At 37.5% G+C, this 116,986-nt stretch overlaps 2 protein-coding genes across 3 annotated transcripts; one reads left to right on the top strand and one right to left on the bottom strand.

Moving 5' to 3' along the window:
• Positions 1-5,708: 5,708 nt before the first annotated feature.
• On the bottom strand, positions 5,709-14,993 carry RAB23 (RAB23, member RAS oncogene family). Its single transcript, XM_053459452.1, has 7 exons — positions 14,882-14,993; positions 10,446-10,642; positions 9,068-9,153; positions 8,164-8,320; positions 7,090-7,172; positions 6,147-6,239; positions 5,709-5,871 (listed from the first exon to the last, which is right to left on the bottom strand). Exons 2-7 carry the CDS (start codon positions 10,598-10,600, stop codon positions 5,732-5,734), a joined length of 714 nt encoding a protein of 237 aa, XP_053315427.1. The 5' UTR covers positions 10,601-10,642; positions 14,882-14,993; the 3' UTR covers positions 5,709-5,731.
• Positions 14,994-19,061: 4,068 nt separating this feature from the next.
• Positions 19,062-86,648, top strand: PRIM2 (DNA primase subunit 2). 2 transcript variants are annotated; one of them, XM_053458855.1, is made up of 14 exons: positions 19,062-19,179; positions 20,101-20,288; positions 21,155-21,258; positions 23,422-23,513; positions 28,129-28,249; positions 35,172-35,267; positions 35,796-35,933; positions 58,697-58,764; positions 60,805-60,877; positions 63,031-63,216; positions 75,500-75,626; positions 76,085-76,167; positions 84,164-84,232; positions 86,205-86,648. In XM_053458855.1, exons 2-14 carry the CDS (start codon positions 20,129-20,131, stop codon positions 86,412-86,414), a joined length of 1,527 nt encoding a protein of 508 aa, XP_053314830.1. In that variant the 5' UTR covers positions 19,062-19,179; positions 20,101-20,128; the 3' UTR covers positions 86,415-86,648. The 2 variants fall into 2 exon arrangements, with proteins under 2 accessions (XP_053314830.1, XP_053314831.1); XM_053458856.1 differs by lacking the exon at positions 19,062-19,179 and adding an exon at positions 19,196-19,268.
• Positions 86,649-116,986: the final 30,338 nt, after the last annotated feature.

The following is a 116,986-nucleotide window of genomic DNA, read 5'->3' as shown; positions in this document are numbered from 1 at the left end:
AGCATTGTCCAAAATATCTTAGTATGTCGCCTTCAAAGCTAGACCCTCTCCTTTTATGTGACAAAATAAACCAAGGGGCAAATGTTAAATGGGCTTCTAGAATTCATTTTTTCTGTAAAATAGTAATGTCAAAGGACGTCGTAGTGGCTTCTCTGCAATTTTGGCAGATAGTCCAGTAGTGGGTTTGTCACCTAAAACAAGTCTCCATTAATCAATGAATGAGTTCTGATTGGCCCATTACGAGAAGGGCATATAGCCCTTATAAGAACAATGTACTGCTTAGGAATTTCACCCCGAACACAAGGCAAACAGTAAAATTGGAACTTGATGCTTTATGATCACACAGTTAAGAACTGCTGAAAGAGATGTCAGAAAGCCCAGGGTGTTTAGAGATGTAAGCACTGCCATGCTGCATCTTCACCATACAAGGGAACCTTCAAAATTAGCAGACACTGAGGTTCTTGAGAATATTAACACGTACCGTGCCTCAACATACATTCTTAACTGCACTACTTATGTGAGTGGCCCAAGGGTAATGCATGGCTAGATCTTGAATGTTTTGGCCACACATGGGTCAAGGAAACGTTATTTTGTGTGTATATTGTATGATCGAGAGTTATATTATTTGTATTCTGTGGGCCCTATTCAGACTTTGGGTAGAGGGTTGCCAAACGTAACCCTGATTATGTCATAATAAAACCACTGAAGTTTGCTTAACCCCTTAAGGACAATGGGCGGTCCCTAAACCCATTGAAAGCAATGCATTTTGAGCCCGTACATGTACGGGCTTTGTCATTAAGGGGTTAAAGTTTAGTTTATCAAAATGTTTCAGTTGATTTTGGGAGTAGTTGGCAGGATAGCTGACTTTAAATATTGGATCTCAGCATACAGCCTAGATGGGACGTTGTCCACGTCTTTTTTTAAAGCAAAATGGATTACTGAAATGGTTGGCGAGAGATGGACCGTAAATAGAGATGAAGAGATAGAGGGACTGTGGAAGGGAGCTTACTTGTGAGCACCTGCACAATGATTTCATACCCCCCAACATTTCAAATACCCCATGAGACACTTTTGTTCTAGCGGCAGTACTTTTCTACGATTTTCTTTTATGTGCTCCTTTTATTGGTATTTGTATAAAATTAAGAATAATCAATTTTATTTACTCGACTCTATAAGCCAATTGCTGTTTATGTATACAAAACAATTAGGGTCTGTAGGACACTGATATTTATACTCTAAACCGCAAATTAACCCTTCAAGACGGCTGATGTACTATCCACTTTATTGTCCACACTTGGATTGATACTCTTCACATTCACCCTTATGGATCAGAACTTACTCTATCCACTGTTTTTATTAAAATACATTTTTTTTTTTTTTTATCATACTGCATGATTTTTTTTTGGGTAGCTTTTTTGTGTACGGGTAATGCCGTTCCCAATCCATGAATTTTCTTAACACACCCCACAGACCATCAAACTGCTAAAATCTCAGCTTTTACAGAGTCGGTCACACTTGCTGATGATCAATTAATGTAGGGCATTAGATTAGCAGCACGTCTGCTATTTATTACTGTTTCCATAGGAATTAAGATGCTAATGTATTTTATATATACATATATATATATATATATATATATATATATATATATAGTGATCGTTGTTGACCTTATTTGCATCCGCCTACCCAGAATCCCTTGTGGTTGTGGCAGCACCATGAGACTTCTGAGGGGAAAAACAAGCCTTCTGGCTTGTCTGGTGCCTGTAGATGAGCGTTTAATAATGTGTATACATATATATTAAGCAATAAAGATGTGCTGGTGGAAAAGCACATTGTTCAGGTTTGGATTCCAGTTTGTAATTGTCGTATGATATACTGCCATCTTGTGCATGCTACAGGTTATCACAACTTCCACCGTTTGTTTTTGTTCCTATCCGATTCCTATCCTTACCCATTTGAACATACATACATACATGCATGCATGCATACAGCTTGTCTGGTGCTAAGGCTCTGTTCAGAGTATTGACAGAAGACATTTACATAATTATATCATTGAAGTTTCTGGGACAGAAGACACTATCTTTTTTTACAACAAAGTAGTTGAAGGCCGGTGGCAAATATTAAATAGGTAATGGGCTTAACAGCTAAGAACTAGCTATTAAGTAATGTGTTGTACCTCACTATTAAGATTTGTCAGTTTCTAGCTAGGCTTCTTTTACTTTTTTTCATTGGTTTTACTAATCGGTTAATAATAAAGCAGACCTGGATCCCTTGCTGTTTTTTCCTCTGCACCTCAAAGTCAAGACCCAGCAGACCCAGAACCATAATGCTGGGGCGCCTGCTTCTATGGACAGAAGAAATGCGACAGCAGATTATGGGTATGACTCATTCATAAAATCATGGATAGGGATTGAATACGCAAAACCAGGGATTTGTCCTAAGAGTTGGATTTGAAATACTCCATTCGCAATAACAATAAAAAAAACACACAAATGCGCAATCATGTAGTCCCTGAGAACTGGAAGTTTAGATAGCAGCATCCAGGTGATGTATGATTAGGGGTGTTTCCAATACATACATTAGAAGTTAAAACAACCAATGTATCAAAGCTTTATATAGAACCTTGTAGAAAGGACCTGACCTTAGAGGATTTATTGGTGCATTGGTCATGGAACCGAATTCCACAATATTTTCTTCTGACAACTGAGTGACCTTGGAAACCACAATTTTGATCGTATAGATCGGTTACTAAGGCTTATTACAAGGCCATTGCATCACAAAACAGAACAAGTAATAATACCAACATAGTCCAATTTGCCAAAATGGTTTATTTATACAATATGACAAACAAATATTCCGTTTGTAACCCACAGAAAACAAACACTGGGTTTGGATCTAAGATCCCACTGCCAAACCATGATATTAAAACAGAGCCTGACATCCCTTTAAAACGCTGCCTGCCTGTTACTAGAAGGGGGGCGCAGATGGCACAGATATGTCGATCCAATGCTCAAGATAAGATAGGTGCTTCAACAAAATGTACAAAGGGTTGTAAAGAGAGTATGTTAAAGTACGTGCATTTATGTGTGTCCAGTTTTCTTATCTGGGCAGCCACTCTGAAATGTTAAAGCAAAAGTGAATAGACCCAGGATTCTCCTAAATGTGCTCCCATGCCTCCTTCCCTGCATGCAGACAGCATATTTAAAGGGTAACAAAAAGGCCTAATATGGTGCAGTACAAATTGTGGGATTTTTCCAAATGAAGTCAATGGTTATTATGCAGTCAATAGTGACACCCACAGTGTGCGTTTCTGAACCTCCCAATCGTCATTTCTGCTCTCTGCGCGACCACAAAGCTGTACGTATATAAAACATCTGATGGGCCCGACATTAAATATGACGGCCGTGCCAAACATTCTTAAATAGGTTTCGTAAATTCTGTAGTTAAAGTGCACCTGAGTTGAGGTTTGTCTAAGCCTTAAGCATTTTTCTGTTGCTCTGTATACCGTCAAAGCTTAGGTTATTATTATTATTTTTTAACAGAAAAACAAAAACCCCTATCATAACAATAGGGACGCATACACAGAGTTGTTGCCGACACCGCGAATATTATTTCTAAGATACGTATGGCATGAAGCCACATATTCCAGATTCATTCTAAAAAAGGCAAAAAGTCATAACATTTAAATAACAGTCACTGGTGTCAAAAGCCTTGTAAAGAAAGGAATCTGGTCTATATAGTGTTTTGTCCATCTATTTAGGATATTCATATGGAAGGAGATGTTCGCTAGTGTTATGCAATAACACCACTACTTTACTTTCTCCTAGATTTGCTGAGAATTTGGGAATTAGAACCCTGACAGCCCATGTTAATTTCTGCTTAACTTGCGAGGCGTGACATCACCTTTGTCAAGGGACTCCAACAAGTTCAGTCCCATGTACTTCTGGAACAGCTGAATTCACAAATGCAACACATGGAGCTCTGGGTTGTTCAACTTGCCGAAAATAATTTTACAGTCCTTGTCATGTCTTGGGTAACATCAAGGTTCCCCTGTAAGTGACCTTTTGAAATTTTGACCCTAATTCCTAAAGGTTAATTCTTGGGCATGAGGGGTGGTGGATTCAGACCACTTGGACCCTTGGTCAAAATTGGTGGCAAATGTATAATTCTCATCCTCAAGCTGATTCATTAACCCTACTTCCGAATTATTTTTTAAATAAAGGACACAGCTTTTCAACCTGCTCTAATCAGGTACAGTTAATGTGTATCTGTACGACCATGTAATTGGTGTCTTTATGTTACAAGGTAGTCATGTGATAAGCAGCTATTTTTCCTTTATCCTCCCTCCATTACCCCAAATATATTCACTTACATTTGCACTCAGTCTGTTGTCTCTACTTACTTCCCGACTCTGTCCATAGCCTCTTCGGAACAATAGTTTGGTCTCTATGTACCATATAACCTTTGTAATTTCTTATTTTGTCTCATAATTGTAACTCTACTAGTAATGTTTTTTTTTCCACAGAGGGCCAGGTAAAAGAACAGGCTTTTCTTTTTTTACAATTTTGAAATATGTGGGAATATTTATCAAACTGGAACAAAACTGGATTAATAAAATTAGGAACAATCCTGGTGACAACTCAGTCCCTGACAGTTTCCAACTATGTTGACCTTTTAGAAAGAATACCTGCTATATGAATAACGCAAATACAGCAAATCTTCATAACCGTGTGATTAGGAACATGAAGGATGACCTAGAACAGCACTTCATATGTAGCGTATTCTACTACTGTCCTGACAAATCCAATTACATTACTTTCTTAATTAATATGAATAGAAAAAGTCCTTCCTGTTAAAACAATGATATGTTACGATAATAACCACACCTATTACGACATTAAACAAAGTTTGGGAATTAAAACAATTTTCTGAAATTTATAATTTGTGACACGAGATGAAAAAAAAAAAAAAACAAAAAAACTGTGGAAAGTTGTCTATATTACTCAATCTTACATTTAGAATGGGAATTGTACTAGATATTAAATAGTTTGAACAATACTCAAACAAAACAAGTATTAAATAAAAATAAAATACTTCTAGTAGCAGCTTCGTTTCAAAGCAAAAAGATGTACATTTTTGGCACCATGCACATATATCTGTTTTAAAGCCCTAGCTGGGCACTGCTTCTAAAACGTAACTAAGACTTTGCAAACAAATATTTAAGTGTTTAAAGAAGTTTTTAAAAACATTCTTGTATGTAAAATTTCTATCCAATGATTGGAACCATTCCAGACCGTAAGTTGTGTTTCTTCCGATACACGAGGAAATGTATTGTGAGTCACATTGATAGCGGCCCACTTACCATGTTTCCGAACACATTCATTGCTACAAAGTATCTATATATATTCTAATTCCTTATAAAAATTTTACCTTTTCCCTGTCATTTTATACTCATGCTTATAGGATGTGTATGTTTACCTATCTTCCGATTTGAGAAAACAGAAATTCATTCTGTTGATGCTTCATCCAGGAAACCATGATGAGTAATTAATTATTTCCTCCAGTTTTCTGTATTTTGAAAAGTTTCCCATAATCTGTAGCGTAGAAGGTGGAATCCAGCGAGCAAACTGGCTGGTGTTTCAAGGAGTGGCTGTGTTCCGCTTTTGTTCTATTTTTTGTGATTGCACTATTGTCCCCAACTTGCAGTCTTTTTAATTTTTCTAATCAAGTTTTAGAGGAGGTTACAACTGCTGAGAGGGCTTTTAGTTTTCTTTGTCCTCTGTTTGTTTGGCCTTAGAGTGATCACGTCCCCGCCATTAAGAGCACTTGATTTCTGCCCGGAATGGCTGCCTCCTGCTGTGTTAAAAACCCCTAAATGGAGAAATATATGGTTGGAAGATGTTATTTAAATGTGTAATATGACAAAACGTGGAACGACATGTTTTAAGGTCACTAAGAAACTGGAACCATCCAGATTAGCTCTGACTGCTTAGAAACATGTATTAAAAACACACACATAAAAGGTCTACAATGTCTATTATTTATTGATTTATAAAGCGCCATCATATTCCGCAACTGTACAATGGGACCTCTCTCATAGATATATATATATTCACATTACAAATATACATTTAAGGAATACATACCAATTTTGTTGCTGCTTGTATGCACAACTTCAGAGTCTTCTGCAGTTTGTTGTTTTAGTCTTTGGAGGTGTTTATCAGCCAAATACTTAAAAACTGAAATAGTAATAAAACATTTTCATTCCCAGATAGATGTAAGCAACAAAGGAGGTTCTGTACATATAAAAAGTGATTTTTGGAAGCTTGAAAGTGGTACTAGAATGATCCAATCAGCAGGAAAGTTCCTCTGGTTGCTATATTGATAAAATTTACTTCTGAAACAGAATCACATTTTATACATAAACTTCAAATTGCTTTACTGGTGCTGCACTCTTCATAGATTTAGTCCCTATAGAGATAGTATGAGTTTAAATAGTCAAATCAAAAATACAACTTATGCTTATGTAAAATATTATTAAATAAACTCTCTCTTTATTAACTGGTTACAAGAGAACTTTATTATTTTAAAAAAACGGTCTCAAAGACCAATTCCTATCATCACATTGCTTTAAAAAAATGAAATAAAAATAAGAAAAAAAGGACATGTAACCAGAAGACGAAAATGCATTTTGCCACAAATTTCCTTTCCCTGCAGCCAAAAACCATGGGCTTTATTTGTGCTTTCCCTCGCGTAAAACAGGTGCTCCATGATTAAGTAATTGCTCCCACCAGCCCTCACACAGAGTTATTAGCCAATAACAAAGGAAGGTAAGCCACAGGCCACCACTTGGGACTCTTGGGTGGTAGGTTGACTTCTATACAGGCTGGGAGCAAGAGTGTAATTACCGAGCACATGTTCTACCTGAGCAAGACCTGGAGTCAAGGGGAAAAGGTAAATGAAATAATAAAAAAAAAAAAAATGAAAATAAACAATTACTTTGTAAATATAACCAGAAATGTATCAATGTAAAATAATAAGGTATTAATAATAATAATAAAATATTAAGGGCCCATTTTAGAAACAAACCTTCATTGACATTTAGATCTTCTTTCACAGAGGTTCTGTAAAATCGCAGTTTCAATCGTTTTGCTAAAGCTTCTGCTTCCTCACTAGAAGGCAATGTGAGAAAAAAAAATAGTACCAATGTAATTCAAAGCCATTTAAATATGCATGCTTTAGGATTGAACAGGTGTTGTACAACCTACATATCAATGTATAAATAAGTAACTTTTTATCACACAAAAGGGTTGTAAACTGCTTCCTTGTGAAAATATTGACAAGGAGCAGTGTCCTTCCAATAGCTTGTGGTTTCTGGGACTTGTTGGCTAGGAACCTTGTTCAGCAGAATTAACAAAGTGTAAAGTCGTTTGTTTACTTCTATGATCTCACACAAAAGTAAGATGTTTAGGAACAGCAAAAATGTGAATGTTCAAAATAGCCACCACGTGCGCAAGTGGGGCCAGGGTCAACACAGCTTTTGTAGATTATACTAGCCTTTTTTGGATCCATGTACTACCTACTTAAAAGTATTTTCAAGAAGCTGGGTCTATTGCTTTTTTCTGTTGAGATATTTAACCGCTTCAGTCCTAGGGGTTTATGTTTTTTCGAGGAGAGAGAGGGCTTTTTTTTAGGCGTGAGAACCCAGCCAACATTGTTTAGCTGCATATCCAGATTATGGAAATAGCCCACATAAATTTTTTTCTTTTCTAGGAGGGCCATATCCATCCTTTACATAGTACCCTATAGGGTAGTATTTTTCATACTTTTGGCTTAACGGGTTTTGGGTTATAACTTTTAGATGTTGTGCTATGGGAATGGGATATAAGGGGTTTTTCTTTTTTGTATTATCTTTTTTATATTTATTTTTTTTATTTTTTATTAAACTGCACTGTGCGGTATGAGTGCAGTATGGTTAGCGGTCCTCTTGAACATGTTAAATTATGCCAGTGATGTCAACTCTATGGATGAATATCTGCAGAGATCTCCATCACTGGATAAAGATGTCTTGGCCAAAACACAGGTATAGCCTTTAGCTATTTCTATAGTTTACTTTATTTGCATAACTTGAATGCCTCGATTGGACAGGAGGAAAACACTTACTTCTTAATTTCTGTGTCATCAAGCAGGTCAATTTTATTCTGTACAAGGACTGTGGGAATATCTCCGACTTCTGCCGCTACTTGCTCTCTCCAGTTGGGTATTGCTTCAAAGGACTCTCTGTCCGTTGTAGAAAACACAAGCACACAAGCTTGGGCACCTGAGAAAATGAAATTTAAAAAAAGACTTAAAAGTGTTTGTCTGGGATGGTAAAATTGTGATCATGCTGTAATTTAGTTTAAGGAGACTGAACTTAAATTGAAAAAATAGGAGTAATGTTGAAAATAGGTCCAGTGTAGAAAGTTTAAGTGGGGGCTGTGCAGGAAATCATTGGGAGGAAAAAAAATAAATAAAATCATCTAAGGAGAAGGTATACATGAGGGCTGGGTAAAACTGGACTATTCTATGCAAGCTTCGATGTGTATTGCTTTTCCATGGTGAAGATGCCAGAGGAGAGCTTGGTCTGAATTTAACTTTCTGCATACCAAAAGTATGGTAGGGTATCATTATGTACAATCGGTTATAGACTATGTTTCATTTAGTCTATGGGCTGAAGAATTGGGACAGGCTTTACTACCCAGAATGTTTTATATAAATGGGAGAAAACATGACAATTATTCTTACACTTACTCGACCTGCAAAGTTGACACCTCAATATCAATTTGTGGTGAAGATCTAGGTGCAATCAACGCTCTTCCATCACTTTTAACAAGTGTTTTCACATAAGCTACCCCTTGCAAGGCTGTCAGAGGAAAACTCTGGATGCACTTTGCTTTATTTCTGTAATCTTCTTATTTTACCCATGTTGCATACATGAAAATAATTACCGTTAGCAAAACAGCCCTTAAACAGTCCTTACATAATTGGTTCCCATTTAAAAACATCCCCTTTAAGGTGTCAGGCTTACCTCTGTAATAAGCTTTAGTGATAGCATCAAATTCTTCCTGGCCAGCAGTGTCCCATAACATCAGCCGCACATCTTCATCATTTAATCTAGAAATTAAAAAAGCACTAATGCTAATCATACTGCATTTAAAACTGTCACTCTTACCATAACATACATTGTACATGAAATACACACACGTCATAGAGTTGACATGTCTAAATAGGCCACATATAAACATTAAAAATTCATCTTCAATGTAAACCTTGGGTACACATATTGTCCTGTTTTAAGGGTCTGCAGGAAATTCTTGGTATAGGTAGTATCAGTTAATGTTATGGTAAATCCTGGAACGGTAACCAATCCCCTTTTAAGATGCGTATCCAAGGGCATTAGAAACCTGCTAGCACGCGTGATCTCATCCCATATGTTTTTTGGTTTTCACAAAATGTTACAGTCCATTAGGATGGAATTAACTTATGTTATCGCTGGGGCATGGGGCAATGACTTCAGAATGACAAGGTACGGTACTTCCTGCAAAGTTCCCTCAAGAGAGACATGGCACAAAATTATAATGCTGCTTTATAGCAATCAGTTCATTAGCTTCTCAACACACTGTAACTTTTTATTACATAATGAAGGCCAATAAATCCAGGGAAATGAACAAGGAAAACCTACTGGTATCTCAACAGCCTTGTAGGATTAGTGGTACGCATTTTATAAAATCAAAACCATAAACGGGCCTATGATGAAATAGTCAAAAACAGGAATCTAAAGGCCGAGTAGAACAATGACTCATACTAAATCTAACTTTATGGTGTAGTGAGATAAATATCCTTTGGGCTTATAAACCTGCCACGTAGAATAAATAAGTAGGGCAGAGAAAGTTCCTAAAAGGTGAATTCATCATACGTAGGGCCATTTCACACAGTGCAGTACTTTATTGAGTTTCAGTATTACAGCAAATAAAAGTAACGGATTTAATGTTTTAGTCTGTCTACATAACAACTTAGCCTTTGATGACAATGGTGAACGTCTCATACTTTTATTTTTGATTCCTGTACAGGTCAGAGCAGTGCGAGCAGGTCAAGGTTGGATTCAAAAACCTGGTATGACCTAATTCAGGTGGGGAGGATCATGATTAGGAGAGGAGCACTTCATTTCCCTTGTGGTCCTCACACAACATCGCTATGGATCATTTCCAGTAAGCAAAGAATAAGGCAATCCTGACATTAGATAGCTAAGGCTTTAGTACAACTCTGTACACAGTTAAACAACTCTTACTGCTGCTGACTTTTTAAACTCATATTTATGTCTATAAACTCATTCCAAGCTCCTGAAGGAAAAAACAAAGAGCTGGCTCCTCTAAAAAAACAGAAAACTGAGAGTCATCAATACATACTGAATTTGTCTTTCCAAGAAGTCAACACCAATGGTTTTCTTGTAATCCTTTGTGAATATCCCCTTGCAGTACCGCTGTATCATGCTCGACTTCCCAACGGCACCATTTCCAACTACCACCACCTTGATGGCCACTTCCATATCTTCCTCGAACATGTTGGCAGCAGAGTGATGTAAACCCTGAATGGCAATGTTAGGCTGCAAACAAAATATCACATTACAATGGGTCAACCAAATGACAAATAAGCAATGCAGAACGGTACAGAACACACTCCTAATGAGGCAGTGTCTATAACAGACTTAAATAAAATAAAGAAAATCTTCTATAATACAGAGGTGAGCGACTCATGCCCTCAACTAATACTAACGACAACCTTGGGGGTAGATGAAGCTACCAACTATTTGATCTGCATGGTGGCACCTAGCAGAGGTCAGCCATTTTTTTGGATATCTTGATTACTGAAGCTACATCTTACATGAAAAAAATCTGTTTACCACTTGATTGTACTGTTTTAGCTCAGCAGGAATTGTATCAAAGATAATCATCTTGGGGTAAAGACAAAAGTCCAATTTTTTTTACCTTCAATTTTTCTCAGGAGAGAGTGAAATCCCTGTGGTTTGTCAAGGTGTGAAATGGAGTTTTACAACTGTCTTAACACCATGTGAGTACCTGAGACTTAAAGCTCTAGGGGGGAAATACTTCATGCATAAAGCGAGTAAATACAATGACTCACACTTGGGATGGAATATTGTGTCAAACTTGAAACATCATTCATAAAAATATTCACATTTATGAATAAGAACAGAATCTATGGTATAAGCAGTAACTATCCAATAAAAATGTCAAAAAAAAGTCAACATAATATGCATTTCCCATAACCTGGTGAGTTTTAAAAGACGAACCATAGCAATGCCTCCTAAAACGGTAAAGCAGGTATTAGACTCCCACGGTCTACAAACTTATGCGATCATACGTTATTTTTTTTTTTTTTTTTTTTTTTTTTTAGGAGATACAAATCTGCTTTAATAGATTAATAAAAATGTCTACAATAATATTAAAAGGTACCCCAGTGGGTCAGAATTTAATTGCATCTATTATGAGAAATACAGTATCGCGGTCAGTTAAAGTGTGTAAGGCTATGCCTAAATCCAAATACAGCTTGATATAGCCAAAAAACCCTTTTAGTGTATTCAGTTCAATATGGGAGCGTATTGCATCGATTACATATTGTGGCATCAAAAGAGTTAGCATAATTACATAGCAAATACATTTTATTAGAGTTTATTAAAAAAAAAAAACGCTACAGCAGCGTCCAGTGATATATCTCTGGATGTCTCACGCTCATGCAGCAAATATTTTTGTTCATCATGAATGTTCAGGGCGTGGACACATCTGACTTCAGTATTTCCAAACTGTACAAAGCAGACAAATCTGCACAAGGCGTTCGTAAAATAAAATAAAAAATATAACATACCATTGTTTCTGCCCCTGTCTTAAAGGGACCCTGCTATGCAAGCCAAACATAATAGCAGTACCATGTTTGCTACTCTAGCTATTTAATGCTTCTCAAGGCTTTAGTTCCGTTTGTAAAAAAAGAAAACCATCTCATTATTCCAAGAATTAAGCCTTGCGTAGAAGGCTCTTCATATTCGGATTTGATTTTACAATAAACCCTGGAGCCCCAGGAGAAGGATGGCGGTGGGTAGGTCATCTCTGTGGATCTGACAATTCATTAGACAAAACCGTTTTACAATGTCAGGTGAGCAAGTGTTACCAGAAACTAGGTGGAGATTGCCAAAGCAGATGTTTCCATGGTGAGGTCAGCGTGCAGACCAGCAATGACAAACATTACCTGACCCTCACACTCTGCTCCCGTCACCTCTTCAACACCTCAGCTGCTAAAATGAAAGGTGTGATGTCAGTAGGAAATGTTTGTCTCTTAGGAATGCATTCTCCAGGGCAGTACATCAATATACTTCCCTATGAAATGCGTGAGTAACAAACGTCATTTAAGTTATTGCATATGTATAAAGAAGCGCACGTTTATTAGCAGCTAAATAAAGAGAGATTACCACGAAAAACAGGACATAAACAATCTCTCGAGCTCTCTCGGGCCAGTCAAGTTCCTCTACACCAAACTCATCCAGCCATGTCTTCATGGACTATGCTTTGTGCACTGGGGCACAGTCATGCTGGAATAGAAAAGGGCCTTCCCCAAACTGTTCCCACAAAGTTGGAAACACAGCATTGACCAAAATGTCTTGGTATGCTGAAGCATTATGATTTCCCTTCACTTGAGGTTAGGGGGCCCAACCCCTGATTTCGTTAAGAGGTGGGTCCCAATACGCTTCTCTGTATAGTGGCGTATAAAGACATGGCTGGATGAGAATGGTGTGGAAGAACTGGTCCACAAAGAGCCCTGAACTCAACCTCATTGAACACCTTTGGGATTAACTGGAATGGAGATTGCAAGCCAGGCCTTCTCATCCAACATCAGCACCTCACCTCACAAATACTATATATAAGTGCCTGACCTCACAAATGCTCTACTGGATGAACGGGCAAACATTCCCACATAAACACTCCAAAATCTTGTGGAAAGCCTTTCTAGAAGAGTGGAAGCTGTTGTAGCTCTATAGCAGGGGCGTCCAACCTGCGGCCCTCCAGCTGCTGCAGGACTACATCTCCCATCCTCCTCAGCCAGCCCAGTAGCTGAAAGAGCATTATGGGAGATGCAGTCCTGCAGCAGCTGGAGGGCCGCAGGTTGGACGCCCCTGCTCTATAGGATGGACCAACTACATATTAATGTCTATATATTTAGAATGCAATTTCATCATAGTCCCTGTGGGTGTAATGGCCAGGTGTCCCAATACTTTTGTCCATATAGTGTATATAAAACTTCATAAATGGTTCAATTTTAGAACAAACAAACTTTTAAATATATCTTGATTCCTATTTCTACACAATTCACTTTAGATTAGATAAACAGTACTTTGGATGTAAGGGCATATGAGAAACGTGTATGTGGTAGGAAGTATTTTTCATATATAAGGGTCTGAAGATAATTGCTATATTTAAGTTACAAACTTATCAGGGCACATCCGAACAATACTCATATAGGTCACTGTGTACCAATTGTGTGGAAACTTCTATAAACATTGTCTTAAACACTCTGGGTAACATTTAAGGCTCTGGAAAATTCCACAACTTTTCTACTCTGCTAACTAATCAATAAGTGACAAATCGGAATGCTTTCATCTTTACAGGGCAATGCAGAACCCGTAGGAGCTTTCTAAACATGAGAATAACAGCCATACATAAAAAGAACAGTTACTGCAAACACACAGATTACATGGGGGTTTAAAACTCTAAAGCCTCAACTTTTTGGGCTGCATAAATCTGTGTACAAAGAACAACATGTGATAAATCCATATCTCCAAATAACAAAAATGTAGAGCTGGCTCATATAAGGCACAGCTACGCAGGCTGAGCTCTTTCCATCATTAGTTCCTTGTGCATGACTAGATAGACGCTATCCAACACATAGGATACTGTATATACAGAGCAAGGCGGACCGGCCCGTATGGTCAACTTATTCATCTCTTAAAATATCACAAAAGGGTTGATGCAGCAGTAACGTTTTAACAGCCGAGAAGGGGCAGATACCTTAGAACAAGAAGTCATAATCTACAACTTAGAGGGGCAAGGATCTAGGGGTCAAGGAAGTTTTACTTTACCGAGAGGGTGGTAGATAAGTGGAACAGGCTCTCAGCAGAAGAGGTAGAGGCGATGTTATTTAAACATGTATGAGATATGCACATGGCTATCCTGAGACCTAGGGCTGATTCAGGTTTGCGTCGGGAAAAATTGGCAAACTAGATGGGCATTATCCTTTGGCTTACCACCTATTATACCGTATTAAATCAGTAAATTGTATGCTGCACTGGGGAATATGATAAATAACCAATAATAAAAGACAAAGATTTGTAAGTTTTGGGTAGAAGGCTCCCCCGACTTTACATGTTCATGTATAAGCCTTACCAACAAATGCTTCATTCACCATATCTTATCTGCATGTTAACATTTCACAGGCACCAAGACACCATCAAGTATGCTCACTTAGCTACCCTTCAATGATGGCTAACAGGTGACCCAAAAAGCCACATCACAGGAGAATGCCAATGGAGGGAAGCGGATGGCTGCTGAGCCCTAGCAATAATAACACAAATCACATCGTAAAGCAAATGTAAAAGGGGTCCCAGATTTCATCTTAGCCGAGTGTTACACACCCACCCAGATCAGCGTCACTGGGTCTTCCACTCCATTACCGGGCTTTGGTTATCGCTGGGTAACTGGCCATGTAACTGTATGTGAACTGTAGCGATACTGTACCACACAGCACGCCCGAGTAGCCCCAGCCATATCTAAATACATACCGGCCCCGGACCCTCTATATGCAGCCAAAGACCCCAACTGTCTGCGTTGCTGCAACGATTTCCGGTCTCCAGATGCCCGTCGGCCCCACGCTCTGCGCCGCACGGTTGCCAAGCGCCGGGGAATTGCGGGGAGGAGAGCTGAGAAACAGGGAAGGGAAGACCAGAGCAGCCGATACGCCCAACGAATCGATGGACAGCTAGGATGAGCGTGGAGGCTGAAACAGAATCCTTGTTATCACAGATGAGATTGTGAATCCCGACCAGCTGCGGATACAGCCAGTGAAGGAGTGAAATACCTCTTATGGAAGGGAGATCCCTGATGGATAGTGGCATAACCCACGCGTGGGAGATCAATTGCCAAAGCAGGACCTCGAAAAGAAGCACTGGCAAGGGCTGCCACCTTCTGGTCCGGGGGACAGGTAAAGCCGAGTACCACCCACCCCGTAACTAGTACACCCAGAACACATCACTCCCACTTTACTCCTATCACACATCACCCCCTTCCACTTGTCCTCCTTGCCTTACCTGGAGACCTTAATTACAGCTTTGTGAATTTGAAGAGTTTTGGCCCCTGATCCCCAGGCCAGCCTGCTCCCGAGTGCCAGGAACAATATTTGCTTTCTGACATTTGTGTGCAATTAAAGGAATACCCGTCTATGATTGATATGTACTGTGCCTGTCACCAATCCACACCTGTCCTGTAAAAACTAGACTGTGCCACTGGGTGACAGGTAACTAGTGGTGCCCCCAAAAGTTTTCTACCCAAATTGGGCCCCAGAATAGGGGATGGCATCACTTTATTGGGGCCACAAACACACTGCCCCTATTCATGTATCATACATAATACTAAGTAACATAGCCATGTCAATCAAAAAATGTGATGCCCCTGAAAGATTTGAATCCAATGATATCAATGTGTTTTTTGTAAATATACACGTCCATCCTTTTAGAATATATATTTTTTATAAGCAGGACCCCCATTACAGTTTATTCAATGTAGAATTATTTGAAATGTAAGCTCCATAGATAAGGTGCTGTATAACAAATGTAAAATAAAGAAATAAATCACAGTCACAACTCTAATAGAAGTCTGTTTTTGCTTTATAAGCAAAATGTATTGCTTTATTACCTCATAAGTTTACCAATTTAGTGCAGTTTAAGTTTGAATTATAAGGGCTTGAAGTTGAAGAAACAACCAATTTTTTTAATCGAGACTAGTCAAAAGTATATTTGAAAGTTTACCTTTCAACCTGCTATGGTGGGGGCTACGGCAGAAGCTCATACAACAAGAATGTAAACTGATAGAAATTACAAAAAATCTGTTGGAACATTATTTTCATAGACAACATTTGTACTGGAGGAATTTACCGGGGTTGTATAAAATATCAGGATTTTGATGGCATAAATGAGATTTGGAGGTTCTGGTTCTTGGGGTGGCATTGTGAAGATGCCTTGTGCTGGAAAAAAGCTGTTCAGATTCCTTCTTGACATTTTTAAGAAAAAATGAATAGACGTCACATGATGAATAGACGCCACATCAAAGATACAGTAATATAGAGGGTACAAATGAAGCTCTTTAGCATGATCAATCACAAGTAATCCATTGTTTTATATTTGTCAACAGCCCAATGATACTACTCTACCTTATGTTCACTGTGAGAGTCGTGATGAGTGATAATAAGATTATCCTTAACAAAAAGACCCATAGTCCATCTGAATCGGCCTCCAAGGTATTAGAAGTGTCAGAAGCTACAAAAATGGTGCCAGTGATGAGAACAAACTATGGCCTATTATGGATGTGCTAGATCCTGATAATGCACTCTGCCTGATAAAAATAATAACAAAAGTGCAGTCAGCGAGAAAGCCAACAATAAGGAAACACCATGAAACACCATGTCCCACATGATGCACACAAACACAAAGTTACATATGAAGACATTTTATTGGTAAATCCACCTGAAGGAAGGGAAAGTGATGACTCAAGCCAATACAGTTACAGGTGGATTTAGAGGAACGGCAAATCCCAAATCAAAAAAGAAAGTTCAAATTTATGTAAAGTATGTATGTAAATTTAAAGGATGCTGTAAATATATTGTACATTAAACTTTAAACATTAAACTTAAAAAGCGTTAACACAAAAAGCTCATAGATACACAAGGATGACGATCTTTTCCTGGTAATTGATCTATAATTGCTGGCAAATACATGGTTGCAAAAATCTTAATGCCCTTCATAAAATAATATCTGAGTATAAAAAATATACGCACTGTGAGGATTTTCTTCAAGGACTATTTCACGCTGTACATCGCAAAGTAGACATATCTCGTTCCGATATGTCTGGCTATATTCAAAATTTTGAAACCATTTAAAATTCTGGAACCCATTTAAAATTATGATCTATACACAAAATCAAATAAAAATGTTCTCAAATTAAAAAAACAGAGTTATCTACTTAGATGCGAAGGAGTGTCTTATTTCAACCAATTCCAGGTGGAAATAAACCCGTATGCTATTATACATTAGTTATAGAAAATCCTATAGAGTGCAATACCACTGGGTGGAATGTTGTCAATCGTTAACCGTGTAACTGAAATCCAGCATTCTCTTATTCAAATTAGAGATTCTACTAATTTGATTAATACTTGACTTGACTCTTCTTGAGCAATTTTTAAAATATACAGCATTATTTGATTGCATCATGGGAATTTATTATAAATCCTGGTGTAAAAATATTGTGAAAATGTTTATTTAATGCACAAAAATGTAAAAGATGCTAAGGCATCAAACACTATTTTTTACAATTTATACTGTATTCTTTCTACATGGACAACCAAACAAGTCAATGGATTGAAATGGAAGAAACACTGAAATTAAGGGAGAAAAGCATCATCACCCAAGAGTGTCATCATCATCACTTTTAGATTAGGTTTAGAAAATGAGCATTTTAATTCACACATACTTCTTCTAAATCTGTATCTCACTCTTTGGTGCATCAGGTTTGGAGAAAAAGTATGGCAAATCTATGATAAGAATGACTGGCTGTGTGAGTTGAAACATTTGGCACATAGTCTCTTGTTGACTTAAACTGAATCCTATTAATATTAAATATATGCATAATGGCTCATTATCACGGTTTAAGCCATTTTGACAGTAATGTTCTCCCACAGATGTGTCTGTCCTTTTCTTGTTCACATTACACCTGTATGAGTTAATCGGCTGTCTTAGGGTCTGGCCTGTTTTGCATATGTATACGTATAGATGATAAAATAAACCATGCTGGATAATCAACAGGTGAATATAGCGTTTGGTTTATGGTTTAGGCCTGTATGTGGTTGTGGTACTGTGGCCTCTTTGCTCGCCCCCTCCCCTATAGATACGGTACTGTTTTTTTAGGGGCTTCATGGTGCCCTGTTGAGCTGGTTAGAGAGATCTCTGATCTCCCCAACCAGTCTTGGAGGCTGCAGCTGCTGATCGGGCAGCTGTGTGCCCCCTTGCAGCTGTGCCCGAGGCGTGCGCCTCTCGCCTCACCCTTCCTACAGCCCTGTGTTTTGCATTGTATCTTTGGCCAATACCGTCCTGTCTGAGATATTTGCAGTGTTTGGCCTTGTCTTTCCTGTCAGACCAAGTGTGATAATACCTTATCACTTGGCTGTAGATAATAGAATTTTAAGTATGTTTTGGGTGAAAGCTGCTGTTGTAATTTGGCTTATCTGTTGGTTTGGACGGTATTGTTTCTTCAGTACTACCATGAGGGATGACTGGAGAAACAACTTTGCAATCCCACCACAGTACTTGAGAATTAAAATGGAGAGGGAGAAAGGTAAGAGAAGGGGAAAGAGGGTAAATGAGTCTTCAATAGAAAATGCGTAATACTGCCTTTTTTGTAATACATTTTCGCAACAGCTCTCATTAAACACAAAGTTGGAAACTGCTTCCCCGGTATCCTTCTTGTTTCAGGCGCTGACAGATGTGAGGGTTTAAAATGTACACGCAAGAGACTCAACAATAATTTATCACAGCGTCACTTGTATAGATAGGTACGAGTATGGCATAGTCAAAGAAAGCAATCAATGAAAAGCCTTCTCTAGTACTTAGCACTCTAAGAATAGTTGAAGTAACGTCGCGCTAGATTTGCTACGTTAGAGACCTTTTCAGGCCAAATACACGATTGTCGATAGAGACTCAGTCCCCTTGCTCTATCCGATTGATGTGCTTGTTTGATAGGTTGCTTTGGTCTTACTTGTTTTTCTCAGTTTTCCCGCGTTGAATTTGACGGCGCGAGTTCTTGACAACATAAGGTACTGTATGGTTCTTTTTTTTACGAAATGTTACTCTTTTGTGTGAGGCTGTCACCTTCTTACAGCATGCTCATATGTGCATATACTCGGTTAGTTCTTCAGTCCGGTGTATAAAGTTATATATACCCTCCTTTTAGAAGTGGTGATGGCTAGTAATGCAGTATTTAATAAATACTGCATTCATTCTTCGAGAACTCTGCTTGTCGGATGGACTGCAGTCATATTAATGATACGAATGCTGACAGAATGTATCAAACTGTCAACAAGAGATGTCCTAAATCATCTTCTCTGCATGTTTGAGTCATAAGAACAGGAAATGTATTTCTTTATCACATTGCAGAGATTTGAATGCATGTACATCTGTACATTTACTGATTATACAGTGCGACCCACTGTCATACAGGTGCTTTTCCCTGGTTTTATGCCATGTAGATTCTTGCACGGGGCAAGGTTAAGGACAAAGAACATAGCTTAAATAGCTTATTGAAGGGACACCCCAGCCATCATGTATGGACTTTACTGTATATGATAGCTGGGAGGTCACTATACATTTTCGCGATGTCAGTTTGAGATCTCCTCGTATACATTTGGCCCTTTCCTCGCCTCTGCAGTTAGCTGCTGTGCAGGAGATGTGTTTTTCACAACATAACTCCCCGCACGTGATATATTTGCTGCCGGTCAGCTCCTGCACTGCCTCAGGGAATGCTGCCAGTGGGGGGGGGATCTATTAATTTATCAAGAACGTGAGGTCTAAATTTCGCCTGCTTTATGCTTGAATAAATGATCGTTTCTTCTGAAGACGTGTGCGATCTTGTTTCTCTGATGGATATATTGTATGGGGGCGAAGCGGAGTTACCTGCGCCCTCATATAAGTGTTGAGGCATGAGCCCGGCTATTATATGCATTCTATTACACTTTCAGGCAGACTGCGGATTCTTTGGAGTAGACAATGCAGTTCACAAGGACTAGGAATCTTCGGCATACCACCCGGCTAACTGGCGATCGAAAGGGTGAACAGTATCCCTACAATTTACAGTTTTACCAGAATCCGCCAACCGAAAATATATCTCTCATTGAGTTTGAAACATTTGCCATCGAAAGACTTAAACGTAAGTTTTCTTTTTTCCTTAATTAAATATTCTTTTTTTAACGGAGCTTAGAATCTTATTTAACCGATTTTGTGCTTGGTTCGGTTTTTCTAGTTTGATTTTGTTAGTCTCATTCAGCACGTAGCAATATTTATTTCGTTGCTGAAGTGACATCAGGAAGTTTTCATAAATCATACATGTTAAAGATTACCTGGCGCTGCCATGAAATAAGATAACTATATTAGTACCACATATACCATGGGCCTTCTTGAAGCCAAAATATTTAAATATTCCAGGAATATATTGTATATTAGAATAATTATTGTTTTAGCAACCTGGCATGGAATCTGTATTCCTGATCAATGTTTAAGTGTCTTATGTCCGGATCAAGCATAGGCCACCATTGATGATTCTTCTAGTTCAGCATTTGGTCTTTGATTGAGATACAAGTGTGGGCAAGAATCCCTTTCACTCCCCCCCCCTTCTTCTAGCTATTGCAGTGCTTTAGCATATAACTGCAGTCCTCCCAAACTGCTGTATATGGACATGTTTATCCCATTACTTTGCTTGCTTGAGGGAACCTAATACTTTTTGGGCAGGTGGACATTCTTAATGTGGCAAGAATCTATTTTGCCATAAATAATCTAAAATGAAGATCTTTTCCCTCAAGTCATGGTGTAAAGGGGCAGTCCAACTGTCATATACCTGCTCGTGACACTGCAGGGTCCCTGAAACAATGGTCAGATTTTTAATCAAATATTTGACAAACAAGTGGTTAGTCTGATTCTTTATATACAAATCTGTTTATATTGGGCTTAACAAACCAAATGGAATGATACATTACGTTTACTGTGGCAATATATGCCATTATTCTATCCTCTCTGTAGTTCTGAAGATGATAGAGAATCTTGGTGTGAGCTTTGTCAAGTGCAGTACCGAGTACAATTGCAGGCTGGAGAGTGAACTTAGAAAACTCAAGTTTCCTTACAGAGTAAGTAAACCTGTCTAATATATGTCCATATATGCATATATAGTTTTCTAACAATTCAAATATATATATATAACATTTTCATCTTTGTACAGCGCTGTGGAATCTGTTTGGCACTTTATAAATAAAGTATAATAATAATATATAATATACACACACCTGTTCAATTGCTTATCACAAATGGCTAATCAGCCAATCACATGGCAGCAACTCAATGCATTTAGGCATGTAGACGTGGTCAAGACAACTTGCCGAAATTCAAACCGAGCATCAGAATGGGAAAGAAAGGGGATTTAAGTGACTTTGAACGTGGCAGACGGGTTGGTCTGAGTATTTCAGAAACTTCTGATCTACTAGAATTTTCACGCACAACCATCTTTAGGGTTTACAGAGAATAGTCCGAAAAAGAGAAAATATCCAGTGAGTGGCAGTTGTGTAGACGAAAATGCCTTGTTGATGTCAGAGGAGAATGGGCAGACTGGTTCGAGATGACAGAAAGGCAACAGTAACTCAAATAACCACTCGTTACAACCAAGGTATGCAGAATACCATCCCTGAGAGCACAAAAGTGGAACCTTGAAGCAGAAGGGCTACAGCAGCAAAATACCACACCGGGTGCCACTCCTGTCAGCTAAGAACAGGAAACTCATGTATGTGCAGCAGTCAAATCTGCAGCAACTGTGTGATGCCATCATGTCCATATGGACCAAAATCTCTGAGGAATGTTTCCAGCACCTTGTAGAAAGTATGCCACGAAGAATGAAGGCAAGGTGTACCTGATAAAGTGGCCAGTGAGTGTGTGTGTGTGTATATATATATATATATATCTGTGTGTTACTTTGTGTCCCTACTTTGTTTCAGTTCCCCAGTATTCAGGTGATTTTTACATATCAATCAATAAAAAGTGAATATAGTTAGCTTGCTACCTCTAGCTTTCTAAATATTTCAAGACCCCAAATGTACTTTGTGAGAGTTTGAAATTTGTTTTGCGGTTGGGACCTCTGAATGATTTTAATGCAAGTGCACCGGAGCACAGCATTAGAACTGCTGAATAAATGACAGAGCACATTCTATTTTGGGTTTTAGCCGCTGATCTTTAACAAAAATAATCTCACTCGGCCTTTGTAAATCTCTGAAACGTGAAAAACTAAGAGAAACTATCCACGTGAGGGGATTTTTTACAGCTTCAGTAATTAGAAAAGCAGGGCCTGAAATTTGTCTCATAATAGTATAATCTTGCTATTATAGCACCAATTGTCTAAAAAAAAATAAAAATAAAAAAATGCAATGATTAGATGTCATCTCTACTCCTTAGTGACATTAGAGGGAAGCTGCACAGTTGCTGAAGTTACAAGATTGTTTTGTTTAAGCATACGTGATGACATTATGTGTGTGTATATATAAAAACTTTCTGCCGTTATGTACACATTGTACAGCGCTACGGAATTTGACGGTTCTATATAAAACAAATAATAACAATAAACCTTCAGTTAAAGAAGGCAGATTCTCTAGAAGTGAAATTAGAATGTAAATTATATATATATATATATATATATATATATATATATACTGCTTAGTACAATTGTCACCTTTGCGCTTTTTTTTATTAATAAAGTGACAGCATGCTGCTGGATTATCTATTGTGAGATCAGCCGTCTTAAATGCAGTAACATAAAATCTGATCCTTACTAACATACTCCGATCAGTCAGCGGTGCTTCATTCCACCTAAAAACGCCCACTTTTTATATTAAATGTTTTTTTGTAAGCCAAAAAAATGGGTTCATGTGCTTGTGAGGTCTGCAGCTCCCATCACCCTCCGAAAGAAGTTGAACTAAGGGTACAAAAAAGAATGTTATGTCTCGGTGTACATTGTTTTAATCTAAGATTAGTATGGCATTTAACCTCTTCTTAAATGCCTATATATTAAACTTATATATTGCAACTTACATGGGCTGCATGGGTAATCTACGCAGATGTACGGGGGCATCTATTGAATAAGTTTACTGAAGGGGTGAATATCTTAGTAATGGTTCAAGTTGGCACCCTAGCCAGTGTGTGGGATGTTTCTTGAATACATGTTTAAAAGTTTATGATAGGTGACTAAAGGGTGACAGTTCCTGCCGTTTAAGATTTTGTATGTTTTTTTTTTTTTTTTTTTTTTTTAGCCGTTACAAGATGAGATCAACGATGATGTGTATGATCAGCGGCGGAAAGATCATATCTCTCATTTTATCCTCCGTCTTGCATATTGCCAGTCGTAAGTATAGTATACTTTATTTATTGGTTATTAGCAAAGTGTGCTATGGAGTATTCAATACAGGGGTCCTGGTATAGTTTTCTAGTCTTCCATCGCAAAATATTTACTCTTCTTTTTCACCATTAGTGTAACAGAGAATGTGTCAGAAGATAAGAACCATTCGGCCCATCTAGTCTTCCCAATTTTTGAATACTTTCCATAGCCCCTGGCTTTACATTATATCTAGGATAGCCTTATGCCTTTCCCATGCTACTCCATGCATCCACTACCCTCGCAGTAAAGTAATATTCCCTGACATTCCTTTTAAACCTTTGCCTCTCTAATTTAAGTCTTTTTGTTGTGGTAGTTTATCTTCTTTAGCATATACTCTTTTCCTTTATTGTATTGATTCCCTTTAAGTCTTTAAATGTTTCTATCATATGCCCCCTGCCACATCTTTTTTGCCAAGCTATACATGTTAAGATCCTTTAACCTGTCCTGGTAAATTTTATTCTGTAGTCCATGAACCATTTTAGTAGCCCTTCTCTGCACTTTCTCCAACATATCTATATCCTTCTGGAGATACGGTCTCCAGTACTGTACACAATACTCTTCCCTCTGAAATGATTACCTTTAAATTCCTTTCTTTAGATGTTGAGGTTAGGACTATATCAAATATTCAATACTCTGCCCTTGAGTTTTTATACCCTTGGTGCATTATCTTGCATTTGTCCACATTAAATGCCAGTTGCCACAGCCATTTTCCAGTTTACCTAGATCATTTGCCATTTGGCTTATCCCTCCAGGAACATCAACCTGTGGGAAATCTTTGTGTCATCAGCAAAAAAGATATACTTTACCATGTCTGAGTACAGATCCCTGAGGTACCCCGATGGTAACAAGACCTTGTTCCATATGTACTCCGTTGACTACAACCCTCTGTCACTCAGCCGCTGCCTGATCCATTCAACAATGTTGGGATCTAAACTCAGAGATTGCAGTTTATTTATAAGTCTTGTATGTGGGACAGTGTCAAAGGACCTCCCCCGGGTTAGCCCCCCCATATTAATTTTTTTTACAAAAGATCATGGCATTTGTTAGATCTTTGTTAGATCAGGTTTGATCAACTGTTTTTTTCGTTAGATCTACTCTAAAATAGGCAATATTAACAATCTTTTTCAGGGGGGCTAACCCGTAGCCAGCCCCCCCTCAACAAAAATTTCAACAAAATGTTACTGATTATGATAGCTCTACGTTAGATCAGGTTTGATCAGACAAAATTTTTGTTAGATCTAGTCTAATTACTGAGATATTGCATATTTAATGAGGGGGGGCTGGCCCCCCCTCAACTGAAATTTGGATTTTTTTTAATGGATCTTGGTAGATATTCGTTAGATCAGGTTAGATCAACAGTTTTTTTCGTTAGATCTACCACGCAGGAGGCGGTATTCACAATCCTATTTTGTGTGCGGGGGATGGGTACACATACGGTCTGGCCCCCCCTCAACTGAAATTTGGATTTTTTTGAATGGATCTTGGTAGATATTCGTTAGATCAGGTTAGATCAACAGTTTTTTTCGTTAGATCTACCACGCAGGAGGCGGTATTCACAATCCTATTTTGTGTGCGGGGGATGGGTACACATACGGTCTGGCCCCCCCTCAACTGAAATTTGGATTTTTTGTATGGATCTTGGTAGATATTCGTTAGATCAGGTTAGATCAACAGTTTTTTTCGTTAGATCTACCACGCAGGAGGCGGTATTCACAATCCTATTTTGTGTGTGGGTAATGGGTATACATAGGGGCTGGCCCCCCCTCAACTGAAATTTGGATTTTTTTTAATGGATCTTTGTAGATATTCGTTAGATCAGGTTAGATCAACTGTTTTTTTCGTTAGATCTACCACGCAGGAGGCGGTATTCACAATCCTATTTTGTGTGCGGGGGATGGGTACACATACGGTCTGGCCCCCCTCAACTGAAATTTTTTTTTTTTTAATGGATCTTGGTAGATATTCGTTAGATCAACAGTTTTTTTTGTTAGATCTACCACGCAGGAGGCGGTATTCACAATCCTATTTTGTGTGCGGGGGATGGGTACACATAGGGTCTGGCCCCCCCTCAACTGAAATTTGGATTTTTTTTAATGGATCTTGGTAGATATTCGTTAGATCAGGTTAGATCAACAGTTTTTCTCGTTAGGTCTACCACGCAGGAGGCGGTATTCACAATCCTATTTTGTGTGCGGGGGATGGGTACACATACTGTGAATGCAGAGAATAAAAAAATATTGAAAGTTATCTATACGTTGTGTTAGGCAAACTGCAAGAAAATGCCTAAATTCGGAGAAAATGTGTTTTAAATGTGTCTGTGGAGTCTGTTATTTATGACATCGCCTCATACCTCCCAACATCTCCGCAAATTGGGACGCTGGCGCGCATGTGCATTGCTGCCATCACTCTTCCTAAACTGTGAAGATCAGAGTGTCAGCGTTACCGCGCATGCGCGCTAGTGCTGTCACTGAAGCTGGCAGTGTTACTGCGCATGCGTACAATGCTGAGCATGTCCAGTAGTCGTTTTCTGGTGACCCAGGCACCAGAGAACACGATCAGGACCCGCAGGATTCTGAATCCCGAATTCCATGGAACAGAGGTAGAGCTCAGCGGGACAGAGCCTCCAAATCGTGACTGTACTGCATTAATCGAGACAGTTGAGAGGTATGCACCTGTGGCTTGATGTGCAAATGAACAGGCATGGATATGTAAAATCAAAAGAAGATTGTGAGTAGATAGATCTAACGAAAAAAACAGTTGATCTAACCTGATCTAACGAATATCTACCAAAATCCATTAAAAAAAATCCAAATTTCAGTTGAGGGGGGGCCAGACCGTATGTATACCCATCCCCCGCACACAAAATAGGATTGTGAATACCGCCTCCTGCGTGGTAGATCTAACGAAAAAAACAGTTGATCTAACCTGATCTAACGAATATCTACCAAGATCCATTAAAAAAAATCGAAATTTCAGTTGAGGGGGGGCCAGACCGTATGTGTACCCATCCCCCGCACACAAAATAGGATTGTGAATACCGCCTCCTGCAAGGTAGATCTAACGAAAAAAACTGTTGATCTAACCTGATCTAACGAATATCTACCAAGATCCATTAAAAAAAATCCAAATTTCAGTTGAGGGGGGGCCAGCCCCCCCTCATTAAATATGCAATATCTCAGTAATTAGACTAGATCTAACAAAAATTTTGTCTGATCAAACCTGATCTAACGTAGAGCTATCATAATCAGTAACATTTTGTTGAAATTTTTGTTGAGGGGGGGCTGGCTACGGGTTAGCCCCCCCTGAAAAAGATTGTTAATATTGCCTATTTTAGAGTAGATCTAACGAAAAAAACAGTTGATCAAACCTGATCTAGCAAATGCCATGATTTTTTGTAAAAAAATTAATATGGGGGGGCTAACCCGGGGGAGGTGTCAAAGGCCTTACTGAAATCCAGATACGCAATGTCTACTGCACCACCTTGATCAATTACTTTAGTCACTCAACCCCAAAAAATCAGTAAGATTTGTTTGGCATGATCTTCCTGAGGTAAACCCATGTTGTTTTTGATCTTGAAATCCATGTGACTTCAGATGTTCAACAATCTTGTCCTTTAACATTGTTTCCATCAAGTATAAAATTACACCTTTATTTTGGCTTTAAGGTTGTCGAATACTGATTGGTAAATCTACATTGCATTTTAAAGGTCAAGTTGATAATGTGCAGTTGTAATCCACATTTTCTCTTAACCTAGATACCAAACTGAAATAGGAGAGAACAGGGTATTTTGACGTATTGTTCTGTCCTTTTGAATTATTAACTCTCCTCTTTTCATGGGATGCTTGTAACAAGGATCTATCAGTCTAACTTCTTGAATTACGGTGTAACATTTCACTGAATGCCAGCGAATGAAGCCTTTTGTAATTTTTTTATGTTATTTGGTATTTTGGAAACCCATATCAGTCCCGCAGGGAATTTCAGCAGCCAGACCCACAGCGAGTTTTAGTTTGACATTTTTCCCCAGTAGCTATGTATGGGTAACCTTCAGAGGTATATTTGCATTCTTTATATATATATATATATATATATATGTCAAAAAAGTGTTCCACATTACAAAGTAATTTTGTGCTATTTACCTAATATCATTCACAAAATAGTCACTGCTCAGATTTAATGAGTAATTCAGCAAACCCTTTGAAAGAAATAATCTTCAGATTCGAGTTAGCATTCACTGTCCTTACCTGGTGCCTGTGTCCCTTAATTACTCTGAAGCCCAGTACATGACCCTCAGGATTGAAAGGATGATATTTCCTGATCGTGCGTGACTTATACTGCTGGATGCATATTTCCCCCCATTGCTGTCAGTGTTTTCTATGGAATTATAATTGATAGATATGGCACTGTCACATTCTGCAGTGCTGATAGGTGAGTAAACGGGACATAACGAGCAGTACATCACATAACAATTACATCTTTTTGTAACATGGGCCTTTAAACTTCTAAAGCAAGTTACTGTATATTTGGGTAATTATTGTTTTAATTCACATGCCTTGTAAGTCAGATGTTTTACCTGTTTTTATAGAGAGGACTTGAGACGCTGGTTTATACAACAAGAAATGGACCTGTTTAAGTTTCGCTTCAGCTTGTTGACTAAAGAGAAGATCCAGGAGTTTCTGAAGTTTAATGATTTGGAATATGTTGCTGTAAGTATATTAAGTTAATAGTGCATTTGTGTAAAAAAAATAAAACCTTGTTAAATGAAAGGGTTTTATTCATGTAAGTAACTTCATACAAAAAATCTTATATAGTACAGATGCAAAAATAATTCTCTGTACAAAGAGCTAAGGAAACCCCCTCCATGTATTGCATGCACGACGTTAAAAGTAGTAATTTTGTCTTTTTGTACAAAAAAGTGTGCACTATGGAATATTCTTAATACTTATTGCTAATTATTAAACTATATGTGTGGGTTATGACAAGCTTGGTGTTTGATTACAGTTATATCTAAATTGTGTTTTATTGTCACTGTCCACCAGAAAAAAAACCAGGAACACTTGACAATTTACCATCTCCTGAAACAAAGCAAGGTATTAAAATATACAAAAAAGGTACAATAATCAACATTTTAAAGAACCCATCCATACAGGCGAGGCATCAATGAACATCCAGCAGTGACATTCTGCATATGCTATTTTAAATGCATAAATCTTAGTTTGTCACTATATAGCCATACATTGCTTAACTTGCACCTATGTTAATGTTCCCCCATTATGATGAGTCCTATCTAATCCTAACAATGCTGTATAGCTTCCTATGGAGCTGAATCTATTGTTATTATTGGATTGCATTACTATTATCACTATGATGTGGTGGTCTAAGTAATATGTGGCTGTAAAGTTTGACAGAATCCTCAATGCCTCAAATTGGTGATTTAAAATATCATTTGCAGTATGTATCTACTGGATATGTGCTGTACATAGGGGTCATTTCAGCAGCCCCCTCCCCAACTGTGTACTTATGTTTGGTCTTTTCTGTACTTTCAGAGTACTAATAAATGATACGTAGGCTGACCAAAGTGTTCACTTTTTTGCACGTTTTATGGTTTAAATTAATAAATAAACCGTTTTATTCTTTCAGCTGAAGGTTGATTGAAAATATGGAGATGTGTGGTTCTTATTTCTTCTATGATTTGGGTAGAAATTATATTATTAATATGTATAAAACAATAAAATAAGCTTGGTTAAGGGTCATCCTACGAGACTTGTACATTGTTTCTGACGACATTAACAGTGAATTGGGAAGCTCTTTCTAATAGACGGTAAAAGGCTTAACTGTATGTAAAAATGTCAGAAGTAATGATGTGCCAGTCCTTTGGATGACTGTATTTTAGAATTACTAAAATCTGTTTTATATATTGCCAGCTGTACACCATCACAAAATTGGCCCCCCTAAGGTGAGGTGTGAGCAGTGCAAAACTTTAATGAGCCCAGTACACAAAAAAATGTTTTCTTCTAGCATCAAAGCCCTCTGTACACAATAACAAAATCAATACAAGTTTTGAAGCCCTGCATGAAAAACCTTGCCATCAGCAGGAAATGCCAGGCGTTTTTATTGAACTTTTTTCTCTCTAAATTTAAGTTGTGCTCTATGAACTGTAAATCAATATATATTTTTTTTATTATTCTTGGTAGTGTGAGTGACTTTTAATGTTATTTAATTTCTTATGGAAAAGGGGAATTTCTGTTTGTGACAAAGAAAATATATATATATATATATATATATATATATATATATATATATATATATATATATATATATATATATATATATATGACATGGACAAAAGTATTGGGACACCTGACTATTACACCGAGAGGGGCTTCAGCATACCATGACATTTTGGACTTTGTGGGAACAGTTTGGGTAAAGACCATTTGCTATCTCAGCATTAATGTGCCCCAGTGCACAAATCAGTGAATACATGCCCTGGGGTTCCCGACTTTAATACCGGTGCAGCAGGGACTCAGCATGAGGCACAAACCATTATCCGTCCTCCACCAAACTTTACAGTAGGCACTAAGTATTCAATTAGGTAGTGATCTGGTATTCACCAAACCAAGATTTGTCCATCAGACTTCTCGATTTACTCCTAGATGCTTAATTTTTCACAATAATAACGCTTGCAGTGGATGAGGGCATTTTTAGCAGGTGGCATCCTATGACAGGGAAGATCCTCAGTCTTCAGTACAACCCATTCTACTATCAATGTTTGTCTATGGAGATTGCTGCCTATATGCTTGACTATATATACCTATTAGTAGTGGGTGTGGATGAAATGTCCAAACATACTTTTAGTCATATAGTGTATATTGACAGCTGAAAATGCAGCAGACAAATGTATCCATCAAGAAAGGCTCTTGATTCTACATATTTGAGGAGCGGTTTTCCTTCTCTGCTGCATCTAACTAAACGTACCATTCCTAGTACTGTTGAAAGTCCAAACCCTTCCCAGGAAGAAATGTTAACGCATATGAAATTTTACCATTGAATGTGACACAAAAGCAGACACTGATAAATTGCTGCCATAGAAACTGAAACGGCTAAATTAAACATTCCGATGAAATAATAAATGTTTGCTTAACTTGCTTTTGAGCAGAGCTTATCAAAACATTCTGCCCTTATCCAAAAAAGGCAGAAAGTAGCGCTTTCCCTTCCTCCAAATAGCATAAATAGTCTCTCGCACACCGGTACCCCTCATTATTTTCTTGGCTTGCAGCCGGGTAGATGATGCCGTTCAGGCCAGTGATTCGGGTAATCACCGGTGTATCTTGCAATCGCATCAATGGCATCCAACTAGAGTTCCTCACGCACCACCCCACCAAATGTATTGTAAGAGTGAAAGTAGTCTAACTCACAACATGATCACTCAGTGATTTTCCAGTCCATCTCCCTGCATTAACTAATATTCAGTATATGTAGTTTCTTAGCTTTAGCACTATATAAATCTATTGGGGGAAATATAAAGTAACAGACTATGTGGCCAGGTCTGCTTCTCACCAGTGGGTGTTCTCAGTTTCTTCCAGTATGTCTATGGAAGAACAAATTCTTATGTGATGTTTTCTTGTAATAGGCTAGCAGTATGTAATTGTGTGGCCTGGCATAAGCCCACCATGCAGCCCTGCTTTACTATGCTACTCACCAAGCCACCATCCAGTATATTCGTTATAATTATGGGATCGATCTACTTGCTCTCACTAACTTGCTTGTATTCACAGTTGTCTTACTCAGATAGACACCTTGCGTGGGGAGAAGGCTACTTGGGGGCTGCGGTGGAGGTCTGTGTTGCGACAGATCTTCGCTGATTTTACCCCTTAGTGGGCCAGTTAGGGAAGATCAGAGGATCTCCCTAGTGCCTACAAAAAATGGCAATATATGAATAATAGTAACCTAATTACAGTGGTAATTTTCACCAATTAACACAGTTTTCAGCAATTAACACTTTTTAAAGCCACCAACAGTTTTCTTGTTTTTTTCACCTTTTATTATCTAAATGGCCCTTTGTGGCACATCCATACACATGTTTATTGCAACAGCTAGGAATGCTGTATCAAGGAGGCACCACTGAAATTTTTAGCATTAAGGATTTAGTGATAACTTTGTGAGTGGATCATGGTAAATATGGAAGACTAAATATTCCATTTTATTTCTATTCTTTCTATAATTATATTATTGACAAATAGTGGTGGGGAAAAAAAGGCAAAAAGCATTGTCCTTTATTGACACAAGGGGGAGCTCTTGCCCTGTTGAATCAGATTATGGAAACGCCATGTATTTGTAAAAAATGTCCAGAAAGGACAGTCTAATAGTCCAATATTTGCTTCCCTTTCTCTTAAATCCTGTAAAAATATGCTAATTTCAGGCAGTGATCACTGCTATTCTGTTTTTATTCAGATTATTATGTTTTTTGTTTTACATATTACTAAAAAAAAGAAAAAAAATCAGTTTGTCTTTATTTCCATTAAAATTGCTCTGCTTTTATTTCAGAAGAAGGTAATCTTCTTCATTGTTAGCGAGCTGGTTAATAAACGCTGCTGCAGCATTCCGAGTAAGCTTTTCGTATTATCTTTCTTGTTAGTATAATATTTCTAGTACATGTTCTTTATGATTAAAACAAAATCAATCTGCCATTGCATTATTTATAACAACCAGGAACAAAATGTGGGCTTCCTTTTTAGATTTACCTGTATGCAAGCATTTTGAAGTTATTTGAAAGTGGAAATGTCATACAGATCTTATAAAAAAAAAAAAAAAAATCATTTTTTTTTTTTTAAAGTTTTACTCAGGAACGGGACATCAATTTCCATCAATGGGCTTTAAGTGCTAAACATCTTATTTCTACAATTCGGGGCCATATGTGATATTGTCAATATCTTGGCTATTCATATATGTTCAGGCCGTCCCCAATCTCCAAGTCTGAAATCTTTTTTTTGAGATTTAAGAAAATAACTGTTTTTGTTTTCAAAACATTTAATGATACGTTGAAGAGGCGTTCTTTGTATTGTTTACAAAGTAGCTTAAAATGAAGTTTGTTGTGAAGAATGCAGAAAATTCTGCTGAGCTGGGTCACGGTTTCGAGGATGTAGTTCAGAAGCTGTCTTGGTAATGAAACACGTTAACAGACTCTGACATGATGTTCAGTGCACCCATAAGCCATTTTTTCGCCTTTCTTTTTAACACGTTGAGGCTGCTGGATAATTGCCTTGTGTCGCACTGTATGGATTTCTGTACTTAATCACCACATACCAGTAAAATATTCATAAACGTATGTCTGGGGGAGAAGGCATATAATGGATTGCTCAGTTGCTTGTGAAGAATATATTTATTCCTCTTTACAAGGTAAAAGCATACCAAATGCTAACGGCAAGTGCTCAGGGAAAAGGGCTGAACTTTTTATCAATGCGTTTATGTAATATTTCTTGTGAACAGCAGTGTTTATCCAGGTTTTACAGAAATGTTATTGTAACCGACTCGTGGCCCCTAGGGCTATAACGATTGTGTATAATTGGGCTAGTAGCTAGTCCCGATGCCCACTGGCACGTCAGGTTTTGTAAATTTGGGTAATATGCATTTTCAGATTCAACATTCGTATTTGTTGGGCTAAAAATATATAAAAATATATTGGGGTCATACATGGGAATTACAATCGTACATTTATCCTTATCATAAGACTAAAAATAATCCAAACAGAACATAGAAAATATTTTTGCTCTCGTCTTCTTGTGTTTTTACTGGTGCCTTTTAATGCACAACGTCGGCATTCCGGTCCAAGAGATATGATATTGCTAAATCGAATGTGTATTTTTAGCGACGGAACTTATTATCCCTAGACCTCTCTTCCTTTTTTAAAAAAAATGGATCAGTGGTGTTCCTCATATAAAATATTCCATGTAGATAACTCCAATTTTCTTAGCTGACAGTGAAATGTATTAATCTTAGTACATAGCGTCTTCATCCACAATATCCTATTTATATATAAACAGTCATTAGCAGAACAATATTAATCACAAACAATAAAATAAAACCTTTTAATCCAATAACTGCCATTGATTTTTGTTATATATAATGTTCTTGCTTCTCTTTCTTTCCTCTATTTCCTTTTACTTTTTACCCCTTGCTTCCTATTTTCCTTCGTTCCCCCAGTTCCCTGAAAATGCCCAAACACTATTCCCTGGGTGTCTCTCCTTCAATAAAATGCAGCTGCTGTTTATGCGATGGTTTTCCCTAAGCACCCGGGAATACTATCGGAACCAATTTCGACATATAGGAATATGTCTGCTTATTCTTAGATCGCTAGCTAAACTTGACAGTTCTATTTCTCACTCATTGTTAAATATTGTCATATGTTAGACATGTCAGATCTGTATTTTGCCTTTAAATCTGCAGGCAGACCTCCAAAACTTGAGTTTGGTGATATTGGATACACAGTGTCTTTTTTTTTAATTTATTATTTTATTTATTTTTTTTACATTTTGCTAAATAATCAATCAAACTGTGGTAATTCCTTCTTATAATAATTCCCCCTGCGTAATATCGCCACGCCAAAGATAATTACAGTAAATATGTTCCACCTATATTTCTTAATGTCTAACTTGTGTAATTCAATTCCTGTTTTAAAATGAGTTGGTATTGTTGAAATGTGATCAGTTATATCACGTAATATATTCAGAATTACCTTTATTACGTGGTTTCCTAAGGCATTGGTGCTGCATGGTGTGCCATTTATACTGCAATATTGTAATTGTAATCATACCAAATCAGTACCAATTTTCTTTTGCTAAAATGGATTTCTCAAGTAATTACCATGGCAGAAATGACTGGGCTCACGACAGAGGGGTAAAGATGGCAGAATGAGTATGAAGATGTTGATAAAGATGTAGATAAAATATAGCGGTCGGCTGAAGGGAAGCTGGTGGGGAGATAGGCGAGAAAGCGGTGGAAGGAAAATGTTTTGGTGGAGCAGGAGAGGGCATACAAAGCTAAGGGCCGGTGTAAATGTGACAGAAATGGCACAGTGTCCTCAGTTGATTGTTGCCCGACTTTTCATGCATGTCACACCTCATATAAAAGTATAATAAAATATAACCCAAAGAACATATGTTCACACATTATGCACACAAGGGAAAAGCTCCATTTCCTTGATGAAGCCGAAGTAAACTCGGTGAAACCCGTGTTGTGGAGCTTTAAGGTTCTTTTGATCAACTAATGTCTGAATCCAGTTTTAAATATGTTTAAAAATGTTCTTTTACAATTACTTCTTGTCTGAGGTATTTAGTATCATGTTCAGTGTTTAATTCCTCGTTTTCCCTAATTAGGAGCACAGAGTAGTGCTTTCTTCCACTTGTTTTCTGCACTCATTTCCATGGAATATTTCTTTCAATTTTTCTCCCAGCTGTCGCATAAAAAGCAATTTTAGGCTCTCACTTGATAAAGAAAAGAACAGTTGACATGTTGTATATATGCGTTAACAAATAGTATTTCCGATAATCTGTAATACTAACAGTTTACCTTGATGTTAAGAGCTGAGCAAACTATACTTAAGTCTTTGTCTCGTTATTCTGATTGCAGATCAGCGAAGATGAGAAGAATATGCATAAAGAAGATCTGTTGAATTCAAGTTATGGGTTGAGTCTAACAAAATTGGAAGAAAATGAATTTTACAAGGTAGCTTGCTTTATTTTGGCTAGTTACATAATTTTTTTTACCAGCAGAGCCTTTTTCAGATAAGTACTGGAGTTTAGAGGTGGCACTGTCAGTATGTATGTGATAGATTCTTATTTAGTCATATTCATTGTATTTAAAACGAGACTCCATCCATTATATACCCTTTAATGCATATGGTAGCTATAGTATGTGGTCCCTTTAACCTCTCGTGGGCTCCTTCGTGGAATTTTCAAGATTCAAGACATCTCTACGGCCAGTCAGCTCCATTACTGGGTTAGCGGATGCTCTGGGTTATAGGAGTCATATTTTCTGGTAGAAGCAATAAGGAAAGTGTCCTTGCTTGAAAAATAGAGCATTGACACAAACTGTATTTTTGAAGATTTTATTTTCATGCATATGCAACCATTTTACGGCTGATATACTGTTCTTCACGAATATTTTGTTATTATTGTTTTATATTGCATAGTGTATGCATTTTGTGCTTGCTGTGTGTGTGTAAGTACACATAACATGTCTTGTCCCGTAAAGGTCCCGTTTCAAGCTGCTCTTGATTTGGTACGGCCGAGGAAGGTGTTCCTTTCGCAGGGTTTTGCATACATTCCACACAAAGATATCGTTATCATCATTCTGAATGACTTCCGAGCAAAGCTGTCCAAGGCTTTGGCAGTAAGTAAAAAAAAAATCCCTTATTTATTTTTGTGCGTTATCTTGAAAAGTCTAAAACCTAATGTGAATGCTACCGGTTCTTTTCTGATTTGCGATGCTCCAGGAGGCCTTTACACAAACATTTTCCAGTTTCTTATACAGAAGTGGTTTCGATAGGAATCTGTTCTTTCCAAACCGCAAGGATTAACTGTAAGAGCTTAATTTTTAAAAGTTGCTGCTTCTGTTGTAAAGGGTTTTGTTATACTTAACACATAGAAGAACATGTTTTCTAAACTACAGGATATGCGGTTAGTGAAATATAAGAAATGGTTATCGTATAAAAGTAGTCGTTTTTAAAGCTGGAATGTTGTTGATCTCAAGTAATCCAATTTCTTGGTTTCCATCGGATCTTGTAACAATGTATAGTGTGGCAGTTATATTAATGGAGTGCAAGTCAAGATTTTATAGTAGTCTAGAACAATCAATAACTATGGGGAACTGCTGCATACGTTGTCTCAATTGTTCTGTAAGAACTGACATACAACGTGAGGTTTGTGCTTACAAGAGAGGATGGAATGCACTGTAAGGTAAAACATAGGCTTTAAATATAAGCAGTAGCTGAATGATTTATTACGATTATGATAATTGATTATGGCTTTTTACACTATGTGGGCTAGCTGTTCTCTATATGCATTTTACAGAAGCTGTAGTCATTTTGGGAATGTAACCAACACAATATCTGCTGTTTAGTTAATAGGTAAATATAGGAGAGGTGCTTCTTTAAAGTGGTCCCATGAGTTAATAGGTATTGACATCATGGGTTACTTTGGTGTCTCCATCTACTGAAAACTGAGTATAGTTGTTTCCTCATTGATGTAAGAAGGTTAACAGAGACATTTCTATTGTCTACCAAGTGCAGTGATATTCGAAAAGTTAGTTTAGTAGCATAGGAAATGTGAACAGTGCTTAAAAAAACAAACGGATTTAACTATACATTATATTGGGCCAGCCAAGCCTAGTGAATTGTGAAGTCAAGGAGTTTAAACCACTACTCTTCCACTTATTTATTTAAGACTTTATTTGAAAGAAATCACATCTCCATTATCGCAAGTATGATTAGGAGATCGAAATTTCTGTGTGTATTGCACAGCAGATTGTTTTTTTGATAGTGACAAACTTTATGTATTTACTTTACATGTTAGAACAGCAAGCATGAAAATTAACCCCTTAATGACAAAGCCTGTACATGTACGGGCTCAAAATGCATTGTTTAGGGACCGCCCATTGTCCTTAAGGGGTTAATGACGTGCAAAATGACCGTATACAACTTGACGTTAACAAACGTAAGACTTACTGGTTCTGAAGGAGAATGTCTTGATCTTACTAAAACCCTAGACCTCAACCGGAACCCTCGCTGAGGCAGTTACTGGAGCTGTCTGGGGGTGAGTATACCAACTCAGCTCTCATATGCAAAAAAGCGCACTGTTAGATCGAAGATTTAAGATTGGATGGCCAGATGCGTGTGTGTTGCTTACCCGGAGAACACATGGCACCAATGTATCCATGGAGGCCCCACCTCGCAACTTAAAGGATCTGCTGCTAACATCTTGGTGCCAGATACCACAGCACACCTTCAGAGGTCTAGTGGAGTCCATGCCTCAATGGTTCAGGGCAGTTTTGACAGCAAAAAGGGGATCTACACAATATTAGGCAGGTGGTCATAATGTTACGGCTGATCGGTGTATACACCCTTAAGGTCTGTTCTCTCTTGCAAACGCGTGGAGAGATTCTAAAGAATCTCTGCCTTTCCTCTTTCCTCACCCACAGCTCCTTGGTGTCCAAACGCTTCTTCTGCTTAGTAATGTACACACAGCACGCACGCCGCCGGCCCGAGCCAGCATTGGCTTATGTGAGAGCTCCACAAATTGCTCCCATTCTTTATCCATGCGGCTGTATGGGACATTAAATTGTCGCTTTAACATATTATTCTTGGTGGGAAAACTATTTTTTTACTTGTCGTAGTCTGCTCTTACTGTTACACCCCAAGCAATGGTAATCTGTCTGACACCATATGTAGCAGGTGTTGATAGCTTTCACTTTATCCATTCTTTCCGCGTTCTAGAAGAACCTATGTGTAGGGTTGATACTTTTCCACCTAGTATTTTACATAATGAGGCAGATTTAAATGTTAATTTTGCCCTTTATTTTTGCAATCACCTACAGGTGTTTTGTGTATGTATATATAAACTGGAAGTCAGCAAATATGCGTTCTTCAAGAGACCTCCTGAACTTTGTATACCATTAAACAACATTAGTATAATAAACTTTATTTTCTAAAGTGGTGTGATCATTAATTAGAATGTTCCACCTAAGCAGAACATTAGCCAAGTGCTCAAGTGTTAATGGAAATAAGGCCGCTTGGACACCCTTAGTGCCCTTTTCATGTGTTGCTGGCATAAATTGATCATTACTGGAGAAATTATGAATGAAGAAAATTGATAGAATGTATTAGCAAATATAGCACAAGTACCATGTTGAACTGTATGGGTTCTGGATTCACTAAAATCAGACAGGAGAATGGAAAAAAATATATAAATAAGTGTAAAAAGAAATGCTTATTTATTTTGTGTGTTTCATGAGATTTTAATGTTTTTTTTTATGTTCTTATGTTTTTTTTTTTTTTTTTGAGGCTTTGGTCAAGTAACTTTTTAGATAGAGGTTTTATATTTAATTTGAATATAATGTCAGAATAATTGATTTCATTTGCCATGTATTTTTTTATTAGAAAAAGACATTTTGTTATGCTAATCATGTAGGTTTAGATATTTGTCCTTGGCAGGTAACCACACTACCAATAGTACATTCATTCAAAGGCCTTTCTATAAGAGTTGTTGCTTTTGCCTCTAATTTCTTTACCTCTGTTTCAACTCGATGAGGATGTAAATCAGGATCACACAAGCAGTATACAAAAGGGAAAAGATAAATGGACAAGGAATAATCCGTTGACCAAAAATCATTGGCGTTAATCCTTGCCCTGAGCTTTTCTCCTGAAGTGTGTTATTTAATAATGCATTTGCCATTTCTAATTCTGCGAGTCGAATTCTCTGCGAAGTGTTTGGGGTTTGCGAGTTACTGCATCTTCTCGGCTCCGATGCCGTCCTCTTGACACTTGGCCGCACTTAAACACAGCAGATTTCATCCATATTACCCACCAGCGCAGAGGAAAAAAAAACCTCAGCAGAATCTTGTTGCTAGGAGACCGCCGAAAACTGAAATAGCTTTTTTGTACTTGTAAATTCACTTCTTTGACAGTTCTGCTCTTATAGAGCAAAAATGAATTCAGTCGCCACAAAGAAGGATACATCACCCGCTCGAAATCTAATTTAAAAAAAAAAAAAAAAAAAGAATCGGGAAGTGCCCGGGGAATATGTGCAGGAGAGGAGGTTGATTAAATGAGCCGAGTGTTCTGCAGCTGCATATGCATGCATCAAACCCCCCGCGTGTTCTGCACACGGAAAACAGGGACTGTAACTTAGAACAAAGGCAAGAGCCCACATACCCTGCAGTGCCCGTCGCATGACTTTGACATTATATCGCTAGCCGACATTAAAGAGCAACATATGCGTCTTTTTAGTTTTACTATTTCCTTGGAAACGGCACATCCCCTAGGGGTTGAAGAAAGTGGCATTTTAGTTAGTTACTGTCTACTTCTGTCTTAACGTATTAATAGAGTGCCTTATTTTATTCATTCAAAGGTTGGGTCGTTGAGCAGTTGTCTGAACCTGTGCCGATGTTATATAATATCTTGCATATTTGCAAACTGTCCCTTTTTCTGGTTAGAAAGGACAGTCTTGACAAGGAGATTTTTGTTCTATTTGTCATTGCTGTCGGGCAAATTGAGCATGTAAAACACGGGCAGAACTTCACAGCCCAAGCGGTGTGTGATCTCAGCAGTGTTTCGGGTCTGACCAGCGGGCACACGTTGCTAAGATGGCCTTCGCTCAATATATTGCGCCAGTGAAACCGCAGGTAACTTACAAAAAAAAAAAATAGTCATGAGATAAAGTATAAGTTCATTCAATGCTCTTTTGGCGGCTACACAAAGAATGTAGCTTCCTAAAAGTGGTCGTTTCACATCTAGAACTTTCCTATGTTTAAGCTGAAAGCAGTGATGGGTCGCTTCTGGCCTTTACAGTAAGCGAATGACTCTGATCTGTTTAGAGAACCAGACTTTTAAGCAGATGGCACGGAAACCTTCATCGCGAACTTGGGCAGCAGCATATAGCACACAAGACAAACCTGTCATATACGGCAATGGAATTAGGTGATAATGCTAATTTTAAATACATTTTACGAGTATTCCATTTCCTTGTGTATTTTTTCCCCTGCCAGGCAGTAATGTGTTTGTATTCTAGCTTCTAGAAATCTATTTACTATGCTTGTTATTTTTTATTTCTCTTACATAATTTCTTCATTATATTTCCACCAGGGGCATGTCATCAGCAGGGTAACTTAATTTTGATCCTGAGGCTTTTGTATTATTTAGTGGTAATGGCATGATGACTTTACTCCTCGGCATCCGTTATTTACTGTAATAATGCATCCAAATCTACTGACGTGTTAACTCATTCTCCTTCTCTCTGCTCTGCTACTAGCTTCTCAGCTGCTACTATTTATTGGTTTGAAGGAAAAGGACACTTGGAGTTCAATGACTTGGTATAACAGGTGGATGAAACAGTTAGGAAGGCGACTGTCTGGTCGCACAAACCATTAACTCACAACCGCTGGCAGTTCCTGGAAGGTTAAAAGTCCACAAACCAAAATGGAATGTTGTCTTGTGGTTTTTCTCCTTTTTTCGCTGACTTTTTTTTCTTCCAGGAACTAGGTTCGGATGATAAATCGTAGTATGATCTGCTAAACGTGGGTCATGGAGAATGATTGAGAATCAGAGACCGTTACATAAAACGAGCAAAGGAGGAACATTTATAATCAACCTGTCAGAGCAATTTCTAAGAAAGCTGTTGTGAAGACAGGCATTAAAACGTGTACGTCAGACTCGTAGCTGCTCTAATTTTGTTTTAGTAGAAAGTGACAGTGTATCGTTTGCCCTGTGATCATGTCCTGCGCTGGCTCCATTTGCAGGTTAATGGAGCTTAGTGACCAACCATCGAAGCTGTGAAAGTGCTCCAGGTATATATATGGTGTTTGAAGGAAGATTCCTCCCGCTTTACTTTTGATATATTTGGCATTTTCAAAAAAGCATGCAGTCATTTTCAAACAATGGATTTCCAGTTTTTTATTAATAGATTATTATTAGATTAAATATATATTTAATATGGCACAGTTATGCATATTCCAGGGCAAAAAAATCCTTGACACTTCAACTTCAGTTCTCAGTTTGGAAAGTCAGCTGATCAAGGGATCAGCTGAGCAGCCCTAATTGTGTGTCTTTATGAAAAATGAACTTGGCATCGGTATGCATAACTGTAACTATAGCTCGATGATGGTAATCTGGTGGCAGGATCGATAGCATTGTCTGTTATTATAAGGCCGGCCTTCTAAAATCATGGGATGGAATCTAAATGTTTCTGTAGGATGGGGAATAATGTATACCTCCAGAAGGCCAGAGGGATAGTAGTTGATAGTCTCAAGCTTTAAAAGTTTGATGTATGTATTAAAGTGTGAACAGCCTTACTTGACATTTGTGCGCCAGACAATAAAATAATAATCATCTAAACTGGCTTCATCTTGGGTATGTTCATCATATAGTAATTATTACAGGGAAGCTATCCATTATATGGAGCTTAATGCATATTATAGCTGAGTGTTGCCTTGATTCCATGTGCATGAAGGGATTCTGCCCATAGAATCTCATATATTGAGATATCAAGCAGTCAATCGATGGCATGAATTGTCGTACCGTGTAGGAAGTGGACAGCTGCAAGGCTGCAGCTTCTGTCTTGTTTTTATTTTTTTCATTGTTGAAGAATTCCTATTAAAGTAACCACTTTATAGGATGCTAATATGCATACTTCTTTAGTTGAGATGTCTGGGACAGTATACTGTCCCTTTAAATTTATATTTTGCAGTTAAGGGACATGACAGACCTACACATATGAAAATGACTTTCTTCGAGCTCTCTTACCACCTGTCTTAGTTTTTCTGTTGATTGACAGAGTAAACTATGCAGTAAACATTGGAGAATTACATGTCAAAGCAGATACCTACTGGGACCGCAAGGAAAAGGAGAATTTGACCTTGATGCCAAATGACTGCAATTTTAAAGCCATCTGGCATTAATAGCAACTCGTTGACCGCAGGAGAAGAAGCTGTTATTGGATTTAACTGGGAATGTCACAATATTCTTGCGTGAATATTGCATTTGGATTCTAAAGACCCGAAAATGTTCTGTGTTGTCATTGTTACCTTGTTTGTATTTGTGTCACACGGTATAGTGGCAGCTGTTTGGGATGTGTCACATTGCATCCACCCAACTCCCACAATCTGTCATTTAAATGTAATGTGTAGAAGTTTGGCTCGCGCAGCTGGTTACAGAGTCAACTTTGGAGGGCCATTAGTTGCTTTATGACAACGGGCTTTCACCTTGTCTGGGACGGTCTGATACAATTTGTCCTGGGTAATGCAGGCGCCAGGTGCTGCAAAGCGATGACACCTGTCAGCCTTTATCTGTATGAAACCGAATGCAGAACCAAATACTTCCCACGGAGATTCTACATTTTATGCGATGCAGTCCTTTTACTATATTTGCTATATTAGAACTCACCAAATATCTATATTTTTTGTTAAGGAAGAATGTTCGGAAGGTGTTGGAATTCTGCAAATTGCAAGCGATGCTTATTGAAGTATTTCTGTTTTACTTATCTTTTGGGCTCGCTTGTCATGCCAATGCGGTGACAAGCTTAACACAGTGTATTCTATGCAAACACACAGTTATTTCTGAAAAATACAGTTACCACTTGAATCCAGCTCGGAACGATAAGCCAAAGGTTAATTGTTGCTGACAAGGATGCCAGTCTGTCAGTGCTTGACCTCTCCACTTAAAGATGTGAGCAAAATTTTCTGAAAAACCATAAAATTCAGACATGCTGTCAAGCTAATATTTCATAAATCACTGAAATGACTGGTCGCCATAGAAATTGTGTAATAATTCAGTTGCTTTGCAATATACATATGTGATGGTGAGGTTTTTGTTTTACGTCTGAACAATTTTAGATTTTTTCTTTTTTTTTTTTTACCAGCAGCGCGTGAATCCACAGGAGTAGGAGGTGGGGTATAAGACATGGTATTGTTAGCGGATGGTGGCTACAGTAACATTCTACCTTGGCCGAAGGTATTTTTGGGCATTCTTATTAATGAAACAAAATGACCTACTACATTGCAGTTACATACTCTCCAGGATTTGGTTTTGTTCTCTATGCTTATAGTTTTTTTTAAATAAATTACTGACAGCTAGTTTCATAACAGTTCATGTTAAGTGCGGATTAGAGACTGCTCGCATGGACCACTGGGTTTACAGTTTCCATGTGGGATAATCAAACATTTACTTAAATCTGTTACTTGTGGGCTCATCAGAGATCCCTGGAGGGTCTGAATAGACCCCCTGGTAACCTTTTTATGCACCTGATGTACTTGGTGCTCTCTGACAGGGGAAGTGTGATCGGTACAGTGAGGAAATGTCCCTGCCAATGCAAGAACCATACGACTCACTATTATTTCCTTGGTCATCTAGACCATGTTTTATAGGATGTAATAGTACGTGCTTGGTCACAAAAGGGTTGACCGGTTTGCTACCTAATATAAGCGGGTGCAACTGAGCTCCATGTTTTGTATGTTCCAAGAAGCAGACATTTAGATCCAGAACAGGATAAGTATCTACGCAGTTTACAGGGGGACCCGGGATTTTATGCAATGCTACGGATCCAGGAATATGTATTTAAAAGGCATATTAGCACTTACCTGCAACGGAAAGGCAGACTGATTCCCATTTTTGTGCTTCAATGGCTCAGTGCTTTAAAAGCTTCTTTCTTGAATGGAGATGCATACACATATCCACACAAGAATCCTATCACAGTTCAAGGGCAGTGTGATCCTTTTCATCACAACGGAAAAAAGAAAAACCTCAAGCAGGCACGGTTTTTGATATTCCTAAAGAGATGCAACCTAGCCGTTTTAATTCCGTAGCTGTAATACGTCAGACATAGATTGAGAGGTTATTCTAAGTCTAATAGCGCTAATGCAAAAACCTCTTCTTTGTCTGCTTACGGTAAAAACCCATATTTTTATTTGAATGCTTCGGCTGCTTCCACTTTCAGATGTTAGTGTCGAAAAGATTGTGATTAATGAGGGCCTTGTCACTTGAAATTCATTTCAGGTATTATCTCCTCAGTGTTAAACCAGAGTAATTCATTGTAACATAGATGGATGATTTTTATAATAACATGCATACACAAGGTTAGCAAGGTAATAACGTTGGCAGGGTAGTATAAAACATGATTAACACAACTTTGTCCTTTGACTATTATACATTTGGTTGAACTTGATTATGAGAAGAACCAAAAAAAGCTGTTCTCTTTTTTTATTGCAATAGAATTTTTAATTAACAAGTTCGGGCTTTTCAGTGTAGTACATCATTCCAACACGTAAATAAAATATTTATTGTAATATAATTCATTAGATTTATTTGGGATTTATTTTGTAATAATTGCAACATCAGCACATTTTACTTTTGGAGATGAGAACAATTCTTTTGAAGACTCCAGATTGCTATATTCAGAATTATCATTTAGAGTGAATGGCATGTGGTCTACAGCGACGGTGTTATAAATCTAAAAGATATAGGTATTTTAACATTTTAAATATATTTATTATGAGGTATTAAAAAAATGTGCTAGTCAGGAATAGAAATTTGCAATGAGCATGTAAATGCACATTAAAGCAATTTGTATTTCATTCTGTTAATGGCTCTGGAGCTGATAATCTGAGAAATGTAACACGTACTGCTTATACTTCTCGCATTATTATTATATACCCACTGAGAAGCATTTCATCTAATTAAAAAAAATTATCATATGTTTTGTAATGAGCCACATATATATAGATATGTGCCATGGCATATATAGAAATATAGATATATTTATCCCATGGAAATTATTTTCTCCTTGAACATAACATATAATGCAGTTTACAGAAATGTAGGTTAGCATCGTTAGAACCAGATTTTATCTGATTTATTTTCAATAAGCTTCCAGCCTGTGTTATTGTGACTGAGCCATTCTATTGTTTACCTCTGGCAATATGTTAATGAGCCGGGGTGTTTTTCCAGTAGGTTGTTGGGCTAGGATAACAGAACTAGAACGCATACAGATGTCTCATATGAAGCTGCCTGTTTTTTAATTGTATTTTATAAACTTTATGACGTTCCATGAAAAGATAAGCCATAAAAAAACCTATCATGACAGCGTAGAGCGCTAGTGCAGTGTCCTTGAGAACCGTTCTCATTCACCCTCCCTACTAAACACGACATTCACGAGGAATGAGTGTTGCTTGGTCAGAGACTGATCAGCAGCCACAAAAAAAAAAATGAAAGATGTAAAGGAATGAAATGATTGCTGTCTATGATTGCAGCTACAGAGATACCATGCTGTCAAGAGTAGAATTAAAAAAAGAAAAAGGATATCTAACTCTAGTTAGATCAGCTGGCTGGCACACCTGTCTGACCCTTGGTGCCATACAGGGGATTATGCCAAAGCCATCCACCCCACTCAACTGCAAATTGCAAATAATAATAATAATAAAAACCCTATGCCCATATTTTACAAATGATCAGGCTAATGAGGGTGATGCTAGTTGTAGTCCACAAAAGCCGAGCACCAAAGAGCAAGCGGCTGGTATACTTTTTTTTTTTTATTATTATTAATCTTAACTGTGTTTGTATAGTGTTATGTCATGTAACACTTTATTTTCTGTGTGCCTACCCTTCACTTCGCTGTGTGCAGTCATGTACTGTGCCCTGTAGTTTTCAAAAATAATACAATAACCTATCTGTGGTAATTCTGTAATCTCTCGGGGCAACTGAATACATTTTGGTGATTTTTTTAATTATTTTTTTACCCCATAACCAGTGCAAAAAAAATAATTAAAAAAACGCCAAACCTTGATCAACTTAACTATAGTTGACAATTCTCATACTGAAGGCATACAAAAAAATTAATGTTTCATTTTTTGATATGTTCGAAATATACAAAATTTTAAGCTAAACATATAAAAGTGGTATCAAAAGAAAGCCCTATCAGTCTCAAGAAAAAAATGGGGAGTACGAGCTAAACATAAACATTGTAAAAACACACACACAAAAAAGCTTTTGGAGTACAAAGTACCTTTTATTAAAGAAAGGGCTAGATTCTACAGAAGAAAAAAAATCCCCTTATGATATAAGCATCGTCTTTTTTTAAGTGTGTGTAGGACCTTAAATGATTACGCTTAATTATTTCCAGTGACCCGATCTGATATCTACAGAATAGATTTAGATCCTGGACAAGAAACTAATACTGGAGGATAAATATTGGGCATAAGTGTCAAGCCCCTAAAGAATGATGTATTGTCCTGCTTCTAATTGCTTTTAAAAAAAATATGCTTCCATAATCATTCTCCACTTCTTGTATTTCAATATTTAAAGCATTATCTCCTGAGAAACTGAAAACGAACTGGAAATTAAACACAACACCCTTCTTTTGTGTACTGGAGACTGGTGCTGAATTACCTTATGCAATATGTTTGTTCTCCGTGAGATAACACGCAGTGCCCTGACATTAATATACCTTATAACACTTTTTGTTATCTAGCTGTATCTATGGCAACATGGCATTTGCTTCTCGTGTTTAATGTGATGTGTATCTTTGTATATCTTTGTCTTAGCTGATAACAATTATAAATCAAGTTGTAAGAAACCATTAGACATGACCTAAATGAAAGAATACTTTGTTTATTCCATTAATAACAAGACCGTAACACTTAAACCCTGTAATAGCTAGTATTTGTGTAAAGAAACCATGAATTCATCTTAAGCAATTGTTATGTGTTTATCAGCTTAAAATAGATGACGCAACAAGAATTTCCATATTTTCGGGAAACCCCACAAACAAAACAATTGGAAAAGTGATAATGATCATCGTTGTCTACGTATACCCTTTTCTGATTGCGTTTCAGTTATCTAAGTATTATTTATACTGCGCCAGAGCCCAGCATGGAGACATTGGGGTTGTAAGATTTAATTGGCGTATATATCCATACGTTAACATTGGTGATTGGGCTTCTGTCTTTCGTTGGGTAATTGCGCACACTTTGCCGGAGCATGCAGTGATCCGGTGTAGGCGTACTCTCCGAAATATGCTTTGAGCAGAAGCACTGACCTTATTACCATTTCATTTCTCGTGAATGAGCTGCGCTAGACGGCTGAAAACCCCGCGTGCAGATCAACTCCTCAATAGCCGGAAACTTGTAATGGGGGAAAAAATGTTAATCTCAGATAATGAAATGGACCTTCAAATAAGTGTTCGGAACAGTTCGTTAGGTTAATTAAAATAAGGATATGTATCATTACTGAAGTGGAAGTATTTTCACGGTAAAGACCGATTCAATTGATACTTAAAATGGGAAATTTAGAAAATGTCAGTTCCTAATTCAGATTACCGTACGACTGATGACGCCCATGGTGAGCGTAGTACAAGTATTTGGGGTTTTATGCTTAATAGGGCCGCCATTTCTCTGGGTTTGCTATACCAGCTGCTGATAAAAGGCTGCTTTACCATGAATCTGGTTTCATTGCATGGATGTCGTCTGCAAGAGCAGATTCTCCTCCAGTAATTTATACAAGACTCTCCGGTGCTTAACAGTTAAAGAGATTTTGATAATTTAGTGAAAAACATGATAAAAAAAAAATATAGATTAGGTTGAAATGTTTTTTTTTTTCTTTTTTCTTTCTATAACTAATCAGCATAAGCCCCATGCTGTAAAGCCTCCTGTGTTCTTCATCCTCATTCTGATAACCAGGTTATCCAATCAGACCTACAGTGTAAAATAATAAGCTAGTTTAAAGCAATCTTAATTATCTATTAACCTCTTGTCTTTAATAAAAATGAAAAAAAAAAATCAGTAGCCTTGAATGGCTTGTCTGGAGTCATGACCCATCTGTCTGCCCTATCTGATTTTAGTGTGTTAGGTATATTTTTGAAAAATGTGAAATAAAGAAATAGATGAAAGTGAACAAAACATAAATAATATGGCATTTATTTAGTAAAAACACCCATTGCCGATGTGTGACAAAGTAATCACCCGTTATGCTCATAAATGTGTTTATATATGTGCATGTGTGTATATGTATGTGTGTACATAAAATATGTGTGTGTGTATATATATATATATATATATATATATATATATATATATATATATATATATATATATATGTATTATAATATAATCTAACATTACAATTGGTTGGGAAATATGTGTTATGGATTGTTTCCGACATTGCCTCGGAGTCGTAAAACTGTGTTGGTGTAGCCCTGCCTGGCTCACATATGTGAGAGATAAATTATTTATACGGATTATTTACTAGGTTTGGAAGCGAGCAGCCGAATAGCTGTATGATTAATTCACTTTCTATTTTTCAATGATTTTGGAAGAAGCAGACCTGTTTTCCTTACGTTCGGGTGGACGAGCACATTTCAGCGGTGCAAAGAATGCCTGGTCAGCATGTGGCTGCGCTTTGCGACTAAATCAAGATAGCTGCAAATGTCTTTTTTTATTGTCAGAAACAGTAGTATCAGTTCTTGCAGAACCTGCACACATTTTACAAAGAGAGATAAATCCTATAGTGTTGGATTGTCAAGGACACTGCCTTTAGCGCTCAATCATTCCCACTCTCACGGAGGAAGTTCTCGCTAGATGAGGAGGTGAAGTATATGCTCAATAACAGTGCAAAGTGCCTGACATGTTACTCCATTGATTTTTGTGGAAAGTATGACAAAAGACATTTGCAGACTCCAAAGTAATACTGTAAAAGTTAGCATTGCGAAGACGATAATAAAAAAAAAAAAAGTCTCTTTGCTGGTGAGCCATCGGTATAAATTATTCTGCAGGTTTTAACCACACTTTGGGTCAATGCAAAACAAATAATACATTTTACATTTTTCATCTGTTTAATAGATTAGTTAAAATCACAACAATATTTTATGACATTAATGCATATCCCTTTAGAGTGTAAGGTTGCAAGCATAGAACTCTATATTGAATGTTTTAGTTTCTTAGTCTGTCAATTCTAGTTTTGTCATGCCCTAAATAATAATAATGTATTTGCTCGATTAGAGCGCTAGTATTTCCCCCAGAAACGAATCTGCAAAAACAATCTCTTCTTAGAATCAAGGTCGTCTTTTGTTCCCATTTTAGATTTGCGTCACTGTTGTGGCTCTTTTGACTCCTACTATAGACCCTGGTCACGTTATATACGCGCGCTTATCTGCATTCAAAGGCTTGTCACACTCTGAACTGCAGGCCAATATGCGGACGCACGTAGACACTGGTCATGTGAGTTATGCAGCGCTCGCATGACCCCGCTACGAAGGTACACGCTTCACAAAAGTGTATGCTGCATAATGCAGAATGATCTCCCCCGTAGGGTCATCTTATGCTTAGGGCTTTTTTTTTTCTTCTTTTAATAAGATCCAAAGTTTGGATGCCAGGGGTTATGAGAAAAATGTTTTAATTTCAGGAATGCCATTGGTCGTTCCAGGCATGGGCGTAGGGACTGGGGGGGTGGCGGATCTCCTCCAGGAAATAATGCGGGTGGGGGGATAATAGAGAAATCCCCCCCAAAAACGAGGGGCGGGATGCCTTGAAGGACGGAATGCAAACTATTTTTTGTGAGGAAATTGCACTCATATACATTAATACAAAATTTGCCATGAACAATTCCCGGTTTACTGAACAAGAATATACCTGCCAGTGAAAACATACCTGATGGTAAAAATCAGGTATGCTATGCACATGGTTCCAGATCAATTTTATTTACATTGGCCCTTATTTTGTAAAACTAATACTTTATTCCCTTTATTTTCCTCTAAAATGTTAAATCAAATTGCAAAAGGCAATATGTCAGTATGCGGAGTTGATCTTAGTAGGGTAATTGAATATCTCCATGATAAAATGTTTTGCATTGCTTGTCTATAGCATACAATACCTTCTGTTCAAAATAAACATTGTAAGAACTTCATTTTTCTTTGAAACACCATAGATGTAGAGTATGTTCTTCTGGATCTATAAATATATACTGATAGGGCCACATTTCACCCACTGAAACTAAGGAATACTCCTCGGACATGAGGACCGCAGCGATGGGTTTTTAAACACAAGTCGTTTAAAGTTACAACGTACCTCTTAGTTTTGTTGTGGGTGACACAAGTTTAAGTGTAGCTATCAGAACAGATATATTGAAGTAGTATATGTTTTGGCTTTAAAGACCAGTTTTTTTTTGTGTTAAATTCCCATCAGCGCCCAGTGTAACATTTTTACAAATCAGAATATGGTTTAAAAAAATGAAATAAAGTGCAATAGGTTGATGGGGTCCATCCATGCAGTCTTCTTCGATAGTAAACCAGTTAGTTTAACTAGAGCCAAAGTGATTTAACCCCCCCCGTTACTAGTTCATGATGGTCCTCATTTTCCATAGGTGCCTAAGGTTCTTTTATTTTGGTGAATCATAAGCATTGCAAGGTAAAAAAATAATTTTTACCACTAAGCCCTCAAGCAAAATATTCATTAAGGTGCATACGTTGACTGGAATGACCCTTTAACATCCCTTTAAGACGGCTTTATTCTTTTATATTTTCATGTACACATCTCCCTGTCCTAAAAAGGATTTCATCAACCCTTAAACAGATGTAGATATTAACTTTCTGAAGGTTTGTAGTTGGTAATAAAATAGATTATCTAAAAAAGCTGAAAGAATCTAATAAAGTTTAGGCTGTTTCTGGATAATTGAGATTGAGTACTTAGCTGTAGAACATGTGTGATTTAGAGACTCCTCAAATTCAAATAGCTTTGAAACTACTGTAATTTAGCACGTTGGGATTACTATGATTTGAGAAACACCCTTTGACGCAAAACTACTGCCATATTTATGGTTCTTAAGTGAGCATGAGCGCGGTTTCCATGGTGACAGCTCCACCTTTAGCTCTGTGTATGTACTAGATCATATATAGTTAGTAATATAGTGTCTGCGTTTCTGCTGTACATAGCATTATAGATAAAGTGAATAAAATTGCGGCACGCTGGATCTTATTACTGAATGTTATACCGTTGTAGTCAGAGCGACCTAGTTACTTCTTTATGCTTTGACTTTAAAATCAGACCCTACAGAGCACAGAAAGTCTTTAGAGAAAATCATTTCCATTTAATGTTTTCTTAACAAACCTATCTATTCACTGCAAAGATCATCTTTCTTTCTTCCACAATATATTCTGTCTGAGTAATTTATTACTATGACAGCAAATATTTGAATAGGTCCTTTTTCTTCGATTCTTCATTTGTTTGCCTTTTTTATTATGTTACATAATGGAATTTGCCACTAGTTTTAAATCCGAACAGGTCATAGGTGATCATTTCAAAATGTGTAACCTAATTCTTATCAAATAGCAACTTTTGTTTCTTATATAAATTCTTTATTGCAATTGTACCTGTGCCACGTACTCGAAAGGTTGGGACATTGCAGTGTCCCAGGTAGCCCCTTGAACAACGAATGGAAAATATTGTGTTTCTTTAACTGGAAAAAAAACATTCCTTGAAAGTCACCTTACTGATTAAAATGCACATTGTTCAGGACCACCTACATGTGTTAGAAACTGACCAAAAATGGTTAATGAATTCAGTGAGTTGGAAACACAACTCTCCTGCTAACTGTTTTAACTGTTACAACTGTTACAGTCCATTCAAAATCAGCTGTTTCCCGCTACAATAGTTATCTACTGCATTAACAATGTCTACACGGTATTTTTGATCCATTTGATTTTATTTTAATGGACAACATTTGCTTTTCCTTCAAAAACTAGGACATTTCTATGTGACTTCAACATGCCCTCGCCCTTTCCCTCGGCCCTTTCCCTCGCCCTCACCCTCTGCCTCTCTCTCTCCAGCTATAACAGTTTCTACTCTCCTTGGAGTGTTTGCCCGTTCATCCAAGAGAGCATTTGTGAATTCAAACTATGATGTCTTCATGGACCTTGTTTGTGCGCAGTCATGCTGGAATAGAAAAGGCCTTCCCCAAACTGTTCCCACAAAGTTGGAAGCATAGGATTGTCCAAAATGTCTTGGTATGCTGAAGGGGAAACACCAAGGCGTTTTAGACAATGCTATGCACCCAACTTCATTGAAAAGCCTTCTCAGAACTGTGGTGCCCCAGTGCATATTGTGTGTGTGTGTGTGTGTGTGTGTGTGTGTGTGTGTGTGTGTGTGTGTGTGTGTGTGTGCGTATATATATATATATATATATATATATATATATATATATATATAATGTGTGCGTGTATGTATGTGTCTGTATATATGAATGTATATGTGTGTGTATGATACATAGACCGTTATAATGTATAACTCCCTTTTTTTAGAATATCTTGTTTTTATTCTACAAAATACGCCGTTATTTTGCCTTCTGTCAAATCTGACATTTGCTGTGAAATGTAGAACTTTTATATAGATGCCATGTGCTGACATTGCCGTGTTCCACAGAACTGCGGATTGCGCTAGAGGGAAATACTGTCACATAACCTATCAGACAGTAAAGGATACAAAGTTCTTTTTCTTTTTGTTTTGTTTTTTTCTTTAGCATTTTAACAGATTTGTGCCTCAGATAAAATGAAATGTAACAAGCATATGCTGAATGCATTCTTTCCCAGGGGTGGATGAAAAATCCAGTAAATCAAGAAGTTGTGAAGCAAACTTTTTCCTTTTTGGTTGAAATAAAAGAGAATTAATGTGGAATCGTGCAAAATGGATGTTGGGTTGTTGTTTACGTGTCACTTTTCTTTATATAAAAAAAAAAAGTTCTTTATGAAGTGTTCATTTCAAAATGATAGAACAGATCACTAATAAATAGCTACTTGTAATAAATGAATACAATAACAAAGACGACGAAGACCTGGTAAGACATTATCATTCACGTTTGCAATAACGAGTCAAGCAAAATACCCAGGTAAGCAAGATAAACCACAAGTTTAATGCTTCTTACATTTTGAAGGCACAATTCAGCCCAACGAGTCTGCCCCTTTTTCCTGATGTAGAGACTCTGACCTAAATCAGTCCTTGGTCTCGTCTTTTTGGTGAGGCTTTATGCCTGTCCCAGGAAGGTTTAGGTTGCCTTACTATATTAACCTCTTGGAGGTTGCACCAGTATATCAGTAAAGTAACACTTCTTTACAGTACATCTAAGCCCCTGACCTTCTGGTTTTACTTCCTAGCTGCCATGCATTTTTCATGGTGACATTTTGTCCGAGTGGTGAGCTGGCTGGCGCTCCTAGATCAATGTGTTGTGGAAAGTACGCTCAGCTCATGCAATGGAAATCTGATTGACTACTTGAAAAACAAATAACAATTTTTGAATTGAAAAAGAAAAAATGCATGCAATCCTTCATCCCAACCCCTGCTGCCGTACATTCGATATTCTGACAAATATTCATTGTTATTCGTCCTTCATGCCAAAATTGGGAATTAGTTTGCTAGCTGTTGGTAAGGCATGCCATTTCTAAGGATTATGGATTTTTTTTGAATCCACATAAACATTATGTGGAGAATACAGTAGCATAGTTTTACCCAGGGTTATTTCAATTTACGGCTAGTAATACAAGACTGACTGTGAACCAGGGGGTAAAGCTTACAAGTGATTTTATGCAGAGCTGTGTGTTAAGATGGATTAGTTTAATCTCTTATTGCGATTGTCACAGTAGCTGCTACTGTGGTGGGTTTTTCTACGTATTTATGATATGTATGTATGTATCGATCTATATACCTATTCGCGTAGTATCGTTCAGCACTGTACCCACCTCTTTAAGTACTGGAAACAACAAATGGTGTGATAAGATACTGTGACCATTGTGTGTCTGGCTTAACAAAAAAAACACAACAAAAATAAAAAAAAAATGTATGCATAAGTATTAAACCCTTAAAAATGACACTTAAATAATGTAGCTATTTTCTTGTAAAAAGGGGAAAAGCGAACCATATGCAGATGATCACAAGCAGATCTACAAATGGGAGGGTTGTGCAAAAATAGGTAAACTTCATATACAATTGTCGTTGGACCCATTTTGTTCACAACCTTGCTGTTAACTCTTTTCTTGAATGCAGCAGACTCTCCTAATAGTAATCTATCAACAGATTTGCTCCATGAGTTATTACTGCATCAAAACTAACAAAATTCAATACCGCGTCTGAAGTGGTCCACAGCATTTGTGTGTGTATATATTATATATATATATTTATATATATATATATATATATATATATATATATATATATATATAATCTCTAAATCAGCGCACTCACATCAAATAGGTTATAAACGCTCATAACTGTAGTTAAAGCTACTTAAAAACACCTTTCTAAGATGACAAAATTGGAGTTTTAGTCACATTATATGGCCATATTATGCTAAGCCCACCACTACGCCAAAGTACTCCAATGTAGGTGGGTCCTAACGCTAAATACTGTTGCCATAAGCACAATGTCTGCATTTGAGCAGATTTGTACATTTATTATTTGTTTTATATGGCGCCATCATATTCCGTAGCACTGCGCAAGGGGTGAACAGGACATGACGAGTTGTATATAACATAACAATTAGTCTTACAGAGGGCCCTGCTCAATCGAGCTTACAAACTAGAGCCTCAGCATGTACATCCAAAGGAAAAGGTGCAATACTCGCATGTTCTTCCGATAATATTGCTATTCTAAATGACAGGAGGAGCCACTGGCCTGCTGTTTTATGCAGTGAGAAATGTAGGGGGTAAAAACACACTCCAAAATGATATTTGTGATGCACAAGTGTCACGGAACATTTCTTCTTATAACATCTGAACTTATGAGTTCAGCATTATGATACATTTTTGGTGATAGTGTACCATTGATATAATTTTACAGTGTGGGATGGCTTGTCTCACTTCTCACTGTAAAACTCATACGTGAGAGACTTAAAGGACTTAACAGGTGGCCATCAGGTGTCTTAAATCTACATGTAATAATGCTAAAATTATATATACTGTCTTACCGGGGAACCATGGTTTATTCTCATGCCTAACAACGTAAATGGTATGAAAACGACATCAAACTCGGTTCTGCCAGAAAAGCGAGATGGCTTCTGGATCGCTAATGTGGTTGTTTTACTAATAGCTTTGTATTTGCTAAAATGAAACCTCAAAATGAATTGTTTATAGGGGGAAGGTCTCTATGTGTGTAATGGTACTCTAAAATATGAATTGGTATACATGGGGTTTGAGATACGCATAAACTGGTGCTCCGTTAGACCCAATTCTTTGCATAGCCCTTGCAAGCTGCGTTTGGCATGCATGTACCCAATTAAGCATACTTACAACCGACAAACTATAACTTTTTGATGTTTGTGCTTGTTTTACTGAGTGTAGTTATTTGTTATACATTTTTTCTTTTCCATTTTAGTCTTTAGAGAGTGACACAAGGATGCTAGTATTTTCCCTATATCACAGAAGTTACTTGGCAAGCTTTGTTGCATTGTGTAAAAAGCTCGAGTCAGTCCTGAAATGGGAGACCAGTCATGCGGTAAATTTCCCAGTTGAGATCACTTTCAGCGCAGCCGAGAGCTCTGGCTCCTTCATAGCCAACAGATTGAATGAGAGTGTTAGTTATCACGTTTTGCCCACCTTCTAAATGACAGGGTGTGATGAAAATCATATTATTCTGGTGACTTGCGCCATTATAGCAAAATGTGTGTTTTCAGCTACCGGCACTACAAAAAAATATATTTTCTTGATAGTGTTTGACTGCTATTTTTAGCACCAGTTTAGAATCTAAACAGGTCGCAGGGATATAGTACTTAAAACAATAATTTTGGCACACCAACCAGCCAACATAGTTGTATAATTGTTACGGAGAGGACCCTCTGTGAGGTCTTATGAGGAGGCTGGCTACATTTACGGCATCCAAATAGCAGCAAAAGTAGTCACTGGGGCTTACAAATACATATGTCGGACTGCTCAGAGACCAGTGTAATTAAACATCCTATCAATATAAATATTGGGGATTCTGTCCCACTATATGGCTGTATATTGCCCGCCACTACGTCATAGTACCCCATGTTTGGTGAGGCCTATCCAATTCCTCATGGCTATATTGCTTACTAAGGAGCTGAATCAGTGGGGCTGCTTTGCATTTTAACAAAGAGAGAATCAAGCAGTTTAAAGCCTTCTCCGGGCATCAATAATGAGGCACCGGTGTGACAGAACCCTAAGGTTTGGTCAGAGTACAAAAAAACTAGGGAGGCGCAGAACCTAAAATGCATAAACATTAATGTTGCTGGGTTGCTGTTAGAATAATAATGACCAATATGTACCCAAAACAAAGCAGGAATTAAGCGCATACCCAGCGAAATACCTTTAAAAAATACCTATGTAAGCTTTTTTGGTAAGCCATGAAAAATTAGAAAGGACTCTCCAGACAGGGGTACTTTGACGTAGTGGCAGGCTAAGCAATATATGGCCATATAGTGTGGCAGAATTGCCAATATTTAGGTGCTTTTTGATTGGTATTCACTGGGTATGCCCTGAGTTATTGCATTATTTTGTGTAACTAATATATCCTGTTCATCAGTACAGTAGAAAAACAGGGATATCAAAATATAACATTGTGGGTAGTGTCTGCACTTAGGCCCTGAGGAAATTTGTTGCCAGACATACTCATAGTACATTGCATGTAACTGGGACCCATGCCGGTGACAGCTCTGCAGATACGTTTGTAGGAAGGCCTATAGGTCCATAGTTAGCTGCTGCATTTATCCACGGTGTTGATCAATATTTCCCAAATTAGGGATTTTGAATAGTCATTGATACCTTGGGTACCTTAACATTTTGCGTACAGGCCAAAAGCAAATTTGGGCACATCATGTGTGTATTTTCTGTATTATTATTTTGGTGACCGCTTGATCTATAGATTTCTACAGGGAACTGCATTGACACATCTGCAAGATCTAATAGAAATTCAGTCGGTTAATGTTATAGGCCAGTGTTCTTCAAAATGTGTTTCCATGTATCATACATCCATCACCTGTTTATATGCTTACAGCGCATGGTGGGTAAACCCAGCCAAGCGGCCCAGTAATTTATATAGTCTACCTAGAAGAAGGTAATCGTTTAGAGCAATCTGTTCCTTATTTGTATTTTTTAGTTCAGAAATTCATTGTAACAGCAATAACACTGTTGATTCCTATTGTAAAAACTACACACTTATTTTCACCGTAGCAAATCCAAATATAACGAGCAGTGGGGTGCTCAGGACATTGTGAGTAGATATCTCCAGTTTGGTTTGCATAACTGTTTTAAAATGAGAGCGTGCCAGAAAGTGACATCACGTCCTGGCGCTCAATATGTGTAAGGGCAGGGTGAGCTCTAGCGAGGGCCCAATGACCCAGATTTCGTACAAAGAAGTCTACCTGCTAATAAAATATACATATTTTATTGTGTCTACTCATTTTATAGTAAGCCAGCGCAGCTTTTCCAATTGTACTATTGGTTTCTAGGCTACAATACCTAGAATGAACTGTCCCAGGGTACATCTTCCATGAATCCTGGCTGATGGAATTTCAAATTATGTTTCACTGCTAGTGAAATCCAAAACACGTGTTTATAGATTATCTAGATAAACAAAATGACAGAGCAATTTATTTTACGTTTGTCCTTTTACGTCACCTTGAGCTACTTTCACCAGTGACCCAGATTCGAGTCTATGCATACTCTGGGTAGTAAAGATAAAAATATGCTTTCATATTGCTAAATGCTGAAAAATTCAGTATTAAAGCGAGGCAAAGTACATATCAAGCAGTAGAGAGCAGAACCTATTTAGAGCACATTCTAAAATAGTTTCTCCCAATGTTTTTTGTAAATCAGCGAGTCTTTCTAGGCTGTCGCTCAGGCCGCCCTCACACAGTGTGCGTTTGGACTGCCCATTTAAATAAAAGATGTTGAATTTTTCCATTCCAAGGATATAAGTTCTTTTTTGTTTTGACACTGTTGATCGTTGGTTCACCATTCGGCTTTATTGATAATATAAATATAAAGGATCAAGCTAGAAAGACTGAGATGGCCCTGTGTGATGCATAATTTCACGTGTGAGGGTAGTTTGGAGAACTGATTTCACAATGCATTATACAGGGCTTCCTGCAGCAGAAGCTTATTCAGATGGACCTTCAAAGTCTATAGGAGCTGATACTTTTTTTTTTTTGTTAACGCTCCAAAGAACTATTGTGGGTCACCATTCTAAATTTTACCATGAAACACAACGGGACTGTAGACTGCCCCACATTTTACGTTATAGTAGATCTTTATAAATAAAACTATTCATCTTGGAAGCAATAGAGAAACATTTCTATGCTGCCTGGCTCATATGGGTTTAGATGTACATAGTACAAATGTAGGGGTTATAATAATGTAATGTGTTATGAAGCATGCTTTACGATCTGTCCTTTCTTTCAGCTGTCAGCTCGTTCCCTGCCTGTTGTACAGTCTGACGAGAGGCTGCAGCCATTACTTAATCATCTGAGGTATGTACTCAATGAAGCGGTCAAACATGTTCCCTTTTTGTCTGTGTCTGTACAGATAGATGGGTTTATCACTAACAAGGGCAACAAGACTAGTTGTACATGTTGTAAATTAAAAAAAAAAAACATTTATGGAGCCTTTTGACAGGCAAGATGGGTTGTACGGTTGCTGGTGCTTTATGCAAACAATGTCTCTGGCACCCTTCTTGTTTGCTTGCTTGGAAAAAAAGGGAAAGAACATCAAAGTTAAGCCTACCAGTTCAGTGCCCTAATTGTAGGATCAGCCCTGTAGGTAGATGAATAATTAGTTAAGACCGCATATTAGGGGCCACGAGGCATGTATATGCCAATGGGCAATAGTCCCAAACTAATAGCTTTAATTATTTTTTTAAATTAGTACCCAATATGAGAACCCCCCAGATTCTCAGAACTTTCAGAATGGCCTGGTCAGAGAATGTTTTTGCATAAACCAGTCTGACCTGGTAATCTACCCTTAGGGGTAAATAATAAAAATGATGCTGCTAATTAAGCTGTGGGTATTACGGGACAGAAATTTAAGTAATAGTTACTTGAATGCAATGCTGAATATTTTATACACTGTAATAACTAATTTATATTTTTTAAGGGACAGTATTTCACTGCCTTGTGATATTGTATTTAATGTTTTTTTTTTTTTTCTTGATAAACCTTTGCTTTTGCTAGTCTGAGCGCCTAACTTGTTGCTCATTGCATTAACCTACACTGTATTAGTTGATATGCAGATCGCTCACTGTGACCACAAAAGGTTAAATCATAAAAAAAAAAGTTCAGAGATGTTTTTTTTGTATGTCTGCTTCATTTTATTTTCCTCTCTGCCTCCTGTTTGTTCTGTAAATTAGGAAAAGACTGTCAAGAAGTGCTGTGGGAAAATTCCAGCACAGCGTGGAAGTAATTAATTCGACACTCCTGGCTGCTTGTTTTTTAAATACTAGCTTAATTTAATTGGGTTTAATACCGGACCACCTTGACTTGTAGTTTGACTTTGTGGTTTCAAGTGTGTGTATTTTTTTAATTAACAAATTGAGAAATTAATTGAAACGGTTTGGTAATTGTGTAATCATTACATTTGCTCCAAAACAACCCACTTGGTATTTGCTACAAGATCTTGTTCTACAAAAGTGCTTGAAACCAATGCATTGGTAACAAGATTGCAAATGAGTAATTGATCAAATAATAATCACGGCATTCTTCCGAGGGTGCAGTTAATGCAGCCCGTATGTAGTTTATCAATTAGGGTGAAATGAAACTAAAACTAGCAAAGGTGCATTAGTGGATGGAAGAGAATAAATGGTGCGGGCCAAAGGTAACTGAGCGGTAAAAATGTATACTGAGTTGCCAAGTCCCGCAGTTTACCTTGAAGCCAAAGAATGGGTCTACCTGGATTACCTTAAAGGGACAGTCCAGTGTCCCAGACAGCCTCATTAACAAAGAATGCCTATTAAATTACTTTGTGAGTACGTGAATATTATTGTTTAAACCTGCAATGTGTTTATATATGCATATAATATACATATATATTATATATCACTATATATATCACTATATAATATATATATAATCACTTACCTTCATTAGAATCTGTAACTCCGCACCTCCTTTGTTTTCCAAAGTTTTGTTCTTCTGATTTCAGGCAGCCAATTAGTGTCGGGAAACATCGGATCATGGTTTTCAAGAATGCATATTAAAGTACTGACAGAGTACTCATATGCATTCTTCATTAGTAAACTGTCCCTTTATTAAATACCGCAATGCATTTCAGCAAAAAAGGTGTCAGTGAATGTCAGTTATTTGAATTTAATGATACATTGGATAGAAAAGCTTAGATTTGTAATAAGAATAACATTACTTTCATTTATAATACTGATTTATTCTGGTTGCCTAGTAACAAAGCATGTGAACTGTCACATATAACTTCTCTTGGGGGTTTCTCATAATTTTTAGCGATATGGTCATGTTATATACAGTTTGCGATTCTACTTTGCTAATTGTTTGTTTGTTTTTCAGCCATTCTTATATTGGGCAAGACTTTAGCTCCCAGAGAAACACTGGCAAAATTTCACTTGAGCAAATTGATGCTGTGAGTACTGCATAAGGCATAAAATGTGTGTATGTGATATATCAATGCGTGTGTGTGTATATGTATATATCAATCCATTTGAATGTTCAGCTCTCCGGTGCATTCGAATAGCCACATAATATCCACCAATAATTCGAAGCACTCACGGGTCTTGTATCAGTAATAGAAAAAAAATATTTTATTCACATAAATCAAGGATCTCCATGGAGGTGCTGAAACGCATTGTTTATGTGAATAAAATATTTATTTTTCTGTTACTGATACAAGACCTGTAAGTGCTTTGTGTTATTGGTGGATATATATATATATATATATATATATATATATATATATATATATATACACTGCTCACAATAATAAAGGGAACACTTAAACAACACAATGTAACTCGAAGTCAATCACACTTCTGTGAAATCACACTGTCCACTCAGGAAGCAACACTGATGGACAATCAATTTCACATGCTGTTGTGCAAATGGAACAGACAACAGGTGGAAATTATAGGCAATAAGCAAGACACCCCCAATAAAGGAGTGGTTCTGCAGGTGGTGACCACAGACCACTTCTCAGTTCCTATGCTTCCTGGCTGATGTTTTGGTCACTTTTGAATGCTGGCGGTGCTTTCACTCTAGTGGTAGCAAGAGACGGAGTCTACAACCCACACAAGTGGCTCAGGTAGTGCAGCTCATCCAGGATGGCACATCAATGCGAACTGTGGCAAGAAGGTTTGCTGTGTCTGTCAGCGTAGTGTCCAGAGCATGGAGGCGCTACTAGGAGACAGGCCAGTACATCAGGAGACGTGGAGGAGGCCGTAGGAGGGCAACAACCCAGCAGCAGGACCGCTACCTCTGCCTTTGTGCAAGGAGGAGCAGGAGGAGCACTGCCAGAGCCCTGCAAATTGACCTCCAGCAGGCCACAAATGTGCATGTGTCCACTCAAACGGTCAGAAACAGACTCCATGAGGGTGGTATGGGGGCCCGACATCCATAGGTGGGGTTGTGCTTACAGCCCAACACTGTGCAAGACGTTTGGCATTTGCCAGAGAACACCAGGATTGGCATATTCGCCACTGGCTCCCTGTGCTCTTCACAGATGAAAGCAGGTTCACACTGAGCACATGTGACAGACGTGACAGAGTCTGGAGACGCCGTGGAGAACATTCTGCTGCCTGCAACATCCTCTAGCATGACCGGTTTGGCGGTGGGTCAGTAATGATGTGGGGTGGCATTTCTTTGGGGGGCCGCACAGCCCTCCAAGTGCTTGCCAGAGGTAGCCTGACTGCCATTAGGTACCGAGATGAGATCCTCAGACCCCTTGTGAGACCATATGCTGGTGCGGTTGGCCCTGGGTTCCTCCTAATGCAAGACAATGCTAGACCTCATGTGGCTGGAGTGTGGCAGAAGTTCCTGCAAGAGGAAGGCATTGATGCTATGGACTGGCCCGCCCGTTCCCCAGACCTGAATCCAATTGAGCACATCTGGGACATCATGTCCCGCTCCATCCACCAACGCCACGTTGCACCACAGACTGTCCAGGCGTTGTAGGGAGGTCATACGGGCACCTGGAGGCCACACACAATACTGAGCCTCATTGTGACTTGTTTTAAGGACATTACATCAAAGTTGGATCAGCCTGTAGTGTGGTTTTCCATTTTGATTTTGAGTGTGGCTCCAAATCCAGACCTCCATGGGTTGATTAATTTGATTTCCATTGAGAATTTTTGTGTGATTGTGTTGTCAGCACATTCAACTATATAAAGACGAAAGTATGTCATACGATTAGTTCATTCATTCAGATCTAGGATGTGTAATCTTAGTGTTCCCTTTATTATTTTGAGCAGTATATATATATATATATATATATATATATATATATATATATATATATATTTATTTTTTCTTTTTCATCAGCATGAACAGTATCTTACTCTCTTGAATGTATCTGGTTGTATGTTCACTTTGCATTTATCCATTTCTTTTTGTTTCTAGTTCCGGTAATTATTTTGTAGTTGCTTCAGACTAAACTCTGCTTGCTTTCTTCTGTATTTTCTGAAAATAATATTTTCTTTATTTTGCTGCTTTGAAATGTATTTCAGTTGAAGTCACTTTTTCCAGTATTTACTCCCTTTTTTTTTTGTTTTCTTTCCGTTGTAGCTTGCAAGCAAGTCATTTCCACTCTGCATGCGCCAGCTTCACAAGTCTTTGCGAGATAATCACCACTTGCGTCATGGTGGACGTATGCAGTATGGCCTTTTCCTAAAAGGTATTGGATTAACATTAGAACAGGCCTTACAATTTTGGAAGCTAGAATTCACCAAAGGAAAAGTTGACTCAGAAAAGGTATGAACCTCCTTTTTATTACAATACTACTATATTTAGTAAAAGCAATGCTTAAGTAGTTTTACCGTATTTTCCCCATTTTTATGCGATGGGGTGATGCTTCTATTGTAAGTCCACAAACAGGACAGGAAGATTGTTTTCATGAATGATCTAGTTTCACTGTGCCCGTGAGGTAGGCCAGGACAGGTCCTAGGATCAGCCCTTAACATCACAAGTTGACACTCCTGTTTTGTTCTATTACAAAATGATCTCTAGGGTCTTTTTCCAATTACTAGAAATTGGAGCTGGTATGTAGATATGTGTATTTTACTTCTAAATTCTACATACATTTGTCCCTAATAGCAAGAATATTTTAATAGTGAATAAAGGCATTGTACTTGCCTTTATTCATGATAAACTGTGATTAAATGCTCTGCTAAAGTCTACTTTCCAGGATTTTCTAGGATTAATTTATTGTCTTAATTTTCTTGGAATATATATATATATATATATATATATATATACACACACACAAATATGTGTGTGTTTGTGTGTATTATTAAAACAGAGGTATTGTGTAAAAAAAATAAATAAATAAAAAAAAAAGTCTTTCTTGAACAGGTGCCTGCTGAGTTCAAATCCCAGGAAACATGGAAACTTAGAACCTGCCTGCATATAAGACCCATTCGGCCCATCTAGTCTGATATTTATTATTTATTCTGCAACATAAACCATAAAACTGTTTCTGGTACCACTGTGTTTTCGTGGACAACTACTGGTTATTTTCTATAATATAGTGAACAGTCGTAATGCTGGCTTTGAAATTCTGCACTGTCTGTATCTACGACAGTGAATACAAGAAACAAAAACCGTCTGCGCTTCTCACCCTAATAAAGCTGCTAACAAATATATAAACATAATATAAACGAGAGGTTTTGGTTATATTATTGGCCAAAGCATAATCAAGGTCACCCGCCATGTCAAAGCACACTCTCAATAGGGTGAGAACCTACTCTCACCTCCTACATAGTGGGCACACAAAGCAGTTTATACGGCTACTAAAACTTTATTAATGTGTTGGGGAGGTGCAATTAAACCTCCTCCCTATTAACCCCTGGACAGCAAGCTGCAACCAGACTGATGAGGAGCCAACAACCTCTATGACAGTGAAACCATTCATCACTGCAAAATCAGCGTAGCTGCAGGAATGGATAAACCCAATTCCAATTGTATTGAAAATATTTTTAGAAACCCAAGTGAATGAAATGAGCTGAAATCCAAAGTGCTATGTGCGTACATCTTAACATTGTGCTTAGGACACAAGTACCAAAGCAAGAACTACAATTTCTCAAGTGTCTGCTTTGCCATTTATTAGAAATTACAAATGAAACTTTTAAGCAATTGCTCCATTTAACTGGAAGCAGGATTAAATTTATGGTTGGGAATACAACAAAAGAAAGCTGCAAAAAGGGAGTGTTTCTGGAAATGAGACGTGAGCTTGTAAATGGGGCAAGGTTCACAATTTTTCTCTCTGACAGATGGAGCGCTGTGAAAGTTTGTGCAGCTAAAAATGTGGTGATCCATAGCTTCCTATAGCTCTACAAAGCAAATGCAGAAAAGGCAATCATTGACTTTGTTGTATCTTCTATTGCTTGTCATTTATTATTACTGCTGCGATCCACAGTACATCTTGTCAAGGAGATATTGCTGTCAGTTAAATATCACTTTGTCAGATTATTGGATTGCTGTATCCATTTGCTTTGCTTTGATCTTTTATGTTTATTGGTAAGCGCTTTATTTTCAGTCTTTAGTTCCTAAAAAATATTATCTAAGTAGCGTCATTGGGCAGTTTTTGGAACCACTGTTTACTGCGCAGCCTTACTACAAGCTGCCTGTCTCTTCAAAGCATCCCCAACCTCTGAAGGTGATTTGGTAGCACGAGAAAGAGCAGTAGATAATTCGAAGTCCACATAAGTTCTGCTGTTGGTTGATCCTGTGCAGACTGCCAACATATATAAAATTTGCTAATATGGATGGGGAGGTGTTTTCTGCTGTATGCGTGGATAGTTTTCCATTTAAGAAACCTATCTATACTTTAGCCAAAGATAAGAGAAAAATCCCTTTTCAGCGGTTGACTGACCGGGAAGCTGCTATAATTATATACCATGCAAGTGGAAAAGAAATCATTGCAGTTACAAGTTCTTAAACTGGTAAACGGACCTGTTAGAAGTATGGTTGCTGAGCACAAAATGGAGCATATCCTCCCAAAGTAGCAAAAAAACGGATCTAGTGTGACCTTCTGTAGCAAGAAGGGAGATATATAGAGCTCTACACATGGCAGGATGATCAGAGCATTTTAGTTTAAAATCTCTAACGCAATGGTGCAGGTCTCCAGTCTCCCAAGGCTGCAAACAGGCCAGGAATTCTGTGTATCTTTGCCTGAAAACAAGAAGGCGAGTGCATTTTTTTATGTCTGTGATATCCAAAAATGTGCTTACTCCCCCTTCTGAACATCTATGCCAGAATGATACAGGTAGGAACAAAAAAACAAAGCATCATAAATATACTTTGGCCTGTGAGTTTTCCATTTACTTGGTTAAATATATAGATAAAAATGTTTGCACGGTGACGATACCAGAATAGCAGTGTGGACCAACGAAACCAGGTCATGAGAGCAGAGTAGTAGTGTGGTCTAGCAAAGCCAGGTCAGAATACCAGAAGAATAGCTGCATGGTCTAACAAAGCCAGATCAGGATACCAGAAGAATCGCAGCATGGTCTAACAAAGCCGGGTCAGGATACCAGAAGAATAGCAGCATGGGCTAACAAAGCCAACGAGGATACCAGAATAGCAGTGTGGTCCAACAAAGCCAGGTCAGGAGACCAGTATAGCAGTGTGGGAAAAAGAAGCCAGGTCAGGAGAGCAGAATAGTAGTGTGGTCTAGTGGTCAGGGTACTAGAATAGCGCCATGATCAAATTAAGCCAGGTCAGTATACCAGAAGAATCGCAGCATGGTCTAACAAAGCGAGGTCAGGATACCAGAAGAATAGCAGCATGGTCTAACAAAGCTGGGTCAGGATACCAGAAGAATCGCAGCATGGTCTAACAAAGCCGGGTCAGGATACCAGAAGAATCGCAGCATGGTCTAACAAAGCCGGGTCAGGAGACCAGAAGAATAGCACTGCGGTCAAACAAAGCCAGGTCAGGATACCAGAAGAATAGCAGCATGGTCTAACGAAGCCGGGTCAGAATACCAAAATAACAATAATCAAAAGAAGTAGAAAAACATAAAACCACCACAAGAGGGTACATCTTACACACATGTGTAGAGATGAGCCTAGTTAAATCTACTTAACTTATTTAAACTTTTAAAAGAAAATATTACTAAGAATTTACCTCTGCAAATATTTGATGGCATTAAAAAGGGACACACTTATGTTCACAGCAGTCTTCCTTTATTCTTAGTCATTTTCTACCATAGATTATCTCATTGAGGATTTGTATTGAAACAGGCAAAGTTTGTTTGACAAGCACACAGGCGTTCATGGTGCTTGGATGAAATGTGCGGCTTTTATTGATTCTTGTCTCTTTTGTTCTATGCGTCGGGCGAGAATTCTGTTTGCTAATATTTTGGCTTCCACGGTCTGCCTTTCTGCAGATCCAATATTTTCTTTTGCGGGTATTTAGCTCGTCAAGCTGCAGGTTTCTATTCTGACAGTCTTCAATATAATTACATTTTAAGTCAGCAGTTTGTCCACACATTGACTGTTCTGTGTGAACATTAGGTCTCGTGTACCTCACTTTTCTTGACCTCTGATTGAGATATTTGCATAAACAATCAGGTTGGTTTATGGCTCAGAAGAGAATATTCTGTGCTAGTGCTAAGTAGTCATTTGTGCATTGCAGGAAGAAATTAAAATACTTGTATTTATGTTCAAAACATGAATTGCAAACTCTAGCATTTCATATTATTGATTAAAATGCTAAAGGCTTGCAGTATCATTCCTTTAAGGGTTTCTCAGAACCCCCCCCCCACATTTCTTTACCTTTACCTGCAGATGTTCATGTCCTCCTAATCCCATGTATCTCGTAATCTCTGGTAAGTAAGGGTTTTTAGTTAGGGGAACAATTCTGCAAACCCTACTTTTATCATAAGTATAAAACCTTATTTGCTTAATGATTTTTAAGAGTTAAAAATCAGTGTCACTTTAACATGGATTTTTCTTTAACTGACAGGTGTATATTACAAAAATAAATGGAGAATCCTTTTGTCGTTTCGTTGACTGGTGCTATAATACTGATCAATGCTAGTGAATAAAGTTTTTAACATATGGACACCTTAGAAAGACTTCTCTGGTCTTGTTAGGCATTGTATGTCTTAATATAGCTACTATACAAGTACAACTGGTTGCATAGAAAGAAAGGCACTGTTTTTGTTATATAGGACAAAGCCATATTCCAGGTTAACGGTTCCAAGAAGTCTGCATTTATTACACCTTTCCTCATTCTGAATCCACAGGATGGAGTATTAAAAGTGTGCTCATTCAATTACACTATTTAATACATGTTCTTTGTAGCCCATGCTATTCATAAAATGTGATTTAAAGTCACTCATAAGAAGGCTTAAAGGACTCTTCATTTTATTCTATGAATATGTTAACTAAAAGCTATCACACATTTCTAAAAACTATATTCTCTGGGATAAAAAAAAGAAATGATTTACATTATTTTAATTGCAAGTCACACAGGGCATATGTCTCACACAACATTTAGGGGAATATACATATATAATAGTGCCGTTTCAAAGACACTCGAGTCTAATGTGTGCTTTCATGATATGTATATTGTGAGACCTAAATTAAATTTTTTCCCTTTTTTGTTGTTGTTTTTTTTTTTTATCAAGAAAAGCCAAGCGATCTCTGCACAATGCATATTTAGCCTGGGGAGATTTCTGGAATATCATCTTACTAATGGAACTCTGCATAACTAAGACTTAATTTAAATCTTATGTGGGTTTGCTCTTGTGATGCATAGTCATATCGATGCACTAAAAGCTACATTATGATGGTAATCAATTCATATATGTGAAAACAGCAGAGATGTTGCAATTGACCCACATTTATTGCAGACATGTTTGTAAATAATAGCCATGTAATGAGATGCAGACAAGAAGTACAGAAATAGAGATACATGCATATGTGAAATATTAATAAAAAATAAAATAAAAAAAGTAGGTACCTGAGGTAGAAGCTGCAGCCCTGCAGCTACCGTCCACCAACTGGATTCATCAATTCTTGCTGCTGCTTGAAGAATCCAAGCAGTGGCAGGAAAGTGTTCCCATTGCGAACCAACGGGGGAAAGGTGTTCACCCAAACACATTATATGCGTGCGATATACCAAGGATATAAAATCCCTCATGCATTTGCAAAAGCAACACCATGATAATTTATAGGGACCTCACAGCTCTCATGCATCAAAACGCATGCAATGGCTATAGTGTCCCTTTAAGCTTCAGCTTGTGTTAATCACGCTGTTTTGTTTTTAATAACAAACTCTTGCAGACGCTATATAATGAATCTTAACCATGTGTACAAGGACCAGGAAACAGGTATAAAACGAAAAGCAAAGCAACGCTAATAATGTTACTGCATTTTCTTAGCGTAGGTTATGAAACATTTCAACTTAGCATAGAAATTTCAACACCGCTTAGCCGTCGTAATATTTTTCTATCATGTTTTGCAGGTGTACCTCAGAGTTAATGATACCTTTTTGGAAGTGATATCTCTAATATACTTTTTGACTTGCGCAATATTTCTTGGACTGCCTCTGATGAATATCCTTTGGTAAATGCTTAAGATCAAATACTAGCGTGTGAACATCAAAGACATTTAACAAGACAGTGATTGAAGTGGGAACGTTAAAATGGCAGAGCATAGCTCCTCGACAGTTAAACAGTAAATTCTTATAATAGGATTAGAATTGGCTATTGAGCTTGTGAGGGATGTACAGAATGTATTAGTAATTTAGTTCTGCAGTATAAAAGTAGTTTACTCTTAGAATTGTTTTTTAAATGGGAATCCAATAGTCGGTTTTTGTCTGGTATATTGGAAGTCCGTCTTTTCATTAATGTGGTATTGACCGTAAAGCATGTATGATTTTGTACACATATTTAGTTGAAATGGTTTCGTTGCAGCTCATTGTTTCTTATTCCTGTCTGATGTCAGCACTTCTCTAGAATGGTCATTTTGATTTAATGATCACGTTTTTCCTCTTCTCAGCAAACTGCAAACAGACAATTGTTAATTATAAAACCGGATTCAAAGGAATAAGATTCACCCGTGTGCAAAAAGCATGTCCATTGATTTTAGTAGGAGCTCTTTCCTGCCAGTGGAAGAAAACCAGTCCTGGAGCACTGCAACCTTTATAGGAATTTTTTTTGGGGGGGGGCTTCCTCTAGGTAGAACCATGGATAATACTTTAATATGCTCCATTGTTGGTGGAGTGAAAAACCGTCCCATTAATTCACAAATAGTTAATGTTACCAATAATAGAACATTAAAAAACAATGGAAACGTGATGTTTTGTAACCATGTATGGGACACTTTTCGTTTAAGTCCTTTCATCAGATGCCACACAAATGCAGACTACTCAGATAGCACTCCTGACGCATAACGCAGGTGCAGACTTAACTTATTTTGTGTCCCTTCAGCTCGTTTTATATGACGTGTTCATATCGTTAAACTAAAAGGAGTTGCTGCTACATTTTCTTTAAACTGGATCAGAAAATGTATTCCTTATAGAATACTTTCATAGATATGTTTTGGCCTTAAAATTCTATAAATAAACAAGTTCCTTGATATAAGCTGATCTCTCCATCTGTTCTAAGACAAATTCTAGATCTATGCATACATATTTCCTTTAGAAAGCTCAAGTTTATCTCAAGATTTTTTAATTGTACATTACGTTGGAATTCTCATTTATCAACTGTAGATGCTATTGATTAGAATGTATGCTGTATGTTTTGCTGTTAGCAATGTATTTCTTGTGACGGAAATGCATATTTGGAGAAAATAAATTTGACTTATAAGCTAATAAGACAATGAAGTCTTAAATCTAAATTGATAAGGAATGAGCGTATGGAGTTCTATCCATAGAAATCAATATGTGCAAAATTGTATCAGCAGAAATCTGACTGCTGCCCAAGGTGCTGTTCCACCTACAGTGATTAATGTTGCCTTCTTGTAACTTATCACAGCACTAGAACCATCATTTCTAGCCTTTAGTTGTATAAACCTTGGCCAGATGTATTTCATTAATCATGTAAAATTTTGCCTTATAAATTTAGCTAGGAACTCTCTAACTGTCTTGACACAGGGTAGAACCTCAGTTTCTTGGCACTAGCTGGGGTGTTGGGCCTTTGCTAAGAGATTGTGAGTTATGGTGCACCATACACCTGGCAAGACCACATAAGCATTAAGGATTCATAAGTTATTGAAGGCTATTAACATAAACTGCAAAACACTCTTAATAAATGGTTGCTTAGGTGTGTATCTCAGTGGTAAAAACCTGGAAATCCAAATGGGCCGTGAAGCACATCTGGATAAAGGTACTTGGCCTCCACATCTTAACTTAGCTCCCATCTTAACTTTTGACTCTGTAGCTACGGTGAAGTCTAGCTCTCCTTCAATTTATATTCACGTCTTCAAAGAAATGTAAGTAATGATGGTATTATTCCATTTGGAATGACTCCTTTGTTTCCCTCATCTGCCCTAACAAACTCATACTTGGTATTGACAATAAGCTTTAGGGCAATACTAAGGAATCTTTTCAGTTGCAGTAAAATCACACACTTTATAATGTATAACATAACATTATGTGTTTTTATCAATAGCTCTTAAACAGTTTTAGAAATTACTGTAATCTTCAAAATAACTGGCTAAGGTTTCTCTGTCGTGCTTGAGGGAAGAAAGTACAAGAACTAAGATTATGCCTGTATTATCAATGATTTTTTGTAAAACATATTGTAGGCTTCCACATAGAAAGTCATTCTATGTATTGTATTTTGTTATAGTTGGAAATTGACTGTTGTCCTTAGTACCTAAAGTAAGGCATCAACATGAAATATCTGGTTGTAAATTAAGTAAGCACATTCTAGCCCAAATGGATGCTGCCTCCTCATGGCAGAATTCTTTTAATTTAGCCACATTGGAGGGTTTTCGAGCATGGTCTTCTAAAAAGTTCCACTTTTGACTCATCATTCCACAGAATATCTCAAATGTCTTGGGGTCATCAAGGTATTTTTTTTGGTAAATGTGAGACCAGCCTTTGTGCTCTTTTGAGTCAGCAGTGGGTTTCGCCTTGTAACACTCCCATAGGTAACATTTATGCACTCCTTCTAATTGTGGATTTGTGAACACTCTTAACTGAGGCAAGTGGGGCCTGCAGTTCTTTACATCTTAGTCTGTTTTTGTGACCTCCTGGATGAGTTGTGATACATAGGAAAAAAATAAATAAACAGTAATAGTGCAATATGCTGAAACCAATATTACGCTGTGTGTGATATAAATGCCACTCACAAACAAACGTGATCTGGTCCCAGGGTTTTTTGGTACCACACGTCCCTGGGCTGTTTTGCCATTTTTTACCATATGTCAGTTTAATCAACTAAACCCTTTTTGTGTTTGATGTACCCACACAAATTACACATTTGTTTTCAGAACAAATGGGGTTTTCATTTAAAACCATAGAAAAAACAATAGTTTTGAGTGTTAGTGTGTAAAAAAAAAAAAACAAAAAAAAAAAACATTTTTGGCAATTTTCTTCTACACTTGCTGAACCATTGCTGAATTTCTGTTCGGCAAAATCCCATGATTACAGACGTATCAAACATACAACATATCCCTTACATAGTACCCTATAGGGTAGTGTTTGTAATAGTTATGTCTTAAGAGATTTTTCGGCTGAAAGACATCCTGATCTCCCATTTAGCAGCAGATATTCAGGACGTTCATGTACGACCTAAAGGTCTTCTAGGCAGTGCTTTTTAGGCTATATGTATAGGTCCATAGGGGATTTGAAGGGGTTAATGTGCATTCTTCTAAAACAAAGACGCAAACTTTTATTTCTCCATGTTTCTGGGCACTGGGGTCTTAACAGAGCTTGCATGCAGTGTTAAGCAGACCGAGCGCTGGATTAGACTGACTAGAGGTAAAAAAAAAACATCCCTTGCAGAGATATGCATTTGGCCTTATGCATCTCTTATATGGCATATACTGGGGGGGAGGGGTGTATTTGGGGGGATTCTGTAGAAACACCTATAATACGCATTAAAGTGCACACTATGGCAAGAGTGTCTCTATAAACCTTAATATTAGAGAGTGCAATGGTGGAACACCACTTAAGCTTACAGTTTACAACACATTATGCTTTAGCTTCATAACAGTTTTTATAACAATAGACCCTGTTCTTCCCCTTCCCCTGAATTTTCTAGCTAGGAATCCAAAATAATGCTAGTTCTGACTTTAGACCTGTTTTTAGTATGTGAGGAACCGTGGGTGGTAATTAGTGTCAAGGACCCTTCCAGATCATGAACGTGAGTGTTATTCTTTTCCGTTATGATCTCTACCAGGCATACTAACGTTAAATAAAGTTTGACAGCAATTAAAATTTGCCATTTACTTAATTCTTTGTTTGACCTTGTAAACCTGGGTCCCTTTTGGTGTAGTAGAACATGAAGTATTACTAATGAGAATATCTTCAGGACATAGTTATGTAGATTTTAAAGAATGATGTAGTTTTAATTACTCTGCACAGTTTAAGTGAATGGTGATTAAAGTTAATCATGCCTTTGTGTATATCCCTTTCAAGTGTTTCTTTTCAAGGACCCCAAGTTACGAGTTTCATTGTCACAAGCCAAGGTTAAGTGAGATGTTTAAGTGTTTGCATTGTTTTTTTTTTTTTTACTTTTTTGTAACCTGTGTGTTGATTATGCAAAAAAAAAAAAGAGAAATGTAAAAAAAATTGGTGTGCCATTATTGCATGCCTATGAATCGTTTAAAACATTCCCTTAGTGTAATTGGTAGAAGATAGAACCTTTGTGTTATATACAGGCTTCCTTCTTCTTGAATCATATCTGACTGCATGAGACTTGTAGCTACTCCTGTGAGTTGTTTGACGTCACCCATTGATGCTGGCCCCACCTCTAAGGAGGTGTTTTTTTTGTCACAGTCCCATTTAGTCCAATGTCCCTGGTGAATCCTCTGCTCTTGCAGCTTTACTTGTGGTCCGTACTTCAAACCTCTGTTAAGTCATTACATCAATAAAATATTATGATAGAGATGCAAGAGCTTGTGTTGTAGGATCACAATTCCAACATGTTTAATGTCTCTTCTCTCCATGTCTGCTCAGCAGCCCAATGTATTAATAATTAGACCAGATGTGACTTCATATATATGATGCTGTTGAGTTTTTATCTTCCCCAAGCTAGGCTTCTTCTCCAGCATAGATGCTGTGAGGGCCAGTGGATACTTAATTCCAGGGTTGGCTAAAGACAGCCGTTCTATCTTGATGGATTCATTTGTCATACACGTGCAAGAAAGTGTTCGGCTGTTAAGTATGGCCGCCTTTTACGCTAACATCTTATATAGCAAGAGTTGATGTTCCTGCTGTTTAAGCCAGTGCCTTTGCTGCGTGTAAATTATATATTCATAAGCATGGCAGTATCCCATCTGTTTCTGCATAGTACGGCTGTTCTGTTCTGGGGATAATTATTTGTACAGCACATCTCATTAGATTACTGAATAATTTCACTGCATGGCAGAAACAAGGAAGATCTGCAGTAAAGGTTGACTGCTCAAAGGCAAAGCTAGACATTTTATGGGTGACAACTTCACTTCCAGGATCACGAGTCGACTAGCCACTCACTTAATACGGAGATTAATTTTCCTCAAATCTGAAATGCTACAAATTGTTGTTGCCTACAATGTTGCCTTCCCTGCTCCACTTAAGATGCACATACAAAGGCCTATGGTAATTTACAATACATTATATTGAGCGATCGTGCAAGAATAATAATGCTTTTATGTCAGGATTCAAGGAGCTGCGTGTTTATGATTTAAATTACCGTTGAGGTATTATCAATTTCACTTCTTACTGCGAAGATAGCTGGGCAGGCATAAACAAGGGGTGTCATCACAATCCAGTAATAGCATGAAGCAGTGTGACAAACTGTTTAAAAAAGGTAAAAAAAAGAAAAAATGTTTATATTCGCAAACAAAATAAACCGCAACTAAAAAAAAAAAAATATGGCATTTTTAGCAGCTGTCACAGACTGGGTTTGTGCTCAGCACTGTAAATACTTGGAAATATATTCCCCATCATTTAGGAATAAATAATGCAGGCTGAAAGTTTTTGATCAGTATCCATCAATTTGCAGATGGTGCTCACGGCTCTGAAAGACTTTTCATTTCACAGCATTTTCCACAGAAGCTCCTCCATGCTTAACCTCCTACCTTCCAGTTGACAGTGAATTGCAATTTAGTGGGTGGAAAATAGAATTATTCATTTTTTTGGTTACCTGTGTGGCATTTTTATGAATGCTTCCATGCTCTCTTATGTTAAATGTCTTCTGCTGGCAACATGGCTGAAGTTGAGGCAGGGAACTTACATATATAAGTTTCCCTTAATATTTGTCTAGTATTTGTTGAACGCGGGAAGAGCGTGAAAACCCGCAAATCAAATTCAAGATTATATCCGGACATTTGCTTTCTTGAAAGTGTTTAAAGGCACAAAAAAAACAGTGGAACATTTTGCTTTTCAGGAGCAGATCTGATTGTGCCAGATTTGTTGTTTACACCCGTATCTTTAAATATGTCACTCTCAGATCAATGCTGTAACTACATGAAAGGTAGTGCGAACCAAACTCAGAGAGCCAGTGAGGTTTGTTGGCCACTTCCTGTGAATGGTGTCTACTAGGAGGAAACAGGAAATCATCATGCCAGATTCATCACTGACAATTTTCACACCATTCAAAGAAAGTAAATGAGCCCTACAAAGGCACATATCTGCTGTTATATCAGGGTCAGCTCAGATATGGATTCTGGATTTAGCGTGGAGCCCTGGATATATTCAGTACTGTTCTGTTATTTATAGCATGGGTCTTGTAATTGTATGTAGGTGTGTTTTCTATTTTTCATTAACTAATATGTTCTCTTTTGTTATGTAAAATATGGAAGACCAGATATTTCCATTTTATCCATTTTATATCTCAAATTTCATTTTTTTTTTTTTTTTTTTATTTTTTTAGTTTGACAAGCTATATGGTTATTCTATCCGCCATAATTATGGCAAGGAAGGCAAGAGGACGGACTATACACCGTACAGTTGTATGAAGATTATTGTGTCTAACCCCCCAAGTCAAGGAGACTACCATGGTAAGATCTGATTTGAAATATAGCCTTCTGCCACTTTCCTATGCCAATGCCGTTATCTTAAAATATAATAAACAATATCTATGTGTGTCATTAAGAGAAGGTAATGAAACTTGAAGACTTAACCCAACAGCAAGAGCACCAGCCGTGATCTGATTTGTTCCATACTAATTAAATAGAATACTATCTGGTTCATGTGGTCTTGTTTTTAATTAAGTAACTAATTTTGTTCATAGGAAGAAAATGTTGACTTGTTCCCTGGAAATTTTTAATCTGTAATGCTCTAATAAGCAGAGAAGACATATTTTGGAAAAACAATGTAACAGTTGCAAGCATGAAAGAATTAGCTTTTCTTTATCACTACTAAGCTTTCTGACAATTGGGAATGGTTTAGTCATCACCAAGAGTGTTTATTGTTATTCTTTAGTAAACAAATGTGTATGTGTTTCCCCCCTACTTAGGTTGTCCTTTTAGGCACAGCGATCCTGAGCTACTTAAACAGAAGCTACAGTCATTCAAAGTTCCTTCCACAGGCATAAATCAGGTAGGAGAACGCTGGTATGGTCTTGTGAACACACGCAGAACATTAGCGAGCACCTAGCAAGAATAAAAGTACAGGTTTTTGGGTGCTTCCAAAATAACCAGCAAGTTGCATAAAACACCCATCTCAGTTGTATTGCTTACCCACACGTTGAAGTGCCCCCAACTTTTAACGCCCCATCTAATTCTAACTTTGGCTGTATTGGTAATTATAGAGATAAATCAGTACTACCACATTACATTTTACACGAAGGTACTCCTGCAATTTATAGCCCTCTTTGGACACCATTAAAAAGGCACCTGTGTGGGAAGCATTCACCTAACAATCGGGTTTAGGGTTGCTGCTGATATGACCTATATATATATATATATACATATATATATATATATATATATATATATATATACATATATATATATATATATATATACATATATACAAACAAGTGATTTTACTTCTATTCAGGATATGCTGTAACGTGACGGGTTGATTTCTGTAGTGTTTCCACTCGCGGCCAAGGAGGGAAGGAAGGAGTTGCATATCCCCATGTTTTTATTCCGGTGGCTACCGTGGCACTTACGGGCACCAGCATCTTTTTCACTGTTTTTTTTTTCTTCACTGCAAAGCACCGATCTTGTGGCGTCAGTAATAATAATAATAATAATAATAATAATGAATAATAAAAATGTAGTACGGTGTAAGGGATACTCAGAGTAGAGATATAGTTTAGGTTGATTTTTTTTTTTTACTTGACGAATACTCCATAAAAAAGTATTCCTGCTGGATGATTGCTTCTTGGGGTTGATGCTCAAAATGATCGAATGTTTGAATGATTCTCATATTTGCATTAACATTATTAATTTACCTTAGAATAATACAGATTACGTTTTTGGTTAAGAAGATATCTCAACTTAATTCAAGATGCAATTAATGATTGGTAAAATAAAGTGAATATTGTTTTGTTATCTTTAAGAAATAGTTTTATTTATTTTTTATTGTTATTACAAATGCCTAGTATTTTTTGGGGCGCCCCGGCTCAGTTACTAATGCAAAATAGCTGCCATGTCCTTTCACGAGAACATGAAGCGATAAGCAGAATTTAGCCTATACTTTTTGCGCTCATTTCTCATCTGGTCTGTAACCACAGCCTTGATTTGATACTAGGCTGCTTTCAAATCATTATTCCACGTGTTTCGATTTACTTTACTATGCTCCTTTGACTTGTACTTTCCCATTACACGTTTAACTTCAAATGATTTTATGTCTGAGGGAAGGGAAGTACGACTCTAGCAGTTAGGCCCTGGCAGTTTGACAGCGGGCTCTGATTGGTCCTGACTAACGTCAACTATCATTTCCTCAACTGAGCCACGTTGAAAAAAAAAAAACAAAAACAAAAAACCCATTAAATCTCCATACTTTAACTCATGGCCTGTTAATAGCCTTTTAAGCTGGCTGCTGTTTAAGCCTCCATTTTTAACAATAATGCTGAATTCTTTTGTGGACATGACATTGTCAGAGATTGCACACTCAGATCACCTTGATTGATGATTCAGTGACACCGAATAAACTCTGTTTGATCGATGGTTAGGCAATTAATTTCTTTCATGACTAATCTCTGCAGAGATTCTACCATCAAAAAATAATTGGTGCTCATCAGTAGTAACACTACTTGGATTGTCAAATAATATCTTAACAATACTAACGTAACCTCAAAGCCTAATCAATGTTATTGTTCAGAGGCATCAATTCTTAAGATAGCAGGTTCTCAAAGATATCAAGAACCATTTTGTTTCTATGTTTAAAAATAGCTAAGATGGCATTGCAGTGCCTGGGACAAACTTAATTGAGAGCAAATTTATTGCCAATCAATGTCTATGTTGTATCTGCTAGGCACAATTTTAGTCTACAGTCATTCGCTACCCCGAAGTGCATAACTTTACATTTATCTACATTGAATTTCATCTGCCATTTGTGTGCCCAGTCCCCCAGTCTATCTAGATCCCTCTGCAGCACAGTAATATCCTGCTCGCCCTGTATAACTTAACCTAGTTTAGTGTCATCTGCAAACACAGAAACATGACTTTCAACGCATCTTACAGTAGTTTGTGCTCAAGAAAAGGGGTATTTTAATTCATGTTAGTATATTTATTTTTAAGCACATACCCTATTTCATTTTTAAAGTGCATATGTGTGTGTATTTCTCTCTTTGACACAGCCAACTGAGCCCCCTAGGCTTTAATGCAAATGGATTCAGCGAGAAAGACAAGTGTAGAAGCACTGTTCTTTCTCCATGCATCTATATGCAATATTAAGACCTCCCTGAGTACTCCCACAAAAGGACAGAGCCACGGCTCGTGCCACAGGGACAGCCTCTCCTCTGCCCCACTGACTGAGCTGATACAGGGGGGGAAATGGATGAAGAAAGAAAACAGAAGAACAACAAAAGTAAGAATAAGTAGAGTTGTGGAAAAGGAGACATGGAAGAGTTCGGCGGAGAAGGTAGGGAGATATTGACAGTGAATGAAAGTGTGAGAGCCACAAAATGAAAAAACATCGGTTTAGATTTTTTTTTCCAATAGAGTCATCTTATATTCAGGCCTTTTTATTAAGATCCTTAGTTTGGGGTTGTCTTATAATCAGGGTTCTCTTATAATCAAGCAAATAGGGTGATATATACAAACATACACATTTTATGTCACACTGTTGGTCTACAAGACTTCCTCAGAGCTGTAAGCTATATTGGTGGACATTGTTTTTGTCATCATTTTGTATGATCTATCACCAGGTTGTGTAGTGTTTCCTGGCTGAAGTTGAAAAAATGTGTCATTATTCAAGAGCTGAACAGACTATGCCCCTAATTATGATAAACTGTAGTGTGCCGGAGGGATGACCATCTGGACTTGGCATGTATCTAACCATGATTATGAGTCAGACTGGCAGCCATTAATGTGATTAATGACACCATAATATTGAACAGTTTAAGAATTTTCACTATAATCTTTATTTGCATGTGTATTTTTTTTACAATATGTTTACCACGTATAGAATATTTTCTGCCTGAAATAATGAGCCTACAAATATATCCACCTATTAGGTAGGGCAAGAACATGATAAGGGAAAAGGCAAACCTCCTCCCCAGTGTTGTTCCTGCCCTACTCAGGTAGAGTAATCTCTTCTTACCTTCTTTGTTTTTCCTAACCCACTCTCACCCATTCATGCTTTCAGGGAAAACATGGGTGCTTTAGGGGGATGGTGGTTTGGGTGGTTGGAGAGGATCATTCTACCACCTCCCCAGGGTTTTTAAAGGTCCCTCATGTTACCCACAGCTTACCTTTTATCTGTAGCCCTTGGGCAAATTTCCTGTGTTAAACTTTTCTCCCAGGTAGGTGCTCCGCGGCTGAGTCCAGAAGTCCCAGTAGTCTTTAGTCCTGATTCGTGTGGTGGCCATCTTGCCTTGTGGTTGAACTTCCAGATCTCTCAGTGTAACTTCTTGCAGCCATCCTGGGCAGCCGACTTCCGGAGCCCTGTTGACTTTCAGTAACCTTGTTTTTTCAAAATATCTATTTAGTGCCTCTGCTGCTTGGACGCTGAGAAGAGTTTTGTTTCTTTTGTAGTGGCTGGCTGTTTTGTTTATTGTCAGATTGAAGTTTTTTGCACAAATGGAAGGAGATCACTTCAGATCTACACATAATTGGACAGGATTATGCTCTGCAAATAACCTTAAGATCTCCCCAACTATTCCTCATCTCTTGTCCTCCAAAGATTCGCTGAGATGTGCAGGTCTATCCGCCATTATAGAATAATTTGTAGAAAGCGGCCCTTGTCCCAGTTCCTGCTCCACAACATTTTCAAGGGACTTATTTGCATCTCTCTGTCTTGTCAATCAATTCATTTCTTATGGCAGGTTCACAGTGGAAACTTTGGAACCCACAGTCCTTTCATACACTAACTTCATGGTATCCATAAGATCTTCAGGATCTGTTTTCCAATAAGAAGAGCATCAGAGGTTTCTACCGATTCTACCATTCCCACCAGGTCTGGGATTCAGCACTTCAGTTCCAAGCCCTTTGTTTTGACATTTCCTTTACTCCCAGCTTATTTCCCAAGGGAATGTCAGCAGTTACAGCATTCCTCACAGGAAGGTGTCAAATTGGTTCCCTACCTAGAAGACTGGCTGATAGCTGCAGCTTCAGTTGATCATCTTCATTCTCATCTTTTTTCAGAAACCTGTATTGCCTGGTCAGTCTGGGGAATACACAGTAATTTCCATGCAGACAAACAATCTTTCTGGATCCTGCACTCGGATCAGGAAAACACGTCCTTCCTATGGACAAATTGAGGAGACTCAGAGAATTCAAAGTGTTTGTGCAGCAGAAATTGAAAGGCTTTTATTTGATGCATTATGTCTCTTCTGGGGTTGATATTGTCCCTTTTTGCTGTTCCATGGGCTCTAGCACACAAGACCTCTCCAGAGTTTCCTCCTGAACAACTAGGACTGCTGTCATCTGTCCCTCCAGAATAAAGTACTTCTGAAGCCTGTTTTTCTTTCTTCCCTCAGATGGTGGCTGTAACTTCTGGGTTGAAGGCCAGTCTGGAAGGCAAAATTACAGTGAACCTGGTCCGTGCAAGAATTTCACCTCCCTGGATGCTCAATTACCAGGAACTACTGGCAGTTTTAAAGGCTTTCTAACAGAGAGTCCCTCTGGTCTGGCAAAAAGCTGTATGAATTGTAACAGCCATCTCCACAGTGGCAGCATTTATCAACAAACAAGGGTGGACAGGAAATAAGACTACAGTCCCTTATGGCCAGAGCTCCACCTGCTTTCTCGGCAGAAAGCCCATTCTGCCTCTAGGAAAGACCTTACATCACAAATAGACCTCATGGGCATGCACTTAAACAAGAATAATTTTCATCTGGTGTATGTCTGTTGCCAAAGCCCCACCTCTCATCTGCTGAGTTCTTAGGAAAGTAAGGGAGGGAAGCACATCTGGTCATCTTATTTGCTCCCCTTTGGTCCAAGAGGATTTGGTTTCCAGAGCTGATTTGCCTAGCAGCTGATCATACCCTTCCATTACCATTGAGAAGAGATATCCTTCTTCAGGGTCTTCATCCTGATTCGTTCCAGTGGAATTTGAGAGCCTGGTTTCTGAGAGGGAGTAACTAACTTAAGCTCTATCCCCTGCTGTCGTGGATACCCTTCTTTTCAATAGAAAACCAGTCACTTCGGCAGATAAAACAAGATTTGGAAATCCTTCTTCCTTTGGTGTTGAGTATTAAGCATCTTTCATCCATCCATCTCTCAAAGCCTAGATTTCCTGGAGAAGGGATTTAACGCTGGCCTAAAACCTGTAACTCTCAAGGTATAAATTGCTGCTTTAAGCGCTTGTATGGCTTTCCATTGTGGGGAACATTCTTGTGTCAAGAGGTTCAGCCAAGCTATCTCCTGACTTTTCCCCATCGTCTTCTATAGGTGCCTCCCTGTGATCTGAATCTAATCCTTTAGCAATTGTCCTCTGCTCATTTTGAGCCTCTGGAAGAAGCTTCTCTAAAACCTCTTACCTATAAAGTTGTCCTATTGGTGGCTATTACATCTGCCTAAAGAGTCTGTGAGCTGCAAGCAATCTTCATTCATGAACCCTTTTTCACACTATTCGATGACAGGATAGTTCTGCACCTGCCTCCAAGCCTAAATTGGTTTATGACTTTTAAGAAATAATCTTACCCGTGTTGTTCTTCAAACCTAGGAATCCCAATGAAGAGAGCAGTTATATACTCTGGATCTTAAGCGATTCATTCAGATTTATCTGTTACATTCTGAACCTTGGCATAAGTTGAACTCCCTCCTCGTCTTCGCAGGAGCCAAGATGTGACTGAAGGTTTCAAAAGCCTCCATAGGTCATTTTATCAGAACCTCCTGGAATTGCAAGGAAATTGTGAATTCTTATCTGGGAATTCATTTTCCTTGTCCTTTTCCATTGTGGCACATTTTCCCCCCAACAAGTAATTTATTTACAAGCAGCTCTGCATAGGGTATTTGTAAGAGGGCATCCACTGCAGAATATGTCGAGCTTATGAGGACTTCGTTTTTTAGGGAAAGGTATCATAAAAGGCAGTCATCTTTTCACCTCTTCTTGGGGCTTGGTTTGCCTCTTTCATTGCTTGCAGATTTTTAGTAAGAAACACTGCTCGTTGACTTAGCTTGCTTCCCTTTGCAGTTGTCAACTGGGTTTTCTGCATCTGTGAGTGCTTGGTAGCATTGCGTTGTGTTCCACATAGGAACACTACAATGCATAAGGAGGCTTTGGGGGAGGCATAATTACGATTATGTCCATAATGCCATAATGCCTTTTCTGTGAATATATGTATCATTACCCTTTTTTAACAGAAAATATAAACATCATACCAAATATGTTTTAGTTTTTTTTGCAGCAGGAAAAATGGGCAGAGTTGATGGGCCAAATTGTTCTTGCCTGCTGTCGGATACTTTTTGGGTCAGGGGAGTTGGAAAGCATCAACAACTCAAGTAACTGCTTGCTAGCTACCATTTATCAAAAGACATTCTGGTTTGTACTTGGCTCAGTTAACCTTTTGCAGTACAACATTCTGAATACTGTGTATAATATGCAGTATATCGCATCCATATGTTTTGTGCCGTAAATCAAAGTAGTAACAATTCTGGATTTACAGAAAACACAAAATCCCTATTGAATTAATTCCTACAATACTTGTTTGTAGACCCCCCGTCAACTGCTGATTTAGTCAGTAGCAATGCGTCGGTTTTTAATCTTGACTCTAGCGGTGTGATCAAATAGTGTCAGTGTTATTTTAGCAACACTGATAAAACTGTAAATTTGCTAGTAAGAAATTGATGTGTGACAGCCCTGATACCACATCCTCCTAAAATATATATTTGTTATATTGTGTACCTGTGTATAGAATTCTATCATCAACATTTGAAAACATATGTAACTAAAAATGGTAGCCACGAAAGAGAAAACCAAAAGAGGTAGCACCTTTTTGCCACTATCTAAGGCTTTAATCCATTCAGTAAAATGTAATTTATTTTCTTGAACCTTCAATAGCTGTAAGGCTGTATCTCATAACATGGACAGCAGGGATTTGAGGCTGTCTCAATTGGTATATCTGACATGGAAAAGCTTGGCTCCTGAAAGGAGGGGAAAAATGTCACATCTCTTCAATTGTGTACACTTGTAGAGGTTATCTCTTTATAGCAGCAATTTCCTGAGTTTGATAAGCTGGCAATGGACTTTTGATTGTTGTTGGGGGCTTAGGAAGGGATGTTGTCTATCCACCATAAAGGTCATTCGGCATTGCATTTCGTTGATAAGAACTGGAGTGCATTCAACACTGAAGAGATTACATAAAACAAAATTAAGAAGCAAATTGCATTTTTTTTTATTTTATTTACGTAAGGACCACAATCTTAATAGATGTTTACAATTGAACTTTCACTTTTCTGTTTTGTAGAGCTGTTTTCTCTCAGTTGAAACATCAATGAATCTGATTATATACTAATCATTTTTATGTTTGAACTTGACAATAAATATGTGTCTTTCAGACCTTGCAGTGAATATACTTTACTTGTTCCTTGTATCGGCAGTGGGCAGATTATGTTACAGCACATGGTTTTTAATACCAATATTTGCACATCGCTTACTTGTATCTTTAAAATTTGAAGCTGCAACTTAGAAGCAATAATATGAACAAACAAAGTGTTTTAGGTGTCTCGACATTCTTACAGATAGAGCCATTCTCTTAATTAACTCTTAAGTCCCTTTGCTTTTGTGTTGCCGTTGTTGGAGTCTCACCTGTAAGCCTCACACTGTCTAAAGAGGGATCACTCACCTGCTTAAACTACACCTCGTATGATCTGTAGCCAAAAACTGGCTATGCGTGAGTTTGCAATTTCTGGCATCCCTTTGCTGTACTTCATGGCATTTTAAATGACTGCTCATGTGAAACCCATTTGTGTTGCAGATTTTGGAGTTGGTGAAGGGCATGCATTTCCAGCTGGCTTGTCAGAAATACTTTGAGCTGACACACAATGTAAGTTCTTCCATTTTTTCATCCAAACATTTTGAGAGCTTCTTTGAAATTGGTTCAACGGCAACATTCAAACTCAAATATTGGCAAGTTTTGTTCTGTCTACCAACATTTCCATTAATTAGGAAGTAGCATTTTCTTCATTTAAATATAATTATTCTACATTACTTTCCTTGCAAGACAAATGTTTAGATATAAGAATGTTATTATTGACATGCAGTATGTATGCAAAATAACGCAAGACTGGTTGGTGTTTTTGAATATATTTAATCAATTGCATATTTTGGATGTATATGCTTAAGATTTAAACAGAATTTATCAGAAATTATGCTAGAAATGCTACACTTCAAAAAAGAACTGATCGGTTATTTTCTAATGAAATGTAGAATGTTGTGGGTTCAGTTTTGGTATTTTGGTCCTTGAAATGCGTGTAGCCATTACAAACTGTCTGCTGAAAACCATAATAACCCAGTATATACAACTTTGGTGAGCTGGAGGCAAATAAGGATTTAAAGCAGTGCTACTGATCGAAATCACACTAAAATAAAAAGCAGTGAAATGTTTCCTGTAACAATGTGATAACCGATCCAGTCCGATTCCAGCTTACAATGGCTTTCGCCAGCTAGCTTCAAAATCGAAAAGTTAACAGAAAACACTGCCAATGAAGCAATGGCATTTTACTGAATGAACTGTCATTGGAAATCTTATTACTACATTTGATCATCAATGATGGACACATTTATAGTGTTCATAAACATAAAAAAACATGAAATGGTAGTAGTTATAATCATTAATTTCAGCACTACAAAAGTCTAAATTGAGCTATAGTTTAGTATTTGGTACTCAAACTTTATACATACTCTGCAAATAAAGTATTAGGTAGTACTAATTACATTTTAACCTAAAAGTAGGCATGCTTTGTGCTGTGTGTGTATTTATTAGATAATAATCACCTATTGCAGAGGAAGGTATTCTTCACATTGCCCTCTAAAGTAGAAATTTTATCAGCCACAGGACACTGATATCGCCAACCACAAGAATTGTAGATTGTAACGTGAACTGTCTCATTATCAGTTGCCTTCACAAAACCACTTAATTAAACCCAAAAGAGAATCTTAAGTGTTGCAGCATCGCATCAATTGCTCTAAAACCACATTTGCGTAGCCTGAAATATGAACCTGTTGTTTGTGTGAAGGTCACATTGCGTAAAACATTCAGGATTCAAAGCAAAGCCGTGAGATAGCATCACTGACAATCTCTCCATGGTGTATACATGTTAGCTTTAGTGGTTTTCTTTATTGAACTGTGATAGGGGATTATGAAAGCTTTAATGAATTATTACACTTTAATGTAGTACGATAATGGATACATTACATGGTATTAGCTGAGGTCATTATACCGGGCCATTTAGGAGGAGAAAAAAAACCATAATATGATCTTAAAAGAATTATGATGCTGATAGAAACTTGCATTTTGCCATTTATCACAATCCCCATGTAAACTGCACCAATTCATTGCAAATTTAAATTTGTTTAGCAGTATATACTGGGCATGTTGTTTTATGATTAAAGGATATTTTAAAAAACCTCATGCTCATTTAGGTTTACTTTAACTTATATTGCATATTGATATAATGCTTGGATTTACCTAATATATTGCAGTATATTGATATGCTTAAAAGGATTACAAATGTATATTTCAATGAACATTATTTGGGATTGCCTAATAAATCTTCGATCCACTTAAATTTCAATTAATTAAACACTGACACACATTACAAAGAGCTGTGGATCTTCATGAATGTATTGGTCGTGCTGATGAAAAAGTCAAGCATTATATGGAATCAGGATTAATTGAAAACTATAAACACTATTTACTAAAATTGGGTCAATGTTTGGGTGGTTTACTGTCACATTGACTCTACCTGTCTTTATTTTTTTGCCCAAATCTCTCTTGCTTTTATTTCCTTATACAGATTGACGATTGTGGGTTTTCTCTGAATCATCCTAATCAGTACTTTGCTGAAAGCCAGCGAGTACTCACTGGGACGCGTGAGGTGAAAAAAGAACCAACACCAATGGAAAATGCCAGCCAGGTATCTTTCAACTCATCTTCGAGTGCACCAACCACAAACACACAAACAGATGAAATGGAAGATCTGGAACAGATCTTTAGTGAATATTGATCTATGCTTGAAGCTAATGCTTGACCATCTTTATCGATGGAGTATGCTGTACTACAAAGATGTTAAAAACCCCTTTAGGCTTATGTTGAAATATAAAAATATATCACTAAAATATCTTTTCATTAAATTTATGTCTCAAGGCGCGACTCCTAGATTTGTATCGTTTGTATCAGGTTTCAAAATGTATTTTTTTTTGTATGTTATATTGTTTGAATAAAATCCTTTGTGTCCAAATTTGCATTTTGTCACAGCTTTACCTATGTTTACCAATAATATTACAGCAGGAATAGAAATAGCTATTAACTTGGTTCATAAATATGGTATTTTGTTGACTACATAGTTTTAGTTGGTGTTTTTGCAGGCAAAGAACTAAAAGTTATATTTTTTTACAGTTGTGGACTGCATGACTTACTGAACATTTAAAGGAAACACTGTATTTATTATTAGACTGTTCTTGTTTCTTCAGAAGGTATTTTTTCAGTAAAGTACAAAAACATGCCTCGTTTGTGTGAAAAAATAAAATGCGTTTTTTTTGTATTCACAGTTTGAAAGTGTCACCTTTATCTTGTTTAGTGATTAAAAGTAAGTCTGTCAAATGTGTGCTCTAACACAATAATATTGTATTTGTTCAGTTATAAGACAACCACCCATACTTTGGCTCTTAATGAAAGAAAAAAAAAAGTATAAAAGACGTCCCTAACTGAAAAAGAAAACCAATGTTGATATATGGATTGAAGTATGTAAATTATTCTTGGGCTGCTAGATTTTTTTTGTAGTGTGTAGATATTTACACAATTACTTTGATCTGCATCATATGTCACGCAGTCATTGCTGTAGTCTGATCTGCAAGAGACTTCCAGGTCACAGTAGTAACTATCGTCTGAAATAGCAGAGAATCACGAGTATTGGAGTACTAGCATGTAACACAGAAGTTGGTTATAATGTTAGTATCTGAAACTTTAGGGGAGGGGGACAAAATATAGCATATCACCTACAAACCATAGGCAGATTCCCAAAATAATTAAGTTCCCCTTTTAGTGGATAGGTTGTATGACCAATAGCTCAGTCTTTGAGACATTAAAATTTAGGTAGTGGGATGGTATTCAGAAAGACATTTCAGAGAGAGAGTGAGAGATTTATATGGTATACGAAGAAGAGAGGGCGAGATGTCATGAGAGGAATGTCGTCACCATAGTAGAGAACACAAAAGTTAGAGAGGTGCTAATGCAAAGGATTTCAGCCAAGATAGACTCCATAGACACCATATGAATGTAGAGTTTGCAGGACAAGTGAAGGTTGGCTGCTTCAAAGACTTTAGAGGGAAGATTGTTAGTTTGGTGTTGAGGGAGGGAAAAAAAAATCTAGATTGCAAAGATTCAAGTAAAATGACTATGCAGGTGGTTTCTATTTGTATGCTAGAATATTCAGATATTCTGTAAAAAAATGTGTTACTTGAACTCACTGTGCAGCTAGAGCAATATTGCCTCTTAGTAATTAATTAAAAATATCAGTTTGTAGTAGCATAAAATGTATATATAATGTATTAAAAATAATTTAAAGGGAAAGCTAAGCATGGTGTACACTCTTAAACTCATTTCTGATTCAAAATATATATCACAATTTTTTTGTAATTTGTAAACAAATACTGTTTTAGGTAAAACATAATGGTGAAGAAGGCTACCAGATAATTCTTTTAATTGCTCTGGGTCATTTCAATGTAGTTTTATTTTTTAGGAAATGGTTTCAGTGATTGCTTGATTCAGGACTATTGGCCATTTCAATATAATAATCATTTGTTTTTCTTCACCCAAGGGCTGTGTGCTTTTCTTCCCCTCAATTAATTTTCTTTAATGCAAAGAACAAAATGTTTTTTCATATCTTTTAAGTTTCTATAGTGATGAGAGAATTAAATTAGTTTTACCAACTCAAACGTAGAATTTTAATACCCTCCCTAAATATTCAGAGGACTCAAGTAGCAGCTGAACAATCAAATCCAACATGAAAAATGCTTGCAAAATCTGAGAATACCCGATAAAACCTTATGGTTGTATATGATATTTATTTTCGTGTGTGTGACTTTTTCATGTATGATACATTTTCCTTAAATAGGAGATTAGACAATGAATGTGGCATAAAAGCCAGGGGATTTACTGTTATCCACACCTGTATGGTTATCAGCTTCGCTTCTGGTCATGTGTTCCTCCTTTTGGCAGCTGTACATGATATCTAAATGACATATTTCCTTATTTACATTATCTTCAGATACGAGAAAGAATGACCTTCAAAAAAGTTCTAAATTATGGGTCTTGCCACTGTGGGCAAATAATATGTAGCAAACATACAGAGCATCCATGTGGAAATATATATGTAAAGGGCAGGCCTAAAAAAATCCTGAGACTTCTGTCCCACTTATTCCCCCCCCCCCCTTTTTCTAGCCTAGTACTTTCCGTAATCATGGCCAAGGCTCCGGTGCAAGTGTTTATTCCCTCCAACCCTACCAATTGTGAAATTAGAAAAATGTTGGAACAAATGATTCCCTTGCATCTCTTATCCATTTGCAAATCATGGTTTCATGTACTTGTTACACCCTGATGTGCGCTAGAGGGAGGAGAAGTTTTTTGCCAGGCACATCACGAAAATACATCCCCTTATCTACAATTGACCTGCCTGGCATGTTATGGGGTTGAACAAGTGTAAAGCAAAGATTGCTTTCTTTGCTCAGCTGGTGTAGCTGCAGTGTCTCAACATCAAGGCATCCATCACCACCCAAAAATATGTAGGGGTCATATTCACCATATTGAAAGGCTATATGAATTTAGCAACTCTAGGAGCGTATCAAACTGCCACCATAAGAGAGATATGGCTTAGTAACAAAAAATCACCATATTTTATCATTTTTAATAGTAAATGAGATATGATATCTAAAGAAAGCCCTGTTTGTCCTGAAAAAAACAATATATAATGTGTGTGGGTGCACAAAATGAGAAAGAAGAAAACTACAGCTAAACAGCAACGCTGAAAATTGTTAAGAGCCATTGTCCCACAATGTACTACGAGTAAGAAACAGTCTTGTCATTAAAAGAGTTTCAAATAACAAAGAAAAAGGTGCTTTAAAAAAAATCACAATATTTTATTTTTTAGTAGTAAATTAGATGATATCAAAGTAATGATATCTAAAGAAAGCCCTTGTCCTGGAAAAAATATATAACTTGTGTGGGTTCACTAAATGAGAGAGAAGACACAGAAACAGCCATTGTCACAAAGGGTACAAAAAACACCTCTGTCCTTTAGGGGTTAAATACCGCAGGTTGCAATATACTGAAATATCTCTGCACAGATCACTGTTGGAACCTGTCTGTGAGTTTGTTTGTGATCTGGTCAGTATAGATAAATAGGTGCCAGAAATGTCTAGTAAGTTTTTGACAAGAGGTTACCCTATTGATCTGCTTAATAATAAATGTGCTGAAGTTTCTTGTATTGACAAAGGATGCATTTCTACGTTCACTGAAAAATTAATGACCATGATTCCATTTGTGTATATCATTCTCTTGTGTATTGTCCTTTTATATAGACACAGCCTATACCCTACATCCAACATGGCCCCCTATTGCAGAAATGAAATATATGGTACCGTCTAAGTTTTTTGTAAGTCATTTTAGCACTTAGCAATCACATTCTGGTATTTTTCTCCTATAGAAAAATGTTATCAAGTAAAAAAAAAACTTTTTGTTGAAAATGTGAAAACCAAATAACTATGTATTGTAATCAATGATGATTTGACCTACCATATAATAGCGGCTTTAAATTCCAAATCAATCCTACAAGTATTGTAACTTGTTGGGTGAAAAGATGTTGGTGCTGCAAGACCATGAGACGCGGGAAGAGAGCTGTGGAGAAGTGACTACTGATGGTGCTGGCGCTGAATGCTAAACCCCTGGAGCTGAAAGCGGAACCAAGCTCCCTTTTTGGGAGGACAGAATACCAGCACAGCAGGGATATGGCAGCAACACAATCAGACAGGGAGATGAAAATTAATATTTTTCGATTTTATGATTTTATGTATTTAGATTTTTTTAGATTTAAAAAATCAAGTGGCTAAAACAAATTGTCATGAAATAGAATGGTGCTGAAGAGTTAATCAGGGGGCTACAATAATAACCGGACTGATGAAATTGAATGGTACTGATAAACATTGAGCAAAAAAAGTGTTATCAGGTGGGATGACAGATGGCACAGGGAAGCCTTTGTGATGTCAATGACTACATCACCAGTAGGCTTTTTCTGTACAGCAATCAGATATACTGTTGTTGAAGTGAACCTTGTTGAGTCCAGAAGGTGGCAGGGACCTCTCCCACTGTGAACCCAAAAAATAGCTTGACATGCACAAGTCTAATATGTATATCTGTGTGTGTATATGTATATATTGTGAGACTGTGAACCCCAGGGAGTTGATTGACATGGCATCTGGGTACAGCTGCTATGCAGATCATACATATGGGTCCCTGGGCTGGAGCAATTGGAGAGCAGGGTGGGCAGGGTTTCCCCATTCTGTGGAAAATCCATGCCGGCTTTTCCAAGTGGCTAGAAGTCTGCGGGATCCGGTCCGGGATTCCTATGGGGCCGGCATCAGGCACAGGTGCTGGGCATTAAAAACCCCTGGAGCCTGATAATCAGAGAGACTGTTGGGGGAAGAGGAAGCTCCCCTGTGCTCCCAGGGCAATGAGAGGCCCTGAAGACGACCATCCCTGAGCCAAGTGAGGCATTACCTGCCTGGACCTTTTGTGTGCTGTCTGGGGAGGTTTTCCAGAGCCTGGCTTAGCTGAGTCTGGTGTGTGTGTGTATATGTATATATATATATATATATATATATCAACAAAAGAGTCGAAGTGAGGTCTGAAGGTTAGGTGCAAATTTAACCAACAAACACTGCTATTGAAAGCACTTTCAAGGTTATAATCAATGAGTTGTTTGAGGTCTAATGTGACATCACTGCCTTGGGACTAAAATCTTGGTAACAAATAGAGAAAAAAGAAATACAGGTGAACAGAGTAACCCAAAACTGTGCATTTTGCCATTAACATGCATCAAGCATTAATGTGATTTGAGTATTCACTACACAGGTATTTCCGTCAAGGGATATCTGATGAATTATTTTGCAGTGTAAGATGCTTTAATAATGCAGATAATGGAAAACTCTTACTCTTCCTATTTACATTGATTCTTGTAGGAAAGGTAGTAATTCATACATGAAAAGCTTACAGCTGCATGTGCATTAAATGCTTCATCTTATTGATGCGTCTTTGATGATCTGGCATCACAACCAAGGTGAATGGACCTCTTGTGGATGATCCAAGTTGAAGTTTGAAGCCCAGGAGAAAAATAGAAAACTTGAGGATTTGCGGATTGTAAAGTACTTGGCAGGTGTTCTGTAATGAATAACTACCTCTTGAAATCCAGGGATGTGGAAAATTCAATTAACAATACTGTAACTCAAACAGCCCAAAGAAACCAGGTGGGATGTTTAAAGCCGGCACATTAGCTGTCCGGTTGCACATCTCTGATCTTAGGAAAAAGGGTGAAAAAAAAATCATAAATAACTAAGATCAAATAGTTACAGTCCCCAAAATGTAATCCACCTGAGAAAAACCACATTCGGGGGATGCTAATCTATTTCTGGCAAATTATCGATGTCCGATTTTAACAGATGCTAAGATTTATATGTTTTGTTTTATATTCCATTGTACTGCACACTGATGACAATTTCTAAATTATATATTGGTAGCTATTTTTATTTAACAATGCTCAAAAACAGCAGTGCATTCTACGATAAAGTTGTTTACTCTTTTAAGAGTTTTATTTCTCCTTCAGTCTTCACACCTTATTCCTGGATCTCTGTGAATTGTTCTTCCTAAATTAACTCTCATCCCAGCCCTTGGATGTTAAATGCTCTGGAACCATTTCCGCTTTTAATAATTCTCTCCTACCTTTGTTGCTGGTACTTCTGCTATATTTGCTGCAACATGGTTGGTATTGACTGTTTATTAAATAACCTGTGTTAAGGTGATTTGATGCCTTAATCCAACTGTTTACTGGGGCTGAAATATTGGGTTTTCTTTTGCTGCACACTATGTTTAATTAAAACAAATATCACTTACTTGCAAGTCCTGGTGTGCTCCTTTATATATTTATAGTAAACAAGAGAGAGAGAGAGAGAGAGGGGAAGTGAGTTCTGATGGCTAGGTTATAAGCAATGAGGAATTGGAGTAAAATAAGTAAGTAAAATAAGTAAAATAAGACAGATATATTAAACTAAATATATCCAAAACATGTATTATTTTCTACAAACAAAACAGTGGAACCAATGACTATGAGGAAATGTGTCATGACATTAACTCCTCTTTAAATGCCTATAATTCAATTAACATAACTGGGAAACTGATTGACATGCTGAACCAAAAGCCTGTATCAAGTCCTTTACAGACATGTCTCCCTAAATATGATTTAGTTTATCCTAGAGGCTCATGAGGTAGGTTTTAGACTTGTGCATTCATATTCATACAAATTTTGCCAAAATTGTGTCAATTCCTACTAATATCTCCGAAAAGAAGAAGGGGGGACCCTCAATGACACATATGAAAACGAAGCAAAGAGCTCCAAATTTTTGCTGTTTTTTTCCCCACACTCACTCTCTCTCACACACTCATTTATGTTTTCTCACACCCTTATTCACGCTCTCTTTGACCTTCTCCCTACCTTTGATTCCATGTCCCTGTCTTCTTGCAGCATAACTTCCCTCTGCTTCTTCTCTTGCATCTTCTTGTTCTTCTGTCTTCTTGCTTAGTCCGCTGCTCCTGGTGTCTTCTTTCTTCTTCTGCTTCTTCGTGGACATGGCCTCCCAGTGAACTTCTGCAAAAAGGTGGAACTTCCAAGCACACCATCTCCCCCAATTAGTGGAACAATTATTTGACAGAGGAGGAGAACATTGCTCAGTAAATTAGAAATAGTACACCTTTTGCACAGAAAACTGTTAATATACCTTTGTCATTCATAAAAGAAGCACTTATAGAAGAGGTTATAGTTATTGTTGGATGTTTTAGAAAATTTGGCTTATCTACTGAGACCTACTATCCACTTGATAGATGATGGACTGCAAATGCAGGCTGATAAAGTCAACGCGTGTTTCAACCAATCAACACAGATCAGGCATCAACAGCATGGTCTTTTCTAACTAATATTGGTCCAAAGGAACCATTTTAAAATGTATAGGTATTTTAAAGGATGACCAACCCAAGTATGTTCTTGAAGCACAATGAAATTGTAACAAAAAGGACAATGGTGCTGTTTGTGTCCCATAGATGTTTTAGAGACGCAAGCCGAAATGATAGGATGCGTATTCAAAGTGTAATATTGCAATGAGAACAGAAAGGGACTGTTTGAAACAATGTTCTAGAAACAGCCCTTATAATAGTTCCCCAATAGCATAAACTGATGGCCCCAAAGAGGAGTTCTGACAGTCAGTAATTTGCTATTTTTGTTAATCTATAATCTGTTTAACAATTTCAGTACCAGAGGTATGAACAGAACATGATTTCTTACCCTAGTTCTATACTTCTCAACACTGTTTTATCCTCTGTTCAATAAACAGCACATTAAACCATCAATTGGCTCTACTTATCGGTGCTTCATTCTAGTTACTCTGGGAAAGGGAGAAAGCCTTAGAGCAACCTAATCAAAGTATGCATTATGATGAGGAAACCATATTTAGTCTCTTTTTTATAATTATAGGAAGAAATCTTGGTAAGAGAGGGAAAAAGGATCAATTTTACTTACAACTTTCCTGCTATCTCTTTTTGAAGGAGAGTCCTCATCCCCACCCTACCATGCCTGCTGAGTAATCTCTTGAATAATTTATTATCATATAGATTTCTACCGGAGGTGTTGTAATACTTTAAGAAGAAATGTCATCTGAAATGAAGGCACTACGTTTGTAGGTGAAAGAACTGAGGATTTTCTTACTTTTTTTGATTGAACTCAGAGATCGCCTATTGTTCTATGAATCATGGTGTGTTCTCTTTGTCCTATATGAATGATACAGCCTTGTAAGGGAATGATGCATATCCTACCATGCCTCTGTTTCTGATAAATTATCCAAATTTCCTGCAGCCCATCTGTTATAAGATGCACATAGCAAAATTGTTTCCTTAGCATCTAAACAAGTTAATACCCCACCTTCTCTAGTACCTTAATTAAGCAGGTTGCCACTGTAGAAAAGTAAAAAGAAAAAACACTCTTGATTTTTACTGCTGTCACAGAGGACACAGCTCGAAGCCAAGCAGATACAACTTTTGCAAGGTCTCCCATCCACATGTCTCTTTGGGGTTAAGGGCACAATGGCTGTCCATATTGAACGTAGGTAGTTGGATGATGGAAGTGACAGTGCCCAAATAGAATGAGTGCTGTATGTGGTGTATTGTAGAGGAAGTCAATCACTAGGAAACCACACAAGAACAGGAGTAGATCTGTTGTAAGCCTCTGTTTTAAAGTGAATTATGAATCCAGGGGAAGGCTGGCTGCGTTAAGATATCATTCTCACAGTTGTCAAGAGTCTGTATTTAATGCCACAATCTGTAATTTGTCCTACATTCTATTTACAGCCAAAACACGATGCAGTATTTTGCATCTTGACTCATTATTTGCCTCTGGATCTTCAGTATTTTAGTTTAGATATTCGAGATACAATAAGCTACTTATTTCACCAAAACATCCCGCTTGCAAATAAGCAGCAAGGTAAACTTTATCTTCATTTGAGGGTTATCTTTCCCATGCTCCCCTCCTTATTCCTCTTCTGTTTCCTCTCCCTTTCTTTGTTCTCTTTCTTCATCTTCATATTCTTCTCCTGCTCCCTTCTCTGTCTCTCCCACCCCTTCTTTCATTCTATCCATCCCTTCCTTGCCTCCCTATATCTCCATCCATCCTCTCTCTCCACTCTCCCCCTTCCCTTGTCTCTCCCTCCCCTCTTTCCACTTTCTCTCCCTCTCTTGTCTCTCCATCCCCTCTTTCCATTCTCCATCCATCCCTTCCATCGCCCGTCTCTATCTCCCCTCTTTCTACTCTTAGCTTAGGCACAGATGCTGGAAATTGGGACAATTGTATGGCTTATCTTTTCTTACGTGATTCAAGCCCCTCTGTTTCTAACAAATAAACTATACTTATCTTTTGCTCTTTAAAGAGGATCTGACATTTTTTAAATCCAAGATTTCAGAGTTCAGTTATATACAAATAGTTTGTCAATAATAGTTAGTATATCAGGCAGTATTTTGGGGCACTGTTGTTTTTGTACGATTTCATATAAAGCCCAACTAGCCTTATTGATTCTTGAGTCATATGATTTCTGCGTTTTTGTAAAAACCAAGTAATATTGTTCTTTATGTAGGAATGCAGACTGATAGGCAGTATCATCTTAGTACAGTATGTTGATTTTTTGGATGTGCTGTGAAGGTAAAGTTAAGGTAGTTGATATTTCATGTGCTGAGGATTCTAAAGTAGTGGGCTCTTGAGATTGCAATTTGAGTCTTATGGATTACTGACATAGCAATGTACTTGGGTATATATCCAGGTTTGGGAACTAGCTGGGGTTTCACTTGAAGTCTCCTGAGGATGTGGTCCTTGTTAAGGTCCTTGTTACATTTGATCTGTTCATCCCTACCAGCCTAACTGGGGCTACCCCTACGCTAAATCACTCTGTCCGGGGAAGGGGAACTTCAGGCCGCCAACCCTATGAATTTCCCATGTATGCACATATTTGCTACATACATCATTATTTTATATTTCACTTGATTCGTTTTTGAAATCCAGTTTCTTTTCGGTAGTGTTGAATTCTGCCATGTCATTTGCAACAAAAGTCATTGGAAGATTCCAGAAATTCTATATGTGAGACGCTCCTGCACAAATGTAATACTATATCACATACAAATGTGAAATAAGGCTGTTTGGTAGTTGTATTGTAGCGTTCACAGAGAGCATTGCCCCGGGGATACTATGACAAAAGACCTGCAGCAGAGCTTTGCTTTGTACAGCGGTTCTATGATTTAATCATTTACTGAGTTACTGTCCTGACACTGGATACTGTGCAACTACCAGTCCCTAATGCTCTTCTCGAAACGCCTGGCAAATCCGGTGTTATTATCTGCAAATTCTAATGATGTAGTTATAGAATAGAAATTAAATGTTTCCAAACAGCTCTTCCGTGAATAATGCATAATATATTTTATATACTGTGCTGAGAGCAGCACTTCTTGTGCTTGTCTGATTCTCGATGACTTAGGCTTTCATTAGCTCTTTGAGACCAATTTCCATGCATACTGTATTTTGGTTTGTAGATACAGTCATTCTGTAACTAAGCAGACAAGGAAATGCAATCCACAAATTGGTCATATGTTTCTGTATATATACACAAACTAAAGAGTGACACAATGTCAGGATTATACAAGGGTTTGGTTTTTGTCAGGAATCCATATTTTTAAAAATATGGTTTTCCCCCCACATATCATACTTGAAAATTCAGAGAAATGTCAGTTTAGTCCCTTTTAAAGAGGTGGTGACAAGTTGTGTATACCTATGTTGTATCCAACAATAATTTAGCATCATATTTTGTCATCCAGTTAAAATATTGTGATGCTTTCTGTTTTACATTTTTTTTAAATGTAATATTAAATATTTTCAGCTACAAATTACTTGTTTGTATGTATTTTAGTTCAATCTGCGAGGTAAACAAAATGGTTCCATATCATACCTCCTTGTGGTAAACAATAGAATGGTTCAGTCTTAATGACCCAGAGGGATACTCTGACTAATAAAAGTCTATGGTGGAAAATAATTTATTGGATAGGCAGGACTTCGTTAGCATTGCCACTGTCAGCTTAGTGTGGTGCTCTAGCAGGGAAAGATAACCAACATATGACATGGCTGCCTGCGATGTAGTATATTTTAGAATTGTGATTCACATACAGGGAGTGGTTTTAACAGGGATGTTGCTCAAGTATGTATTTTTTATACACATATCAAAACTGCAAAATTGCCTCTCATTGCATGCAAGATTGATCCGAATACACATATGTGCAAGAGACTGCATTATTACACACAAAAGGTTAATGCTTAAAAGGTAATGGTGCAAAATATTAACTTGTAAAGTGAGTAAATCAGATGCATGCATACTTCTTAAACACCCACCTGAAAATGTAGACCCATGGTTTTTAGACTGGGAGATGAGAGGCACCAGGTTATTGGGTCATTTGGTAACTCAGCATAAAAGAACAGTCATCTCGTTTGCTGATCACAAAGTATAATATGAGCTTCTAGAAATACATATTTGGCTTTACATGTAAGCAACTCATTATTGACAGACAATGCTTAGTAACACAACTAGCTGGGAAGGAGCTCAATGTTTTATTTATTCCCAACATACAGCAGCAAGTCTCCACCTGAGTCACTTATAAAAAGCTGCTCCCAACCCTGGATTATGCGTGAGCTATAGGGGGGGGGGGGTTGGCCTGTGGAAAGAGGACATCCCAAAGGTGGAGACCAAAAAGACACTAGCTATATTCACCTGTAGCCTTAGATACCCCTCATACTTGTACTTCCAGGAACTGCTTTATAATTTATTACAAATTTATAACATGGGGGTTATAACATGGTAGCTTGACACATAGGCATATGCAACACAGATGTGTCTGTTAAGTACAGATCTGTTGCACAATCTTTGGATCTGTCCTAATATCCAGTTATTGTGGCAGTCTATCAAGAAGCACTGTAAAACGGTGATTAAGTTTGACCTAGATATTACCACTCCAGAGTTTTTTTGTGGGCTCTTACGCCTTATTGGTGGGGTCTTCCAGACGCCTAGTGAGCTTGATTGACTTCATAGTTTTGGAACCCTTATCTCTCTTGGAGTGTGGAAGAGAAAGGTGTTGGTGGATAAGTAAAGAGATGGGGAGAAATTATTTTTGACTTGGGAATCGTTTATTTATACTTTGGGGAGGAGAACTAAGCAGCAAATCAATACATGGTTTAAGTACACAATGGTTGGCGATCAGAGCCCTTCACAACCCTCTACTTCTGAAGGAGTATTATATATCCAAAAGAACATGTAGAGTTGGCATAAATTACTCCCATCCCATGCAGTTGAAGGGGTTGGCACTCAAGTCTGCTGACATCACAGAGCGGAGAGAGGTTTTAGACTGTGCTCATCAGTTTTGTTCCATAAGTGGGCAGGTAAGAACCTATGAAGATAGATAAAACAAAACAGAGAGACTATATGTTGGCATTTATGTTCTGTTAACTATTGTAAACAATACAGAGCTGTTAAGTTTTCAGCAAATTCCTCTGGGAAGTTGAGTGTGTATATGTGTGGTTGGGCAGGGGAGGAGAAAGTAACATCTGGTCTGAGGCCAGATGGGAGAAGGGAGAAGAAAGAGAATTAGGAAGATTGATTTCTAGAGGATGTAAAAGCTTGGAGAATCTGCATATTTAAACTGTCATTCAATTTGAAAAGCAATAAAAATTCTCTGGGAAAAACCAAAACACCCAATTGAAGATATAAAGCTATACTGCCAGGAATTTGAAAAGGGGATTTCCATCCATCTGATCCACCATCAGCGAAAACTTTAAGTTTTCTGGTTACTATTTTTGAAAAGTCAGGGAAGACTCCTGATTCTCTGCAGCTGCACACTGGGAGGTGATTCTTAATCTTTGGGTATGGTGTGGGTGGTCCTGCCCTAATCCCACCTCTGCCAAGGTCCAGCCATGTCCCAGGCTATGCCCCTCTCCACCTCTAGTTGTACCACCAACTCTGATTTGGACACCTAAAAAAGGCATTTTGCACACGTGCAAACAGAGAAAAATTAAAGGTTTAACTTGAAGGACTTGAGTCTCTTTTTCAGCCTGTGTGATTATGTATGCGTTTAGGAGTTGGGAAGGATCATTTATGTCTCCTTATATTGGCACTTTCTGGATATGACCCATCAGCTGTAGGCAAAGAATCAATACAGGTCTCTTCATACATAAAATTCAGGTAATGAGTCCTCAAGAGGATCTTTCTGTTCTTTTCTCTCTTTTTTTTTTGCTGGGTTTTACTCATGTCCTTTATTTTAACTCTTTATTTCAAGTTTTTGTTCCTATTATTATTGTGAAGATTCTTCAACTTCAGAAAATTACGAGAGACCACTTTATATGTTGTTTTTTGTTAGTTTATTATATTAAATTATTTGCACTGAACAAAAGACACTACCCTAGCGAGTTAATCTTAATAATAGTGTAACTGAAATGTGCCATTTCAAAAAGACTGCATTTTATTTCTGTGTTTATTTTCTAACATGCATTTGACATGTTCAGATGGTTCGTGGTTAACAGGGGAGAAGATGAAGACACATTGACAATGTAAGGTAATATTGACAATGACTGTGCTTACCTAGGTCAGCTGATAAATGTATTCTGAGTTTTACCATAATTATGTTTTCTACAACAACAAAAAAAAACAACAAAAAACCCATAATCGACCCTACCTATGTATGTCTCATGCATGCTGAGATCATGGGTATGATCTGTGCTGGTCTCAAACAACTCCTGCAAGATAATCCTTAGAAGAAGTTGGACCTTCCTGGTATGACCCATCTCAAAATCAGCCTTAATCAACAGCTAATGAAATAAGCATCTCAAATGTAACATTTAGAGGTCTTTACAATTGGGGTGACTAGACCTCTAAATGTTAAATTTGAGATGTTTATTTCATTAGCTGTTGATTAAGGCTGATGCCACTCGACATTCTTATGCCTTATGCCACTCGACATTTCAGCATGAAACACACACAAGATATCTTACATCCCCTACAGTATTCATTTTTACTTTGAAAGAGTGATAGATAAGTGGAACAGCCTCTTAGCTTAGTAGTAGAGGTTAACAAGGTAAGAGATTTTAAACATGCATGGGATAAGGATACGGCTTTCCTGAATCTAAGTTGAGACTGAAGTTTTAGCCTTTAGACAGCAGGGTAAAGTTTTATCTGCTGTTACATTCAATGTTTCTGGGTACACTTTGCTTGAATGTTCATATGCATGTCATTGCTGCTTTAAATATAACGGCACTCTATACCTATATTTCCCCCTATTTCCAGATATGTCTTTTACATTCAATATCTTATTAATGTTATTGTGTAATCTTATTGATTTTCACTATCCAGTCATTTAGATTTTTTCTTGACATCACTAAAAGTCTTCAAAAAGAATCTGCATTTTAGGTCGGTGTGCCGTTATTATGTAATTTTGCAGGTCATGTGACTCTAGGACACATCATTTAGTTATTCTATACTGTTCCTCGAATGTTTGGTTTGCAGGTTTACCAGGAAAGAAAAATTACCAGGAATGACGAAAAGGATCACAACATGCATGACTTGAAGGAGAGAAGAGAGATGTGATAGAAACATTTAAATGCAACAAAGTACAAGAGGGAAGGAAAAGGTTAAGTCTAAATGTACGATTAAATATTATATGTAATATAATTAAATTTAAGTTTTCTGAGAGGATGGTGGATAAGTGGAAAAGCCTTCCAACAGAACAAAGTATTTTCACTACTGAATACATGATATAGAGTGAGGATTACATACTGGAGGTATGGGAGATCTGAAATTCTGTAAGGATTATAGATTGGGGAAAAGGTTGATCTGATATAGTGTAAAGATTATAGACATTGAAGGAAGCGTTATCTGATCTACTGTAAGGATAATGCTTCAGCCGCTAAAAGATCTGCATATTTTAAGGATTGCACAAATACAATTATACTCAAGCACATTAGGAAGGTGCAATATACTGTATGTAAGACAGATCCAGTTCTGTGTGCATAGAATAACGGTACCAGAACAGGAGCCCAAAACAGATCTAGGCATAGTGTAAATGCATCATATAATCCTTAATATTGAAAACAATCATATACAGCGGAAACAAATGTAAAACAAATGAAAGATATATGCCCTGCTTTAATGTCTATAAATAGAAAGACAAATCCAGTCCGGCTGCATTAAATATGTGTTTATTGAAATGTAGCATTCTACATCTGCTCTATACGTATTTAAAATGATTTCTTATTTTTGCTTTTTTGGATTTAGCTATACAGTTAAAGGCTGATACAGAAATGTAAAAAAAGAACACTAATTTCTATCCAGCCTAAGGTTGGTGTTTTTGAGCCGGGATAAATGATTGAAAAGCATCACAGAGAAGTGAACCTGATGAGCAACTTCCATCTTGATTATACTTATAGGAAAGATGTGTGTTTTTGTTGCATCATTATGGAAGCAAACAGAAATTAAAATCTGTACTTTTTGTACTTTGCTGATGACATATATTATAAAATTGAGATTAGAAGAAAATAAATCACAAGAAAAGTAATTTATACAGTAATTGGACTGCATTTTATAGGCTGGTTTAGAAATGTTTATTATGTTTATTGGTTTGATTGGAATGAATTTAGAATGTGCCGTTCCATTTCATCAGAATGGTTTTATTAGATGATGATTTTGTTAATTGAGGATGCTCGCAAGCAACTCAAACTGCCCTTCAGTCATTAGTGAAAGATAGCCAGTTTTGATTATGATAGCTGTCACTACATTTCATCTTTCCTTCTTATTTACACCATAGATACAGTCTGTCAATGATTCTGAGAAAGATATAGTATTGTTCCTTAGATGTGCATGTGGAACAAAATCTTCATAATTGATAAAGAAATATCATCAAAATTAAATAAAGTGATGTCATTTATAAACCAAGTTATTTTTCTGAGCGTATTTACAAATGTTTTCTGTATGCGAACCACTAAAGATATAAAAGTGGAATGTGAAATGCACACAGAAAAATGATTTCTTTATTCTATGAGGGATTTGTAAGGAAAGAGCACAATGTGTGCATTTATATGAGCACAGCTTCTAAGTACATTTTAATGCTATATATAATAGTGCAATTTGAACCGATTTATATTAGGGACACAATGCTTAACAAATACATTGTATTATTTATTAAGTCTTGGCTCAGTTCAAATCTCTGTCTATCTATGTATCTATGTATCACCTCTCTTTCCATTTTTGTTATATTGCACTGAAAATTTTATAAATGATTTGAAGCATCCAGTTCCCTAGGCTTTATCATATCTAAATAAAGTTTTAATATACTTCTTGGTAATTTAACAAAATTAATTTAACCACCAAAATGCTTTTTTTTTATTTTGATCTAGAATATTATTATTATTTATTGTTTTATGTAGCGCCATCATATTCTACAGATAATGAATACTATTTGAATCCCTAGACTATAAACATAGAGCAACTGGCTTTGGTATATTGTTGGGGGCAAAGTGAACATACATACCATATCCCTGGGATTTAGCTTAGATCTTCTACAAAGATCCTTATTTGCACCTATAGCTGAAGGGGGAAAAATAATAGTGTTTTTCTGACTACAGAACATGAATGCTATTATAGGAATGACATGGTGCTCCGATAAGCATAGGACAACATGAAGTATGAGCAGGCATAGTTCAACATCTTTAAGATGGGATTTCTAGTTTGAACTTTGTTATGGTGAATTTTGGCAAAACAGATTGATTTCATATGCTCAAGTTCAAATATCAATAAAATATTTGCTTATTCCTGTTAACCAATACATTTGCGTTGAAAGTAAGACATTTAAAAGCTTCTCTAAAGTTTCTAACAGAACAGAATAACACTGCTGACATAGAACACTTTATGGTACTAGAGAGCATCTGTGTTCCAGGTGCTTTGTTCTCCTACAATCTTTTGTGCTCTTCATGTATTCCGCTGGGCAGAAGAATTATTTTATTCTTGCAAAAGACTTGGCAGGCTTAGGTCTTGCATGCGAATAACTCTTGATGCATTAGATCTACATTTTGAAAGTCATCTATTCAGATAAAAGATGCTTCAGTTGGGAAAATAATCATCACATCAATTCAGGGTCAGGTAAGAATTTCCTAAGGATGAACCATCTGATCTAAAATTATCTAAAAATATATTTTACAACTGACATTTCTGTATTGTGCATCTTTAGGGGATTTTTTTTTCTAAATGTGTATTTTTTGTCCTTCACTAAGATATATCATCTTTCGCCTTTCAAAATGGAAAAACATCCTAGAGAAATGAAATGAATTCCCTAGACTTTTTATTAACAAGATGTTTTGCAAACCCCCTGAAGATGTTCTTGCTTTAATAATAGGAGTGTTGTTGGGAATGTCTGATTAGAAAGCAAATCTTGGGCAAAAAAAGGTTACTTAAAGTACCATGTTTTGAGAATTAATGAATGTAGTGACTTTCACGCTAAACTTGTGTAGGGCCTCTGGTCCCCGAGGCAGAACACAAGGTCTCTCTCTCTTTTTCTCACTATATCTCTCCTCTCCCTTTTGGGTGTACAAAGACTATTAATAAATTGCTTACTAGTTATGAACACTGAGTAACCAACACTTTAGTTATTCAAGTCGACAGGGTCACCCTCAACCATTTGACAAAAAATATATTGATCAGCAAAGCAGTATTGTTGCAGAGAGTTTGAGTTATATATTTATTTGCCAATGGCACAATTTTTGCCTCTTCCATATGTTTGCATTTCAATACGTATAGAAACATATCCTCAATGTAATTAGTCTCTCATAGTGACCGCTTGATAAAAGAAATATCAAAGAAGGTAGGAAAAACCGTAAAGAAGTAATTCTATTATCAAGTATCCAGTAGCAGTATTGACTCATATGCAGATAATCTGTATTACTAAATTACACCAATGCATTACTGGTATATATGGCTAACATTACCACGGCACCTGCGTTGTCAGCCTTCTGCACTGTAATTCTGGATTGTATTTAAGTGCTCTCAATGTTGACTACTCAGCAGGAAGCAAATTAGGATGAAAGTAACAATCAGTGTTAAGAGAAAAGAGAATTTAGTTCCTGCTCAATACATTTCTGAAATAGCACTTAGTAGGGTTTATGTGTTTTATAGGGAGAAGGAAGTTAATTTAAAACAACATTAATAAAACATATAGATATATTGCAAAAATATAGTTATGAGACTGTATACCCATACATGGGAAATCTATGGGTATAGCCCTGACTTCTTCAATCTCTGGGACAGTTCCTTCTTTTTCTGGGTGGTGGTGGGGTCAGTGTTTGGCTATACCCACTTCCTATCTGCTGCCAACCCAGTTCCCTCTCAAAGGGAAAAATGGTAGTTCAGGGCTAGCCCTGTTCCTTCCCTGTAGCTAGCTTTGTCCCTATGCTTGGCTAACCCCACCCTTCCACAAACCCACTTGGTAGCCTACCCTTGGAAGTTCCCATGTTCGCAGGTATCATTTCCCTTTTAAATTGGATGTTCTCTTGTTTGGTAGATGGCTCAAGTCTCCTTTAGGGTCTGATTTAGTATGATTTGTTGTTTGCAATGACCTCCTATATTACATTGCACACAGATACATGTACATACTTCTTGGCTATAAAACAGTCATAACTAAGGGCAGTTGAGTTGAGTAGGTGTGGTGAAATTCTATAAAAAGTAATAGACCACAATAAATTGTGCAGAAAGATGGGACTGTGTGCACAGTGTGCTCTGGAGTGCAAAAGAAAAGCCACAATATTGAAAAGTACGCAGGATATGTTTGCCACCTACCAAGAAGAATATTACTTAGTACAGTATTCGGTATCCTATCATATAGCTTAGTGACTCCCGAAACAATGAAGTAATCAGCTGAGACGATGTTGGCTCTCAATAATGAGACCAAGTAAAAGGGGAAATGAGTGGGGGAGAGCGAAATGCACAGCTGAAATTATATTAGGTGCATGAACCCACATAAAAGATAGATTTATATATATACCGTATTGGCTCGAATATAGGCCGCACTTTTTTCCCCCACTTTAAGTCTTTAAAGTGGGGGTGCGGCCTATATTCGGGGTCTAGCGGGGTTAGGATACAGATCCCCCGCAGCGGTGCAGGGGACCTGCATCCTACTCCCCGATATGCTCAGACAGCCTCCCCTGCCAGCACTTCCCACGGGGGGGGGTTTGCCGGCACGGGAGGTTGTCTAAGCGCATCGTGCGGACCGTCCGCACGATGCGTTTTACCTCTGCCCACCCCCTACTTACCGGAGCAGACCGGAGCGTATGCAACTTCCGGTACCGGCACCGGAAGTTGCATACGCGTATTGCGTAGATGTCCCCCGCCGCCCCCGCAAGACACCCGGGAGTCTGCTCCGGTAAGTCGAGGAGGGAGGGGGGGGCAGAGGAGGACAGTGGCAGCATATCTCGGGGGGGGAGGACAATGGTATTATATCTCGGGGGGGGACAGTGGTAGTATATCTCGGGGAGGGAGGACAGTGGTAGCGTATCTCGGGGGGGGAGGAGGACAGTGGCAGCATATCTCGGGGGGGAGGACAGTGGTAGTATATCTCGGGGGGGGAGGAGGACAGTGGTAGTATATCTCGGGGAGGGAGGACAGTGGTAGCGTATCTCGGGGGGGGGAGGAGGAGGACAGTGGCAGCATATCTCGGGGGGGGGGACAGAGTGGCAGCATGTTTTGTTTGGTGCTTTTTTAAAGAAAAACCTTTTTCTTTAAAAAAGCACCAAACTCTTAGGGTGCGGCCTATATACGGGGGCGGCCTATATCCGAGCCAATACGGGGACCTACACAATATAAGGCAGGTGAAGATGAAGCTGTGTTTCAAAAAGGTGAAAGAAATCCAGAAGTATAGCTGTTAGTATGGTGGCGATAGGATAAATACACATTAAAAAGTTTTAAGTATATAAATAACATTTATTTTTTTCCTGCATCAAAGCAAGAGTTTCACTAATGATTGATGAAATTTGATCTAATTTGATTACAGCTGTACACAACATCGTAAAAATAAATTATAGCAACAGCCTGTGTGTATTTCTGACACTAACAATATACTGGATCATTGAATGCAATTAAATAGCCAGAAAAGGAGTGATGTCTATAGCATCATTATAACCAGATAAATGTCTAGTGACTTGAACAGCAATCCAATGCTGTTCTCTTTTGTAAGTGCAATTGATTTAAATTGGTCTTAATACTAGCGCTGGAAATAGGAGCTAATCCTTATTCTTTTTTCTTTTTTGGAAAGAGGATGCTTGAACTGAATGAAAATCAGATAATGTGCAGATTGAATGGCCTTAATCCCTCTCTTTACCATTTGCATTATAATGTATTGTAATTTACAGATATTAACATATACATTACATTTAGAAACAATATTGTAAAACAGTCCACATGTCCTGTACCTGTATAAGAGAGATGAGTGGGTTATGGAGTCGATAGCATGGTACAAGTATATAAAAGTACTTATGGCCACATGCCCAAAAGGCCATAGAGCTAGGAGTAATCTGACCACAAGAAATCAAGTTTTTGGGTGGCTGGGGTGATCTATATTGAGCAATGGTTATACTGTATTGTAAGTGAACTGTAAGGAAATGGGCCATGTATAGCAATAAACAAACCCAATAATAACGAAACTAAAAAGGGGACCTGGACGAATTGAAAGTGTGGGAAATAATGAGAATGAAAATAGCAATTTTCTGGTCAATTGGCTCTTTGGAAATTTATAATTTCATACATTTCTGACATCAACCGCATATCACGGAAATTTAGTATGTTTTCAAATTACTCTTCTAACATTCCATTGCATTGTTTTATAAGGAAATGGTGCATGGTGATAGAATTAACAGAACTTTAAAGAACTGCATCATAAATGCCAGTCTATATTTCAGGCTAGTTACAAAAATGAAAAGGTAAGAATGATGTCTACAATTCATTTTTTTATTTTAAAATATTTTTTCTAGCAGATCTGGATCCACAAGCATTGTAAAAATATTGTAAAAGTTTATATTAGGAGAAAATGATTTTGCAAAATGTGTGATTCATAATAAAATGAACTATAGGAAATATGGCCCAATACATTATCTCTTCCGCACCCCCTATCCCATGAAGTAGAATGGGGGTTAAAATAATTTAAAACCCTTTTGGAAATGCACAGACCTCACGATGTGACCCCCCCCTGTTATCTCTGGTCTACATTAAAAAAACACTGTCAAAATCACTGTCCACCTCCTTGGCATTCAAAGAGTGAAAAAAAAATGACAGGGTCTCTTTTGGCCAGGGCTTGGCAAACCCCAGGCAACAGGTCACCATGGTAACTAGAAGGAATCTGGCACCCTATGCTTTCCTGGGGGGGGGTGTAGAGGTGGGTGTTGTGAGGCACCTCGCAAGTAAGCATAGGTTGCCAGATTCACGATTGTAAAAGATAGGCAGGTCTCTACAAGGTGGGAGGGGGAGTAGTGTATGTGTGTATACTGAATTGTTAGAGTCAATGTGTATGTGTGTAAATGTATACTGCTGGAATCTGTGTATATGTGTATAGTATAGTGTCAGAGTCAGTGTGTATAGGTATAGTGCTGGAGTCAATCTGTGTAAGGCATTAGCATGCGTGTATGTCAGCATATAGTGTTTGAGTGTGTGTATTAGTTTATGGTGTTAGCATGTGTGTATATGAGTGTAGAAGGTTAGCATGTGTGTGTGTGTGTTACTGTACAATGTTAGGGTTTGTGAACATAAGATGTCACCTTGTGTTTGTTACTGTCTGTGTTAGAGTGTGTAAGTGTAAGAATAATGGTTAAGCATACAAACTTTAGTCTTTATGGTGTAATATACCCCTTGTCAAGAAGAGGTTAACTGCAGTAGTGTACAAAGTGGTGCAACACCCAAGAAACGTGTGCTTTATGTTGTATAGACATCCTTTAACTGCAGACCATGGTGTAATAAATGAAAATAAAAAACATTACTGAGGAACTGCATTATTTTGTAATCATTATTTTGTAATCACTTGAATGTTGAATTCTGTGTGTTATTTTTATTGCGTGTGGTCTTTGTTAAAGAATAAATTAAAATAGTCACCAGGAGATTTGGTTCAATTGTTTGTGTGTTTCTAACAGAGCTCTGCTTGAAGACAAATTTCTTCTATTTTGGAAAAGTCATTTTCGGGCTGACACAAACATGAGTAGCCTAAGGTGTCAAAGATACAGTTCATTTCAAAGCCCAGTCTCCATGCAGTTATACATTAGCTTTTAGCACCAATGTCCTGCCTTAGGCCTTACAAAACAATGGAGTTCTCGAGTTGCTAGGCAACTTCATAGATAGGAAACCTGCAACATCAAACCTGTGACCTCCCACAGCAGCAATTAGAATTGAGAAGTCAAATGCTTCTTAATCATTTCTGGAAAAACAATGAACAGGGACTATATTGGCCCAAATCGTTCGTATATGGTGTAAAATTTTAAGTTTCTTTGAACACCACCTGTTTATATGTACTAAGTAAAAAAAAAAAAAAGAATTGAATTACTAAACTACAACTTGGATGAGTAAAATGCACTTTTTTGGGCATACCTAGAGTATTTGGCACCCGGGGTGGATCCTGTATCTGGCAACCCCCCCCACAAAAAAAATTATGTTGGCAAGAATATTTATTTCACAAATTTGTAAACTGTATGTTAACTGGGAAAAACTAGAAATCTGAAAAATGAATTCACTTATACATTAAGTTTCAATAAACATTTACTGATATGGTACAGCATAACTATAAACTGTATAGCTATAACTATATCACTATAAACTGAGCAGATAGGTAGTGCAGCATAACCCCTATCACTTTACGGTAAGCCAGACTTTGACGTGGTAGGTAGTTTTTTCACACAGTGAGCCGGTGCCACAGAAGTGAGCTGCAGGCCCGCGTTAGGCGGCCCTCGTGGCAATCCTCTGATGAATGGCACCTGGGGCAGACTGCCCCCCTTTAGGTATGCTACTGTGTGTTGATCCTTGGAAAACTGAGGGGTTTAGGCAGAACTTTGTAATCTACAATAATTTCATGGTAACAGAGCATCTCAGGTGGTCATTGTCTTGCGAATATAACCAGTGGTCTATTTATGTCAAAAGCATTGCTGTCCTAGGACACCCACTGCCACAGCCATCATCTATTTCACTGAGCATCAGGGCGTAACATCATATCTACCTAGCTCTGTTCTATGTGATTTTAAATATGCTCCATCCACTTGCAGACTATAGAAATATAGACATGTATGATTTGACAGCTGATGAGAAAAAATTGGCTCATCTAGTATGTAAGTAAGAGATTATAGGGCTTGTTATTTTCCTATTAAATTCACTTAACTAACGTATTGCTTGATCGGTTGGCCGGTTCCTCCATACTAGCTCTGCTTATGGGGCCTGACCCTGGAATTTTGAGTTGGCTTTATTGACTTTATTGGCAATATCTGAAAAATCCGCTATCAGTACTTCAGGAAGGAGACCCATAGGATCTTACCCAGAAGCTGGTGTTCCACTAATACCCTGATTAATGGAACTACCTGAATTGTCACAAGTTGTGGCCTCCTTGTCACAGTGCATAGACAGATTCGATACAGCCCTCTATAGTGTAGTTAACCATCACTGCTGTAACTAAAAGGTTTCTTTAAAAGGGTTTATGTTACACATGACTACACAGTGCTTTATTTTGCCAACAGATAACAGGAAACCGTGGATAAATATGTTTTATATTTTTATTTTGTAATATACACATAATCTTGATATAAATCTGAAATAGACTTTGGAATTGTATATAGTAATGGTGAATGCTTAAGAACTAATTCGTTTGATTGTTTAAGCTGTGTCTCAAGCACCTTTTATAGCGTGCACTACATTATATTCTAATACTATGATACTAGCTGAATATTATTCTGAATTGTACTGTACTTTTATGTCCTTTTCAAGATAAGCTAAATCAATGAAAAGTGCATTCAAAAAGAGGCATAATCTGGTCAATTTCTTCTTTACAACTTTCTTTAGTATTCCTATATAGAAATGAGAATCATGTTATGTCATCTCTTTGTTCTGTCCAGGAGTTATAGAATATTATGTGGGAGACAGATATATCTAAGGACTGTCTCCTAAATCTTTATATTTTAGTGGAATTAGAAACAGATAAGTCAGTTGGTGAGTGTACACTGCAAAACAAATAAATCATCTAGATTGTAAAGCCTCATGAGCAAGGCCTTCAGTCTTAAACTTCATTGAGGTTGATCATGATTGCCTTTTAAGTATAATAAAATAAACAGACACATAGAAGACCAGACGTTTAAGCCAGCAATTGTTGTAGGATGTCTGGTTTATGACTACTGGCAGCAATATGTGTTCACAACACAGCTTTGTGCAGCTTTTGTTAGAAAATGTTATATTGTTTTTTTTCCTGAATCTGTAGGAAAATAAAGGTAGTGCCCATAAAAATGTATAGTTTTTAATGACGTGAAAGCAATGTGATATTTCAATATAGCGAAACAGCAGTATTGTAATAGGCCGAAAGGGCCATTTTAACCAAGGAAAACAGTATTATATACTATTCTGCAATAAGAGTGTAAATGAATGATGCTTGAAAAGTGATAAAAGAAAAATAAAGATGTTTAAAGACAGAGTTAGATAAGAGGATAATCATGTGTAATAGAGACACTGCTCTATATATATGCAGGCAGAATTGGATTTGAAGAGCAATTCTTATGAAGTGGTTGTATCACTATAGCAACAGAATATATCACTTCCATTAGATGCTATGATGGCCACTTTTAAAATTGGGCACTTGCGCTTTAAAACAGGTGCATATGCAATAGTAAGCAAGAGAGTATTTGATGCATAAATCACAACCGTACAATTTATCATGGGATAATCCCAGTTTTGGAGTACTGTCTTGCCGAGTTGCACCACTCTCCCACTTTAGAAGGTAGTGGGGATCATGGAGAGATTGTCTGTTCTTCCCTGGCCCAAGGACCTGTAAAATCGATAGAGGGCTTTGCTACTGAGGGCTCTATAGGTTAGGTAGGTGGAAAGTCCTACCTGGCCCTGCCTATAACCCTGTCCCTTTCCACCCCCAACCCTGCACTTCGCCAGCTTTTGTCAGACCCCCAACAAAGGTGTCCCATTTGGACACCTGGAATGTTGAAAGATATGTACAATGCACCAATTAAATTCATAATATTCTTTGGATTAAATGTTCAAAAATTAAATATGTTAAACGTTTATAGCACTTCTCCTTGTTGTTGCTGGACCATCAGGGTACTTCTTTAAGGGACTTTTGACGATATTGACTTCAGTTTCTCAATTACATACATTTTGTGTGACAAATGGTTCTCTTGTTTTGAGACTCTATCTGCACAGATGGTTTTAGCATGTTAGAGCATCCTTGAAAGCTCTCCTGGCTTTGGGAGGTGAAGAAGAAATGCCCAGGGGTGAAACTAAATTTTCACTTATCGCATTTCATTTTACACATATCTCTGTGCATTGCCTGGAGCTGACATAATAGATATGTTTCCAGTTCTAGGGTGAAAGAATAAAAAAAAAAGTGTAACTGTTCTCAGGATTTATTCCTGACATTATCAGTAGCCTTTCATATATAAAATGTGATACTTGTTTACATCCATATGTTGTTTGTGCGGCATAGACAACTGTGCTCAGAGGCAGCTTTCCCAGTTTTGTCTGCATTTGGCAGTTTTATGTTCCTCTTATCAACCTGTTCATCTTCTCTAGGGTTTTTAGCATTCAAAATGTAGCCTCAACTGAGTCTTCAAATCAAAATAATGAGACAAAAACAAGATATCTATACTATTTGTTATCCTCTATAATTGACGTTGCGGATGGTAACTTTTTTTTTTTTTTAACTCACCATTCCTCATTTCAAAAGTTGTATCAAATTTAAAAAGTTCTTTGATGTACAGTCAGTATTTTCCATGGTCAAAGAATAATTAGAAATAATTGTTTCTAAAATTAGAATATTGTAAGATCTGTTTAGATGTGTATATGTTTCTGGGAAAGATTAGGGAATACATACAGAGAAAATATATTTAAATTAATTCACTACCTAGATGTTTTGGAGTCAGAGATGATACATCAAACATGAATATGAACAAATAGAAATATACACACTGTGCAAACAAAATAATAATAATATATATATATATATATATATATATATATATATATATATATATATATATATATATATATATGCAAAATAACTACATCAGAGTTTCTTGCTTAGCTTGACATTGAATGACCAGGTGTTTTCGCACTTATTCTTCATATTTTTATAGGACACGTATCTAGCAGTTTCTTGGATGTCACTCTATGCTCAAGGCTGACTACTGACAGGGTTATTAATAGAAGTTTACTGACTCAGTTCACCATTTGTTATGTGAGTGTTTGCCGACAAAATGGGAGGTTTTTGATGTTTTTTTTTTTAAGAAATCGTGTAGCAGAAGAATCATTCACTCTTCATCTCTAGCCATGGGATTACAGCAGATGATGGAATATTGTACTGTGGATCTGCAGCTTCCAATCACAAACATCATCTGTGTTAACACTGTGGTCCAGTGGAGGGTCCCCCAAAATAATAAAAGAAACTAAAGTTGTGAAAAAATAGTCCAATCTAGTGTGGGTGCAGCTATATTTCATTTACAAGGAGCAAGGAATCACAGAATTCACATACACTAAATGAGTTTCACCGTGTCTATTACAGCTTCCTCTGGGTTGTGGGAATGGGGTACTACGATTGGGAGATTTGTTTACAAGATTAGTTTATTTTTATTCATGATAAGATTGGTCTGTGATCTGCAGTGAAATTGCTAATTATTTTTTGCTAACATTCAATATTATATTATGTCATTATATAATTAAACTATTCAAGTTATAATTACAGGATAGGGTTTCAGAGTATGAAACAGCCAACAACAACCAGTAACTTAACAACAAAAGACAGATAATATTTACTTATGAAATACACATAAGTTTGGTTTCTAATTTACAGTATCTAACAAAAGTGAGTACACCCCTCACATTTTTGTAAATATTTTATTATATGTGACAACACTGAAGAAATGACACTCTGCTACAATGTAAAGTAGTGAGTATACAGCCTGTATAACAGTGTAAATTTGCTGTCCCCTCAAAATAACTCAACACCCAGCCATTCATGTCTAAACCTTGGCAACAAAAGTGAGTACACCCCTAAGTGGACATGTCCAAATTAGGCCCAAAGTGTCAATATTTTGTGTGGCCACCATTATTTTCCAGCACTGCCTTAACCCTCTTGGGCATGGAGTTCACCAGAGCTTCACAGGTTGGTTGCCACTGGAGTCCTCTTCCACTCCTCCATGTCAACATAACAGAGCTGGTAGATGATAGAGACCTTGCGCTCCCGCACCTTCCATTTGAGGATGTCCCACAGATGCTCAATAGGGTTTAGGTCTGGAGACATACTTGGCCAGTCCATCACCTTTACCCTCAGCTTCTTTAGCAAGGCAGTGCTTGTCTTGGAGGTCATTGGGGCCATTATCATGTTGGAATACTGCCCTGCGGCCCAGTCTCCGAAGGGAGAGGATCATGCTCTGCTTCTGTATGTCACAGTACATCTTGGCATTCATAGTTCCCTCGATGAACTGTAGCTCCCCAGTGCCGATCTTGGTCTCATCGGACCACAGGACATGATTCCAGTAATCCATGTCCTTAGTCTGCTCGTCTTCAGCAAACTGTTTGTGGGCTTTCTTGTGCATCATCTTTAGAAGAGGCTTCCTTCTGGGATGACAGCCATGCAGACCAATTTGATGCAGTGTGCGGGGTTTCGTCTGAGCACTGACAGGCTGACCCCCCACCCCTTCAACCTCTGCAGCAATGCTGGCAGCACTCATACGTCTATTTCTGGATATGATGCTGAGCACGTGCACTCAACTTCCTTGGTCGACCATGGCGAGCTCTGTTCTAATTTTACATACCTGCTCCCCATTCACACCTGAGACCTTGTAACACTAACGAGTCACATGACACCGGGGAGGGGAAATGGCTAATTGGGCCTAATTTGGACATTTCCACTTAGGGGGTGTATTCACTTTTGTTGCCAAGGTTTAGACATTAATGGCTGTGTGTTGAATTATATTTGAGGGGAGAGTAAATTTACACTGTTATACAGGCTGTACACTCACTACTTTACATTGTAGCAGAGTGTAATTTCTTCAGTGTTGTCACATGAAAAGATATAATAAAATATTTACAAAAAAATTGTGTACCCGTAAAAATAATGCAGTGTATATTCTGTGTTACTTCATGTGAGATATCTGAGACATTTTGTTCCAAAGCTAGAAATAAGTATCATTTACATGTAAAGTTTAAACATTCTGTTTTATTTTTCATTATATACATATGTCAAAATCTGTGTACTCTTTGTTGCATTGGTAAGTTATTACAAGAAGTATTACAAATATTACTATTGTTCTTGGAAGTCAATCGACTGAGTTGCAAACATGTACTTGATATGAACTTGAAATGACCTGATCTCTGGGACAGTGTGAGGCACTGAAATGTAGCTTGTCCTTAATTTTTGTTTGTGTATTGTCAGTTGTGCATTGACTAGAAAAAAGATATATTGCACACGATATAATTAATCATCTACAGTTGCCTGACTGGAGTAAGAGAAATCAATGGCTGATGCCCAAAAGAAGCAGTTTCCCAGTAGCACATTGCAGAATGTCAAGATGACAAAAACACCTCGACTTTGGTACTACTACTTACACATGAGATAACTGAGACCTAAGTTCCCTGTCTTATCATGATGAAAACCTGAATTTGTGGTGAGTATCCATCAAATTCAACTTTCATTTGTGTCTGCTATCTCCCTTTCAGTGGCTGCAAAGAAAGCAATAAAGAACCAGGAGGGAAAACAGAAGTACATAATTTGTCAACACACATATAATGACCTTCGACTGGGAGACACTGTCATAGTTTAAATGAAACTTGCAACCAAGAGTCATGTGTCTCTCCTTCTTTCTGTCTGCCTCAAAGCTGCTATCATTTTAAGAGAAAGAGAACCATTAATATTTTGTCAACACTTAAGCTGTCACAGTTATGAGTCAAATCCAAACCCTTTCTGTTTAAATTTCTGGCCTCAGAAGCATATAATTTTTGATCTATGAGTGAAGTGCGGGTATAATTCCACAGCTCCCCCAATACTTCTATGATCAATCTATGATTAACTATTATACCAGGTGCTATTACCAAGAGAGTTATTTATTTTATATACTTTTTAGTTACTCCAACGCTTTTAGGAAACAAATTAAAGTTGTGCTAAATATGCCTTAGTTTTCTGCCAACATCTCTACTTTTTAGATGTTTGCCACCAATTTCCTTATGAAATGCAGTGGAAGCTCAGCTGTCCATTATTAATATAAATGTTTGCTTCCGTCCCCATGCAAAAAGAGATTGCCGGACATTATGTGGTGGAACTCCTTTTTGTAGGTGTAGCCTCATTCAGGATATTTCTAATTTCTCTATTGTTTCACTAGAGTGAAGGCCACAACAAAAATCTAGATATAAGTGATAAAGTTAAAGCAATTGCGAGTAAAGCCTTCTAGTTTTATCATAATAAGTGAAAGTTCCTTGTTAAAGTAACATGATTTAGCACTGTAATGGACTATGGCTGAGACCACAGAAAATTTATATTAGATTAAATAAAGAACAAACAGTAATGAGAAATATTGCATGTGTTTTTCATTTTTCATTTAATTTCAATTGACACAGTTTATGTAAAATGATAAAATTTAGTTCATATTGATTTTGTAAAATCATTTTCTAAAGCTATATTGTATTTCAAAAATCCCATAAAGCAAGCAACATGATTTAGCCCATAATTGGGGGACAAAAGACCCGATGCCTGCCCTTTTGGATTCACCTATGGCTAAGACCATAGTATATGTCTAGCTACTCAGACTGTAGCCTACAATACCTTCAAGGTGAAACGTGTCATGGTGAAACTGACTAATCTTAGAATGCTAGATTCTGGTAGAAAAAAATCAGTGTCCTTGTCACGTATGAAAAAATCTTTCATAGTGAGTAAAAATCATTGTGATCATATAAACTTAAAGGATAAGCTTCCATAATGTACCATAATTGAAGTAACATAAAGCAGGATCCTACAGTTTATAGATTCTCCAGTTTCTAGTAATTGGCAAAATGGACAAGAAACTGGATCCACAGTAATTCTGTGTGCAAACACATTGCTACATTAATCATTTACTTCAATTTGAGCATAACAATCATAGCAAGTAATTGCTCCTCAAAACTTTATATGAAGAAAACCATAAACTGTGAAATTAAAGAAGGTTCTAATATTATTACTTTGTATTTCAGACATCTAGCAAAAATAAAAGTCCCCCAGCAAGAACAGGACTACATTTCAACTAATATACTGCAGATAAAATGCATTTCCCATTTACCATATATTTGAGTAAAGAGCAAAAGTAAAAAAAAAATTCCTATTATATGTGCTTTTCATATTATCACGGTTTATGTGAAATGCTAAATTCAGTCAATAAAACAATTCTAAAATCATTCTAAAGTGATATTTGTGTATTAAAGTAAAAATTATACTTTCTAAAAAATA

The sequence above is a fragment of the Spea bombifrons genome, chromosome 3 (genome assembly GCF_027358695.1).
Source record: "Spea bombifrons isolate aSpeBom1 chromosome 3, aSpeBom1.2.pri, whole genome shotgun sequence".
In the NCBI taxonomy this organism is placed as follows: Eukaryota; Metazoa; Chordata; class Amphibia; order Anura; family Pelobatidae; genus Spea; species Spea bombifrons.
The sequence above is the reverse complement of the archived record's forward strand: the minus strand, read 5'-3'. Positions and strand labels throughout refer to the sequence as shown.

What these genes read in the sequence shown, in the direction of transcription:
- RAB23 (XM_053459452.1), bottom strand. Translation starts at nt 10,600, where the DNA reads ATGTTCGAGGAAGATATGGAAGTGGCCATCAAGGTGGTGGTAGTTGGA. An exon ending in GATGACACAGAAATTAAGAA is followed by an intron (nt 7,173 to 8,163) that starts GTAAGTGTTTTC and finishes ATTGCCTTCTAG; the next exon opens with TGAGGAAGCAGAAGCTTTAG. An exon ending in TACAAGCAGCAACAAAATTG is followed by an intron (nt 5,872 to 6,146) that starts GTATGTATTCCT and finishes TTCTCCATTTAG; the next exon opens with GGGTTTTTAACACAGCAGGA.
- PRIM2 (XM_053458855.1), top strand. Translation starts at nt 20,129, where the DNA reads ATGCAGTTCACAAGGACTAGGAATCTTCGGCATACCACCCGGCTAACT. An exon ending in CGTCTTGCATATTGCCAGTC is followed by an intron (nt 23,514 to 28,128) that starts GTAAGTATAGTA and finishes CTGTTTTTATAG; the next exon opens with AGAGGACTTGAGACGCTGGT. An exon ending in CACTTGAGCAAATTGATGCT is followed by an intron (nt 60,878 to 63,030) that starts GTGAGTACTGCA and finishes TTTCCGTTGTAG; the next exon opens with CTTGCAAGCAAGTCATTTCC.